This window comes from Ursus maritimus, unplaced genomic scaffold (assembly GCF_017311325.1).
Source record: "Ursus maritimus isolate PB19 unplaced genomic scaffold, ASM1731132v1 scaffold_24, whole genome shotgun sequence".
NCBI lineage: Eukaryota > Metazoa > Chordata > Mammalia > Carnivora > Ursidae > Ursus > Ursus maritimus.
Window position 1 is genome coordinate 32,598,526 of NW_024424897.1, and position 109,109 is coordinate 32,707,634.

At 45.1% G+C, this 109,109-nt stretch overlaps 1 protein-coding gene, 1 long non-coding RNA gene and 1 pseudogene across 3 annotated transcripts; 1 reads left to right on the top strand and 2 right to left on the bottom strand.

The window, feature by feature from the left end:
- The first annotated feature begins 18,882 nt into the window (after positions 1–18,882).
- On the top strand, positions 18,883–80,258 carry YPEL2 (yippee like 2). Of its 2 annotated transcripts, none has more exons than XM_040640912.1 (5): positions 18,883–19,095; positions 38,680–38,993; positions 70,690–70,733; positions 71,692–71,800; positions 75,472–80,258. In XM_040640912.1, the coding sequence occupies exons 2-5, from the start codon at positions 38,877–38,879 to the stop codon at positions 75,559–75,561; spliced, it is 360 nt and encodes a 119-aa protein (XP_040496846.1). In that variant the 5' UTR covers positions 18,883–19,095; positions 38,680–38,876; the 3' UTR covers positions 75,562–80,258. The 2 variants fall into 2 exon arrangements, with proteins under 2 accessions (XP_040496846.1, XP_040496847.1); XM_040640913.1 differs by lacking the exon at positions 18,883–19,095 and adding an exon at positions 28,445–28,469.
- Positions 44,973–51,514, bottom strand: LOC121105028. Its single transcript, XR_005837464.1, has 3 exons — positions 49,248–51,514; positions 46,584–46,667; positions 44,973–45,444 (listed from the first exon to the last, which is right to left on the bottom strand). It is a non-coding gene; the product is annotated as an uncharacterized LOC121105028 (long non-coding RNA).
- On the bottom strand, positions 65,610–66,747 carry LOC103667370 (annotated as a pseudogene).
- Positions 80,259–109,109: the final 28,851 nt, after the last annotated feature.

The following is a 109,109-nucleotide window of genomic DNA, read 5'->3' on the forward strand; positions in this document are numbered from 1 at the left end:
GAACTAGAGCGTATCATGCTAAGCATAATAAGTCAATCAGAGAAAGAAAATTATCATATACTCTCACTGATATGTAGAATTTAAGAAACAAGGCAGAGGATCATAGGGGAAGAGAGGAAAAAATGAAACAAGATGAAACCAGAGAGGGAGACAAACTATAAGACAGTCAATCTCAGGAAACCACCTGAAGGTTGCTAGTGGGGAGGATGGTGGGGGGATGGGGTCACTGGGTGATGGACATTGGGGAGGGTATGTGTTGGGGGGAGTCCTAGGTGTTATATAAGACTGATGAATCACAGGGGCGCCTGGATGGCTCAGTCGTTAAGAGTCGTTAAGTTCGGCTCAGGGCGTGATCCCAGCATCCTGGGATCGAGCCCCATATCAGGCTCCTCCACTGGGACCCTGCTTCTTCCTCTCCCACTCCCCCTGCTTGTGTTCCCTCTCTCGCTGGCTGTCTCTATCTCTGTCAAGTAAATAAAAATAAATAAATAAATAAATAAATAAATAAATAAATCTTTAAAAAAAAAAAAAAAAGACTGATGAATCACAGACCTGTACCCCTGAAACAAATAATACATTATATGTTAGTAGTAAAATTTAAAAAAAAGAAAAAGAAAGCAAATTAACTTAACTAAAACAGCCTTTTCTACCTTCTCATCACTTCTCCCTCTTTTTCTATTTTTATCCATAGCACATATCACCAGCTGACATATTTTATATAATTAATGTATTGCCTTATTTATTATCCCTCTCTCCCACCAGGATGTAAGCTCCATGAGAGGGAGGACTAGGTTTCATTTACTGCTGTATCTTCAAGCTTAGAACAATGCTTGGCACATAGAAGATCTCAATAAAGACTTGTTAAATAAATGAATTGCTATATTGTAGTTTCAGCTCTGGATGTCCTTACAAATCAATTTTTGTCTGGAACATGAGATACTCTTCTTTCCCTATAATCAGCACTATGACTAATTAACAAACTGCTTACAGATTGTGAAATGGGCTTGGGGACAATGATGTCAATCTTTGGGTGGAGTTGCAAGGTTTTATTGACAAAGACGTTAGCTGAGTGACTTCTGTGCCCAAAACTAAGAAGGCAGAAGAGCAGGGGATATCGGTTCATATTTCTCACTCTCCCAAGATTGTTGAGTTGTTCAGTATTATTTTCTCAGAACCTGGAAAAGGAAGATAAATAAGCTATTGTCTCCCTAAGCAAAATTGCTTGTGCTATAGTTGAGATTTTTGACCCTGGAATCAGGTAGGAAGAATGTAGACAAGAGAAATGAAATGGGTAGAGGATTTGAGAAGTACAGGGGCATGAAAACAATGATAAGTGAAAGTGCCACCTTTTCATCTATAAGCTTAATCATAAAGGTAGGACCTGGCATGGTTGGATATAACATTTATCAAGTACTTGTTATTAAGTGTTTAGTATTTAATAGGTTTTTCTCACTTAGTCCCTGAAACAGGCATTAAGGTAGGCATTGTTAGCTTTATTATTTTATTAGAGGTCAGGAAACTGAGGTTCAAAGAGTGACAAAATTTGTTCACAGATGATGAGTGGAAGAGCTGGCATTCCTACCCAGCTCTGATTTCAGAGACAAGATCATCTTCCCACGAGGCAGTAACTCCCTCCTCTGCATGCCCATGGTTATTACTATTTGTGCCATTCATGTTTAATCACAGCATATTTCACCACTTTATTACTTATTGGATCTCATCACTCTATTGCCTGTAGGTTGAGCTCCCTATGGCACGCAACACCCTTCACAATCTGACTCCCCACGTCTTTCCCATCTTCTCTCTTCCCATTCCAAGCCATCCTTGGTGACAGAAAAATATTTTTTGAAAGCTAGTTCATTTGTGCCATTCATGTTTAATCACAGCATATTTCACCACTTTATTACTTATTGGATCTCATCACTCTATTGCCTGTAGGTTGAGCTCCCTATGGCACGCAACACCCTTCACAATCTGACTCCCCACGTCTTTCCCATCTTCTCTCTTCCCATTCCAAGCCATCCTTGGTGACAGAAAAATATTTGTTGAAAGTTAGTTCTTTTATTTATTTATTTATCTATTTATTTATTTATTTATTTTTTAATTATTTACTTATTTTTTTAAAAGATCTTAGTTATTCGTCAGAGAGCGAGCGAGCACACGTGCACACGTGAGATTGAGAGAGAGAAGGGGAGACAAGCAGGGGGAGCAGCAGAGGCAGAGGGAGAAGCAGGCTCCTCGCTGTGCAAGGACCCTGACGTGGGACTCGATCCTCAGACCCGGGATCATCACCTGAGCCGAAGGCAGACGCTCAACTGACTGAGCCACCCAGGCGTCTCAAGAGAGGAGTGCACCATGTGAAGACAGAAATGCAGAGAAAAGACAGCTGTGTGGCTGTGGAGGCAGAGACTGGAGTTATTTATCTACAGTAGCGCCCCGTTTATCTGTGGGGGGTATGTTCCAAGACCCCCTCTGCATGCCTGAAACCACGGATAGCATTGAACCCCATAAAAACTATGTTTTTTTCCTGTATAATACATACCTATGATGAAGTTTAATTTATAAATTAGGCACAGTAGGAGATTAGCAACAAAGGCTAATAATCATATAGAACAATTATAACAATGTGATGTAATAAAAGTTACGTGAATGTGAATCTCTCTCTCAAAATACCTTATTGTACTGTACTCACGCTTCTGGTGGTGACGTGAGACGCTACCATGCTGACGTGAGGAGGCAAAGTGAGGGGAATGGCGCAGGCATGTGACGTCACGCTGGTATCTATGGACCTTCCCGGGATCCGTCAGGAGGATCACCTGCTTCCCGAAGGCGGTTGACTGCCAGTGACTGAAACCACAGAAAGTGAAACCATGGATAAGGCGGCTTATACTACTGTATAAGCAAGGAATGCCAAGGATTGCCAGCAAACAACACAGGATCAAATAAAAAAGGCAAGGAAGAATTTTCCCCTACAGTTTTCAGAGGGATCGGGGCCCTGCTAACACCTTGGTTTTGAACTCTTGGTCTTCAGACTGTGAGACAGCACATTTCTTATATTTTAAGCAGCCCACTTTGTGGTATTTTGTTATGGCAGCCCTAGGAAAGTAATACACTATTATTGGGGAATAATTAATATGAATAAGAATATATGTTCAAGGATACTTTTTGAATTATTTATTTATTTATTTAAAGTCAGTTAATTAACAAATAGTGTATTATTAGTTTCAGAGGTAGAGTTCAGTGATTTATCGGTTGCATATAAAACACAGTACCCATTGTATCACCTGCCCTCCTTAATGCCCATCACCCAGTTACCCAATCTCCCACCCACCTCCCCTTGAATTATTTATAATTATGAAAATTTAGAAGTCACCAGAATGTATAAACAATAGTGGAATCATTAAATGAAATATTTTTGTAAGGTGTCAGTAAAAATCACATTTTTGAAAATCTAGGTATATGTTTCACAATATAATAGTAAGTGAGAAAAGGCAGGAAATAACACTGTATATTCCATATGATTCAAATTTCATTTTAAAAATCATAAATAATTACATATTTATAGAAAAAACTGGTGGTAAATAGTCTTTTATTTATTTAAAGATTTTATTTATGTATTTGCCAGAGAGAGAGAGCACACGAGCATGAGCACAAGCAGGGGGAGCTGCAGGCAGAGGGAGAAGCAGGCTCCCCCCTGAGCAAGGAGCCCAACGTGGAGCTCGATGTGGAGCTTGATCCCAGGACCCCGGGATCATGACCTGAAGGCAGATGCTTAACTGACTGAGCCACCCAGGTGCCCCTGGTGGTAAATACTTTAAAGGGCTAATAGTGGTTAGATTTTTTTTCCTATAATTTTCTACAGTTATAGCAAAGTATGATGTTAGAAATGTCAGAAAGAGTAGACAGTTTGTATAAATCTGATGGTCTCCAGGATAAATATACAAAGACAAAAAAAAAAAGAAAGAAATTATATGTATGTAGTTTTACTATTTTATTATTACATGTATCCAGTTTATACTATTCATTTCTCCACACAGGTGGGACTTGTTTTACTCTGGAAATACAGACTACTAGCCCAGAAGGTGGCAAAGACTTTCAGGCCCAAGCCTTTGTTTCTTAATGCAAAACCCAAAGTAGAGGCTATCAATTTGACTCTTATATTTTGTTTTCTTTATATTATAGCCTATGCAGCCCAAGAGAAAGCACTTAGAAGATTCTAATGAGAACCAGAGGATCTATGTTCTCAATTGAAATGCTCAGTTATATTTAGGGATTACAAAAGTGCCTGGCAATGAGTGGAACCTCACAGGCCTGCAGGAGAGAAAAGAAGGGCCAAATGGAGACATTTACGGAAGGGGGGTTGGGGTGCCATAGCTGCAAGTGTGGTGGGCACTAGCAGGGAAGAAAGGCCGAAGCCCAAGCCGTCATCATGCAGCTGAAGGCTCTGAATAATTGCCACTAATAGAAGGTACACTCCTTCACTTCACTGCAACTTCTCTGAGGAGTGATGAAATCCAAGGCCTTTCTCTCTCTCTCTCCCCCCATACACACTTTTTCCTGGTGAAAGTGATCTGAAAACATTCTTTACCTACAGATTTGCATTTTTAGGAAGATAATTTACGCATGAACGCAACATAACCTAATAAAAACTTATTCCTGGAGCACCTGGGTGGCTCAGGTTAAGCATCTGACTCTTGATTGCAGTTCAGGTTGTGATCATGCCGAGCACAGCGGGGAGTCTCTCCCTCTGTCCCTCCTCCCAGTAATTCCTAATAATCAAGCTAACCCTAAAATGACTTGTGGGGTCGTAGTAAAAATGGTCACTTTTTAAATATGGTCCCGTTTTGCATTGCCTGTGGCATTGGAAACTGGTACAGTGTTTTAGAAACATGACATGACAATAAGTATCAAGAGACCTAAGGAAAACAGAAAAAAACAAAACAAAAAAAAGAATAACAACAGTAATTTGTCTATTTGCCATGATCTATACCATGTACTTGGTATACATAATTTTGTTTAATCAATACCACAATCCCCAAAGGATCAGGAGCTTAAGCAAATCATTCAAGTCACATAGGTGGTAATGGACAGAACTGAGTTTTGCACCCAGGTTGCCTAATTCAAAATTCTGTGTTCTTACCCATTCTGTGTTGCCATATACTGTTTACATCTTTGACCCTAAGAATTGGACCCTAAGAATTGGACTCCTTAAGAAATACTTTAAAGAAAAACACTATATTGCAATGTTAGAAAAGAGAACAATTTGAAACAATATAATTGTCTAACAATAGAAGAACGGCTATAGTATGGTTTACCTTCAAAATGGATTATCACAGACTTTGAAAAGATAATGGAGACTCTAAGGATATGAAAAAAATCAGTTTTTAAAAAATTATCTGAAATGAAGTGTTTTATCACATAATCACCTTCTCAACATACTGGCCCCCGTCCAGTTTCTTTCTCTACCTGCACCTCTTCTGCTCAGAACAGCTTTCCATTTATCCTTTGCTTCTTCTGTTCAGCTCCACAGCATGAGCTCTTGCCACTCATACTCATGTGAACAAGGTTGACCCAAATAGAAATTGCACATTCCCAGAAGTCACTTGACCATTTCTTCTGTGCTGTGACAGTGTTGAGCTGCACATTTTATTGAAGAATTTGTCCTCTTTTTTTTTTTACCAAACAGGGTCTTCTCCCACCCCATTATAACAGTATTCCTTTGAGCATAGCTGTAGCTTTATACACCTGTATATTGCCGTTGACCACAAGGCTTCTCAACCTCAGCATCCTTGGCCTCTTATTACTGGATGTCAGCATCATCTCCTCCCGAAAGTGTGACAACTAAACACATCTTCAGATATTGCCAAATGCTCCGAAGGGCTGGGGGGCAAAATCCTGGTTGAGAAACACTGGACTGAAGGAATGTCAGTGGCCTAAGGTGAGAGCCTGTAGTTGGCCAGTTATGCCCTAATATAACCACAAGAGGTCTCCCTAGACCTCATTATGGTTCTGCTCTGCAAACTATGGGGCTATGGCCACCATCAAATAGGTTAATTGTCATGACCAGGTGGGTGGTGACCGCAAAAGGTTTACAAACAAAAGCATTGGCTCAGTCTCCCGTGCAGAAAAATTCCAAATAAATTATGTAGATATTCCATCCTAGAGGACAGGAGAATAAATCCCGAAAGTGTGCTGTATGCAGTAACTTCCTGCCAAAGAATACAGTATTGAAAGGGGAGTGCGGAGTAGCAACAGTGGAGAAAGCTGACAAACAGGATCTCAGCCAGGTGTTGGAAGTCAACATCAACACTGATAAATCATATTGATAGTATATCCCCTTGAAATGATGTGATAAAAATGGCACTTTACCTTCACGATCTTCCTCCCCAAGCCCCATAATCTCAGTCTGATCATGAGAAAAATATCAGACAAATTCCAGTTGAGGGGCATCCTACAAATGCTGGGCCAGAACTCCTCAAAGCTGTCAAAGTCATTAAAAACAAGAAAAGTCTGTCCTGCGGGGGCCTCCTTGCTCAGCGGGGAGTCTGCTTCTCCCTCTCCCTCTGCCACTAGCCTCCCCCCCCCCCTTGTGCTCTCTATCTCTCTCAAATAAATACATAAAATCTTTAAAAAAAAAAAAAAAAAAAGCAAGGAAAGTCTGAGAAACTGTCACAGCCAAGAGGAGCTTGGAAACATGACAACTGAACTTCAGGTGGTGGCCTGGATGCGATTCTGGGCAGAAAAAGGACATTAGGTAAAAATTAAGGAAATCTGAATAACTGTGAACTTAAGTTAATAAAAAAGTATCGGTAGTGGCTCATTAAATTGTAACGATGTACCACACTAATATGAAATGCTAATAAAGGGGAACTGTGTGCAGTGGCAGGGTTATATGGGAACTTGGTACTCAGTTTATTTTTTCTGTAAATCTAAAACTGCTCAAAATTAAGTCTCTTAATTTTTTGAAAAGCATCTGATCAAGAGCTGTCTTGGTAAAATAAATGAGAAAGTTTTTTAATGGTGGATTTTCTACGATTCTGATTTTTAATCTAAAAGGAATCATTTGGGGACACCTGGGTGGCTCAGTTGGTTAAGTGTCTGCCTTTGGCGCAGGTCATGATCCTGGAGTGCCAGGGTGGAGGCCCGAATAGGGCTCCCTGCTCAGCGGGAAGTCTGCTCTCCTACTGCGCCTCACTCTGCTCTTATGTTCTCTGTCTCTCTCAAATAAATAAATAAATAAAATCTTTAAAAAAATAAAAGGAATCACTTGGGGACTATAATTAGAAATGCCACCAACATGAACCAATCAAGCCCCTCACTTTATGCTGCAGTATCAGGTAAGAAAAGCAAAGATTGATACTGAAGACAACTTAATAGAATAAAGGAGCCCAAATACTTAAAAAAAAAATTCTTGGAGATTATTTCCATACTAACAAGTAGGTAAATGTGGCACAATTGTATAATGAGAATATCAACCATTATATCTCATCGATACCTCTTTGAGGTTGGTGCTATAGTCCAGCATTATATTCAGCTGAGGAAGATTGAGTCTCAAAGAGATTATGTATTTGCTCAAGATCATGGAGCTAGTAAGCAGCAAAACTAAAATTCAAATTTTTACATCTGACTTTAAAGTCTTTGCTTTTGACTCCTGTGCATGATTTTCTGCCTATATTTGGCAGCCGAGGCCATTAACCTTCACCGTAGAGTAAGTATTGCATAATTAAAAGAGTGCTGAGCAAAAAACAGAAGTCTGGGGCCTCAGTCAGCTCAGGATATCAATTTCTTTACCAGAAAATCGTGGATAATAATACCTGTCCTGCTTACCTCACAGGGTTATTTTAAGAGTCAAATGAAAGAATATATGAGAAAATGTCTTGCAACCTGTGAAGTGTGGCATTGTATTAACACATTTTTACTTCTGCAGCTTTTTGCAAACATGTCTGTGAGCTAATTGCAAAATGGAATGTGAGCAGATGATTGAAGGGAGCTTCAGAGCAGAAGGCTTACAAGAGAATTGTGTCAGCTTCACATCTTTCCTTTGAATGTAAGATCTCAGGTCTGTGGTCTCGTTGCAGACTGCACTTAACACCTGGGGAGCTTTCAAAGGCATCGGTGCCTAGGTTGTTCGGCCCCAGGCCAATTAAATTACAATTGCTAGGAATAGGGCACGCTCAGTGCTATGTTTAAAAGGCTCTCTCAATAATTCTAATATGCAAGAAAGGGGTGCCTGAGTGACTCAGTCAGTTAAGCGTCTGCCTTCAGCTCAGGTCATGATCCCAGGGGTCCTGGGATCGAGCCCCACATCAGGCTCCTTGCTCAGTGGAGAGCCTGCTTCTCCCTCTCCCTCTGCCCCTCCCCGTGCTTGTGCTCTCTCTCTCTGTCAAATAAATAAATAAATAAAGTCTTTAAAAAAAATAATATGCAAGAAAGGCTGAGAACTGCCATCCTAATTGAACTGAAGTCAGCCCAATTCCATGGGCTTCCTGCCTAGGCTGCTCCTCACTCCTTGAAATTGCTGGAGTTGGAATATTACCATCAGGCAGTGAGGCTAAAGTAAAAGCCTGGTCAGCCAAGATGCTCGGACAGCTGATGATATTGTCATTTGACTAAAGGAAATGGATCTATTTCAGTTTTATTCAAAGAAGGAAGAGTCCAGAGGGAGAATGCTACAGAGGTCGGCTCTGCAATTATTTAGCACTCTGCCACAATCACCAGCCCGGCTAGCAGAGAGGCTGCTCCGAAGTCTTTGCAAACTTGGCTCTGCACATTAGTTTATCTTGGCTATCATGCTGTCTGAGGGCCCTTGTTGAGATCCTGGGCCTTGGTGCCCGGCAGACCAAAGCAACAATCAGCTTACAAATAAGCGAATTAACAGTGTTCAAAACCTGAGGCAATAGAAGAAAAAGCTGTTGAGCAAGAACAACATTAGGTGTGTTACAGAATTAATGTAATTCAGAGCTAGAAAACCCCTTTTAGAAACAGGCCCAGTTTCCTAAATGTACTGCTCTTCAGGGTCTTCGGTGAAAGAATTTAGCTTCCTGCCAACCACTGCCAAGAGAGAGTACTGAGAAGGAGAAGTCATCTGGGGGGACTGAGGGTCCTTGTCACCTAGGGTCTGGGCATCACCTTAAACCCAGGAACTTATTACGTCGTAACACTCAGAGGTGAGCAGTCTCTTGGGGATAAACCCACATTAACCAAGCTCACAAGAAGTCCAATACTGAATTACACAATGACCAGACATTAACACCGGATGGTACATTCTCTACTTGTAAGAAAGACAACATTTTGGAATCACATTTGAACCATAAGCTATACTTGAAAGTCAAGGATATAATTAAGAAATTAGTTGGGTGATCATTAAAGATGGTACCATCAAGCTATCGTAGCTGGATTCATTCCGTCTCTCTGTAAGGGTGACCCGTTAAGTAGAATGAAATACTCCAGACTCTGGCTGGGCACCTTCGGTCTGGATCACGTGGCAGAGCCCCTGACAAATTCTTGCTCTTCAGCGGTAACTTTTTCAAACCAGAGATCTCCAAACTTCTTTTCTGGTTGTGTGTTCCTAACAGGAAAAAAAAAATTGTAATCTATTTTTTCAAATGATTTGCAGATAATTTTGATTTTTTTTGGCATCATCTTCTTGTCAGACCTGACAAGAAGGTTATTGCTTTTACCGAATAACGTAGCTGACAGCTTATATGAAAGGTAAGAGAAATGTCAACCCTGCCATTTTATTGTTTGCTCGTGCTTTAATTATTAGTAATATCTTTAATTTGTGGTTTCTTTGCAGGAATTTTGTTAGGCCCTTGTCCATTTCATGAGAGTCAACTAAGTGAAAACTGAAAATTATATTAACATAATATAATCTGTAAATCCGTTGAACGGGGCTTAGTAAACTGCAAGGTGCCACACGCTATGTATGCTGAGAGGCAAACAGTGAGGTGTACTGTCAACCCTGCAGTTGTGGAATTCCCATTCTTCTCTGGGATACCTCAGTAATGAATGGGGCTATTCTTTAGACAATGTATAATACAGTGCATTCACTCAGAGCCTAGAATATTTTACAGCTTTAGATACAATAGCAATATACAGTAGTTCTTAGAACAATAGTTTAAAGTTCTAGAACAATAGTTCTAGAAATTACACCCTAATCCTTAATTGGATATGGGCACTCTTAAATCTCGATCTACCCGTTTGCTGACGAGGTGAGTCTTTTGTGTAGATGTTCGATATCTTTCATCATATTTTGATTCTGCTTGTTGTTATGCCCTGAGGGAGACTATATCTCAAGTTTTAGGGGTCCCTAGGGACTCTCCTGCTCTGTAAGAACCACAAAATGAGTACGAGGGAGCCACCGTTATCATTTTACCATTAGGAGAATGGTTTTATTTAAACTCAGAAGCAAAACAGCTGAACAGAGAGTTAATTTGGTTGAAAGGATCAGGATGAACTAATTTTGTACCTCTGTCTTCAGAGATTTCACCTACAGGGCTTCTCAGAAATGGGAAGCCTTCCACAGAGTTTGAAAATTACAGCTCTAGAACATTAAAAAATTGGTTGAGTTGGAATATTGCTATAATTAGTGCTGTGTTATAAGTAAAACCGCAGGAACTAGAGACAAAGGAGATCCCCTGTACAGTTTGTTTGCAATGAATTAAGAACAACAACAAAATTGTGATCCATGTTTTATCCTAAGGATATTATAGCATAGAGTTTTAAAATTTGGACTTCATAGACAGCATTGGGTTGTTCTTTTTATTTCCTCCACAGAGAATTTAATTTTATTTTTTAATAGGTAACACATACACATGATACTAAATGGTAAGGCTTCCTTCCTTCCCTGAGCTCCCCTCCCCTAATTCTCCCCAGCAGCAACCAGTTACAAACTTCCTGTGCATTTTCCTAGAGGTAGTAAAGGCGTATCAAAACATACTTGTATATATATTACATGTACATATATATTTTAAAACAAATGGTGGCGTGCTTTGTACAATTGTTCTGCACTATGCTTTTTTTTAAACTTAATTTTTGGAATTCGTTCACTCTTTATTCAATATATATTTATCGAGCACTGTGATAGATTGCAATATTGTTATCTACTTCTCATGATAGGGTTATACATCCTACTCTCTTTGACTTCGGAGGCTCTTCTAGTTAAAGAAGGTATAATATACTTCTCTCTTGACTTTGGATTTGGCCATATTTTCTTTGGCCAACAGATTGTGGGTAGAGGTGACAGTGTGTCATTCAAAGTGGAGGCTTTAAGGGGCATCATGTGTTTTCATGTACTTCTTGTACAGCAGTGGTCCTGGTTCCTAAATGAGAAGATACTAGAAGCCTGTCTAAACCTAATATGTGACCCTCAGCCTAGAGCCGTGCCCTACATATCAATGAGGGGAAAAAAAATGTTTTGGGGTCACAGCCAGAAGCAAATTAATGCTGCTATGTGCTGTGCTCAGACATTTTTCTAGGTATTTAAGTTCATCAGGGAATCAAACAAAGATCCTCACCCTCATGGAGGATCTACGTATAGACCTGCCTTTTATTTTTTTTAAGATTTAATTAATTTATTTATTTGAGAGAGAGGGAAAGCGCACCCAGGGGTGGAAAACAGAGGGAGAGAAGCAGACTCCCCACTGAGCAGGGAGCCTGACATGGGGCTGGAGCCCAGGACCCCGAGATCATGACCAGAGCCAAAGGCAGGGGCTTAACTAACTGAGCCACCCAGGTGCCCCTAGACCTGCCTCTTTTTAATGGCTGCATAGTATTCCTTTGTATAGAGGTATTGTGATTTATTTAACCAGTCCTATATTGATGGATTTAGGTCATCTCAAAGCATCAGTCTCAAAGATGAAAAGCATATTTATAATTCAAATGCATAGAAAGCATATATTCAAGTTTTATTTAACTTATAATGAAGAACCCACCTGGATGACAGAGTTGGTTTGAAAGAGAATATGAGGGATGCCTGGGTGGCTCAGTCGGTTGAGCATCTGACTCTTGATTTCAGCTCAGGTCATGATCTCAGGGTCATGAGATTGAACCCTGAGTTGGGCTCTGTGCTGGGCATGGAGCCTGCTTAAGATTCTCTCCCACTGCCCCTGCCCCCTCTCCCCGCATGCACACACACACACTGTCTCTCTCTCTCTCTCTTAAAAAAAAGAAAGAAAGAAAAAAGAAAAAAAGAAAAGAAAAAGAATCTGAAAGTTGAAAATTGTAGTCAGTGGATAAAAAGAAATTCTTTTTTTAAAAAAAGATTTTTTAATTTTATTTGAGAGAGAGAGAGCAAGCAAGAGGGGCAGAGGAAAAGAATCCTCAAACAGACTTCCTGCTCAGCAGGGATCCCAAAGTGGGGCTTGATCCCAGGACCCTGAGATCATGACCTGAGCTGAAACCAAAGGTCAGATGTTTAACTGAGCCACAGGCACCCCCAAAATTGTTAATTTTTATGCAAAACTGGCTAATGGCCTACAGGATAAAAATAGTTTTTGAGGTTTTCTTCTGTGGGACAAAAGAAATAATCATCCCTCATTATCAGTTTTAGAGAGTTGTAAAATGTCTGGGCTTTCATCAACTGCAAAGTTACATATTCCAGAGAGAGTTTTTGCTAATACTAACCATGCTACATATCCTTTTATATTCATTTTTGTGCACACATGTGAGTGTATCTTAAGGGTAAGTCCCTCGAAGTGAAATTTCTGAGTATATTAATTTCTACCTTTGAGAGAAGTTACCTAATTGTCCTTCATAGAAATCAGACCAATTTACCTCACTATGAACAACATATGAATGGCTGTCTCTTCATATCTTCTCCAACACAATGTGATCGAACATTTTACCACCTGCCAATCTGATAGGATAAAAATAGCACCTCATTACAATTTCAGTTTAAATTTTTTCTTGTTATGACTATGATTGAATATTTTCTTCATATCTTTACAAGTTATTTCTTTTTCCTCTACCATGACTTGTCACTTCATATATTTGCCTTCAGAAATATGAGCCCTTATCCATCACATGTGTTCCAAATTTTGTTTTCACAGTTTTATTTATTGATTTTTTGCTTTTTATTTATTTATTTTTATTTTTTAAATTAACATATAATGTAGTATTTGTTTCAGGGGTACAGGTCTGTGATTCATCAGTCTTACACAATTCATAGTACTCACCATAGCCCATACTCTCCCCAATGTCCATCACCCAGCCATGCCATCACCCAGCCACTCCATCCCTCCCACCCATCTCCACCCCAGCAACCATTAGTTTGTTTCCTGAGATTAAGAGTCTCCTCTCTGGTTTTGTCTTGTTTCATTTTTTCCTCTCTTCCCCTCTGATCCTCTGCCTTGTTTCGTTTTCACAGTTTTAGACAGATTTTTAAAAAATCCTAGCTCTACTGTTTACTAGCTGTGTGACCTTGGACAAATTCATTAACATCTCTGAGCTTAAGTTTACTCATCTGTTAAATAGAGATAATAACATAGTCCTCAATCCCATATTTGGAACCCTGAGAGAGATTTTTAAATTCTACGAGCTTTCAGTATGTATACTGTATATCACATAAAACCCTAGGGAGCGTGAGCTCTTCAAGCATTAATAGTCCTACAAGAAACATATGAATATACTGGATGGGATTAATGAAGCCTATGAATGACCTCATATCAGTTGAAGTTTGCCATCAAATGAGCTGCATCAATTTCTTTTTCTTGAAAAGTGGAGCATGAGAAAATTTAGAAAACTTAAATATTAGTTTGCCGAAAGTTAAAAATTGTGCAGAAGAGAGACATCCTCAATGGTATTGTAACCAACTGGGAGATACAACCTATTGATTAGACATAGTGAGACTAGCCCACATGGGAAGGACAGGGAATGAAAAGCAGCTCAATGAGAGTGCTATTAGTACCTTGTGAAAATAAAGGAAGAAAAATATAATTGCTTGTATCCTGTCAAGTGTTTTTTTTACCCTGCAGATTTTACTTATTGAATACTACTGCTCTGTTATTGTTTCATATGAGTTCTGCCAAACTCACTTTTGATTTTCAGAGCTTTTTGGAATTTGAACTGTGCTGCAGGTATATAGAAAGGTGGGATCTTCCTTCATCAGGTTGTTGTGAAGATTGGATTAAATGAAACAATGCCCGTAACCTGTCAATACCAGCTCCTAGAACATAAATAAGAGCAAGATAAATATTATTGTTACTCTTGTGTTTAAGACAGAAGTGTTAAGCCCTTACAACTCTTGTTTCCAGGCCCATTACCTTGGCATAGGGTTTTGCTTCGTGCGGTGGTTTGATGTTCAGATGAGTTTCCTTGTAAAGGTGACTGAGATATTTGAGGAGAAGAGGAGAGAAGCATTTTTATTCTTTGGAGGTGTAGAAGAAAGAAGGTGAATGGACTTTGAAGCCAGATAGATCAGGGTTCAAATTCCATAAGATCAGCTTTAAAAAAAGCGAGAGAGGGCGAGAATTGCCTATCTTCCAGGTTGTTTTGAGGATTAAATATAACTAGACAGGATAGAAACTGCTCTGTACACATTACGTACTGAAAAATGATGGTGGCTGTTTTGTTAGAGTCCTTTCAGGAGGGCTTAGGTACACCACTTACCCACTTACAGTCCAAAAAGCATTTAATCAGCCACTTTCATGACTGAAAATGAGGGACTTGGACAAGGATCAGAGAAAGCATTTATTGTACATAAAGAAACAAAGCACTGTTACCATGATCTATCCACAGGAAGATGGCAGCAGGCCCTCCTCTGTGACGTAATGTCATGGGATTTAACTTGTTGGGGGAGGAGGGGGTACAATAAAGCCTGGGAGGAGCCTCTTCCCCTCCCCACACAGGCAGAGGGGAATGTTTTCCCAGGTGATATGGTAGTGTGAGAGCCTGTAGTTTAGCCTCCAAGAACTTTCTATTGTACTGTGATTTTAAAATGCAGGTTGCCCCTCTTATTATAGAATATCCTTGAAGTTGCAGGATTAATGTTGTCATACTACAAAGTAAGAGTACTATCTGTTGATCAGTATTCTCTGAGGACAGACCCTATCCATTCCTGCTTGGATCCCTACTGGATTCAATTCAGATACAAACCTTGAGAGAGGGCCTACCTTGTGTCAGGTGCTGAAAACACAATGACATCTGATAAGGTTCCAGCCCAGGAGGGACTGGCAGAAGGATGGTAACTGATAACTCCTAATAGGGAGTGCAGAGTGTTGAGTGACATAATAGCACCATGAATAAAGTGCTGTGAGGGTATAAGGAGAAAAAATAAATTTTTCTAGGGAGGTTAAGGGAAACTCCTCCAAAGAAGTGACATTTGATCTGATCTTTGGCCTGAGTCATTCAGCAAAAGGCTGTGAGATGGAATGATGAGAGAAAAAAGCAGAGGGGGAGGGGGGGTTAAGGAGAGAATAACATTCCAAGTGAAGCAAACTGTGGGGTCAAGGGATTGAGGCAGGAGGCATATTCATTCATTTGTTCAGTTATTTATTGAACAAACAAATACCGGTTGAACGTCAGATACTCTTCTTGGCATGGGGAAAACAACAGGAAGCAAGACAGACAAGGTCCCTGATGCTGTCATGGAGTTGCACTTTAGAGCTGGATGGGACAGAGACAGAAAACAAATAAGTGAACCCGGTATCTTCAGAGAGTGATATGCGTTATGATGAAAATAAGATGGGAAAAGATATGATAGAGAGTACCCTTGGGGGGAGGTATGAAGATTGGGTAGTCAGGGGGCCTCTCTGGAGGAGGCATTTGACCTGGGAACCCAGTGGCAAGGAGGCAGCCTTCTGAGGCAAAGTGTTTCAGGTGGAGGGAACAGCAAATAAAAATACTATAACAGGCCTAGGCTTGGTGTATTTGAGGAAAAGAAAGGCAGCCACCTTGACTGGAGCAGCCTGAGCAAAAGAGCGATAGGGGAAGACCAGGGAGGTTGGCAGACCCGGTTAGTAGGGCCTTATGGGTCATCGTAAGGAGTTTGTTTTGAAAAAGTACCATTTGGTGTTGTGTAGAGAATGCATGGGAAGCAGGGAGATCAGTTGGGAGGCCGTTGCTTACTCTATGCAAGAGATGCTGGTGGCTCCAAGCAGGTGATAGCAGCAGAGACAGACGTGTTCAGAGCAAATACACATTTTTGAAGTAGAGCTGACAAGACCTGCTGACGGATTGGTGTGGCGGTGAGGGAAAGGAGGATGTAAACATACCAAATGCTACGACGTGGATGTGCAACAGTGGGAACATGGGATTAGAGAGAAGCAGCTGGAAAAGAATGCTGTTAAGGGGGCACCTGGGTGGCACAGCGGTTAAGCGTCTGCCTTCGGCTCAGGGCGTGATCCCGGCGTTATGGGATCGAGCCCCACATCAGGCTCCTCTGCTATGAGCCTGCTTCTTCCTCTCCCACTCCCCCTGCTTGTGTTCCCTCTCTCACTGGCTGTCTCTATCTCTGTCGAATAAATAAAAAAATAATAATAATAAAATCTTTAAAAAAAATTTAAGAATGGCTGTTAAGGCTTTGGGAATGAATGAATTTGGCCTCACACAGAGGAGACAAGTGTACAGGGCCACTAACAAAGCCAGGCCAATAAACTGTGAGGCCAGGAACCTCTCAAACTTTTACCGCAAGGGTTTTTGTTGTTGTTGTTTTGTTTTGTTTTGTTTTTCAAGAACTCTCTGGCTAAATCTGAACAAATTTATGTTTTTCCCTACATTCTCTCCATCTCGTTTTTTGCCTTACAGGAGAAATATCTGTCTGTTCTCACACACTCTCCATTGGCCCCAGCTTCTCTCCTCGGTAGATTCTTCAGAATACTCTCACCCAAGTCAAGCAGGAAGTTCTGCACATAATACTGAGTGTGTATGTACTGAGGGGCACGGAGAGGGGCTTGCTTTCAGAGAGAGACAGAAGTTGCTTCTACCACTTTGTTCCACTTCTACCTTCATGCTTAGCAAACTCACCGTCCTTGGCCCTTTTGACTGGGAGGAGGCATGATCAGGCTTATTAAATATTTTTTTGTTGTCCTTGGCGGGCTGGCTGGTTCTATTGTCGCCTGGTCCTACTGTCCTGTTCCCTTCTTCTGTCCACGGCATACACACCACAGGCCTGCAGGGGTCCTCAGATCTCCCTCTGAACCACTGCACCAGGCTTGTCCTCCTTAGCTAACGTTATCTTTTATTTAAACAGAAACAGTAGCCACCAATCTTGTTACATAACATCCTGGTATCCTAGGGTGTTAAACCAATGCAGCATCTACTGTTGGGGGGTGTTGATCTGGCAACACAAATATTCACTAGGAGAATATTGCTGAAATGTTGTAACAAGTTTGACTTCCTGGCCTGCCTTAGAATTTTGGAAGGGAAGGGACTTTAGAGATCATGCTATCTCAATCTTCTTTGTTTTCAACTGTGAAAACGAAGGCCTAGCGAGACAAAGAAATTTGCCCAGAAGGCACGTCAGGGCTAGAAATCAACTTCTTGATAATCTAAAGAGTCCACCACATTTTACTTAAAGGATTGTTAAACCTTTCTTGTTCATGATTCTTTCTTATCTGAAAAGCTTTTTTTTCCCCCTCCAGCTTTAGACTTTCCAAGTTTGTCAAATGTGAACATGTGACAGTGATCTGGTGCTCCTGCTTACACCCAAACTGCAAATTTGAGACTGATACATATGTAATGAATGAATTTGAGGTATTTTTGTTTTTACGAACATCTTACTGACATTAGGACTGGATTCACATCCAACCATGCAAAGTAACTTAACACGATACGAATGCAATGTGTAGTAACTAAATCAGATGTATCTTAAAGACAGCTGGGTATAGTTGCAGGTGAAGTTAGAGCCACCTGGGGATCTACCCCAGTTAACATTCTCAGTTTATGTGCAAACCAGTATATGGAAGGGGGTGGAATTAGCTGTACCTCCAGGCACATCTCAGATCCTGAGAGCTGCTCAATAAAACATGGGGCTTCCTACTGCTCTCTGAGGAACTGCAGAACTTCAGTGGTGAAGTGAAAAGGCTGGGCGGCTCTGCTCTCTTCCCCTCACCCCTGCCAGCATTCTTTCTCAAACTGACCTGTTTTCCTGCGGGGAGACTGCCCCACTCCACCCACCTGGTGCCTTCCTGGATTTCCTGACTGCCTGGGCTTATTTTTTAACCTTCTTTTCCTTGAAAAACACTGATCCAGAACGTGGGCTCCTCCCCTCTGGTCACTGACCATCTTACTTTTCTAGGCTAACCATCTGCATTTCCCTTCATAAACTCTGGAAAATCAGCAGCAATAGGGGGCTGGGCGCCTTCCAATTCCCCTACCACATCTTTCCCACTTTTAATTCGCTGAAATTACTGGCAGAACAGAGAAAAGTGGAGAAACGCCTTGTTTCTGACTAGGGCCTGGGCTGGTTTGGCATTATCTTATTCAATTCAGCTGGCCGGGGTCCTGACAACCTCTTCAGGTAACTTAGACTCTGAGTTAGAAATGGCTAAGGTGTAAGGAGGGAGTTACTGTCTTGGCCCTACCAGTCTAAGTACTATATAGCCTCCCCACTCCTAACCCTAGGTTCTAGGAATCCCAGCCTTGACCTGGGGACAAACCCCAAACGCAAATAAACGGTCTCCTCCCAGGCACTGAAAGCCAACCATCCTCATCACTCTCTCTGCTCCTTGGGCCAGTTGCCCTGTTTACCCAGGATCCGCCGGCTCAGCCGCGGCGGGCCAGACCCAGCACTCGCTGCACTCCCCGCACCCCAGCCCGGCCAGGGCAGAGGGGTGGGGGGTGGGTGGTTGGGGAAGCGGGGGGCGGAGTTCCGTCCTTCGCTGATTGGCTTGGGGCGGATGGGCTGCGGCCGTGCCGAGCCAACCCGCGGCGTGTTGCTATGTGCTGAGGCGAGGGGATAGGCGCGGGGGCGCGTCCGTCACAGGGCAGCCCCCGGCCCCGACCCGGAGGGATGCGGAGTGGCGGCGGCGGCAGTGGCGGAGACTGTGGCTTTAAGAGCGCGCCCGGAGCCCGGGAGCCAGCCGGGCGGTCCTTCGCTGCTGCGCACCCCGGCGGAGCCGAGCCCTGCGCTGGCCGGACGGGGCAGCCTGCTGCCGGGTAAGCAAAGCTGGAGCGCGGCGCGGGCCGGGCGCGCGTGGGCGTGGGGCGCGCTGTCAGCGCGGACGCCTGGCACCCAGCGCTGGGCACCGGTCCCGTCGCCCCTCCGGCCCGGCCCCGGCGGAGCGCGCGGCGCCCTCTGCGCTGCGCCGCCGAGGCGGGGTCCGGCGTGGGGTCCCCGTGGGGGCCGCGGGCGCAGGGGGCGGGAAGCGGGCCGCCGGGGCCACGTGACCGGTTTGTTTACAAACACTGCCGGGCCCCGGCGGCTGCCTGCGGAGGGACCCGTGGTGGCGCGGGTGCCCGGGTCGGGGTCGGGGAGTTGTGCGAGGAGCCGGGCAAGTCTAGAGTGCGTGGTTTGGCGGATGGGACTTGGACACCGGGTCGCTGCTGCTTCTCAGCATAGTTTCTGCGGGCTCGGGCTCCGTGGGGGTCGGTGGGGTGTTTCGAACGCTTCCAGTCTCCGGCCGGTGACGCTGGGTCTCAGCTGGAGAGACTGGGTTCGGGGGCGCAGCCCTCGGGGCCCCCGCCTGTGGGGGACTGGCAGCCCTCGAAACTCCCAGGAGCGCTTGGCCGGCCCTGGGACGAGTAACCGCAGCCGAGTTCCTGCCTGGCAGCTTCCCGGAGCCTCCCCACTGTCCTTGCCAAGGGGGTGGGCGCCGAGTTGTCTTCTGCCCGACGGAATGTAGGGGCCTCTCCACCGAGTACCTCCCAGGAACTGGCGCAGAGGGGCAGCCCCGACCTCTCAATCCTTCAAGTTCACCCTCTTTGGCCGCTGACCTCCTCTGGGTGTCTTGACTCAAGTGGTGGCTTTTCTGCCGTTGGGGGTTGGGGTAACCACCTGTTCTTTTGGACGAAGCCCAGGAGACTGCCACCTCTGACTTCACTCTCAGCTTACAAGCACTTAAAAAGCCAAGTGAGTGAGAGTCCTCCGTTTTTCTCTGTCCCAAGCAGCAGACCCTCCCACAGTCCCACCGCCATAAACCATACACGAAACTGCTCCTGGCTTTGCTGGGGTTTTGGCTGTTTCCGCCTTCTTGTCAATTTGCTGTCTTGGAGTCTTGAGGCTCTTTTAAGTGTCCTTGCTGATGGTGCATCTAAATGCTAACAAGACATCTAGCTATTTATCTTTTCTTTGCTCTTCCTCTCTTGTTCCTTCTCTTCTGGTCCAGCAAGATGGGGTTGCTTGTCCTAGAGCGTTGGGCAAGCAGGAAGTTGTCTCTTCTCTGTACCCCATTTGGTGATAGAACATGGGCAGAGCAAGGAACGTAGGGGTTTTAGAAGTTAAGTGACTTGCCAGAGGTAACTCCTGTCACTGGCTCTGGGGAGGGTCTTGACCTCACATGGTTGATGCTCTTCGATACTCTCCTGGTTGTGGGAACTCCAGGCCTTGTAATCGGTGGGCTTGGATGACCACTCCCTAGCTTTCCTTTGACTTCAGCATTGCCACAGGATACAAAGGTGGGCTGAATCTGCGTCTATTCCTCTTCTCGTTTCCTTAGCACTTAAACTAGGCTGTCTTGGCCCTGAAGGGGAACATTTGTAATTCCTCTGAACTGTGATATGAGTGGCTATGTAAGTCCTTTACCAAGGAGCAGGTCTAGCCTGAGGAGAGTTGTGCAAACTTCCCCTTTGGCACCATCCCTTATCCCCAGCTCATGGTGAAGGTCTCAGGCAAGAGTGGGGGCCTTGGGCTTATACCTCTCCTTAATTTATTTGCCTTATTGGTTTAGGGTTTGATAATAGAATTTCTGGGATCTGTCTTGGTATCTTACACTTGAACTAAATAAAAAAGCTTGAAGTGAGGGGTGGAAAATGGAAAGTAAAACATCATGCACAAGAGTACTGTTTTCCTTCTTTCCTCTAGGAAACTGGTTTCAAACTTTGAGATCCAAAGTAAGGAATACCTTTTACATCACTGCATTGAGGTCCACAGCTGTGATAAGTTCCAGGCAACAATTGCCCTCCTACCTGCAGTGTGCTCTCTACATAGTTTTTTCTTCTTAAGTAAACAAACAAACAAACAAACACCCCAACTACTGGTCATGGCCTTTTAATTTGATTTCTTGACCAAATGGGTCAATGGTTGATGGCCCACAGTTTAAGAAACATTGCTCTAGGGCAGAGGTCCTCAAACTTGAATGTGTGCAAAGATGACCTGAATAGTGTTCAAAAATGCAGTCTGTCAGTCCACTCTGGAGATGGTTATTCTCAGTGGGGTGCATTTTTATTAAGTGGACCATGAGCTTGTGATGCAGGTGGTCAATAAGAAACCCTGGTCTAATGGAAATTGGGGGCAATGAACAATGAAAGGCATTAACTCGATATGAAGCATGCAAAGCCTTAGTCACGTATGTGACCTACTCTGCAAACCCAAGATCACTCATCTGCTAGTCACACTAGCCTAGGCTTTGAAAAGTCCAAGTTGTTTGCTTTGAGCTGCTGTGAGGGCTTGGCCATAAGACCCCCATCCCTCCCACACCACCCTGCCCGGTCCACTTGAGGGCTGCTGTTTCAGTGTTCTGTATGGCTGGATGTTTCTAGGTGCGTGGGGTTGGGGTTGTGAGTAGTGCTGATGAGTATGCTGTACTATTCATAGATTATTACAGTCATTAAAACAGTGAAAATTCAGATAGTTTTGAGGCGGTGACATAGTTATTAGGCCTGGGGTTTTAACAATTGGCTGGCAGAAAATGTTGATATTTCAGAGCTGGGTATTCCAGGCCATGTGGCCTGGGGGAGGGCAGGCAGGCTGGTGATTTTGTTTGGGAGTATGCGGAAGTCAGGGGTTTGTCTGTCACAGTTGTTAATAAGAAGAGGCACAGGTTCCCCTGACCACCTTGCCTACCTCAGCCTTCGTTCTTTCCTGGGATGACATCTTGGCTTCTGTGTGCAGGTCAATCTTGTCAGTTACCTCTGGCTCTACCTTCAGGCACAAACATACACACACCTGATGAATCCACGTGTTAGATGTTTCCCTCTTAACTGAGTCCAAACATGTTGGTAAAAGAAATTTCCTTGCATTAATCAAAGCTGCATTTAGCTTCAAATAGAACTCAATCCAAATTCAAATTCAACAATGGTCCTTCCTGCCAAAGGTATGCTTTATGTGGGAATACTAACTGTAGAATTGTTGAAATGAATAATGTTCATTTTGGTCAAGCCACTCACATTTAGGATGGTTAGTTTTGAGCCTGTAATAAAAAAGAAAGCAACAAATGGATGGCAAAGGATAGGATATCCTAGTATAGAAAAGGAGAGGGAAGAGAAGTCCAGGGGGGACTCAAATGGAGAATCAGGATCTGTTTCCTTTGTAAATTATCTCGGGCGTTTCCCTAGGGTCCATCCACAAACCACTAGGTGCTCTGACAGGTGCATTCCTTCAGCATGAAGGGGTCTAAAGCTGTGGAAGGGGAATCATTTTTTTAAACTTGAGCCTCCAATTATGGAAAGCCAGGGCCTGCAGGCTAAAGGTATTTGTTAGAGTTGATAGTTTTCAATGATCTTTTCCTTAACAGAAGACGAGATTTGCATCTTTAAAGACCACACCTATGGGGATTTCCCTGAGATTTGGGACTATAGCCCCCAGAGGGTTTAAAATAAATGAGATTATGCTATTCGCCTGTTTAAAGTTTTCCAATGGCTTCCTATTGCATTCAGACATAATTCAGCTCCCTTCCCTGGGGCATTGTACATCCTGTCCCCTTCCCCCAGCCTCTCTTCCCTCTTCTCCTACAGGTCTTTACCTGGTCCACTTGGCTTCGGTCTGCTCCAAGTGTGCCAGCTTTCCTCAGGTTTCTAAAACATGGAAGGTTTGTTTTGTCGTTGTTTTGTCATCCAGAATGCCATTCTCCAAATTTTTACATGATTGGCTCTCTCACTTGGGTTTCAAGAGAGCCCCTCTCAGGACAGTTATCTAGAACAGCTCCTCCCTTCCCTGCCCCTCAGCCTCTCTTAATCCCCTTAACTTTATTTTTTTCAAGGCACTTTAATACCATCTGGAAATACATTGTCTCCTTGATGGCTGGATTGGAAGCTTGGGAGCGTCTGTCTTGCCGCCTGCTGACAGTACCTGCTGACAGGACCTGGCATGGGTAGCTCTGGATACATAACCTACTGCAGAATGAATGAATGACTAAAGAGAGCCAAGGTTTTGAGACTCTTAAGAGTAGGAAGTAATACTTTTATTTCCAGGAGGAGAAGAGGAAAATGATTTTTTCTCTCCCTCTTCCTGGGGTGTGATAGTGTTCCCTTGGAATTTATTTCAGGATTTCCGCTTTTCACAATATTTTTTTCCCCTTTTATAGTTTTTAATGGGTCTCCAAAAGTTCCGTTGTCATTCTGTTCTTAATAAACAACTCTTGCCTCCCCCAGTACCTTTATTTTGTTTTCACTCTTCTGACAAATAAGCATTTCTCCCAGTAATCACATTTCATTAATACTAGGAAGCACTATAAGTAGGGCTAAGAACCTGGGCTTTGGAACCAGAAAGATCTAGATAATTAGCTCTGTGACCTTGGACAATTTGCGAAAATTCTCTAAATCTCTGTTCTTTGTACGATAGGGCTAATAATAGTTACTATCACACAGAATTGATGGGAAGACAAAATGAGAGGATGTATAGGAAACCAGGCACAGAGCCTGGCACATAAGCACTTGCTGTTAGCCTTAATGTATTTATTTTAGAGAGAGAGATGGAGAGAGTGAGTGAGTGCTGGAGGGGGAGAGGGGCAGAGGGGCAGAGGGCGAGACTCTCAAGCTGACTTCGGCCCACGCGCTCAGCCTGACTTGGGTTTCCATCTCATGACCCTGAGATCATGACCTGAGTTGAAACCAAGAGTCCCACACTTAACCGAATGAGCCACCCAGGCTCCCTGCTGTTAGCTTTTAATAATAACACAGTTAGGTTTCCCTCCTCTCTTTGGCAGGAATTCCCAACCCATTGATTTGGGAGTGTGCAGTAAGAGGGAGAAAACCACCAGAGCTTAAATTAGTGCCAGTAAATGAAGACCAAACATGTCCCTTAGATCTATCAAGACTAGAGGGGAAGTTAGGAATCATCTGATCACAAATTGCTGCCCAACTTTTGATAACACGCATGTGGAAGAAGTCATGGAAGTTTTTGGATGGACATGTTTGCCTGTTCCTCTGGCCATTCTTAGTTTTATCCTTGGATTAAGCTGGGCAGTCTGAAAGCTGCATATTTGGGCCACATCACCTCAGCCCCTCCAGAATAATTTTCACTGAGATGAACTTTGGTGTCCTTCCCTTTGCTTTCACGGAGGGACACAGTCCAAAACAGCTTAATAATGCTACTACATTTCTCAAGGGTTGATGTTGCTGCAGCCTTAAACTACAATTTCACTTAGTAGTACAATTTCACTTAGTACTTTAAGTAGTTAATAGGAGAAATTTCTTTCAGGAACGAGGGCCAGAAAAAGCTTTGCCTCTCCTGAGGAACAGGCATGATATTTCTTTGTGGACGATTGGTAATGTATAACTGATCATGTTTCTCTTTTTGCTTTGGGTTCCAGGAAGCACAGAGCCAAATCTGTGGCCTGACTTTGGTAACTTTAGGTCCCCTCATCCTAATTTTTTCCTTGTAATTTCTAGTTTCTCTAATTTCAGGTTAATGATTTATAATTCTTTTTTAATTGGATCGATTCTGACTTGGGTATTAAAATCATTTCAGATTTTACATTTTAGAGATACAAACATTGAGGCTCAAGTAAGCTAAAAGGACTTTTGCTTAAGACAGAGCTAATTAAGGCAAAACAGAGACTATAAACGATACCTTTTGTTTTTCAGGCCCAGGGTTCTTTCTACTCCTGTACATTCTGGAAGAATGTCAACTCCTGAATAAAACCCCAAATAACCCATAATGTCTTGATCCTAGGCAAAGCCTACCGCCTTTCAGTGATGAGGCAAAGGAACATTCTGCCAGTGAGGTAACAACACTACCACTCACATTCCTGGTTGGGTCAGCAGCCCTGTGCTCTTCTGTTTCCTGAGCTACAGCCTTCCTCTATGGTCTTGAGAATGTGGTATGTCCAGATTTAGTGGTTTTGATCTGAAACTAGATTGCCAGCTTAGAATGAAATTAGTCCCTAGTGTCTGGAGTTCCCTTGTCTCTTTCTTGTTGGGGAGGGAAGGCTTGATATCCAGATGGCAGTGCCACTGAGGCTCAAATAGGGTCTTCTGGGCATGGACAGGAGCTGAGTTTGGTTCTACTGAAGAAAGTGGCATTATTTTATCTGATAAGAAATTTAATCATAGGGGCACCTGGGTGGCTCAGTTGTTAGGCGTCTGCCTTCGGCTCGGGGCGTGATCCTGGGATCGAGCCCCGCATCGGGCTCTGTGCTCTGCTGGGAGCCTACTTCTTCCTCTCCCACTCCGCCTGCTTGTGTTCCCTCTCCCACTGGCTGTCTCTCTGACAAATAAGTAAATCTAAAAAAAAAAAGAAAGAAAGAAATTTAATCATAGGAAATATTGACCTTCCCAATGATTTGTTTTGTTTTCCTATGCTGTTCTGGTTGTGAGTACCTGGGGCAGGAGAGGATAGGCTTGGAGCACATCCTGCCTGAGTCAGTAAAATTTTGATTCCTATTTTGAACTACAGAAGAGGAACCTCTGGCCTACGGCTGAAAATGAACCTTGGTTTCGCTTTATTTTCCTGGCTAATAGTAATTCAACAGATAATATAAGACCTTTGGGAGATAAAGATGGGTTAAGATATGGCCCCTTCCCCTAAGAGCATATACTCAGATATGAGTGATAAAGGCATATATGTCAATAACCAGTGTATAAGGTATAAAGAATTTAAAGTCATTTTGGAAATACAGAAAGAAGGGTAGGCGTTTTGGAGATGGGGCTGTGAAGAACAATGAGGATTTAAACATGCAAAAACACTCCAGGGGAAACAGTGTATGCAAAGGCACAGAGGTATGAACCTAAGAGGTAATGTATGGGGAATGTTCGGTAGGCACATGAAATGTTGGAAAGGGAACATTGGGATTTTGCTCAGGCTACTATTGCTACAGTTTACTTACTTTTTTCCCCCAAATTTTATTTATTTATTTTCTTAGCATCTCTACACCCAACATGGGGCTTGAACCCATGACCCCGAGATCAAGAGTCCCATGTTGTTCTGAGTCAGCTAGGCACCCCACTATTGCTACAGTTTAGAGTAACTCCATGGAAATGGATTGTTGCTTCCATTCACAGAACAAGTCTGTGAACAATGGTTAGTTGACATAGATAATAGGCTTTCTCAAAAAATGGGACTATCCTTAGAGATTCTCAAACCTGGCTGCCCTAAGAATTTCTATTTCAACCAAAGGCCTGCAAAATCAGAATTTTCAAGGTAGGGAATCAAATAAGAGCAAGCAAATAATAACCCTCCACCCCCGAAAATTTCCCAAGTTTTTTTTAAGGTAGCCCACCCATACATGTCTGAGGTCGGGAAATCACTGAGATAGTTGATCTCTTTAGCAGAAACCAACTCCTAAGCATCCTTGACCTTTGGCCTCCTTTCCCTCACTGTATTTTTGCCACTTCCTTTTCTTCTCTTGTTTGTATCGCCACTGCATGTGTCAGCCATTATATTTGCCTCCTGTTTATCTTTTACTACGTTGGTCTTTTGTCTGTTGAGGGACCCTCCCTAAATTGATCCATGGCCAGATGGACCATAAAGTAGGAATGAATTCTCTTTCAGTATTTGTTGTATTAATGGTATAAACATGTGTACTATGTATAAATGCAAATTAAATAGGGCTTTTGGTTAGTTTTGTTTACGTGATTCTTTTCCCCTCATCCTTAAGGAAACAAACTATCACTACATATGACTACCACCTTAAAGCTAAAAACACCTTAGCAGGAAGATATGACAGGAACTGAAAACTGGCTTTTTCGTATGGATCTGTTGTCCTACCTTCTGGTTGAGGTTATTCCCTTCCCTCATTTGTTTTCTCATATTTCTATAATTAAAAGTTGAAGCAGTGAGCCAACCCTGAGAGTTTGAAGATGTTTTAAGAGAGCTTGACATTTTTGTTTGCATTATAATTAGTTGACTTAGACTCTTCCTCTGGAAGATATTCTGCTTGTTGCTCTAAAGGGCTCAAGGACCGAGGATGCCCGTCTTCAGACTCTTCTCTGGCTCATCTGGGTTGAAGGATCCATGGGGGGTAGGGGAGGCTGTTGTCCCGGGATTCAAATTCTGCTTCTGGTACTTTCTAGTGGAGTGATCTTGGGCAAATTGTTTAACTTCTTGAACTTTTTCCTCATCTTTCAAACAAGCGTAATCATCATAATGCCTGCCTCTCTGGGTTGTTGTGAGGATTAATTGAGATAATGCATATCAAGTCCTTGGCCCCTCATGGGACCATGATAGGAAATTAATAAACTGTAGAGTCCTGGAGTCTTACGACAGTTGCTGGAGGGCCTCAGATGACTCCTCCTCCCCTCCTCCCCTCACTTCCCACATTCCTTCCACCAACCTTTCTGAGCTCTTACTGCAAGCCAGGCTTTGCCCTGGGTATGAAGGATGATTAACCAGATGTGGTCTTCGACCAGCAATGGCTCACAATCTAGTGGGAAAACTGACCCATAAACAACCAGCTTGGTGAATGGTTCTTAAATTATATGAAAAAGCTGCACTGGGCAATGTGCATGGAGCCCCTTGATGTGCCAGGCCTGAAAGGAAAAGAAGTTACAATTCTTCCTAAAATCTATCTTGCATTCCCGTAGCAGGACAAATCCAGAAATCTGCTCTAGAATCAGTCTTTCTCCCATCCTCCTCCTTTTCTTCTTCAATAGATGGCAATACTAGATGGCAGTTTAATAATTCTTAGGACAAAATACATCCATCTTCGAGCTGAGGATGCTTGGGACTTTAGACATACAGGCATCCTTTTGAAAGTCGTCTGCCCTTTTTTTCCCTCTCGAGTTGTTAAGTTCAATTTCCAAATTCCAATTGTGGAGAGGCGGGGAGCCCAGCCACAGATGTCAGAGTCTAGAGTTCTGGATTTATTTGAATTGGGAGATTAAAGTGAGGACGCCAAAGGCCTGCTGACAGCTGAGCAACAGAATTGTATTGGCAGATTGGGGCGGGATGGTTTGTAACTAGTTGGGGCCCCAGCTGTGCCCTGGGGGAGCAGCAGTTAAAGAGAAATCAAGGTCACACCGTGCCCAGGGTCCAAAGACGTTCATTTATTCAGTAAATAATATTTGATCTTTCAGAGTGTGAGATACGACAATCAGATAATCTCCCCAGTAAAATACAACTGCAGCTGTGAAGAGTGCTCTGTGGAAGAGGAACCTGGGTAGCGGGCATTGGTGGAGGCTAAGGGAAGGGTTCCCTGGTGAAGTCATTTCTGAAGGTCAGCTGCCATCTCTTACCTTGCTTTCTTTCTTTTTTTTAAAATATATTTTATTTATTTATTAGCATGAACAGGGAGGGAGAGGGAGAAGCAGACTCCCCACTGATGAGCAGGGAGCCTGATGTGGGGCTCGATCCCAGCACTCCGGGATCATAACCTGAGCTGAAGGCAGACACTTAACGAACTGAGCCACCCAGGTGTCCCCAAAATGTTGTTTTCTTGATACATGTAAATGACTGTTTTTACGTTGTGGTTCAAGTGGTGCCCTGTCTGGGGGCAGAGGGATGGACCCAGTCCCTCTCTGGGGTCCCAGATGATGAGAAAAATGTATTTGTTTTGTTTTAACCAGGATTGTCTTCTCTGAGCCTGGCTAGATAAAAAACAAAGGACCCATGCTGAGGGCAGCAGTCTCGGGGGGCTGGAGGAAAAGGGCAGATCTGGCCTTGTTTTGAACATGGAGTTGAGAGGCAGGGTCGAGGGACCCCTTTCCTTGCTGGCCTGAACCAAATCTGACAGTTCATTTTTCTCCTCCTCAGACTGCCCTGGGGGTTTTGTGGGGACCACCCTGGGAGAAAGAAGCTTCGTGGGTTAGAAGTCTGAGGGTTTCTCCAGGGGTCAGAAGTCCATGCCAGTCTGGGGAGGGTCCCTTGGGAAGCTGCCCAGTGGCACACAGATGGTGTGAAGGGCCAGGCGAGGTGAAATGGGAAATGTTTCTGCCATCAGACAGCACTCAAGTAAAGGCATTGGAGGGCCTTGTCGTGTGTCACATTGGAGCCATGGCTCCACAGTACTGAGTGTCATGCTCCCATCTGCCAGCCCAAGCGAGTTGACGTCACAGGAGTTTGCTGGCTTTTTAACTTTGTGGAGCGTTAATGGTGTGTGAGTCCCATGTAATGGCCAGATTTAGATATTTTAAATGTACTGGCAAGTGTTTAAGTAAGATTAAAAATATCAGCTTTGCAGGGCAGCACAGTTTCACTGATGGTCACTCGTTTTACTCAGTTAATTACCATTTTTTAAAAAGTATTTTATTTATTTGTCAGAGAGAGAGCACAAGCAGGGGGATCAGCAGGCAGAGGGAGAAGCAGGCTGTCCGCTGAGCAAGGAGCCCGATGTGGGACTTGATCCCAGGGTTCTGGAATCATGACCTGAGTTGAAGGCAGACGCTTAACCAACTGAGCCACGCAGGCATCCTATCAGTTAATTACCATTTATCAAGACTCTCCGGAGGGGAAAAAAGAGACTGATGTGCCTGAGACTAGGAGTCCTGGGGAAACCAAGGGGCGTTAAAGACTGGCTTTGAACTTCAGGATGCTCCCAGTCTGGGAGACAGATGTGAATAGTGTGATGGGACACCATTCGGAGAAAAGAGTTTTTTGCATGCTGGAAAAAGGGGGGCCACCACCTCTGCCTAGGGTCTGACTTGGGTATTAAGGGATGAGCAGGCATTTACCAGGCGGTGAAGATAGGTTAAGGCTTTGCAAGAGGCTGAACCAACTTGGGAAAAGGTAGTGAACAAGCTGGGTCTGCTGGGGAAACAGGTTTGGAGTGAGGTGGGAAGGTGATGGTGAAGATAAGGAGAATCAGCCCAGTTTCTTGGTGCCTCCTGAGGGGTTGGACCTTGTCCTATAGGCTGCTAGGAAACCACTGGAAGTTTTGAAACATGAGAGATGTGATCAGATTGTGTTGTATAAATAGAATTCTAGAATGTGCTGGAGAGGTAAGAGCTGAGTCAGGGAGACCAGCTTAGGAAGCCATCACGTGAGTTCAGAATGAGGGAGAGTAGGGCTCACATAGTGCTGCTGGCCGTAGCTGTGAAGATGGTTGTGGGAGACTGGATTACAGAGCCAGGACCATTGGTCCCCTAGACAGAGTATGACGTTGAAGGGAGAGAGACTAAAGGGTCTTGACTGCTTTGGCAACTGGGCCTTCAGAGAGAAAGGAACAGAATTAGCGTGAAGGTGGTAGGAGCCAGGGGAAGGGGAAAGATGGTGCTGGCTTTGGATGCGTTTGGTTTGAAGTGCCTTCCTTTAGAAAGGGATCCTTTAGAAAGGGATCCAGGCTTCAGGGGCGGGAGGCAGAGGTTTAGAAGACTTGGTTGTGGTTGAGGATGTCCATGGGGAGCAGGCAGTCAGGCACATGGTAGAAGCACCTCCAAGGAGTCGGAGGAAGGAAGAGCAGCCAGGAGATGGAGGCCTAGAGGGAGCGAAGCGGGAGAGGCACCATGAGGTGCAGAAGGGAAGAGTTTAAGGGAAAAAGTAGGCTGAACCAACCACAAGAGAACTAACTGAATGCAACACCACGGCCAAATAGTGTTAACATTCAAAAGTATTAGTGTTTGGACTTGGCATGTTGGAGGCTGCCCATGTTTTTGTAACTCAAAAGCCTGGTTGTGATAAATGATATTCATGGAGCTTTGCCAGAAGGTTCTGTAGCTCTTCCATTCCTCTCAGAGCCTATATCACTGGATCCAGCCAGATCATCAGAAAGCCGTGTTCTTGGGCTGCCCTGATTTGACCCCCACATAGAGTCCCTTTTACTGAATTGCCCTGTGGTGTTAACTGTTACGCTGTGCATTTTCATGGAGGGACCTCTAAGAAACAGTCTTGCAAGAAGAGTTTTATGGTAGGAATGGTTGATCTGTGCTGAGGATCTTGTCTACTGGGTTCACTGCTCATCATCTCCTCTGCAACCACCCACAAGAGAAATGTCTCTTAGAAAATCTGTAGCTTGAACAACCAAGATTTATAGGAACTGTAAATCTTGTAACTACTGATTTTCTTTTCTGCCTTGCTTACTGGGGAGCTCAAAGCCAAATACACAGTCGAAATTCAGTAAATATCTGGCAACTTAATAGCATGCGTTTCTCTGTCCTGACTTCCTTGTGTTCTTCTCTTTTTCTTGCTGTAATTTCTTCATCTGTTTTAAAAGTATTGTTTATGTTTTTGTAAGTTACCTTAAATCCTTTTTGGAGTTGGGAGTTGTGTAAGAAAAAGAAGGAAGCCATTGATGAACTTTGGTCAAGTGTCCTTGGTAATGAATCTTCAGACAGGTTGGGCTTTTTACATTGCTTGTTTTTTTTTATTGAAATTGTAGAAACAACCCAAAGTAATATCTGATCTCTTCATAGCCAGCTAGTAACAGCTACTTCTATCTGATATTTAGTGAATTACATGCAAGTGTCAGGATGTTCACCTCTTCTCTATGTGGACACGGATGCAGGCCTCATGTGGGGACCTCCCCAGGCAGAGTACTGCACTAAGGGCCATGTGGTAATATATTGCTCTGCTAACAGATGTTGCAAAGGCACCGTCCAGCAGCCATTTCTGAGTGGACTCCGCACGATTAACATGTTCTGTGACCTCGATGAAATCAAGGTCTTAACCACAGTGAAGGGTGGTGGGTGGATAGTGTGCTCTGGGGCAGGATGTGGCTGGCAGAGACGACATTACAACGTGGAATCAGGACTTTAAGAGCCGAAGGATCCTAGAGCTCATGTAGGATTATCATCTGACAGATAATCCCTGTGAAGTCAAGACTAGGCCCTGTGTCCTGGGTACAGATGAATGGCTGGCTTTGTTTATGAAAGAGAGTGGTTCCCTGACTATCCACGCTGTCTTTTATCATCATCTGGATGAATTTGAAGTGAAGTACCCCCTGGGTCCGGTGCTCTACAGTGGGTAACTTTGAAATGATGACAGTGATTTTCCTGTGTGCCTTGCTCATCAGCCCTACGGTAGTTATAATAGGAGCATTTCAGTAGAGTTTTCAGTAGTGGCCCCATCCTGGGAGTAGTTGAGTCAGTGTGGGCCGCAGAGGTGACTTTTCCACTGTGCTAAGTGATGGAGTGGCCTGTTGTTTGGAATGATACAGCAGTCAGATCCCCCACTAAGCCACAAAAACCTGCTGACACCACAGTGTACCTTTAAGTGCATTAATTTAGGCCCCAACCCTCTGCCCACCAGGAGTCAGCATGGGAGACAGAACGCTGCTCATTTGGGCCTAGGAGCCATTCCCGCACTTTCTCTCCCTTGCTGGTGAGGACGATTACAGCTAATGAGGGTTATTGAATGCTAACTCAGGCGCCAGGTGCTCTGCTGAATGCTGCTCCACTTGCAGTATCTCATTTGATTCCTTTTGTCTCCTCCATGAGGTAGGCAGTGGTGTTACTCCTCTTCAGGCAACTTGCCCAGTGGTGATACAGCTAGTGAGAAAAACCGAGCCTGGACCCCAAGTCCGTCGGCCTCTAGATCCTGTAATCCCTTAGAGTGGATGACACCTCCAGCCACTCACCTGATGGTCCAGGGAAACTGGGTCTCTTGGCTCCCTGGTCTGGGTTCAGGATTCTGGTGAGATTAGGAATGGGGAAGGAGGACCTTCCTCCTGGGATAGAGGCCTTCCACAGACGTTGTGTCTTTTCTGCCTCCCAGTCCTAGAAATGGCTCATCTGGTCCTTTACCACTGCCCGCCTTTTATTGCCTCTAATCAGGACTTCTCCCTTTCCCAGTACATGTATATATGTAACCTAGCCCCTACAAAGGCAAAGAATGGGCCTGGATTTGATTAACACCCAGGACTTAGAACATCTTCTGTAGCCCAGAAGAACCATAGTTCTGGGCATCTCGGCACAAGATCTGAGTGGGGGCAGTCGCGGAGAATAGTATTTCATGGGCCTTGGGGACCCAGAGTAGCTTCGCCTCCTACCTCATTATTTGGATGGGGAAGGGAGGGGCCTCAATCATGTCTGCTACCCACACGGGTGTAGGACAGGTCTAGTCAGCAGCCCCATGGGACGCAGAGGGAGTTCAGTTCAGTAATGGCTGCTACCGTATGCTGTGTGCTGCTGAGTTCAGGGAGTACAAGAATGTGGTCCCTACCCTTGGAGCTTACCTCTAGTAGAGGATACAGAGGCAGAAAAGGATAATTTTAGTTTCCATAGGATGAGAGTTAAGATAGAGGTGAGCCCAGAGGAAGGACCAATAAGCCCCATGTGGAGGTGGCATTTGAGCTGAGTCTTAATGGACAAGTTAAAGGGCCTGGTGAGGAGAGGTGGGAAGGATGCCTCAGGCTGAGGGAATGGCATCAAGGAAACTGTGCAAAGGTATATAAAGTGTGGTCTATTAGGGGGAACTAAAAGAGTTTGGTTGCCAAATTGGGGCACTTAGGAGAGTCCCTGACACATGGTAGACCCTTAAATGTCAGTTTAAAAGATGGGAGTGTAGAGGATGAGGTGGTAGAGAAGAGTCTGAAGCAGTTCGTGGGTGTCGATGGTAGATGGTTGTCAGTGGTGACACACACTCGGAACTTTATTGTGCACTTACTGTATGCCAGGTGCACATGCTGGGTATTAGCTTAGTTAATCCTCACAGAGCCTTATGAGGTTGATATTATTATTCCTATTTTCCTGTGAGGAAAGCATGGTCCAGAGAGGTTAAATAAACTTTCCCAAGGTCACACAGCTTGTATAGGATAAAACTGAGATTTGAAACCCCTGAGTAAGTTTCTAGAACCCATCTTCTAAACCACTGCCCAGTATTGTCTTTCTGAAGGCCATGAGAGTGGTCATGGTCAAATCTGCTTTTTAAGTAGGACTGGCTAAAAGGCAGAAGGTGGATTTCAGGGGGAAAAGAGGCCTGCTAGGGCTGTGTAAGTCAGAGATGGGATGTTCTTGGTACTCCCCTAGGGCCTGTGAGAGCATGGCCCCTGAGGAAGCCACCTCTTAGAAGGACCTAAGTAGCAATTAGGGAAACTCTCCTATGGCTCCTCCAGTGTCGTCACCTCCTGTCTCACCTTGAGAAGTCAGATCTAGGTGTGGAGAAACGTCACCCCAATAGTACCATCTCCTGTGATGCCTGAGGACAAGCCAGAGTGTCCTCATAGAAGTAGCAGTGTAACTGTCAGGCCTCCTTTTTCTTTTTCTTCCTTTTATAAGCAGCAGCATGTTTTTTTTTTTTTTTAATTGACCACTAAGGGTAATAATAGTTGTAACGGTGGTGTGTATTGCGTGTCTGCACTGTGTATGCTCGGACAGCCTCTTGTTTGCTGCTCATAACCCTGCGTATGTTGGTATTGGTTGGGGGCACTGAGGGTCCAGTGGTTGAATAACTTGCCGAAGGTCACTGAGCTAGAAAGGGGTAGATGCGGTTTGTGATTCCACAGCCCACTTCTTTTCCAGGCAGTCTTTGTTCACACTCCACCACACACTCAACAAAAACAGCAGTGGGATGGTCCCCTCCTGTGGCTAGAGGTGTTACTTCCCCTAGTGAGTTCCACCTTCTCAGTTCCTTTTCTTTTTTTAAGATTTTATTTATTTATTTGACAGAGAGAGAGGGTACCCAAGCAAGGGGAGCGGCAGGGAGAGGGAGAAGCAGACTCCCTGCTGAGCAGGGAGCCCAGTGCAGGGCTCGATCCCAGGACCCTGGGATCATGACCTGAGCCCAACGCATTCTGTGGCCCCTTGTCTCCCACCTCATTCATCCAGTTCCTTTATGGCTTACCTAGAGCATCCGTACTTCCTATCCCTCCATCCTGGGGACACGAAGTTTCTCCTTTGAGTTCCAGCTGCCATTGTGGCTCCTTGTGGAAAAGGCCTGTCAGGTGAGACAGCCAGGTTCGCTGTGTGCTCCCTGTGCTTCTGGCTCTCAAAGTGCAGTATCTGAGGCGTTTGTTTTTAATCATAATAGTTCACATCTTTGCTTTCCATGCTGATCAGCAGGAGCAGCTGGGGGTGGTAGCAAATCTTCCTTTAATTTCCACTGTGATGGATTATTGCTTCACTTAAAATGGTGTTTAATTTGTACATGTGCCCTGAGGCTTTTAAATATTGAGCTCATTTGATTATTGTTGGAAATCAATTTGGACTCCACAGTACGTTGGACTCCACGAGTTGGACTCATGAAGCCCCATGGAGCCTATGGCCCCATTACAAGTACCAGAGTCCAAAGGTCAAAATGTGGTGAGTTCTGCAGCCCCATACCCTTCATTTCTTCCTTTGAAGAAAAAAACTCAGGGGCACCTGGGTGGCTCAGTTGGTTAAACATCTGACAACTTCAACTCAGGTTATGATCTCAGGGTCCACTCAGCAGGGAGCCTGCTTGTCCCTCTCCCTCTGTCTGCCCCTCCCCCTGCTCATGCTCCCACTCTCTCTCTCTCTCAAATAACATCTTTTTAAAAAACTTAAAAAATAAAAAATCCGTCTATTTTACCTTCCTTCCTAAGGATTGACTCAAAGAAGCAGCTTTTAAAATTTTCCCTTAGGAGGGAAGAAGACAGAGGTGATTATTTTTCAGACCAAGCTGTCATCTCTTTTCTGTGACAGCCTACTCTCTCTCTTCTCATGCACGAGGACCCTCTCTTGATAATGCTTCAGCTTGCTTTCTACTCAATCCTCTCATTGCTTCCAGCTTGCCCTGTCGTGGTTGGACAAGATGCATATTTCAACAAGCCACTTTTTCTTTCCTTTCTTCTCGGGGAAGGCGTTCCATTTTGGATGCCTGTGAATTCTTGTGAAAGAGGGAGAGGAGCAGAGTGACCCTGGAACAGCAGAATCTCATGCCGGCTGGCTAGGCTCTCCTGGTTTCTCCAGCACCAAGCAGATTGGGACGTTGCTTATGGGGTCGATTCTTCTCTTGTCTTTTTAAGTTTAGAGCTTTGGGGTGTGATGAATGTATGCATGGGTGTGTGTTTGTATGTGACATGTTCACATTTAGGACAGACCATAAATGCTTCTTCCTCAGAAGGTAGCTTTGAACAAGTTTCAGAATTCAGATTTGAAGCTGAGCATAACCAGAAACCCCTGCCTGCAAACTTTTTTTTTTTTTTTTTTTTTGTTTCCTACAGAAGAGAAGTGAGAGAAGAAATAATTCTACTCTGGGGAAATGCATAATTTAGAAGCTGTCTGCATGTATAAGAAAACAGACTCTGTGGCTGCTCTGTAAACCCAGACTGGCAGCCAGGGCTCGTTGTTTCCTTTTCTTCCTTTAGTGTTTGTATAACACTGATGGGACCCATTCTCCGAGTGCTCCCCACTGGGCAGCGAAGGCTGTAGACTTCAGAAGCTGGCCTGGGGCAAGCTTCCAGCTCGTTTCCCTGCCTGTCTTTCCTATTCCTTACCCTGACCTACCACCCCTTCGTTTCCTGGAGATACTGCCCTTCCTGAGAGCGAGACAGGGAAAGTTCAAGGGTATTTCAGGAAACCTCAGGGAGGGCAGTTGGCCCTTTCTACCACCTGTAACAGCTCAGTGCCCTCAACACCCGATACCATTGCTCTACCATGGGCTTTGGTTTGACCACACTCACTCACTATCAGAGGATGTCCAGGGTGAGAAGGAAGGGCTCTGGACCCAAGGGGTCATGTGTCTTCCTTCCTCATCTCCTGTTATGGCCAGGCCTAACTCTGAGGCAAAGCTGGGGAAACTAATTCTCCCTTCCATATTCTTCCAAGTATTTCTGTAATGTTCAGTGTCACCTGATTTCACATCTTTAAAAAAAGCGGTGGGTGGACCAAGCAGGGAAGACACTATGCCTGGCCACATGTAGGTCTGAATCCCTTAACAGTTGGACGTCTCACGTGTAGTTGGTCACCCTGCGTGGCTCAGGACCGCACATGGGACATGCAGGGTAAGAGTAGTGACCACTGTTATCCTTCAGCCTAGTGCTGGGCAGTGTTTTTGGCCACTCAGGAAGATGTACAGAGTCCCAGGGGTACAGTGACTTTCAGTGACCGCTGTGGTGGGAAGAATGTCAGAGAGGAGGACAGCATCCAGCGTCCCTTTGGAAAGATTTGGTTAGTAAGGTTTAGAGGAAAAAGAGAACTATGATTTGCAGCTTTCTCTAAACATCCAGATGGATCCCAGACATAATCCAGCAAAGAAGATCTGATTTTGTTTGTCTTCCTCCCCCGTCTCTCTAAATAATTTCATCTTCAAAGCATGATACAGGCATTAATTAACGCTGTGACTCTCCTGGGAGGTAGGCAAGTGGGAACACCACCCCTGTTACTGAAGCCCAAGGAATAGGCAGGTCCAGAAGCTTTAGGCAGGGAAGCCAGAGAAGCAGAGTGTGTATTGGACCTTGGGGCTTTGCCCTCAGACCTTTCCTTGGACATAGCCCGGAAACCACCCACTTTCTCAGTGTCCTTGATTCCCAGTAGAATAAAATTGCTGAGGCAATGGCAGGAGAGATGTTTGGTGCTGTGGGATGACTAATGGAAACTTTGAGGGTTGAGGACAAATTCTGGTAAAATTCACTGTCATTGTGAATTTTAGATGCAGGAATCTGATTATGCCATTTGTTTCATTCATTTGCTTGCTTGCTCGCTTTTCAAACAAAAAAGTACTGAGCATCTATTTCTGGGCAAGGTATGGCAAAGGAAATCATTTCTCCCAAAAGAGCTGGCTAGCTTTGAGGGCCCCTGTTGGTTGGGAACTTGATCCTTGTATCATGCTTAGTCCCAAGCAAAGAGTGGTGTGGGGTTTGTTACCTCTGTAGGTGGTGGGTTTTTTTTTTGTTTTGTTTTGTTTTTTGCTTTTTGTTTTTTTTAAGATTTGATTTGTGAGAGCATGAGAGAGAGCAGGAGCAGGGGTAGAGGGAGAAGCAGACTCTGATGAGAGGCTGAGCAGAGAGCCTGATGTGGAGCTTGATCCCAGGACCCAGGGTCCTGGGATCATGACCTGTGCCCAAGGCAGCTGCTTAACCGACTGAGCCACTCAGACACCCCTGTAGGTGGTGGTTTTAAGTGTTGGAAGACTCCTGGCATCCGGAGATGGATGAGAAATACATACGTGACTGTTGATACAGTGACTTTGTAAAGGCTAAACTTTTTCATTTAGTCCTTCATCTTGGTTGGCTCAGAAAAGGAGGCCTGTTAGGAGTCTTCTCCCTGGGGCTATAGGTGGCCCATCCTTAATCCTGGCCTCTTCTTGGGTTCCCTAAGAATGGTGATCTTGCCAGTTTCTGAATGTTGGTGGAGGGTACCTAGGGTAACTGCTGAGAACCCTGGGTTGAGAGCCTCCAACCCTGGAAAAGAAGCAACAGCGGGATCTCCAGTAGTTTCTTTCTCATAATTGGGCATCTTGGCAATGATGGTAAGAAACAGACAAGGGGTATTTCTTCCTGTAAATGTCCTCTCTTGGGTGGCGGTTGGATTCTACTTGATTGCGGAAGCCCTGTTCCATCAGCTAATGATATTCCCCTTATCTTGGCACTGCAGGCTGCTGAGAACCAGCCCTCGACCTCTGCGTGAGGGTCCTTCCTCTGAAGACATCACCAGTGTGTGGAGCCTGCCCCACACCCACCCCCTGCCAAACCACGGCCTTTACCTGTGTCTTCCGGTGTTTCCCGTGCGACCCATCCTGTGGGAGTGCCTCGTGGGCCACTCCAGAGTTCACCCCACGCTCAGCAGCACCAATGGTGAAGATGACAAGATCCAAGACTTTCCAGGCATATCTGCCCTCCTGCCACCGGACCTACAGCTGCATTCACTGCAGAGCTCACTTGGCCAATCATGATGAACTCATTTCCAAGGTACATGTTCCCTGTAGGCCGTACTTTCCCTCCTCTGTGTGGGGGTACACTCCTGGCTCATAAGGTTGCATAGGCTACAAGCTCTCCCAAAGAGACCGGGATATTTACACTTTATTTTTTTGTCCAGGGAGGGCTAAGCTGCATGGCTGTCTCACTCAACTGAGAGATAACTTTGAGTTGGAGGGAGGGTGTACTAGTTTAATTTGTAATGTTGGAAATTAGATGTCATTCCTTTTGGAGGCTGAGGGGCTAGTGGCTTGTAGGCCCAGAGGGGGGCGGGGCTGAGGAGCGATTGGAACCTTTTACTTGGCTGGCTTAGCTCAAGTTGGAGGGTGAAAGCCATGCAGAGTGCTGCCTGCCTGGAAAAAGGACTCTAGGAAAGGCTGTAGGGGCAGGATATCTTGCAGGGGGGCTTCTTAGCTGAGATGAGAGGATATTGCCTTCCAAGCTCCCTGGGAAGGTTATAAGACTGTTGAGTTACTAAAATGGGTGGCCTTTGGGGAAGACCAAAAGTGGCTTGGTAAAGAGCTGACCCACTGGCTTCGGGGATCTTTAGGGCTTCTACATGGGGTAAAATATGGTGTGACACTTGATCATAATCAGAAGAAAGAATGGAACCCTATTTTCCCTGAAAAGCTTTAGCAACTGCTTCCTAAAGTTGGGTTGGGGGGATTGTTAATCAACAAACCCAATATTCCAGTTGTGCAGTCCAGGAACTGGCTCCTTTAGGCAGCATTTTCAGGGGAACTCCCTCCCTCCTGGTCCTAAATTCCCATGGGAGGGGAAACAGGTTTTACTAGGCTGCATGAAAAGGAGAAAGAGATCATGGGGACCTTTTACCTTTAAAAAGCATCCTTCCTCAGAACCTGGATTTCATGCCATTAAAATAAAAAAACAAACCAACCTTTATACATACCCGGACTAAATTAAAGAACTGTTAAAAAAGGTGGCATCACTTTTCCCTGCCTCTGGCTCGGTAGTCCCAGCCAGAGAGGGGTGAAAATCAGTAGTTGTGGAACAGTCCTGTCCAGCTGGCTGATCTGTCAGGAAGTGAAGGAGGCTGCTTGGACAACATGTCTGTGGTTGTGGGGCTTCTCACATCAGGACTGAGGACAGAAGTCCTCCTCCTAGGCCTATTCCAAGCTCTAGGGCTACCACAGAGCTTGAACCCTGGAGCCCTCAGGGTCTTGGCCTCTGGCCTACTTTCACTTCTTTAGGCTTCTGCTAATTACTCTCCTTTATACCATTTGTGTTCCGACCAGCCTTATATTATAGCTTCCTTCTCTGTCAACGGACTCATCTTGTCTCAGATTCTTCTTGAATCTTGTGGGAACCCCTCAAGTCTGGAATTTTGGATGTGGGGAGGCTGTGTCAGTGAGGGAAGAGAGGAGTCAGTCCCCTCTGCTTTGGAAGGGGGCCTGCAAATTTGGAGGCAAAATGTGAGCTGTCCTATTTCTGGAAATCTCCAGAGAAAATGGAAGCCAGGACATCTTTTTAATACCAGGAGGAAGTGCTATGTATCATAAGAAATTGAGGTAACAATAAAATGTATTCTAGCACCTTCTATGTACTAAAAACTGCTACTTGACACTTCATAAATGTTATCTCACTTAACCCTCGTAAGAAGACTTCAAGGTAGGTGATGTTAATCATATTTTCTGGATGGAGAAGTTGAGACTCAGACAGGCTGTCCAAGAATGCAAATTGTAGGCTCGAAGAAGAGAGAGCAGTTTCTTTGAGCATGTTCAAGATGGGTTTCTGGAAGAGGTAGTATTGAGCTGGGCCTTGTAAGATGGACAGAGGGACCATGAGGAGCTGGTAGTGGCCTTCAGTGTTGATGTTTGAAGCCTGGTATTCAGGGCCGTGGACAATCTGGCCTTTCTGAGTGAGGTTTCTTGCCGGTTCCAAGCACTTGGAACTAAGCAGCATCCCTGAATATGCAGATGGGGGTATTTCAGGCGTCTGTGCCTCAGCCAACAGCAGCCCTTTTCCTTCACCTCTTTCCTCTCTCCCAGGAGCTTTTCTACATCCTCTTTCACCTGGGACGACATCTCCTAGTTTTGTATCTCCCCGGTCAGAACCCGACCCATGGCCAAGAGCTCACTAAATGATCGGATAGGTGGGTGGAGCGTGAGCCTTGGGAGAAGACAAGTGATGAGCAAAAAAAGTCTTTCTTGGCCTCATGTCCTCCTTCCTGCCCCTTCTGGGGCAGAAAGGCTCATTCACAAGGCCAGGCCAAAGTCAGCACAGGCTTCAGTTTCATTGGCTACAACCGGTGCACAGATGGGGTGCATTAGAGCTTGATGATTTAAAGAGTTGGGTTAAATGCCTGGCTGTGGGGAGGGAACGAGGGAGCTGTGGCTGGCACTGCACAAAGATTCCTTTATTTCACTCCACAGCCACCCCCGGCGTTAAATAATCTATAGATTCTTAGGCAGGTCTTTTTAACGGAAAGATCATTGCCCCAGCCCCCTCCTTGGAAAATGGGCCTTTCTTTTCATTTTGTTTCTCTCTTCCATTTAAGAAAGTTCAGGGAGAGAATGTTTCTCCTGTTCTCGCCTCTTGACATAATCTCCTATGCGGTTTCAAAATCTGCCCAGTGGGAGTTGGGAGCTGGGAAGCAGATAACTGGAGCAGCAGTGTAATTAAATGATACTTTGTGCTTGTAATAGAGCCTTTCATCTGGAAGTCTGACATTCCGTTGTTTGGTTTAAAAAAAAAAAAAAAAAGTGAGTCTGACTTCATGATGGAGAAGGCAACACAAAGGTCCAGAGAACTAAAGCTCTGAGTATATGGCTGGTAGAGAACTGGGACAGAAGCAGGACTTTGGGCTGTCATGGAAATGTGTAGCTGTAATGTTTTGAACAATTAGGGTCTCTACTGATGTGGCGGAAAGAATCTGGCACTAGCCTTTCTGCCTTCCCAGCTTGCTGTACACATCCAGAGGCCTCATTGCCTGGAATCGACTGTGCAACCTCTGAGTCTCAGTTTCTCACTCATAAAATGAGTGAAGTAATATCTGCTGCTGCGTGTCCTGCCTAGTTGCTCGCCCTTACTGTGCGCTTACTATGTGCCATCCCCATTACAGTCTGGTGAGGTAGGCATACCTTATTTGAAGGTAGGGTGAGGCGGTTTACCTCATTGGGTTTTTATGAGACCGGATGAGATCATGGGTGTGGGGGAGTGGTTGGCAAATCACAAAAGCTCCTATGCAAATATAAAGTAGTCCCTTTGCTCCTTTTGGTTTTGCTGTCCAAAGGGGGTCTGGGGATCGTGGAGGGGATTGTTCTTGCCTGATCCCAAGCAAATTTGGTCTAGCCAAGATAGTTTCACTTAAGAACCTGGAGCCCAGGAGTTGGATTTCTCAAAAGGCCGTAGAAGCAAAGTTGTGTGTGCACAAAGGTAACAGAGCATTTTCTCTGTGGGATGGGGGTAGGGGGCCTCTTGGAATTGATGACAGAGCTATCTAGGGAATGTGCTGAGACACCCTGCGTTTTCTTTCTTAGGGGTTGTTGTGGTCTAGATGCTGGAGTGTTCGCATGCGGAGGTATTTTAAGTTGGCACGAGGAATTGCTCACATTGTTGTTTCTTGCTTAATGGTGCAAGCCCCATTATAAAAATATACTTTGGTTATAAAATAATAATAGTTTCAATTGGAACAGCTAGTTGCCCCAAGCGAGAACAATCTCATGCTTATTTCAGTGGAAACTAGCTGTTATGGAAAACTGGATCTTCACAAAGCTTTTCCACGACAATTTTCTGTCTCTGTGATCCTTCCTTTGCCTTTCTCCTGCTGACCCATCACCCTTTGAGGGCATTGTGGAATAGGCTGTTTGGGAATGGTGAATTGGATTAATCTCTCACAAACTCACTGTGGGGATGGTGGCTTCATTCCAAGACACAGTTTGCTCCAGTCTTCTGGGGCCTTGGAGGGAAGGTGGTGTGGGGGGCTGTAGAGTGGGTGCAGGGGGAAGGCAGAACTCTTTCTACCATCCAAAGCTGTATAAATTATTGCTCTGTCAAATCCTCGGGTCAGATTATCTCCTGGTGACAAATAGGCCACGGGCAACTCAGTGACTGGCCTGAGCTTCCACAGCCTCTGAGCCAGACTTCTCTATCTCATACCTCCTCACCTGTGCTCTGTGTGAGGAGCTCTGGCTGTTTCCAGGCACCGGGTGGCCTTCTGAGCCTGGGAGCTTATAGGAGGACAGTTCCTTTTGTTCCCTATCAGGCTCCATTGGGCTTACAGTAGTAGCATTTTGGTTTTCCCTGTTTGCCTAGATGTAAGATGCAGCACTGTTCTGAGAGAAGTGGCAGGGAGGAAGATGTTCTGAAGCCGTATGTTGGTCTCACGGCTACCGAGAGGCTCACTCTGCCCGCCATTTCCCACCTCTGCGTCTGAGCACTAGTGTTCCGCACCAGTGATTCTCAAAAAGACTTGCACCCCTAACACAGTGGCTTGGAGGTAGTAGACATGGAGGGGTGCTGGTATGGAGGTCCAGAGATCTGTTCCGTCCTTTCCATTCTACTTATCTTGGATGTGTTTCTCTTAATTTACACCACCCACCAGCTTGTCATTAATGTATAATAAATATCCTGGAAAATTGATGTAAAAAATAAATACAAGAATAAACTTTCTAAAAAGCCACTTATTCCTTTCTCTCTGAGTGTCTTGAAAATGTCATAGTGAAGTTTGGATTGTATGTCACATCAAGCGGCATAATTCACGAAGAATGTGTACAAGAAGAGGGTGTGGATCTTGAAGAGCGTTCTGAGTTTTTCTGACTTGCAAAATATATGTTGAATTCTAATTTTATGAACTGAGAGATTTTTGGTATCCAATGGATATATGACAATGATTTTTACAAAAACTATAATTCAGTGAAGTAGTCTTTCTATTCCAGTAGGAGGGGAAAAAACCTAGATTGTATGTAAACCTATAAATGTGTATATCATAAAAAGTGAAAATTTTGTTTCTAAAATAGTAGGACCTACGACTTGTACCAAGAGTGACTGAGGGGTTTTAAGAAAAACCAGCTTGAGAACAATCATGCTGGTAGGACCCACACCATTGTGGGTACCTTTGCTTTTTTTTTGCAATGTTTGTAAAACATTGTTGAGTGTTTGCTGGTTTCCTAAAGAGCATTTCTGAGGTACGACAAAGACAGAAGTGATAAATTATGGAAGAGTTCCAGAGTAAGCCAATAAGCCCCGTTTACAAACATATTCAGTCTGTGTGTGTTTGTTTTTGGTTGTTTTAGTAGCCTCCACACCCAGCATGGAGCCCAAAATGGGGCTTGAACTCAGGACCCTAAGATCAAAACCTGAGCTGAGATCAAGAGTCCGGACACTTACCCGATTAAACCACCCAGGTGCCCCCACATTCCATCAGCTTAGCTTTTGGGGAAAAAATGACATATCTAACCTAAAATTACTGACTTCTTTTCCCCAACTATCTGACCTTTGAAAGCCCTAATCTTCTAATGAAGTGTTATTTCTGAAGGAGGGCAAAGGGGTTATCTGTTGGTCCCTCAGGAAGGGGTGACAGGTGAACCAAGTCTATACAGAAAACCTGTAAACAAAGGGATATGATTAGATGACAGTGTTCCTTGATGAAAAACTATTTGGAGCGGTAAGGTGTTATACCTTCTGCTGTCTTCTCTCCGTGGGGACAGAGATTGAATTACTTCAGGGTGAGATAAGCCATAAATTAGGCTGGGATAATTTGTTTGTATGGCATGATTGTTCGAACATGGGACCACCATAACTGGATCTCAGAGGCCTCTGGCTTATGTGGATAATGGCAGTGGGCACTGTGCCTATACTTGCTGTTCTGTCTCATTGGCTCTGTTCTGTCATTGCCCATATACTAAATATGCACTCTGTGTGTGTGTGTGTGTGTGTGTGTGTGTGTGTGGTGTGCACATAGCACCCTAGTAGGTATTAGACTATTACCCTCAAGGATTTTATCCTCAGGGAACTTGGACTCTAGCTGGGAGATAATAGGTTCATAAGTCATCCCTTCTTGAAGTTTGTATTTCACCTTATGTTTATCTTCAAGCAGTTATCACAGTGGAACAGTGCATGTCTCCATTAGCTTGTGAACTGCTTAAGGAGATATCATTGGTGATACCATCTTTGTTTCTCTTGCACTCCACACAGCTCCTGAAGACTGCTGTAGGTTTTCAGTGAATATACGAGTGAATGACTATTAGTACTCTAAACTGGAGAGACAGACATAGAGTGTCTTAACTTGGGGGTCCGTGGACTGGCTTCAAGGGATCCTGGAAATCGTATGTTTAATTCTGTGTGTATGTCGGTTTTTCAAGGGAGGGTTCCATAGCTTTCTTCAGGTTCCTCAAAAGGTGGTTGAATAAAACCTTAAGGTCCATCTGGGAAGACCTGGTAGAAGAAGTGACTTTGAGATGTCCCTTGAAGCAGGAACTGAGACCTGTGGAAATACAGGTAGAAATGGATCGGGCAGGGCCAGTAAAAAGAGCAGCGTGAACAACGAAGTGGAGGCAGGAAGCATGCGGGGAGCAGCCCATTCTATTGGGTTAGGTATTGAGGAGCTGTGTGAAAACAGGAGGAGTAGGTTGAAGCCAGATTTCTGGAAGAATCGAAGTCCTGAAGTTACATTGCTGGCAGTTGGGTGCCACTGAAACTTCTGAGCAATTAATGACACGACCAGAGCTTTGCTTTGAGATGGCAGATGTTGTCGCGGTGTGGCTGGGGAACTGCTGAAGAGAGACTGAGATGGGGGAACCGGTGCATATGCATTGCTGTGGCCTGTGGGTGTTTGGGGCACATGATGGTTGTTCAGTGAAGATTTGTTGAGCATTGCTTGAGGAAGAAATACAAGCATTCTAGGGTTTAAAAAATTCTGTCATTTATAGGCACGGGAGAGGAATTGAGTTCGGGAGGTCACACTCTTTGGATGGGAGGCAGACCCATCCCATAGTCATGCCTGCTACCTGTGAAAATTAATGTAGGCAGAAGTAAAATTGCTCACCCATTTATTATCAGAGGAGCTGCTAGGGACCAAGTCTGGTGAATCATCTGTGTTTTTTGCTGCAGACTGCAGGCAGCTGGAACATGAATCTGCTCAAATGTGATCCTTTCTATGTGGTTGCTTTAAATACCAAAAGGAAATGTTGACTTGAGCTATGAGGCGTACCCTGAAAATTAACTCTGTGGTTTGCAAATGCCAGTAAGGTTCCAATCATAAGATTGGTTTGTACATTAGTGTCTTGGCATTCAGTAAGGATGCTGATGATTGCAAGCTTGTGTACTTACTCAAAATCCAAAGGAACTCTTTTCAGCAGGGTGTCTTCTCCAGGGAACAAGCAGTAGGTGCAGGACCCTCCCCCTATATTTTTATTTGAGCCCCAGCACTCGGTCTGTCTCTGGAATGGTAAAGCTGCTCCATTGCTGGTTCAGCTGTTTTGTTTTTTGGGGGCCTGAACAGAATCCACCGTCATATTCTGGTTGTTCAGTTCAATAATATTTTTTTTATTTCAAACAGCATGCCAGGCTTTATACGGGGTGCTAGGGATAGGGAGATGAAGTCGCCATGATTCCTGTACTTACCCTGTTATCTTTGGGGTGCGTGGGAATGTAAGGCTCACTGTGGAGGGCAGAAGACACGTTTACAGATGTGGTTGTGTTGGTGTCCTAAAAAACACAGGATGAAGAATGTACATCACTGCTTAACTACTATTTATCGAACATCTGTCATGTGCTAGGGATTCCTTATTACTCCATCACTTAACTTACAACATCCCTTCAAGGTGGGAATTAAAGTGACTTGCCTAAGGTTATAGGTTACCAAGTAGCTGTGTGGAGTACAGATGTAAATAGGTCTATGTGCTCTTTACCATAGCTGGACAGTCATACCTAGGTAGCTCCTTTTGGCATCAACTATTTTCTCTTCTTTTTTAGATTTATTTTTTTTTTATAGAGAGAGATAGTGAGCACGTGCCCGATGGGAGGGGAGGGGCAGAGAGAGAGGGAGAGAGAATCCAAGTAGACCCCGTGCTGAGCATGGAGCCTGGTGCAAGACTGGATCTCAGAGCATGAGATCATAACCCGAGCAGAAACCAAGAGTCAGACGCTTAACCCTCTGTGCCATCCAGGCTCCCCAGCATCAGCTGTTTTCTGGTCTCTCAGTAATGTTGGTGATAAATCTACCCTGTCTTTCCTCCTATCATTTCCCTTGCCTGAAGAGTCCTTCTCTCTTTCTTTGTATTCACTTTCTACCCATTCCTGAAGAGTAGTTTAAGTATTTTCTAGGATGTTTTGCTGGACTATAGGATTCCCTCCCTCTCCTGAACTCCTGTGGAAGTTCACTGCCTGGTTGTTCACTTGGCAATTAATAATGACTGGCTTATAATAATAATGGTCTGTGTTATTGTGGTTACATGCACTTTTTACACGTAATTGTCTTGCTCCCTAATAAGATTCTAAATGACCTGGAGTCAAAGACTCTTCAGAATGTTCGAGCTAGAGGGGCCTTTGAACTTGGGTTTTCTACTTCAGCTCCTCATTTTACAGATTAGGAAAACGAAGCCCAGAGAAACTGAGTGCCTCTTGACTTTGTACTTTGCCACCTCCTCTCTGCCACACCACCTACTGCCGTGCACATAACTGGTGCTTGTATATGCTGGAGGCAGGCCTGGAAGAGAGGGCTGATGGGGGTAGCACGAAAGTATCAAGCTGTATGATCTTGGGCAAGACCATTCTTTTTGGCTTTCCTGTTTCTTCAACCACCCAAATGAGGCATTAGATCAGACTGTCATTAGAGTAGGTGACCTTCCACCTCTCCCATCTTCTGCTTCTCATATAGCAGCAGCAGATGATACAAGGCGGTATAACTTAGCGGTTAACAATCTAGTCTCAGAGCCAGACTACCTGGGCTCAAACCCTGACTTCCTCACTTAGTAGTTAGGCAAGGTAAGCCACCTCTCTATGTCTTTCTTAATGCCCTCATTGGGAAAATGGGAATAATATTAATACTAGATACCTATAAGATTTTTGAGGAACTTAACGGAGGTCATCCATATATAATACTTCTCACAATTCCTGACATAATAGGGAATGCTCCGGAAAGGTTGCTGGTGGTTACCTATGCGTATTCTTTAAGCAAAACCAAAGTGGCAAACATAACCAGATGCTGGCTCCCCTCACTGTCCTGGTGCATCGGCTCCTTCCTTCTTTCCGAGTCTCAGCTATTACCTCTTAGCTATACCGTTGCCAGTGGTCTTCTGAGACCTCTAGAATCATCGAATGTCTTGTTCCTTGTAATTCCGAAGGGACCAGGAGGTCCCTGGAGATAATGAAATAATCACAGTAGCCTCAGCTCTCAGACAGTGGTGGGGTTGGGCTTCCCTGCAAGCAGCTCTGAGGCCACTCTAGAGTTTAAATGGAAAAGTCTGCCCCTGCCCCCTTCCCTTCTAGTCTGTCAGGTGGTGATTTTTCCTCCACCCCACACAGCAACCAGTCACAGAGACCTCAGACTGCTGTGAGCACAGCCCAGGCAGCCTTGGGTGTTGGTGACAAAGCCAGAGAATTGCTTGTCAGTTTGGTTCACCCTGTGATGCTTCCTGGTGGGGATGGAGTGAGGTTCTTGTGAAAGAAGCCATTTTCATTATTTTTAAAAAACAAAGCCCGAAAAGAATCTCTGATACCTTTGTTTCCAAAGCACTCAGCCAGCTCCTGAGGGGAGGGTTTGACCTGGTGACACAGAGTATTGTCTCTGAGGTCAGGGCTGTCAAGCCAAGGAGAGCTTTAGCTCTGGGCTTCCCTCCCCTCCCTTGCCTATTGCTAGTGGCTGGACTGTGACTCAGGGGCAGAGGAGGGAGGAGGGGAAGGGAGGAGGAGATGGCTCCACCAGCTGCCGCTAAAAACAACATCATCATCTAATCAGTCTGTGAACAACCTCCCCTCCAGACCACAGTGATGTCAAGAGGCAAAGCAGGTGGCACTGGCTCTCCCCTCCCCTGTGCCCCCCAACACCTTTGGGCCTTTGAAGGGACCACTTATATTGTCAAAAAGGAAAATGATGTAACTTTGGGGAAAACTCCTTTTCCTCCCTGTTAGGGCTGCTCCCACCAATAGCATGTGCTGTAACTCGAACTCTCTGACAGATACATGAGGGGACAGAAAAGTTTCTCCTTGCCGAAACAAAAGATCCCAGAGTGAAACCTCCCGCATTAGACCCTGCGGTTTGTTCCGCGATTCGTGAACTCCTCTTACCTGCTGGAGATCGGGAACACAGTGGCACACAGGTTTATGCTCTGCCCTCACCCAGCTTGTGCCCAGTACCCCTTGGTCAGTGGAAGGTCCATTTTCTGAAGAAGCAGCTGGTGGCAGTACAAGTGGGGATCCCCATCCTAAACCTGGTCCCCAAGGCTGTCCAGGGCAGCTGAGAAGCCAACATTTCCATACTGCTTTCCGTCCAGTTTGCCTGATTTTCATGAGCTTCCTAGCTGTGCACAGCTTTTTCCCTGACTGTCACGGTCCTCCACTGCAGTGTCAGCCTGGGCTATCCCAGGCAAGTAAAAGTGCCAGCTAGGCTCTTGAAGTTCAAGGTGGCCAGTGAATTAGACCCGCTGTTCTCTGATGTGGCTTTGGAGGAATGTCTGTTCTCAGGAACAGGCCTCTAACCCTTGGGTGGTGGTTGCTTTGTTTACTTCTGAAAACTGCAGTTTTACCCTCAGCCCCTCCCCTCTAGATGCAGAATGTTCCAAATGACAGGTAGGGCTCTGGAGAGCCCTTTCAGGTTGCCCCCAGACAGATTCACCCAGGCAGCCGAAGGAGAGAAGAAACAGGAGAAACCAGACTTACTGGAGCTCCTTAAGCTCCAAGTCCCCATATTTCTTGATCCCCACTTCAGCAGGAGAAAGAAAAAGCAAAGTGTGTATCTGTGGGGGAGGAAAGCTCCTCCCTGTCTGTCTCCTCCTCTGTAAAAACAACAGGCCAGTCTGCCCTAGGCACTGTGGGGGCAGGTGCTGGGTAAATACACAAGGAAGGAAAGCCGATAAGATAAGGTCTGACAAATCTAGGTCACCAGGCTGCTGCCAGGCACCTGTGTGACTGGTCACCTTGAAACTGACAGGAGGGAGAATGGACTTCTGTTCCAGGGTGCAGACAGGCTCACTTCCCAGGCCTTCGTTTGTTCCTTACTAAACACTTGTGAGCACCACTATATCCCAGGCTACGTGCTAGGTGTTTCAGGCCCCTGTGTGTGTCTGTCAGGCAAAAATCTCCTCCTGGATCCCAGGCCTGTAACCGGTGCTAAAAAAAAGAAATGACATCATGCAAAAGCCAGTTGGTCCACTAACTTCCAGGGTGGGGGCAACCAGTCCCTTGGTAGAAGGGAGGGGCTCTTTGGAGTCTTCGTTCCCTCTGCCTTCAGCTAAATCAGGGGTCTGCAGACTTCTGTGAAGGCTGGGTAGTAAATATTTTAGGCTTTGCTGGCCATATGGTCTCAACCACCCAACTCGGCAGCCGTAGAGAATACATAAACAAACGGACATGGCTGTGTTCCAGTTAAATACTTACGAAACAGGTGAGAGTCTCAATTTGGCCCTTATGCATGATTTGCTGATTCCTAGGCTGCAAAACAGGAATGAGTGTTGTGAAGTGAATGTTGAAAAAGTGGGTTTATGTGATTTCAGGAGGATTCTAAAACGAACACGGAGGTTACAGTTGGTCTGGATGGTGTAGGAGCCGATGTGCCGTGCCTGCTCATGGACTAGCCCTGTGTGACGCTCTTGTGTCAGTTAGCTGCTCAGGCCAAACTTGGGCCTTGGCCATTGAGCACCCCCAGTTTCCCACCAGAGGTTCCAAGGTGACGAAGCCAGACGATGTGCATAGTTTCACACAGTGTCATCACTCTCATGGGAAAACCACGTGGGGCCCTGCAGACAGAGCGTCCACAGCATCATTTTAAAGCCCTGAGTGAAGGGTTAAGCCACCTCTGCTCGAGGCCTGGCTCTGCCGCTGGTGATTCAGTGTGTCATCCAGTAAGTCATGTCCCCTCTCTTGACCGTTCAGCACGTACTGAACACTACTGTGCGAAGCACTGGGGGAACAGCAGCAGACACATGAAAATGTTTGCCCGTAAGTAGCTTATGATCTAGTGGGGAAGACAGATAAATTATTATAAGATGTAGTGAAACACAGGCTTTGAGGACGTGATTGCTCAGGATGCTGTAGAGGCAAAGAGCATGATGAGTTTTTTCCTAAGTGAACAGGAAACGGGGGGGTTCATTCTGAGCAGAGGCAGAGAAATAGCCCAGAGGAGATCAAGCCTAAGGAACCACAGGAAGAGATGGAGAGGGTTGAGAGGAGGATGCAGGAGGTGAGCAGGGGTGCATTGCACAAGGCCCAGAAGGCCCGGCTAAGGAATTTAAATTTTAAATTTTTTTAAAAAAGATTATTTGTTTGTTCGTTTGTTTGTTTGTTTATTTATTTGACGGAGAGAGAGACAGCCAGCGAGAGAGGGAACACAAGCAGGGGGAGTGGGAGAGGAAGAAGCAGGCTCCCAGCAGAGCAGGGAGCCCGATGTGGGGCTGGATCCCAGGACCCTGGGATCACGCCATGAGCCGAAGGCAGACGCTTAAAATGACGGAGCTACCCAGGTGCCCTTAAGGAATTTAGATTGATTTGTATGCTGTGGGGAGCCATGAAAAGCACTTTCAGGCAAGGGAGTGATAGCATTTGGTTGAGATTAGACTAGACTATTATAACATGGCCTGTTTCATAAAATCAACTTCTCCATCTTCTAGAAACTGTATATCCATGAGCTTTGTATGGACAGGAATGTTGATACTGTATAAAGTTAATAAACACCGATAATTAAACCAGTGCTGTCATTCATAGGCAGGCTTGATTCCTCCCTGGTGATGCCTTCAGTTAAACAGCAGCCAGATAAATCATTGGCAAACACCGAGCACCCATAACTGAGAAGAGGGCCTTTCAGAGTTCTCTGGTCTGCTGGGCCAGGTATTCCCTTTCGCGTGACCCTCTTGGCTGGCTTCCTGAAGCTCACTGAGTCATCATTACGTGGCAGTTGCAAGCCCACATTTATGAGTTTTTCTGTTACGTTCAAGTGAGAACTGAGTTCCAGAACTCACGCGGCTTGTGGTGTAGGCATGGGGTTTGGGAACAGGGCAGAGTGAAGGGGAGATAGATGGCTTCTGCACTCTTCCTGTGTGTGAGCATACACCTGAATGTGGTGGAAACTGGCATGAGAAAATGGGGATTCTTGGGCACAGATTCCCAAATCTGACAGCACATCAGAATAACCTGGGATAAAACATGCCTCTCTTCAGGACCTACCTCCAGAAATTCCTATTCTGTAGGTCTGAGTGTGACAGGGAATGAAGGCCCTGTCTAGGGGAAGGAAACAAGCCACTTCGGGATGCAAGATTTAAGGAGGCACCCACTCTCAGGGCTGTCCAGGTGCAGGGGCAGCACCTCCGAGCAAGGCCCTTCTTAAAAATGCTGTGCTTGCTTCCTGGCTTGCCTCCCCCCTAGTCCCAGCCTCCTCAGCTACTTTGAAAGTAGCCAGGGCTTGCTGTCTACCTTCCAGCCCTTTCCACTCCCTGAAGGCACGAAGGGTGTGTGTATGTGGTTTTTGTTTTTTTTGTTTTTTTCAGGATTTATTTCTTTGAGAGAAAGCCCAAGGCAAGCAGATTGCCTCCCAAGCACTGAACCAGACCCCGTAAGTGAGCCACCCAGGCACCCCACAAGGGGTGGTTTTGACTAACATTTGTTTGAAGAAGGAAAGAATTCTTTGGAGACCTTCTAATAATGATGATAATAGTCATCATTTTCCTGAGTGCTAACCAAATATTAGCACAGTGCTGGGCACTGTTTATGTGACTCGCATCTTTTGTCTCATACCTACTTGGGGAGAGATGTACCACCATTGTGACCATGCTGGGAGGAAGAAAGTGAGGCTTAGCCAAATTGAATTGATCAAGGGGACCCAGTTAGGAAATGGTAGAACCAGAATTGGAATTCAGGCATGACCCGCAGTTCATACCCCCAAGTGCTCTGCCACACTAGTTCTTACTCTAAATTAGCAGAGAAACCCAGCCCTCCTGCTCTCTTGGTGCTTCTCAGGCTGTATGCCTGGCTCTGAAATCTCCAGGTAACCCTCTATTCCTGGGGTTTCGAACTTGCACCAAATATGGCACCCTGTGGTCTCTGGTTTTTTGTTGTTGTTTTTGTTTTTAAGATTTTATTTATTTATTTGAGAGAGAGTGCATGCACAAGCCGGGGAGGGGGGGGGAGTGGCATGCAGAGGGAGAAGCAGACTCCCCGCTGAGCAAGGAGCCCAATGCAGGGATGGGACTCGATACCAAGAGAAAGAAAGAAATGTTGAACGCCTGGGTGGCTTAAGCATCGGAGGGATGGGACTCGATCCCAGAACCCTGGGATCATGACCTGAGCTGAAGGCAGATGCTTAATCTACTGAGCTACCCAGGCACCCCTGTTTTTTTGTTTTTTTGAACAGGGTTTTTTGAGCCATAGAGCCATGGCAAATGGGAGGGGATGGAGAAAGAGCATAGGTGATTCTCAGCAGCGGCAGAAGAAGAGTTATTCTTTCTTAAGCTGTTTACTGATTAGCTCCTTTTGCTCCTGAAACCAGAAAGAAGAGGCACTCAAGAGTCAGCAGGGCTCAGAAGCCCTAATTAATTTGTGGTCCAACTGGGTCAGGGAGAGTGACCCTATGCAGTGGCTTTTTTTTTTTTTTTTCTTTCTTTCAGGGACATGTGTGCTCCAGCTCAGTAGAGCAGAGTTCCACAGCGCTGGGGGGAGGGATTCCACCCTGGGAGTTAGATCTCCTGTGAAACACATGTCTGCCTATTCAGTCCCTTCCTCCCTGACCCTCTGGCTGGGCTCCTGCTGGTGTTCAGTTGCCCCAAATACTCAGTCTCTTATTTCACATCGTCAGGCAAAGATCCCACAGCCAAGGTGCCCTTTCAGCTTAGCTTTCCCATTGGCTGCTCTCTGACAGATAAGCTCCTAAGAGGAGGGAAGAGGGAGGGTAGAGAGGTGGGTAAAACCTGGAGCAGACCCCTTTGTCCCTTTGTCATGCGGCATAATGGGTCCTGCAGCTCCCCAGTGTCGTGTTTGATGGGGCAGGCCTGGGGTGGTGATGGCTAGCCATCCAGCCCCTGTCTGTTATTGGTAGATGGGACTTCACTTGGCAGAGGCACAATTGTACATATGCTTAGACTTTACGTTAGGGCGGAAATTGGAGGCTAAAAGTTTTTAAGTGTCAAGAGACCAGGAAACTGTGTGTTTGATGTGTGGGCTGGGAGAATGCCGGGGCTCCTGAGCCAGGCTCTGTTTCTGCATGATCCTCCATGGCCTTGCCTGACACGCTGTCTGTCCAGACCTTGCAGACGTGTTTCAGTCCTTGGGCTGGCTGGAACTGAGACGTGAGTGCTGCTACTGGTCAGGAGGGGGAAGAAGCCAGCGGACAAAATGTTCCTGGGCCTGGATGACCAGCCTCGGCACAGACCGAGTCCCTGGGAGCTGAGATGAAACCTTTCCTCTTTCTTTAGCCAGCCCCTATCTTGAGTAACAGATGAGTTACTTCCAGATGAGCTGGTTTTAATTTACCTTTTTGAAGAGATGCACTTGAAATAAAAATGAGCAGGAAGTTTGCACGGTTAGCTTTGCCTGGCTCACTGCTGTAGGGAATGAACATGTACTCCTAGACTTGCACGTCTTCTCTCTTCCCGGTCGTCTGCAACAAGTCCCTGGAACCCGCGTGTAGGGATTATTACGTTATGTGGAGTTAGTTGATATTTCAGACAGTCAGGAAATTTCCTCAAGATGAGGTCCTCAGCTGTGGCCTCCAAACACAACCCTGCAGGTAGGTGCCAGCATGCTAGAACCCAAGAGTGGGGCATGGATGGATAAGTTGGTCTTGAGTATCCAGAGACTGTTTTAAAATGTGTACAGAAAGGTAGCAATTAAATGTTTGTCTTGGAATAAGCCTGGCCTCTGCATTCTCCCAGGAGCCCTCGCCTAGGGAAGATGATTAAAAATAGATCTGAGTAGCACTTCCTGCTTGGCAGATGGCTGATAGCAAATGCTAGAGCTTGCAGCTGACCTTTCCTTTCTGAAATCTGCTCCGTGTTTCCATGATGCTAATCGAGTCCCTCTCTAGACCTAATCAAAGAGCTGGCTGCAAAAAAACAAGGTTTGCTGTCCTGGCTGGGCTCAGTTCATGGAGCAACTTGAAAGTGCTGGAATTTGCATGGAAACACCCACTCTGTGGTCCAACTGGCTGGTCCTTGTTTAAAAACTAACAAGTTCTGCTTTCAAATTTGCTGCCCGGTGCTGTTAAGGATCCCACACCCTCTCCACCCCCATCAGTAGGGGAAAATTAGTGGAAAGGGGAGTGGTAAGAATGCCCTGTGTTAGATATGTGCACAATAGACAATGCTTACACTCAGCCAAAAGAGCGCAGGGATTTCTTGAGACTTGGCTTCCAGGAGTGGTTCTGTCCCCATCAGCTGTTGTCTTTCCTCACTTATGAAACACAGATAATACTTGAGACAATGCCCTGAGGTGGTATCAGACTATGGAGGACACAAGATAGAGTTGCAAACATCTAGGGACCACTGCTGAGTTCTCATGGAGTTTTTAGCCTCTCCTAGGAAGGAGATGGGGATGGAGATGGTCTTGCTGACACTGTGCTAAGTGCTCTTATTTTTCAGTGGGAAAGCCCCCCCCCCCACCTCTATCAGCAACCCTAGAACGTTCTCATCCTCTTCAGTTCCATCTGCATTCTCAAAACTCTTTTCACATCCATAATGTGTCACAGTGGTATACATTGTTTGATACATATTTTGTGTATTTTAGTCCTGTTTTCTAGTTAGCTAAATTATAAGCACCTTCAGGGCAGAGGTGGCTTGCTATGTTCTTGGTGCCCAGCAAAGTCTGGGACATAGCTGCTCATTAGGTAGTTTTTGACTTGTAATTACGGAGGCACAGTATTCCTCATTATGATATATCACAGGATTCTAAGCAACACCCTTAGTATTGGACATTTAGATTTACCCCCAGTTTTTGAATCGTAGACTACATTCATGTGACACAAAACTGTTTTGCTGGGGAAATGATTTTCCAATGCTTGATATTTCACAATGTGCCTGGGGCTTTTGTGTTGGCCAGGGAAGAAGGTTGAGCACCAGAATATGTGAAAAGGATTTAAGTCTCTGTCTTCAGGATGAGAGTCCTAAAATAGGAATTGTCAGATAAGATAGGCCAGCTGATGAACAGAAAAGACTTTTTATGCAGATAAACAGGAAGTTTAAAAACATGAGAGAAGAGGTCTAACTCTGAGTCAGAAATGCTGGTTTAATGTGTGAGGCGTTTACTCTCTTGAGAACGTGGACTCACAGAATGTTCACCCTTGGAAGAGACCTTACTCAACCCCCTCCTTTCACAGATGATGCAACTTCCGGTTCAGAGGATCAGGGATCTGCCCAAGGACATCATGCTGTTGGAGGCAGACTATCTAGCCTTGTCTGGCAGGGGTGGGAGTGAGTGAGCTGGTTATTCTGACCCGGTCATGTTCTGTTTCTAGAAGGAGTACCTGGAATCACCAGTGCCCAGCTTTTGCACTTTGGCAAGCACCTTATCCTCATTTATACGCTCTTGTCTCCTTCATAAGAGCCTTTTGGCTGTGACTTCTTCAAGCCCCACCATGGCCCTCTTAAATAACGTTGCCTCTTCCTTCATTACTATTTCTTATAACTCTACTCCTAAGCCCAGTCCCTTGGGTGGGGGCGGTGGTGTATGAACATAGGGGTTAAATGTAGCTGTATGCTACTGTGCTCACTGGAGGAAAGCCTGATGCTGGATAGCGTCCTCAGTGGGGAGGAACACGTTAGTTAACATACTGTAGTGTGTGCCACCTGAAATCCAGTTGTTTAAGGCCCTGTGCTATAATGAGCATTTCCAGGAGAGCAAAGTGTTGAAGGTGTTTCGAGAACACCTAATAGGAAATGAAAAATGAAGTTTAGAAGATAGTGGTAAACTTGGTAAGGGTACAGCCAGGCCACATACAGAAATTTGAAGGAAGTTGTGGGGGAGTGCCGCCATTTATGAAAGCCTGTCTGTGCCAGCCGCTTTACTTTCTGTGAGGTGGGTATTGCGATCCCATTTGGCAGGTGAGGAACTTGAGGCCAGAGGGGCGAACATACCCAAGAGCACATGGTAGAGAAAGTCTCACAACTGGGAATTGAATCTGGTTCAGATTCTTCCATAATTCTTCCATCATACCAAGCTTACTAACCTGGGAGGAGTTCCCCCAGTACAAGGAAACCTTGATGTGAGCAAGATACAGCTTTAAAGCTATCACTGGAAGTGTTATTTGGCACTGGAGGATATAAAGAATGGGACATTCAGGGAGCTCTCAGGAGACAGAGTTCAGCTCATACAAGGAATTTTTGTAGAGTCAGAGCGACTGGAAGTAGAATGGGGCTCCTGGGGAGGTAGCAAGTTCCCTATCCCTGGAAGAGGTTTGGTAGAAACGTGGATAAGAGCCATGTATCTGATGAGTGGCTGATCTGTGGAGATCCTTCAAATCCCAATAGTCTCTGAAATGAAAGCTGGACAAACTTGTATGTATGTCTTGTTTTGTCTTGAGATCCTCTGCTGTACCCAGACTGTAATCCACTCTATGAGATTCCTGCAGACTGCAGTTAGTTAAGTCTGTCTTTCTTTTTTAACTAACTCCCCAAGCATTTTTCTGGATTCTCTGCTCATTCTTTGCCATGACGACCAGGTGCTAGAGAAGGGATTTTAAGGGGCTTCTTTGCTTTTAATTACTTTTTTCCAGAGGTTGTGAAATGAGAATCATTCATTCAGGAGTGAGCTGGGAAGGCTGTTTTCAGGCTGGGTAGCAGAGAACATTCCTTTGGTGGTCTTCAGTCAGTGTTAAGCATTGCAGGTTTATAAATTTAATTTTTACCTCTTCACTCAAGAGCGGCCAAGCTCTGGTGAAGCAGTTCACCTAGCACAACTCACAGGAATTTAATTGGTAGACCAGAATTGTAATTCATTAATTTACAGTGGAACAGATATTCCTGAAAGCTTGGACTGTGTGTTGTCTTCCTTGAAGGTAAACCCACTTGAGTGAGAGAATTAAATTTAGGCAGTTGCTAAGTAAATATGGAATCAGAGCAGAGGAAGTTGAATAGCCTAAGAGATTTTCATCAATTCTGACAGCTTGATCCATCCTTCTTCATCAAAAAGACAGATTTTCCAGGTGAACACACTCTAGAAAAATCTTGGGACTTGGAGTCAAAAGCTATAGATTTATGTTCTGACCTTGACTTACAAGCTATGTGAAACTGGGAAAGTCACTTGAACAGCTCTGGGTTTCGGTTTCCTCTGCTGTTTTAGAGATTGAATGAGTTAATGTTTGTGAAAGTGCTCTGTGTCCTCTGATGTCCTATATACATGTCAGTATTAGTCTAACTGTGTTAGGCTCCTTTCTCTTAGGGAGTCCCTTGGACAGCGTCCTTGGTACCCCATCTTCATTCTCCCCTTGACTAGTCTGTAGGTTTTGCCCACTGACATCAGATATCTTTTGTGGTATAAGGACATTCCATCTGCCAGTGTCCAGTTGGCTTTGGAAACAGAAGTGTAGGTTGAAACAGAAATCCAAGAAATTGGTATTTGTCCTTCCCAGGTATGTTAACTTGCATTATCTTCTTAATTTTAGCAGCTCGTAGTGAACTATTTTCAAGAACCTGGTGGTTTTAAGAGAAATTGAGTTCCATTATTTCAGCCCCCTTGAAGTTTTAGTTTTATATTTGCACTAAATTGCAAAGGCCCCCGGTATTAATCACTGCCTGCCGTTACATTCTGATTCCTCTACTTCTACCCTCTTCACTCAGAAGCCAGTCTCGCTGAACAGACCTAGTGAGGGTGACATGTCCAGCTTTCTTCTGTAGAGGATGGGTCTTGTCTGATTACAGGAACCCCTGCTCTTTATCTTTTGGAAGAATGTGAGTTTTCTGGGCCTTTTCTATGGAGAGCAAGGAGCGCAAGGAGCAAATGCAGGATGTTGGGCTGCCAGCATCTGTTTTCCCACTGGCTGCGTGTTTACATTGCCATCTACTGTCCTGACCCTTTGCCACAAACTGGGGAATCTTATCTGCTCTTGGTTCAATAGAGAACAGGCCCACGGCCCCAAACCACATCTGAGGCTCTTAGAACAACTGGGAGAGGTGTGGAAGAGGAGCTGTGGGGGTCTGTGGCTGTAGGGGGTTTGGAAGAGAGTCTGGGGAAGCTCTGGTAAGACAGCCCAGCCCTTCCAGGGTAGTCCCGCATCTCATTTTAAATCCGGAAGGCTCGTGGTGGTGAAAGGAAATAAACATTTATTAAGTGCTGTTTCATGAGCCAGGCACTGTGCGTTCATTGAACACAACATCCCTTTAGAACAGGTCCTTATGGAATAGGCGTTAGGTTCTCCCTTTTTTAGATGGGGCCCCGAGGCTCAGAAGGATGCAGTGACTCGTTCAAGGTTACACAGCTTGCTCCAAAGCCTGCATCCTTTCTACTGAACAGCTGGCAGACACAACAGCAAGGGAGCAGACTTTGCAGGCTCTTTCTCTGTTCCGTTCTCAGTGTCCCTTCCATTTCTCTGGTCTAGGTCCATCCCTAAAAGCAGCCTGTTTTCATGCAGGTGCACAGGAAGGTGAAGTTGAATGGTCTGATCGTTAAGTGCCTTAGATCCCAGAATATCCCCCTTTAAGCAATCAAACGTGCCGCCCAGACTGCTCAGCACCTTTTGTTTTTGCCTTGGTTCCTGGCATCATTTGCATCATGTATGCTCCCATGCCCTTGGAATTTTATGACTCCACACAGCAGATATTTCCTTCTCGAGAGCCAGTCCCTTCTCAGCCCCTCCCTCCCTCTGTTTAGGGAATGTGAGGGTGAACTGAGACCTACCAAAGCTCAAAGTCAGGGGACAAGGGCTGTAGGAGGCCATACTTCTGCCCCTAGGCAGCACACATGGCTTCCTAGTCCATCTCAAGGTTTCTAGACAGATCTGTGAAAGCTTTTTGTAATCCATAAACACACATAAATGGCTTTGTTCTTTCCTCATCTTTCCTAGTGACCCGTTTCCTCGTGTGGAAGTCCTACAAAGTCAGGAAATTCTTCCCTGATAATTAACCCAAGTCTCTCATTTCCATTTATGTCCATTTCCTCCTCCTCTTATTGCAGAGAAAATGGAAGAAATCCCCTTTACTCTTATTTTCCTCTTAGCTAAAGGTTTACTGGCTCTAAATTGCACTTGGGTTCTGATTCTGGAAGTTTTCATCATTTTCATTGTTCTTTATTATCTCCCTTCCCACCTTCTCCATATGCTTCCTCAAGGGTGAAGTCCAAACAGGATCCAGTATTACTTTGCATGGGTTTCAGTTCTTTGGAGTGGAGCCTGTGGCTTACCCTGACCCTAAATGGGAAACTCCACCAGGCCTGACCATGGATGGAGAAAAGAATGAGAAAGAAAAAAGGACTGACTGGGCCCTCCCCAGCAGAATGTCAAATCTGCTGAGGCAGGATGTTTAGCCAGCATCCTAAGGGCGGGGTTTTGCTAACCCTCCTTTGTATCTCTACCTAATACTTCTGCTGTCTTCTTGCTGAGATGGTGTATAATATAGTATATGGTGCCTTCAGCAAATACCTGGAGACAGAGAGTAGATTTGTGGGCAGGGGGGCTGGGGCAGGGTGTGGAAGATGACTGGTATAACGACATGAGATTTCTTCCGGAGAGTGGTAATGTTTTGGAATTACAGTGGTGACGATTGCACAACCTTATGACTGTATCAAGAGCCACTGAGCTGTATACTTCTAAGAGGATGACTTTTATGGTAATGCGAATTACATTTCAGTTAAAAAGAACTCAACTTTATGTTTGTACTAATAAGTTCTTTAATAGCTATATAATAAAAAGAAATTGTAACAACAACAAAATATATATAAAGCCTTGAAGTTTATGAAGCACTTTCTTTCATCACAGTATCTCCTTTATTTCTCATAGAAAGCTGGTGTGAGTACTGTTTTATTGTGCCCATTTTGCAGATTAGGAAATCAAGTCTCAGAGCAGTTAATTGGCTTTCTCAAGTTAGTAGTGAAGCTGGTACATGGCAAAGTCAGGACTCATACTCTGGCAATCTGCCTCTTTGAAGCCCGTGTAATTCACACTGCCTGTGGATGGTAGGTGGGAGAAGCAAGCACTAAGTGCTTTAAAGGATTCACAGAATATGACTGGAAAGGATCCTGGGGAGCTTCAGCCTCATCCCTCCATTTTTATGGAGATGTTGAGTTGCAAAGAGTGAAACACTTGCCCTTTGTTTTACTAGTAGGGAAAGGGGGAGATCAAAGTCACTGAAGAAAAGGATTTTGAAAACCCAGGTAGATTAGAATCAACCTTTTCATCTCTCTTTTCCAGGCTCCTAAAAGGGCCAAAGAGGAAAGAGAGGGAACTGGCCTTCCTTTTACTCTGGACTTCATTTACCTTGTTTTACTTATAATCCTCAAAACCCCTATAAATAGGCATGGTTTCCATCTACAGACACAAAAGATGACAAAGCTAAGAGAGGCTGAATATTTCTCCCAACGTCAGGTAGCTAATAAGTTGTAGTTGTAAAACCAGGATTTGCTCCTGATCTTCTGATGCCAAGGCTAGATCCTTTCATCATACACAGATAGGCACCTAGCTCCCAGATAGCACAGCTGGGTGGGCAGGTGGACATTGCTTCCCTCATCTCTCTGCACCTCCTGAGGCACATGCTCCATTAAAAATGGTTGACCTTTGGGCGCCTGGGAGTTGCAGTCTGTGAAGCGTCAGACTCTCGGTTTTGGCTCAGGTTATGATCTCAGGGTTGTGAGATGGACCCCTGCTTCGGGTTCCATGCTGGGTGTGGAGCCTGCTTGGGATTCTGTCCTGCACCCTCTGCCTATCTCTCTCCCCCCCCCTCCATCTCTCCCACCCCCTTTAAAAAAAAGAAAAAGGAAACGGTTGACCTTCCCAGTGAGAGTAGAGGGTCTAAGTTGGAGAGGCTCTGCTTCATGCTAGGAGGACCTCATGCCTGAGTCTGCTCAAGGGTGAGGACCTGTGCCTGTTCCNGGGGGGGGGGGGGGGGAGGAACCCACATGTTTGCTCTTTTGCCACCTCCCCCCTGAAAAGTATCCATTTTCAGTGGTCCTCCTACTTTTAAACGGAATTGTTGCCTTCAGACTTTCAAAGGGGCCAGAAATCAGTGGTTTTGGATACTAAACAGGAAACTCAAAGCCCTTTCCGTTCCTTTGAGCTGGCTGGAAGGGCTGGGCCTGGAACTATGACTTTCCTTTAAAGGACAGAAGAAAAGTGTTGTGTAATTTATTTAAAAAAAAAAAAAAAACAAACCAACAAAAAAACCTTTCCTGGAGTCCTGAACACCAGCCTTGGTTGATACACAACGTGGAAAAGAGCGGTCTTGTTGCCTGGCAGTAATGACAGAAACACATATGTCTGACAGTCTGTTTGGGATCTCCTGGTCTGAAATTCTGTTGGCTTCATTCTAATTGCTTCCTTAACTTCCTTTCAGTCTCCCCACCTTTGGTACCACCCTCACTCAAGGGAGTGCCAGCCTGTGCCTGGGTACGCCAGGCTGGGCCGGGCCCCACAGGATACAGTGACCCAGCCGGGGCTATTCTCGTCTGTGTCTCTTTGCAAGATGCCTGTTGTTCTCAGTGGCTGTTTTTCCCATCGTAATTGTTGCCTTGGCAGAGGCCCAGAGTGGAAGCCATGGTGGAAGAGCTTCCAGAGATCTGTCCCAGGAAATTCAGCAGGTCCTGAGAGCCAGGCTGAGCCAGCAGGTTCACCGTCACCCAGGAGCGTACCTGAGGAGACGGTGCCTCGGAGACAGCCCTTTGCAGAGTGTGGGCCTCGGCCAGCGCGCTTTCGTGGAACAGGCCTGGAGGACCCATAGTGGCCCTGGGCGGGACCTCTGGGCCTGGCTGGCATTTCTCTTCTCTGCCATGTGTCCTCCCCATCCCCTACTCTCTAGGAATTCTGGGCTATGCCAGTCTAGAGGAAATTACTTGTAGGCCCTGCCCGGAAGCAGACAGAAACACTCAGAGTGGTCTCCAAACTTTCAAAATCACATATTCCGACTAGTAAAATGTTTGAGTATATATTCCTAATATATGGTTACTTGTAAGTGGTTTACACGTACTGCTATGTAATATATACATTATAAAGATTTATTGAAAGAAATGATCAATAATTTAAAAGGGAGAAAGAACAATTATAAATTGGTTTCAAATCTTATTTATTGAAGGTATGTGATTTAATATGCTCTTTTAAAAAAATTACTGGCTTATCACTTTCTGATATAGTAATTCTGAGGTATGTCCTAATGAGAGTATGTTTCAGTACTTTAACAATTTCCCTTGCTGAAAAGTTCTTACAAAGAAAGGTAGATTCAAATGCAACATTAGCATGTTTGTGCCTATGAAAATCATGATCCCCATTTACCCAATTACACAAACGTTCTCGCGGGACTTTGCAGTTGGCTCTTTGTTCGGCATACTTTCGAGTAGATTAGGAAATTGTTTCCTAATTGTCTAAATACAGAAATACAGTGTACAGATGGGAGATTATAGAGATGGCTTATTTTAAAATTTTTATTGGATTTAAAATTAAAAAAAATTTACAAAGTAAAATTCACTCTCTGGTATACAGTCCTATGAGTTTTGATAAATACTTGGTCTTACAAGCACCCCCATAATGAAGATGACAGTTCTGTCTCCCCCGTCACTCCTTGCAGTCAAATTCTCCCCTTACCCATAACCTTTGGTAACCACTTACCTCAGCCTGATGCCTTTCAGATGCATGTTGGTATGTATCAACACGTGGTTACTACCATTATATGGGAGGTATCGTTTTATCCACTCACCAACGTTGTTTCCAGTTTGGGACAATTATGAATAAAGCTGCTGTAAAAACATTCTCCTGCAGGTTTTTACATGAACATAGGTTTTCGTTAAACTTGGGTAAATGAAACCCCCAAACTCCCGTCCAAAGTGGCTACACAGTTTTGGGGTGTATGAGGGAGTTCAAGTTGCTACACACTCTTGACAGCACTTGGCTTTGACAGCTTAAAAAATTTAACCATTCTAATAGGTGTGTGGTGATATCTCACTGTGCTGGGGTTTTCCCCCCCCACTTATGACTACCATTTTGTTATAAAGGATGCAACTCAGAAACAGCCAAATGGTAGAGATAGGTAGAGCAAAGGGTGAGGGTAGAGGGGAGGGTGGCGCCTTCCTGCCCTTTCAGGGCACAAAGCTCACTTTGATGTGTTCACCAACCTGAAAGTTCTCAGAATCTCATTGTTCCAGAGATTTTTGTTTTGTTTTGTTTTGTTTTAACTTTTTATTTAAATTCAGTTGATTAACATATAATGTGATACTTGTTTCAGGGGTAGAGGTCAGTGATGCATCAGTCTTTTGTAACACCCAGTGCCCATTACCTCACGTGCCCTCCTTAATGTCCATCACCCAGTTACCCTGTCCCCCTACCCCCTCCCCTCCAGCCACCCTCAGTTTGTTTCCTATGATTAAGAAGAGTCTCTTACGGTTTGTCCCTTTCTGGTTTTGTCTTGTTTCATTTTTCCCCTCCTTTCCCCTATGAGCCTATGTTTTGTTTCTTAAGTTCCATATATGAGTGAGATCATATGATAATTGTCTTTCTCTGACTATTTCGCTTAGCATAATACCCTCTAGTTCCATCCATGTTGTTTCACATGGCAAGATTTCATTTTTTGATGGCCGCATAATATTCCATTGTATATGTATAGACCATATCTTCCCTATCCATTCATCTGTCGATGGACATCCGGGCTCTTTCCACAGTTTGGCTATTGTGGACATTAATACTATAAACGTTGGGGTGCAGGTGCTCTTTCGGATCACTACATTTGTATTTCTGGGGTAAATCCCTAGTAGTGCAATTGCTGGGTCATAGGGTAGCTTTATTTTCAACTTTTTGAGGAATCTCCATACTGTTTTCCAGCGTGGTTGCACCAGCTTGCATTCTCACCAACAGTATAAGTATAAGAGGGTTCCTCTTTCTCTGCATCCTTGCCAACATCTGTCATTTCCTGACTTGTTAATTTTAGCCATTCTGACCCGTGTGAGGTGGTATCTCATTGTGGTTTTGATTTCATTGTGTCCTTAATTTGCTGAGCATCTTTTCATGTGATTATTTACCATCGATTTATCTTTGGTGAAGGCTGTTCAAATCTTTGGCTCATTTTATTTTTTATTTAAAAATGTTTTTGAGGTTTGTTTTGTTGGGGTTTTTTTTGGCTGGGTAGAAGTACACTTTATTGATGATACATGACAAGGTAGGGTTCCCCGAGTCCCTCCCCTTCTTCAGGGGGTCTAGGATGGAAACTGTCTAGAGGTCATGAGACTCCCACTGTGTCAGGGGACAAGTTGGGGCAAGGACTTCCCAGCAGCTGAACGCCTCTCTCTTCCTCTCGCTCTCCCTTGGGCTGGTGGTCTAGGGGGATTTTACTCCCCGGAGGCCATGTGGACCATAAGGTCCACCACCTGGTTGCTGTAGCCAAATTCATTGTCATACCAGGAAATTAGCTCAACACAGTGGTCATTGAGGGCAATGCCAGCCCCAGCATCAAAGGTATAAGGGGTATCACTGTTAAAGTCGCAAGGGACAACCTGGTTCTCACTGTAGCCCAGAATGCCCTTGAGGGGGCCCTCTGATGCCTGTTTCACCACCTTCTTGATGTCATCGTATTTGGCAGCTTTCTCCAGGCCACAGGTCTCAGATCCATGACTGACATGTTGCAGGTGGGGATAGGAAGTCCATGCCAATGAGCTTCCCATTCAGCTCAGGGATGACCTTGCCTACATTGATGGTGCCAGTAGAAGCAGGAATGATACTCTGGACAGCCCCTCAGCCATCACGCCACAGTTTCCCAGAAGGGCCGTCCACAGTCTTTGGTTGGCAATGATGGCATGGACTGTGGTCATGAGTCCCTCCGCAATGCCAGAGTTGTCATGGATGATCTTGGCCAGAGGGACCAAGCAGTTGGTGGTGCAGGAGGCATTGCTGACAATCTTGAGGGGGTTGTCCTACTCCTCACGGTTCATGCCCATCAAAAACATAAGGCATCAGCAGAAAGTGGCAGAGATGATGACCCTCTTGGCCCCACCCTTCAGGTGAGCTCTGGCCTTCTCAGTGGTAGCAAAGATCCCAGTGGACTCCACAACATATTCAACACAGCATCACCCCATTTGATGTTGGAGGGATCTTGCTCTTGGAAAATGGAGATGAGTTTCCCATTCAAATTTCTTATTCTGAACCTTGAGTGTGCCGTTGAGTTTGCCATGGGTGGAATCATACTGGAACATGCAGACCACGTAGTTGAGGTCAACGAAGGTGTCACTCATGGTGACAATATCCACTTTGCCAGAGTTGAAAGCAGCCCTGGTGACCAGGCACGGAATACGACTAAACCCATTTACTCTGACCTTCACCACTGTGTCTGGGGGATGTGGCTGGCACTACACCAAAAGATCTCATGTCTGTTTGAATGGGTTAGGAGCAGAGAGGCTCTTTCGCTCATTTTAAAATTGGGTTTTTGTTCCTTATTGTTGAATTTTGAGAGTTCTTTGTATATTTCAGGTACAAGTGCTTTGTCTATTATATGATTTCCAGATATTTTTTCCCAGGCTGTGGCTTAACTTTTCTCTTCGTTTTTCAGAGTAAGTTTGAAATTTTGATGAAGTTCAATTTAGTAGTCCTTTTCTTTTATAAAATGTTTCTGTGGCAGGATCTAAGAAATTTTTTCTAACACAAAGATTTCCACCTGCATTTTCTTCTAAATATCATTTGTTTTGAATCAATTTTTTGTACAGTCATATCAATTCTAAACTACAAATATCATATAAAATGAATACATTGTCAGATACCAGGTCTCTCCATAGCATAAGTTCCTTTTGAAAAGAGGTTATATTCCCATTCCCTGTTAAAATGTCACCTATACTTTGAAGGGACAGATTTTATGGTTTATTCTTTGGAAAATACTGCAGAATAAGAGTACCATACTACTGCCAGCTACTTCTTACAGCGAAGGCCAGAGAGTTTGGAATGCTCATCTTTTTACAAAAGAAAAATGTAGAACTTCTTTACGTTTTTAAATACTTTGAAGTAAATGAACCTCTTTGTGGTGTGCTGTCCTACACAAAAAATTGTAAGGATCCTACTGTTTAAATATCCTGTTTTTTAAGATTTTATTTATTTATTTTAGAGAGAGAGAGAGATAATGAGCAGGGGGAAGGAGCAGAAGGAGAGGTAGAGAGAGAATTCTCAAACACACTCCCCTCGGAGCCTAATCTCAGGACCCTGAGATCATGTCTGGAGCTGANNNNGCCCAACCGACTGAGCCACCCAGGAGCCCCAAATATCCCCCCACCCTTTTTAAGATTAGTCTCATTATTGACATTCTGTTGCACAGAAACAGCAGTATTCACAATATGCTGAAAGTAGAGACTGAAGGGGACCACTATCGCTGCTAGACGCACAGTGAGAGCCCCACACTTCCTTCTAGATACCTGTGCACACATGACGCTAGCCCAGGGAAGATCCCTGTGGCAAATCTCTATGACTGTTTAGTGACACTTCTTTTAAAGATAAAAATAGAAAATAATAATAACAGAAAGAAAGGTAAAAATAGGTTAAAAATTCAGTGTTTTTTCCCTACCCTGATTGTCTTACATACCTTCTGGCCATTCCTCTATCCCGGAAAGTCTTACCGTGCTGCTGCTCAGCCTGCATTCCCAATTGTCTCTGGGTGTGGTAGATCTGTGTGTGTTTGGGAAGTAAATGCCTTGTCCTGTTATAAATGGTAGAGCTATGTTGCTTTGTGTTGTCACCTTCCTGTCTGCTTTCTTCTAGAATTTGTTTTCCCATAGCCACATTCTTCTAAGCTGCAAACTTGAAGTTCATAACAGGTGTTTCTTAGAAGATGATGCTCCCGGTTATCCATAATGTAGAACCAGGAATTACAAGAGAATGTAATTTTGGAGCTGTAAGGGGCTTGGGAGGTTGACTAGTCCAAATCCCTTATGAAAATCAGACCAAATATAAAGGAACTGTGGTAAATCCGTAGAATGGAATACAACTCCGCAATAAAAAGGGAATGAGCTTTTTAAAAAAACAAAACCAAAACCAAAAAGATATTTATTTATTTGAGCGAAAGAGATGAGGGGGGAGAGAGGGATAAGCAGACTCCACGCTGAGCACGGAGCCCAACGCGGGGCTCGATCTCACGACCCTGAGATCATGACCCAAGTTGAAACCAAGAGTCAGAAGCTTAACCGACAGTGCTACCCAGGTGCCCCAGGGAATGAGCTTTTGATAAAAGGCAACAACGTGGATGAATCTTGGAAGAATGATTGCTCTGTGAGAGAAGCCAGACAAAAAGCACTATGTACTATGTGATTTCATTTATAAAAAGCCGGAGAGTACAAGTGACAGTGACAGCAGTGGCTGCTGGTGGATGAGGAGGGAAGGGAAGGCAATAAGATGAAGAGGGACAAAAGGAAACTTTTGGGTGTCACGGTCTTGATTGTGGTGATGTTTTCACAGGTAGATACAAACAGTGCACTTTAAATAAGTACAGTTTATGACAACACTTACACATCAGTAAAGCCACCTAAAGAAATAAAGGAAATTAGGGGCAATTCCCCAGTGGAGTAACTATTTAATAAATGCCTACAGTGTGCCAGGTTCATGTGCTCTGGTCTAGGGGTTCAGAGAGCGGGAAGACTTGGCCTGTCCCTTCAGGGAGCTCACAGTCTAGTGAGGGAGTTAGAAAATAAACATAAATTAGATCCAGTATGTTCAGTGCTAAGAAAGAGGAACAGACAGGGGACAGGAGGAGTCCAGAACGTGGGTGCCAATGGGTGCCTCTTCCGGGGGAGGTCAGGGAAAGCCTTACGAAAGAGAGGAAGCTGAGCCAAGGCCTGGCATTGGTGAGGTGGACAAGCCTCCCCATCTGAGGGAACATCCTGGGCAAATGGGTGAAATGCAAGTTCCAGGAACTGTGGTGGTTTGGCCCAGCTAGAGCAAAGGACACCGTAGTGAGAGACCGCGGAGGTTGGTGAGGCCAGACGGTGAAGCCTTGGCTTCCTTGCAGTGCTAGGTGTCTTTCTGCTCCAGGGTTGAACTAACAGGTTGTCTAAGTCCACGGTCTGTGTCACAGGGACACTGTCTCTTCCAAACACTCGGCATAGACCTACAGGTTTTCAAGGCTGGGACACTCCTATTCCTGCTTATTCTAACCTGGACATTCTTACGTTCCCCCAGGAATGTTTCAAAACCCAAAGGAAAGAGCTGGTTTCAGTCTGAGCGGCTGCTGGGGAACATCTGCTTGCCCCTCGGAGCTCCACCTGGGCGCAAAGGCCTCTGGTGCATTTGTGTGTTGGAGGCAACCAACGATCCAGCTGCCCCAAAGGCAGTTTTTCCACAAGTCAGAAATTTTGCCTTTCTTTCTGGCTGGCGGCACTGATCCCTAAAGTCCTGTATTTCTGACAATGGCTGTCTGGTGTGCAGTGATCTGTGTCCTGTCTGGTTCTCTCTTACCCTCTGGTCCTCTGTTAACCAGTCACCACTGGATTTCTCCAGCCACTGAGTAACAGAGGTCATGGGAGAGTCCCTTATTTATTTGTTTGTTTTTAGAGTGGTTTTCAGAGAACACCAGGATGTTTGGTTCAGAGTACGATTCACATTAAAAATGCAGGCAGCAAAGCAGAACACGGATGGCTCATGTCAGGCAGACATTTCAGTGTAACCAGAGGAGGGAAACACGGCGAGGGCCTGTGTTAATGGAAGTCGAAGCCAAACTGCATGGCAAGCTTTGGCTCAGGTTTCTCCTGTTCCCTGCCACCCTTCAGCCGGAAGAGAGCAGCTCATATTTAAGCTAGAATTTAAAATGGGATTGCTGCTTAATGAGCATTCCTGTGATCTAGAGATCAAGTTGCTTACACCTCAGGAGAGCTCCCATGCTCCCATCGAGGAGGATTGTTACTGCGGGGCACTTAGGATCTACAAGAAGTGAGAAGTGTAGGTTTGGTGGTTTATTCTTTCTTGCCTTGGGGATTCTTTGCCATCTTCTCAGGGTTGGACCAAGAGGGCAAGCAAAGTGCTCACACTGGTTTCCCTAACCAGCACGAGGAAAGCTGTGGCCCCCACAGATGCCTGAAATCAAGTGGGTCCAGCAAAGGCCGGTGTGGATTATCTTGGGTGGATTAAAAAAACAGACGGTGTCAGGAGGGAAGAAGTTTTCAATGATACTGTGGAGTTTGGTTTTTCTATCTCCTCACCTGGGCTGGTGAAAACAGTCCAAGTGTGGGCCGGCCCAAGCTCTGTAGCTCTGTTTATTCTCTCCTCTTGTCCTCCCCCGTGCTAGCTGCCAGCTTGACTATTAAATGGCTCAGGGCCTTTTTCTTTTTTTTTTTTCTCTGTGTCAATCCTTGGAAGGTCATGATTATTGCGATGTGGGACTGGTTTCCCGAACGGGTGGGTGAAATGGATATCTAACTATCGATTTGTTTTCTTGCATTTCAGTCGTTTCAAGGAAGTCAAGGACGAGCATACCTCTTTAACTCAGTGTGAGTGTCTCTGGTAATCCCTGGTTTGGTGCAAATTTTATCCGGGGGGAGGGGGGTGGGAGCACCACTCAGTGGTCATTCAACAATGGCCCCTACCCCTCTTCGACAATAAAAGCCCTACGAAACTTTACTCTCCACAGTAGATAGCCAATTATCTTTGGGAATTTTGGGGGGGGGGGAGCATCTTTGGCTAAAAATAATACATTTACTACCCACAGTAGGCACATCAGAGGGCTGTAGCCTCATAGGGAAGAAGTTGAAGTTCTTCTGAGAGCCTCATCATGGAGGCTTCATAACCAGATCTAAGATGAGTCATCCGGGAAGAGAGAGGAGGTCGAGCAAAAGACACAGAGATCGCAGCAGGAGCAGCGGCTGGAGGAAAAGGCCCCGTTAGTAACGAGCCTTCCCCACTACAGTCGTGGCCTATAGGGCTCTCATTTATAGCCTATCCCCTGGGAAAGGAAGGTGATGCTCGCACAAGTGCGATGAAGTGTGAGAAGTGCAATGTAGCATGTTGGAGATAACACAGGGCTCATTCAGTCTTGTAATCAGGACAAGACTCTGTGGATGTCATGTTTGACATCTTCGGCTGCATTTCGTCCTCAGTAAGCTCTGAGCTGAGGACCCGTGCTGATGGCTGTGGCCATCAGTTGGTCCCCTTAGGTTACAAGATTAGAAGCATTAGTTAGAAACCTTCCAAGCAAAGTCTCAACCATAAAGACTGTTTTTCATAGACTCAGTCAGAACTTGCAGATCTCACATGCATTTCAATGGAGGTGTTTCCACATGGCTACCTTTTAGGGGCTGTTATCACTTTGGGTCATAAACAACGCCGTTCTCAGCGTTGGCTTCCCGTGAGGTGTCCGTGCTCAGTTATTTTCTCGCTGCAAGCTCAGCTTGAACGAGCGAGGATGAATGTGTGACTAACTACCCATTCTCTCTCTGTCCCTTGGCACAGAGTTAATGTGGGCTGCGGGCCCGCAGAAGAGCGAGTGTTGCTAACAGGACTCCATGCAGTCGCAGACATTTACTGTGAAAACTGCAAAACCACGCTGGGCTGGAAATATGTGAGTACTGAAGAGTCTGGTCAGTGGCGAGAGGGTGGTGAAGGGAGTAGCTGAGAGCCTTGTGCTGGAAGATTGCTTTCTTCTCCTGGCTTCCTGTGACCTTGCGGGATTATCTTAGTCCAGGAACAGGCAGCTGGACCCGAAGAGCAGTTCCTGGCACACTCCTATCTGCCACGTTCATTCTTCTCTTTTCTCTGACAGTCCCCTTCTCCTCCTCGTTCCTTTGCACCTGCCCTGAAACAGCTAAACACGCACACACACATACACACCTGCTTTACAGTTTAATAATAGTAATAATAGCACATAACATTTCCACAAACCTACTGTGTTCCAGGCCTATATTATTTTATTTGATCTTCACAGCATCCTTAGAAGGTAGGTCATATTTTATTCCCTATTTTATGGATGAGGAAACGGAGAGGCATAGGGAGGTGAATAGCACATCCGATGTTACCTAGCCATTACATGGCCAAACCAGGATATAGGCATCCAGGAGTCTCACTGCTGAGCGCATGCACTCTCCTCCAATGAATGTCTCTGAAACATCTCTCAGGTCCTAGGCCCTGTGCTAGGCACCATCAAACATGTTAATGTCCACTGTTAGATATAGTCACGGCTGGACTCTCCCTCCTGTTCATTCATTCGTTCCTTCGCTGTTTAACTCAACAGATAGAGCGAGCAGTCCTTCTCCAGGGTGAAAATAAACTTTTGTTGTTATTGCTGGTAGATATATTTATTATTGGCAGATATTTTCACGTGCTTTTTTCTGCCTGGTCATGGTGGAGATATTGAAAAATGAGTCTTACTGTCTCTGGGAAGACAGTTTATTCCATGTAAAATGCCATAAATTCCCTGTCCTGTCAGTTGCCCTGGGTCAGTGTGGGGCTGGCTCATACGGCCTGTGGTTAGTTAGCTGTTAATTAGCTTCGGNNNNGAGCCCCGAGGAGTCGTCCCAACTGCCCGCAGAGTCAAAATGATGTGCCAGTGTAGGTTTGTTGATTGTGACAAATACACCACTCTGCAGGGCTCCGGGAATGGGGGAGGCTGTGCGTTATGTGAGAGCAGAGAGTACAGGGGAAACCTCCTTGCCTTCTGCTCCTTTTTGCTGTGAACCTAAAACTGCTCTAAAAATACGAAGAAGTCTGTTTAAATAAAAAAGACGTTGAGCAGAAGCCCGACATGAAAGTATGATTCCATTTAACCGAAGTTCAAAAACGTGCAAATCGTAACTGCCACAGGTGGGGTCTGCTACAGAGCAGCCTTGCCTTTAGATCCCATCTTTCACACCTCCCTTGAAATGTTCAGAATTAGAAGGAAACACCCTACGTGGCGTGTTTCACGATGCCAAGATGATCACAGATCCCTATGGTTTCCCTGATTGCTTCTTGTGGGAAAAACTAGCCTTGGCCTGTTTTCCCCTGTATGGCTGGTGGCCCCCTCTGGGTGATCTGGGGGCCACAGTTCTGGTTTTGATTATTCAGAAATGTTCTGGCCTTTGTTTCCCCAACCTCTTGGTCATCTTACTCCCTTGACGATGTGCAGGATTACAGAGAGAAGGTAATTCTGAGTTCGTTGGTTTTGCTCCTTCAGGTAAAATGATTCACGCCTTTGACAAAGGTTTATTTAAAGCCTTTGTGTTGGGTACAAAGTAAACTTGATCTAATACTTGCCCTTGGGGGCGTTTACAGTCATGATATCAGGGAGGAAAGCTACAGGGAAACAGACAAAACAGCTTGACGGGCATAGTGATATGCACAGGACAGTAGAGAAACCCCATCTCCCCCAAATATTTATTGATTACCTCTCAAGTCTCAGGCCAGTGCTCCAATCTTTCATTCCATTATTTCTTCTGACCCTCACAGTAATCCTGTGAAGTACTTTTAATTATCCCAGTTTTGTAAATGGAAACTTTGCAGTTGTAAACGCAAGTGGTTAAGTGATGCTTCTGGGGCCAGGGTTCAGTCTGGGGTGTTTCTGCAGACTCCAGAGATAGTGTTCTGTCCACTGGAGTCCAGTTAGGACATTTTGCAGGTGCCCTTTGGCTTGGGGCTTGGGGCTGTTGAATTTTTTTTTCTCTTGGCTTTTTTTGTTTGTTTGTTTAATAGGGATATATTCTTACTTTCCTAGTTTTCTTTTTACCTCCCTGCTATCGTGAACACACTACCACAACGGAACAATAGGTCTTATTCTCAAACCACATTCCTCTGTTGCGTACACAAACACACACACACACACACACACACACACACACACACACACGGAGCTGAGGAATAATGAAATGTCAGGGAAATGACTGCTGAGTCCACAGCTCTTGCGTGTGTGTGATGTGTTTGCACATTCTCGCTCAGTGCCCCTCCCCTCACCTCTCCCCTCTCCCCTCTCCACTTTGTGGAATGATTCCTCTCTCAGCAAGAGGCTCAAGTGTGAGCTCTTGTTCGGAGACCCAAATCCCCGGAGCTCTAGGAACAGAAGACAGAGTTCATACAAATGCTGCCCAGAACCTACAGGCAGGAGGGTTGAGTTGCTTACGGAGTTGGAAGACTCAGAAAAAGAGCTGATGTCCGTGCTTCTGCACGTCGAGCCCAGACGTCTAATGACTGTGATGACCAGTGTTTTTCATATAATAAACCAAGATGTTCTTACACATCTGCGTCGGGGGATAAAATACCCTTTGAGCCTATACCTATACAGGGCTGTTTCCCCCCGTGGGGCTTATTAGCCTGCAAGCCCACCCACAGTGTTGTAAATTTAGGATGGTAATCTGCCAGGTGGTTTCTACTGCATTTTCTCTCTGGAGGCCTGGCAGCTGGGTGGGGCGTGAGGGCTGCCAGGTTCTTCAGCCTGGAGTTCATGTAGCTCCTTTCTCCCTGGAGAAAGGCAATGAAGGAAAAACAGACTTAACACACCTGACATAGAAACAGCAAGATAAATAAGAGACCTGTTTGGCCCCACAATGCTTTGTTCTGTCCCTGAGTGTCTTTTCTCTAAGTGTAACAAAGTAAAGTTGAGGATTATGCCATAGAAACTTCATGGATACATCCATAGAGCACATTTCTGGTTAGCATTCGAAACCAAGTTCCCCTAAGATTTTTACATGCACACACAGTCACTCACTCACTCAACAGTTACTGAAGACCTGTTATCTGGCAAGCAGTCTTCTAGGCATGAGGGATACTGCAGTGAACAGAATAAATGAAAACCTCTGCCTGCCATGAAATTCGTATTGTGGTGGTGCGAGCCAGTAGGCACAATAGATGTGCAGCTTGTACTGTGTGTTTGAAAATGGTAAGTGCCATGGAGAAGAATGAAGCAGGGAGAGGGAGTTCTGGGGTGGAAGTTGTGCTTTTAAAATAGAATAGTAGGGAAAGACCTTACGAAGGTGGTGACATTTGGGCAAAGCCTTAAATGAGCAGAGATCCTGAAGAAATTCTATTGTAAATATTGAGAAGAATGTTTAGAATATTTAAATTGCAAAATATTGAAACTCTGTTGTAAATATTGAGGAAGTCCTGGTGCTGCCTCAGAGCCGGACTCAGTGAAGGGGATGTGGCGTGTCTGAGTGGCGGGAATTCTCTCAGCCCAGGTGAAGCTGGTCCTGATCGCTCCATGGCTACAAGTCACCTACTTGCTTTGGTCATTCAGTGTCTTTTCTCTTCCTTTGTGTCTCCTAGGAACATGCCTTTGAAAGCAGCCAGAAATATAAAGAAGGCAAATACATCATTGAGCTAGCACACATGATCAAGGATAATGGCTGGGACTGATCGGAGGGTATCCGCCTAACCCAGTGTCCGCGTGAATGCCATCCAACCGAACATTCTACCCAAGCGCGAGAGAGTGACTGACCGCTTGGTTCCATCCATTTAGGGGCCTTGCCATCTGGGGCATTCTCCCACCCTGACGCCGTCTTTCTGGGGACCGGCCTCTAAATCGCTGTCTCTCTGTCTCTTTGCTTTGTATCTGTTTGTGAGTTGATCCTGGCTTCTCTCTCTGTTCTAGTGTTGGCGGAAAACAAAACAACAAAAGGAACAGATGCCTGACCGCATGGCGGCAGCCCACCTTGATAAGGGCCCTAGGGCCCACGTAAGAGCTGCCTGATAGCCTCTTGTCAGGAAAGCAGTGGCACAGCATGGGGGTGTGAGGAAGAGGGGAAGGGGGAGCCTTGAGGGTCCCAGGGGTGGGCAGGGGATGGGCCATTAAGAGGTAGGAACAAAATTGTGCTGCTTCTGGAGTCCTGGTAACTTAGGCTTGAAATAATCAACTTGTCTAAAAGGACAAAGAGAAAAAAAAAAATACCTCATGACTGCATTCTCTCTGATCAGAAGCTTCTGTTCCTGACACCGACCATGCCAGGTTAGCATGTGAGTGCAAGAACTGGCCCTAACTCTAGGGGGGTCAGGGTCGTGGTTCTGGGTTGAGTTGGGGGTGTCGTGGAAGCAGAGAGTGAAAAGCCCAGGTGGTTTTGATAACTCTGATGCCTCACTGCTCCTTCAGGTAATCTTTGCCTCTTCAGCCACCGTAGGTGAGAAGAGGGGGACTGCCATTTGCAATGGGTGCAAGATCCAAACATCCCAAAGGCTTTGGCCGCCAACCAACTAAAATCAGTAATTGAGGAGGACAGGGAACAAAGGGGGCGGTAGTTGGGGAGCTCCTGCAGAAATGGCTCAGATACTGGGCCAGAAAAAATAAAAAGTAGAAGCAGTTAGCAATTCTGACTGTCTAACCTTTTTTCTTGACCCTTAGTAAGAGAAGAGCCTTGTGGCAAGGAAGGGGGTGGGGTGGGGCAGTGCTGGGAATAGTTTAGATTTGAACCATTACAGGTTAGTGCATCTTTCCCCTTTGGTATATGCAGTGGCTTCAGTGAGAGCAGCAATTCTTTGTACATAGAGTTTTGGGTGTTTTTCTCCAGTTCTATCATTGTAGATTGTGGAAAACAAAGTCCCAAGGCTTCAAGCTTAGTGATAACCTGGCCGGTAGATTCCTCATGCCCCTACCTGTTCTCCTTGGACTTGAATGCTTTGTGTGGAGAGAAATGGTCAGAGTGATCCAGCAGCGGGGAGGGCCTAGATATGATTTCCGACATCAAGTTACAAATTCCAATATTAGCCCCTGCCTCCCATCTCGCAAACCAAACCAAAGTTCAGAGAACAAATCCTTAATAAGGCTCATGAAAGAAAGGAGTTTGTTACAGTTACCCAGCACTGTGAAGTGTATTCTCCCAGCAGTTCAGCCAGTACACGGTGCACGACCGAAACTCATTTCACTGAGTTAACTTTATTGCTTAGACCGAAAATGTAATTAATGTTAAGATATATGCCGATTATGTTAGGTAATTCTCAGCATCTCATTCTCTAAGTAGGCTGATCCTATAGGAAAATTCACCTTAAAGGTCATAGAAGAGTTCGTTTGTAGAGGTAAAAATCTGTAAAATTTGATTCATCAGGATTCAAGCAGCCAACCAGGGACATTTCCAGAATTCAGACAAATTCCCGTAGGGAGGGAGTCCATGGTGGAAATGCCTTTTCATGTGTCTGTGGGCTGATTGCAGGGGGGACCTGAGCTAGGCGTGGTCCTGCCCTGGACAGTGACGGACGCAGGACTGAGGAGAAGCTGGGTGGCTCCAGGTTTAGCAGTAGACCGCTTTTGTAACACAAAAGGATTCTTAGATATTGAATCTTGTTTCCAGAGGCTTTTTACCACATTTTTTGGTACTTTAGCAACCCTGGGAGATTAAGTGCTCCCCACATTACTAAAAAGCAGACAGGTTCAGAAGAAGTATTTCATTTCCACTCCCAGAGAAAAAGCTCTTCTGGCTCCGCGGGCCAAGATCTCAATAAAAAGCATTTTCAACTTTCACATTCCTAAGCTGGCTTCCCAGCACAGAGATCCTAGATCCCCGATTCTGTCTGCCCTGAAGGTAGCAGCCTTCACTTAGAGATTTTGATTAGTCTCTTTGCTCAGGGAATGTCCTGGCTGTTGATACTCCTTTCCATAGAAAGAAGATGGGGGTTAAGCACGGGTAGGTGTTTTGTCTTTGAGACTGAAAATGGAGTGTGCTGACATAGAAACCAGACACGGGGTGCCCTAGAATTTTCAAGGGGCAGAGGAGACCAATGTGCCACTGTTCTTCCTTGGGGATGAGACCTCTGACTGTTGCATGGATCAGAGCAGGCTCCAGTTAGACCCAGGTTCTGGTTTTTTTGTTTTTTTGTTTTTGTTTTTGTTTCCAGTTCTTTACCCATTGAGCATCCAATGGGTGTGTGGCACCGTACTTGGTGCAAAAGATCTGAGTAGAATGTTGGTTTTTCCATAACTACAGGGGAAAAAAAAAACAAAAACTCATTAGGCTTTCCCTTTGTGTCAATGAAACCAAAAGTGCTTCTTATAACTTAGCTCCATTCGTGGCTTGTCTACCTAACACCTAGCGGTATTGGAGAGACTGCAGCTGAGTGATGGAGACACATCAACTCATGGCCTCAGTCAGTTCCTTCTTTAATTTCCTCACCAAATTATTGACTCAGAGCATAACCAAAGACCTCATCCATTCACCCCTGGCGAGTTCAGGGAATTGGAGTTCGACGGTAAAGCCTAGGCAGGGAGCAGGGAGTAGAGCGGGATGCAGGGAGAAGTGAGAAAGGGAAGGCATGAAGTTCTATACCTCAGCCAGCAGCTGGCTTCATTTGCAACCGAAGTCCAGCTGGCAGACTCTCTAGGTCCGTCTCCCCTGTGCTGTCCTAGGTCATGTGGCCTCGGTGGCCCTGGATTACACCCAGACCCCAGGATGTTAGTCTCAGGCTGCTGATGGGTTGATTTGACCTGAATCAAATACAGCCAGACCTGATGCCCACAGACTGTCCGCTGGGCCTGACGGAGTGCTGCCCCGACTCCGAGACAGCACGATCATGGAGATCGGAGAGAGTAAATCTTGACTGGTGGGTCAGTGTGTGAAAAAGAGGTGTCCCCTTTATAAAAAGATTTTCAAGTGGATATATATATATGAAAAAAAAGTTGCTTGTGAAATATACTTTTGTAAATAATATTTAATTTTTTAAATAATATATTTGGTGCTGTTTTCTCAGATCCCCTGAGAGCACTTTTTATTTTCATTTTTAAATTCTATGGTTTCCTCTGCATTTCTTGAAGTATATTTTAAGGGAAACGGTGATCACCAATATACTCTTTTAAAAAAAAAAAGGTCTGTATCACTTTAGTCTGGATAGAGGCAATAAAGCAATGGCTCTCTGCATTTTTTTCCCCAATGGAACAGACTCTGCAGTACATTACCAGGTTGATAATTGAAATATTTTCTTGCACCAATACTGGCTAGAAAAGAAAATAAATAAAATCAGATTTAGTAACAACTTAGTGATTCCTCGTTGGAAGAATTTCCAACAAATCGGAATCTTGTTTTTAATGCGTGTGCGTGCGTGTATGCCTGCGTGTGTGTGTGTGTGTGTGTGTATGTGTGTATGTGTGTGTGTGTGTAAAAAGCACTTTGGACCGTGCCTCCTTTTTTCTTTTTTTATTGGGGACACTATACCTACAGTTTACACCTTGGGCACATAAGGCTTTCTTCTCTTTCTCTCTGGTGGTTTTGTTTCTGAGTGGACCAACAGCACAAACCATGAGGAATTTATTTTTCTGAGCGTGGAGCTATTGCTACTTTGCTCCTTTTTCTTTGTGTGCTCAACTTTCCCAGATTGTAAAGGAAATCTGTTGTTTGTGAAGATCAAGCAGAGTCAAGTCTGTGTGTTTCTGAGATGTGCGTGTGCTCCTTACGTACCCCAGGGTCTAGTTGTGGTAGAAGCCACATCGTTCGCTGGTTTGGGTTGAAAGCACATCAGTAAAATAATACACATACCTTGTAGGTAAATAGTTTATTTTATTTTAAGGTCAGATTGCCTCAGGTTCAGGAGAGGCTGGGAAATCAACTCTTGAACACAATCAACTTAGATATTTTAACAAAGAGTCTGCCTCGAGTGAGAAAACATGCTAGTGGTTAAGGTAGAGGAAAGAGATGTTTTATTTCCTTAAGCAAAATACAGTCATGAAATCTGCCAGCAGTGAAAGGTAAAGCCAAGAAGAAACAAGCTATTCCCATCACCAACTTCGATCTGCCTGTATGTTTTTATATAACATTTGGTGAAAGTGAGAGTCGGTTCCCTTTTCCAACCTGCAGAGACGATCTTTCAATACGGAATCTGTCTATTTATGCTTGTGTTTACAAACTGTGTTTGTTGGGTTTGGGTTTTGTTATTTTCCCTATCTTTTTTTTGTGTGTGTGTGACATTTTTCAGGTCACTTTGCTTCAATAACAAAGATAATTATTTTCAAATAATTTGTCTTCACCTTTTCCTGTATTTGTACATAGCGATTCAGTATTAGAGAAAAGTGCATTGTTTCTGTCATATTTCCAATCTGTGTTGGTGCTCATTTGAGAAAATAAAGTTTTCAAATATTCGTCAGAGGGCTCATCTGTCTTAATTGACCTAGCATGTTTTATCTTGACTTTTAACATTGAAAGTAACTGAAAGCCTGTAGGAGGTCATCTGTCTAACCCCGTTCACAGAGCTCGACTGAGACCCTGCGATCCTGCGGGGTTGTTTGCTCCAAGGACAGGTGGCCAATTAATGAATAAACATCAGGTCTCCTGCTTATCTGGAAATGCTTCTCTTATCTTTAGATATCAGAAATGCCTGAGTGACCTTTAGGATTTCTGTCTACTAAACCCCATATTCTTAAACTCTGCAAACTTTGTTTATACCAATTTCTTTTGGGGAAATCGGATTGCATCAAGTGAAGAGATAAAAGAATTGTAAAACCACAAAATTAGGTCACAGAGAGGCAGCATTATCTCGGAATAACTGGCTAACAAAGGGAAAGCAGTAGTCACAGTTCTAGTGTACGGAAAATCAAGTCTCCTCACTCACCGAACAAATATTTATTAAACATCTGTTAGGTTCCAGGCACTGGGTGAGGCAGTTCAACTGTTCTAATAAATCGGCTGTTTTTCTTTTCCTCCAGTATCTTCCATATGCATACCTTGCATAGCCAGTCAGCATACGCACTTTTGTGTTCTGGTGCCTTCGGTTAACAGACCAGGTATTTTTGCCTAGACATCAACTTTTTTCAAAAGCTTGCCTCCACAACTTACAGCGTTCTCACTTTGTATAGGTAACTTAAATAGTGAAGAAAGAGGATATTAAAACCACACAAATGTGTGTGTTTGTGTGTGTTCACATTGGTGAAAGTATTTTAAAAGCCTATTCTCTAGGGGCGCCTGGGTGGCTTAATGGTTAAGCGTCTGCCTTTGGCTCAGGGCGTGATCCCGGCTTTCTGGGATCAAGCCCCACATCAGGCTCCTCTACTGGGAGCCTGCTTCTTCCTCTCCCACTCCCCCTGCTTGTGTTCCCTCTCTCGCTGGCTGTCCCTCACTCTCTCAAATAAATAAATAAAAAATTAAAAAAAATAAAGCCTACTCTCTATAAAATAAGAAATACCTTTTCTTCTTCCCATGAATTTTCACCTACCCATTCTGGGCCGAGCTGCAGTTGACTTTGATTTGTCCTTGAGTGTATTATCTTGTTCCTGTGACCTGTTTTGCTTCAGTGGAAGTGTCTGTTATCATTTCATTCTTGTTTGCCTTTGGCAGCCCGGGAGGAGAGAAAAGATAACATGTGCGGGAGACAACCAGTTCCAAACCAGCAATCCTTGGGTCCTCACCCTTCCAAGCTCTTAACACCCCTGCGGCTGTCCAGAGGATCAGGTCGGACCCTGGGTAGGGTGCTTTGCCTACGTGACCTCACTTAAGATCCTCACTTAAGATCATGAGGCACTTCCTCACATCATCCCAGGAGTCCTCACCACTCTATGGGAAAGCAATGACAGATGCCAATTATTCCCATTTTATAGATGATGCAGTTGAGGTCAGGAAGGTTTCATGGGAATGACAGGGTCAGGAATCATATAGCCTGGCTTCACTGCCCTATATTCTTTCCCTGCACTGTGTTCCAAATGTCAGCCTCTCTCTCCCTCCAGCCTTTTTAATTCTTGGGTGGCTTCACAGGACACTTTTCTCAGTCTGCCTATCGTGACTGCTTAATATGTAAGGAGTCAGGGAATGTGAATCAGCAAATTAACATAAGCAGAGCCACAAAGGTCACTGCTACCTGAAAGGTATTGTATATTCCTCAGCTGAATGTAAGCTGGGCTTTGTTGGTTTTTTAATACTCTGCAGTAGATCATATGTGTAATCCTTGGCCCCTTGATTAATAGTAGGTGTTTTAACAACTGCTTGGTGAATGTTGAAGTAATGTGGATTCAAAATCTGTTTAATATGTTAGTATCCCTAAGAGGAGAAGAGAGGACATTAGCATTGAATGTTTCCTGCATAAGGTAAATGGTTACATCAGGAACAGTTTACTATTTGCATGCATTTATTCAACAAGCATTTCTTTGGACGTCTGTTGTGTGCCTAGTCTAGTCAGGAAACTAACCCCAGGGAGCAGAAAATCAGTGGTACTAATTGTGCCGAGTAGGAGAACAAAGGGTTATGCATGGCCCTCCCTGTTGGCCAAATCTCCAGCCACATCAGCCACCGCCCTCACCGGCAGCTGTTTCCTGCAGAAGCAATTGCTCATAAATCCTTTCATCTGAACCTAGAGCAGGGCAAGGGCCATCTCTGGCGTTAGTGCACCTGGTTTCAAATACTGGTTTCACTTAGAAAAAAGGTAATCTACTACAGAAAGGGCTTAGCCCAGTGCCCGGCACATAGTACGGAGTCAGTAATAAAGTGGTTGTTATGATTACACAGTGCTGTTTTGAATTGGGAGTGGGATGAAGTAGGCTATTATATTTAATCTTTATGTACATTATTTAATTTTGCAACATTCCTGTGAAGCAAGTACTCCCGTTTTACAGAAGACAAAACTGAGGTTCAGAGAGTAAATAACATATTCATGGAAGAGCTGGGATTTTTATTTTATTTTTATTTTATTTTATTTATTTTTTTAATGATTTTTTATTATATTATGTTAGTCACCATACAGTACATCCCCGGTTTCCGATGTAAGGCTCGATGATTCATTAGTTGCGTATAACACCCAGTGCACCATGCAATACGTGCCCTCCTTTCTACCCATCACCGGTCTATCCCATTCCCCCACCCCCCTCCCCTCTGAAGTCCTCAGTTTATTTCTCATAGTCCATAGTCTCTCATGTTTCATTCCCCCTTCTGATTACCCCCCCTTTCTTTATCCCTTTCTTCTCCTACCGATCATCCTAGTTCTTATGTTCCATAGATGAGAGAAATCATATGATAGTTGTCTTTCTCTGCTTGACTTATTTCACTTAGCATTATCTCCTCCAGTGCCGTCCATGTTGCAGCAAATGTTGAGAATTCGTTCTTTCTGATAGCTGAGTAATATTCCATTGTATATATGGACCACAACTTCTTAATCCAGTCATCTGTTGAAGGGCATCTCGGCTCCTTCCACGATTTAGCTATTGTGGACATTGCTGCTATGAACATTGGGGTGCATATGGCCCTTCTCTTCACTACGTCTGTATCTTTGGGGTAAACACCCAGTAGTGCAATGGCTGGATCATAGGATAGAGCTGGGATTTTTAAACTCTTGTTCTGATTAGAAGCCCCCCGCCACCACCACCACAGACCCCCTCCATTCTGTGGCCCCAGCCTGCCATTCAGGAAGCAGGAATAATCACCAAATAGGAAACTTGCGGGCAGATCAGACCAAGCACACACCCAAACTGTCATGGCTGTCCTGTGGACTCCCGTTTTATTCTTTTTTCATGAAATAGAAAGTCTGCCTTTTCCATTGGAAGCCAGGAGCTCAGAACTGATGAAGGGTTGAGTTGTATCATACCTTTATTTTATAGGGTTTCAGACCTGTTGAGATGGCAGGGCTATGATTTGAAGAGGAAAAAGTGTTGGCTTTCAGTTGTTCAGACTGATAGATGGAAAGGAAAACCATGCCCATGTGGAAGTGACTAAAGTATCCTAGCATACACCACCATCTCTGTGGGGACGTTTGGGGGTAACTCTCCAGGCCAGCTTGGAACAAGCCAAACATTAATAAAAGTTCACGTGGCAGGAAGATAGTTCTGATCTCCCCTCTCCCCCACCGAGGTGATAATGGGATCATTTTGTTGAGAGACAAGATAGCAGGGAAAGCTGAGTTTTTCAAGGCGTTAGGAAAATAAGTTGAAAACTGTGACAGAACTAGTGAGTTATATTTATTTTGAATTAAAATCATGCTAATGGTTTATTCCAAGCTTAGAAATTACCAGGGTCAAGTAGAAAGAAGGTTGGCTTTGGAGTTGGACAGATGGGGATTTGAAGCCTGACTGCATGCTCATATATTGATCACTTGGAGGGAGTCCCTGCAATTCTCGGGACTAGTTTCTGTCATCTGTAAATTGGGGATACCAGCAACCACACTCAAGTTATTGTCAGGATCAAGTAATAGCCATAAAGTGCCTGGATCAAATAGGCCTTTCCAAGTGTCACTGCCTCCCCCCACTGCTGAGCACTGTTAGCACATAGGGTAGTTAGGATTCAGATTTCATCCCTCTAACCCACCTCTACAAAGGAAAAAAGTCGTCAACACCTGGTCATGGGCCTGGGAAGTAGTGGACTGACATTAGAACCTGGCACCCAGGTGATCAGGCCAGTGGTCCCTGCACCGCATTACTTGCTTTTAGCTCTAGGGGCTGAAGATTGATGGAAAGGAAAAAGGAAGGGCATCAGCTGGAAAAACATGCTTGAATTTTAGAATCTTGTTTGAGAATTTTTATAGTAACCATCGATGGTCTTCATCAAGCATCGTGTGCTCTTTGTTCTCGCAGTCTGGTCTTGAGACGCGGGCACCATGTGGAAGGAGAATGCTCTCCAGTCTCACTCCCCTGCCCAGCCTCTCCTGGATGGACTGCCCGCCTCTAACTAGTTCTCCAGAGCAAGGCCCCGCCCGTACAGCCAGCACGCAGGGGTGTTTTATTTATGGCTTTAATAATGGAGTCTCTTGGGAAAATTTTGGTTTCCTATTCCCAGAAGCAAAAATTCATCCACAGAATGTTCTTAAAATTTAAGAATGTTTGTTTTTTTCTTACCACGTTCTTTGAGCCACCTTAATAGACTTTAACGTGTCCCTTCACAAAAGTAGGATAATTTGAGCTGTCCTTCCTCTGCCTGGTATGTTCTGTACCAAACCGGCACCGTGTCAAAAATTCAGAATATAGGTTGATAATGCTGCTGATGACATAATCCTATGTTGAACATGCTGTGTTTATGACCAAAACTGCCACCAACCCAGCAGGAGCTTCTTTTAGCTTCGTCCGGTTCCCCGTCCCTGATTCCCACGGCCACTGGAAGAGCAGCACCCACTTCTCCTGGAGGCACTCAGGCTGGAAGTTGTTTCCATGGTGACGAGACAGACCCAAGACTCCGGTTTCATTTCATTTTAGATCTCAATGATCTTATAAAGAAATAGCACCAGTGAGAATGCCAGCCATCTGAGGGAGGAGGATTGAAGAAAGAAAGAGCCACTGACCTTCTGGGACCCTGCCTATCAGAAGAACTCCTGTGGGAGTTTCTGTTTAACAAGGGGGTGTGGGTAGTCATCTTGCAAAGGAGAAGTCAGAGTTACCACAGAGATAACTGGTTTGGACCTGTTGTGTCCAATGCATCAGATATTTCATCTTGCCTGGGGTGGACCCAGGTTTAGCCTGAGGGAGACCTGCCCAAAAAAGCTATGCCATGAGGCAGGTAGAACTCAACATTGAGAATGACTGTAAAGATGTTTTCCGCCTGTGACCAGGACACTAATGGGCAGGTGGGCAGTAAAACACAGGCTTCCGGGGTCGATTGAGCTCTGTGACCTTGGATAGGCTGCGTACCTTTTGAGGCTCCGTGGACTGACCTGTAAAAGAACTAAGTGTGACAATGTGCCTCGAGTGCTGAGATGGAGCCTGGCACCCTAGAGCTAAAGAAATGTAGGTGATTGTTGCCAGAGTCGTGGTGAAGCAAGCGGGAAAATGTATGTGAATCACGGGACAAATGAGAAGAATCCTAGTAGGATGATTTATAACTATCCTTTTTCTTTGCATGCTTTTTCTAAGCATATTTTAGTTTATATTTCTTCCTATTTGGCAAATAGTAAATATCCCCAAAGACAATAACTTACACATTCTTTCAACGAGTCTTTATGAGCCAGACTCGGTGCTAGAGATGGACAGGATCCTGCCCTCGGGGAGTCTTCTCAGTCCCTTCGGGAAGTACTTGTTTAACGAGGGGGGAGTGGGTAGTTGTCCAGTGAAGCGTAGGTCAGAGCCACTACTGCAATCACTGGTTTGGACTGGAAAGTGCAGTTACAGAGAGACTTCCCAGAGGCCCCTTATTGTCTGTCTTCCAGTAGGTCCCTCCAGCTCTTGACCCAGGCCTGTCCTGTGGTCCTTGCCAGATTGTATTGTCTGACTCCTTCTGGGGCTGGAACCCAGACTCCTCGCAGTTGATCACACTAGCAGCTCAGTGAATGTTTGATGAACAAATATTCACGTGCATGTAAGGATGGTCATTGAACAAAAGAATTACTCCTTTCCACCCCAACCCAAGAGGAAACTAGTAATATTTATTGACTGTTGTGGGGGGAAGAAAGATTGTTTTAGCTTTTACCTTCATTCCATTGGAAACAATAAGGCAAATGAGAGAGAAGTTTAGAAGATAGGAAAGGTCACTAAAGCAGGCGTGTTTCACATCTCACAGTGGGAGTGAAGGTTCTCAAATGGTTTTGTTCAGTCCAACCTGAGTACAAGGGGTGGGCAGCTTGGGATGGCTGGCAGTCATTCGTGTAATAGCAAGGAAAAGGGTCTCTCTACACGAGATGTGTTGGACAGAGAGCTGAGCAAGGTTTTGGGGGCACAGACATGAGTCATTTCATCTGGCTGGTCAGAGGGTGATGTGCAATCTGCTGTCCATGGAAAGTCCTCAGCAGTGAGGCCATATATGGACTCGCTCAGTCACAGGTTGGGCAGTCAGTGAACATGGGCTCTAACCCTTTCCATGGGGTCTCTTTAGGTTTAACCTTTTTGTCTCCAGACCTCACTAATCTCTCTGACCATTTTCTTTCCCTCTCTCATCCCTATCTCTTTAGGGAATCCCTTCCAAGTGAGGGATAGAGGTGGGCACATCTTGCTTTCATTTATGGTATTTTTTCCCAAATGCTTTGTTCTTGCCTAGAATCTTTTTTTCTTACCTTTGATGGCCTAGGATTTTGAAACTCAAAGCCAAAGAAATACAAATAGTTTTTCAAGTCACATATAATTTACAGACTGTAAAATTCACCCTCTTGAGGTGTAGAGTTCTGAGTTTTAACAAATGAATAGTCGTGTAACTAAGCATCACAGATAAGATACAGAATAGTTAAATCATTTCCAAAAGTTCCTTCATGTCCCTTTTCTAATGAGCCCCCTCCTATCTCCGGCTTCCAACCATCACTGATCTACTTTCCATTAATGTAGTTTTGCCTCTCCCAGAATGCCATATAATATGTAACCCATTCAATCTGGGTTTTTTTTAAGATTTTATTTATTTATTTGAGAGAGAGAGCGTGTGCACGACCAGGGAGAAGGGGCAGAGGAAGAAGGAGAAGCAGACTCCTCACTGAGCAGAGTACCCAATGTGGGGCTTGATCCCAGGACCCTGGGATCATGACCTGAGCCAAAGGCAGCCACTTAACCAACTGAGCCACACAGACACCCCAAACTGTCCTCTTTCATAATGCTTTAACATAATACTTAGAGATTCATCCACGTTATTGCATGAATCAGTAGGTCATTCCATTTTATTGCTGAATAGTATTCCTTTGTACGGTTATACCACAGTATGTTTATCAGTGATGGACATTTGTGTTGTTTCCAGTTTCTGGCTATTAGGAAAAAGCTGCTATAAACATCTATGGACAAGTTTTTGTGCATATTATGTATATATTTTTACTTCTCGGGAAAAATCAGATTGCTGAGTTATATGGCAAGTGGCTGTTTAAATTTAGAAGTAACTAACAAAACTTTTTCTAAAAAGGTTGTGTTATTTTGCATATCTACTAGCAGTCCATGAAAATTCTCTTTGTTTATTTTTCAATTTAGTCATTCTGATATATTTGTACACTCTTTTTTTTCTGATATATTTGTACACTCTTTTTTTTCCCTGATTTCTACTGCCACATTCCTTCCATGGGATAAATGTACAGAAATTCCTATCTGACCAAACAAGGAAAAGAGCAAGGAAGAAATTTAAAAGTGGCTTTATATATTAAACAGAAATATCTTTTGCTTTGTAAGAAAACATAAAGACAAGAATGAAAAAATGGAAGAAGTAAGAAAGCAAGTGTTGGAAAGGGGGACCCAGGTATAGGATCTCATAAGCTCTCCAAAGTGACTCCTTTTAGTCATCCATCTAGGTAGGAAACAGTTTGGCCAAATTTTCTGATTAATTTGTTTAGAAAAATCCGCTTCTGCTCTGGGCATAACTCTTGTGTTCTAACCTAGTCTCCTTTAAACCAGAAATGGGAGCTTTTGCAGAAAGACAGCTGGGTTGACAGCATTGCTAAAATAGCCATATGTAAAATAATTATGAAGGATTGCACATTCAAAGGAAAACCTCACCCTTGATCCCAAATTATGTTAGTTCTTTGGAAAGTGATTTGCCATGAAGCCTTTGAAACCTTTTGAGGAATCATCTTGTTCTTTTCCTTGTTACTCCTCATTCACTTCATTGGCACACACATTTTCAAGATAATCTTGCAATTTATAATCATGGCCATTTAGGTCAAGGCCCCAGTGAAACTCTTATGACCTCTAAAAGAGGCTGCTAGAATCAGCATCTAGAAAACTGAAATGGTGACTACACCCCCTTCCTTCTGCATACGAATCGAAAGAAGGCATTTCTTCCAGGTGTGTATGAAATACACACCAGGGTATCTATTTACCCAGAAGTTGTTCCTTACACTCCTCTGTGTGCCAATAGGAGGAACAAAACACCCTGAGTAGTCTACCCCAAGAGTCTCTACATCCTGCTGCTTTTCCTCCTTCCTTCCTTTTGCTGTTTGTATCTAGAACTGCCTATACCAGTGACCTCTCTTTTTCCAAATGCAAGAGAGAGCAAGAAGGGAGAAGGATGGGAATTTTGAAGAATTGAGGCAATCTGCTGACTGGTTGGCAATGCTTACTTTTGGTTTCTAGGCAATAAATCATAACTTACAAGCAAAAGGCCACTCCTGGTTTCAGCTACCATCTGGATCCATATTCCCCAAGGCCCTGTCTCCAGGGTGACCCAGTACTATAGTAAATGCAAAACCTGCTGAAATTGAGTGTCCATGTTTGAGAACCAGACTCCAGACATTTGGTTCAAAGAGTGATGGTGACACAATGGGGTCAGGTGAAGCTGTCAGGAAAATAGCTACTAATAATAGCTCATATGTATTGAGCATTAGCTCTGTGCCAGTCATCAAATGCTCCACGTGTTCTTTTTTTCATTAGCCCTCCAATTAACCCTATAATGTAGGTCCTATTACTAACTTAGTTTTAAAGTAAAACAAAAAACTGGGATGCCTACCTGGCTCAGTCCGTGGGTCATGTGACTCTTGATCTCAGGGTTGTGAGTTTGAGCCCCACAATGGGTATAGAGATTACTTAAAAATAAAAAAATCTTAAAAAAAAAAGAAATGAAATTAAAAACACCCTGAGGCTTAGTGAGATGGTGACTTCCTAAGGGCCCCCACCTAGCAGATGATAGATCCAAGTCTTAAACCTAAGTAATGCGATCCCAGGGTCTTCATTCTTAACCACTCTGTAGTATAACTACCATTAGAGCCCCGTTGCAGTACAAATCCCCAGGTAGGTCAGTGTGACAATGGGAAAGTGTGAGAACAAAATGTTTTCCAGATTTTAAAATCTACTTGGAAAATCAATTCATTTCAATAAGTTGTTCATTTATCCCTTTAACAATGATTTTGAATATGTATAGATGCTGGGGATACAACAGTACAGGATAATTATGGTTCCTGCCCACACGGACCTTACCACCAGGAAGAGAGAGTTTGTAAAGAGAAAATTGCATTAAAAAAATGATGGATTTCATCAGAGAGATGAAGGGGCAATGCCAAAGAAGAGGAAGAGGTGCCTGAATCTGGCTGTGAGAGTGAGAAAATGCTTCATAGAGGAGGCATCTCAGGAGCTGAGTCTCAAAGAAGAAAGAGGAATGACGAATGGAAAGGTACGTGTGCATCCAAGTGCATGAGGGAGGGCGCAGCGTTGCACCCAGGAGACAAGGAGGAAGCACTGTGAGTGGAGAGGGCAGTCCAGCCCCACTGTTCCAACCTGAGAGAACACATGTTCGCTGATGCCTGCAGAACAGAGTTCAAGGTAAACAGCAGGAGAGGAGGAAGAGGCTGCATAAGGTGGGTGAGGCCAGGTCTGGAACAGACACATGACATAACCAGGTGGGCATCAAATTCCAACTTGGTCAGTTACGGAAGGAAGGACGAGAGAAAGGCAGACGCCTAGATGGGAACACGGAGGTAATTTAGGAGGACGTAGTAATAGTGCCGATGAGAAAGGATGCAGTGCCTAGCCAAGGGAAGTGACTGTGGGGTAGAATGAGATGAATGAGAGTATGACTAAGGCCGAATCCACAGGACTTGAGCGTTGTTCGGGGAGGTGGCATGGGGCTTAAGTACACAGGCTGTGGTCTCAGACAGCGTTGATTCCATACGCTTCCTAGCAGTGTGACTTGGCCAAGTTACTTAAGCCGTCTGCCTCAGCCTCCTTAGCAATAAAATGAGGATAATAATAGTATTTATAGCATAGGGTTATGGTGAAGATCAAATGAGATCCATGTGCCTAGAACAGTGTCTGGCATAGTAAGTGCTCAACAGATTTTTTCTTTTCATTATTTTAGTGATAAGAAGGGAAGGATCTAGGCTGGGCCCCAGGTTCCTGACCTGTGTCACTGTGCCAACACGAAGTAAGTGTAGGATACTGTCCTTGAGAAAGCCGTGGTCCAATAGAGCACCTACTAGAAACACTGTGGAACTGAACCTAATAGGCCACAACCAAGATTCGCTCTGCTTGTTTAGCCGTGGAAATAAAAAGTGATACTTCTGAGTAGCACCAGGTTCCGGGCTGCCTGACTCACAGCAATATTTTCTGCCTTTATTCTGATCACGTTTCCCCAAAGATATTTTTCAAACATCAAAAATATTTCGTGTGATCCTAATGCTCTGAAAGTCATCCCAGGTCATTGAAAAAGGTACTGGAAATGCTCTCTGAGAAGATAATTTCTATAAGTTGACATATATATGTGTGTGTGTGTATATATATATATGTATGTATATATATGTGTATATATATAAATTTAACAAAGCTTTCTAGAACTTTCTATGTTTTTCCCCTAGACACTTTAGTATAAATATTTTCAATAAGTATGTTGCCTTCCATCCATCCCCATTCATCCATCCATCCATCCATCCATCCATCCATCCATCCATCCCCACCCATTGATCCATTTATCCACCCACCCAACCTTCCATCCACTCACCCCTCCATCTACCCATCCACACCGTGTGATATACTGATGAGGAACATAGAATTTGGAGCCGGGCACACCACTATTAAGCTTTACTACCTAGTAGCAGTGAGACCTTGAGGCTATCCTGTCACCTCTCTGAACCCAGCTCCTTGTTTGTAAACTGAGGATTCAAACAAGTGTCTCCGGGGGCGCCTGGCTGGCTCAGTTGGTAGAGCTTGTGACTCTTGATCTCAGGGTCCTGAGTTCAGGCCCCTTGTTGGGCGTGGAGTCCACTTTAAAAACAAACAAACAACCCCACCAAGTATCTCCTCAGAATTCTCCTGGGAGGCCGAAATGAGACACTGTAAAGTATGGAGCGCAGCACCATGCACGTACCACCACTTGATACTGGTCACTCCTTTGAGTATTCTGCAAGCCAAGCACCATGCCAGGCACTGAGCATACAGCAGTGAGCAAGAGGGGCCCTGGCCCCATGGAACTTTCAGTCTAGAGGAGGAGAAAGCTATGAATAAGTAATTTCTCCCAAACAATTCCATCTCATTATACAGCACTACTCTCCTCCCAGTTTATCAGGTTCATAACTGAGGCGTCATCTTTGAGTCCTCTCTTTTCTGCCAACTCTCACCCCCATATCTAACCCATAGGGAAGTCTTTTTAGCTCTGCCCCTAAAATATATCTCAAATCTGGCCCGTTTTCACCATCTCCTAGGCTACGACCTGGTGCGAGCATTCATCTATCTTTCCCTGGACTCCTACAACAACTTCCTTAGCTGTTCTCCCTACTTGCACTCATGCCCCTTAACAACGTATTTCCAAGAACAGCCACAAGGATCCTTTCAAAGCATAAATCAGCCTTTGCTGGTCTTCCACCTAAATGCTTCAATGAGAATGAAAGTCAGCCTTCAAAGTCCTACATACTCTTCACCTGCAGCGCCGTTGCCCACAACCACGTGGAAATTCTTTCTGTACCTTGAATGCATCAAGCTTGTTTCTGCTCAGGGACTTTGCACTGAGGGCTCCACTGCTTAGGATGCTCTTCTCCACATCCTCCCATGCCTGGCTGCTTCTCGCCCATCAGTCTCCGGTCAGATGTCAGTCTCTGGCTCAGCTCTGGCAACCACACCTCATCACCCCCACCCCCCCGTCACTCTATTCTCTAACCTTGTTTTATTTTCTTCATATCATTTCTCTCTCTCTCTGTCCTCCCTTCCCTCCCTCCCTTTCCTCCTCCCTCTTTCCCTCCCCCTCTCCTTCCCTCCCTCTTCTATTTTTCTTTCTGTCTTCAATCGCTACATATAGCTGGTCTCATGAGGGACAGGACTTTGTCTTCTCACCTCCATACCCATGTGCCTTGAGTAGTACTCAGCACATAGTAGGTGTTCCATAAATATTTTTTAAATTAATGATTGAATGAGTGAAGTAATTCCAGTAAAAAAATCCAGTGTGATCATAAGAACAATACTACTGGGGCAGCATGGTGACAGCTGCTCAACGATGTATTAGAAAAGATTCCCATCTGTCTGAGAGTTAAATTCAGTCCTGCCTGATAGCAAGAACTTGGACTAGAATTTTCTCAGGATTTCTTCCAATCTGAGATTCTGGGATCCATGCCCTTCACCATGTCCTGAAGTGTCCTTTCACCTGGTTCTTAGCAATACACAGATGAAAAAGCTACTGTGGCCAAGTGGTTGGTGAAAGGAAGACCTGGCCATCATTCTTAACAGAGCAATCAATTCCCTTCCTAAAAGAGGCACTGCCAAAATTCTACACAGGTTATTTTATAGCTGATAAAATAACAGACTCCTACTGGTAGTGTACCTAGTACATAACCGTTCATCTGGTGTACTTCTGGACTAATTCTTATACCGACTCTGCAGAGTAGATAGTATCCTTCTCATCTTGCATATGCAGAACCTGAGGCCCAGAGAGGAATCCTTACTTGTCTAAGGTCACAAAGCTGGTAATAAGGGGGGCTGGGATTCAAACCCTGGTCTGTCTGGCTCTGATGTCTAGGCTGGTTCCACAACAGTCCAGAGGGTCAAGCTCCTTCAAGTGGGGAGTGGATGGTGTGGATATGGACCTAGCTAATGCTAATTTAGGAGAACAATCTGACATAAAGAGTTCTAGAATGAAGTCTCTCTTGTGAGCCTGCTGGCCCCGCAGGAATGGCGAGTTTTATCTCCTGTAGGTCAGAGCAATTTGGCATCTGGGGACTCAAGGGCAGGACTATAGGGCCCACAGAGAAAACGGTTTTCAAAGACAGGAAGGGCTTCCCTGGGCTGTGTCAGGGAGGTAGTGTGCTCAGAGTGATGAGCATATGCTGGGGGACAGGAACAAGGAAGAGGTGGTAGCGAAGCAAAAAGTGTTACCAGAAAGGCCCTGGACAGAAGACAGATGGGTGTGGGGGTGGGGGAGAAAGGGAAGAGAAGTAAATGCATCCACAGCAGGAGACTTGGGAGGATGGTTTGTAGCCCCTGCCCTTCTCCCAGGATGCTCTTCACGGCATCCCTGGCTGAGATACACTTCGTTCTTATTAGAGCCTTTCACTAAGAGACAAGGGAACGCAGCTGAGCAGCGAGGGAAGACCTTCATGGGCAACTGCCACTGAAACCCCAAGTCCTTAAATGTCACCACCTCAGAGAGGCCTTCCTTCATCTAAATGAGACACCCCTCCCCCATGACTCTCTATTACTGTACCTGACACTTCTTCCAATAGCATTTCTCACAATTTGTAATCACGTATTTATTAATTCTCATAATCATTGTCAGGCTGTCCCCCTCGGGCAGAGACCCTCTTTGTTTTATTCCCCAGTGTCTAGTCAGAACCTAGAATGGTGTGAGGGAAATATTTAAGAACTATTCTTTGTTCTGCTGAAGGGGTGAATGTTGTCCAGGTGGCTGATCCTTAAATCCGGTGGTCTTTGTGGCATGTGAATAAATCATGGTGTACCCGTCCCCCTCAACAGGTGCATGTAGGTAAAATCAGATTAGAGTTAACACCAAGGATAGGTTCAAACCAGAATTAAGGATCGCTATCCAAGAGTTGTCAGGGGAGGTCTTGCTCCTTGGCCTACTGAGGTGAAGGGAATTCTGGGCTGCTTTTATGGAAATGAGCCTAAGTCAATTTCGCCCGGCTCTCTCCGCCCCTACACCAGTCCCCAGTCAGTGCCCAGCTGGGGGCAGATTGTGGTGGGGCAGGTCACGCTAAGGCTTGCCCCACTTCGTGCTGCCGGGAGCTCTGGCTGGCTCCCATCAGATGTATGCCGGCTGTTGGCAAGAAGGAAGGAAGCAAGCTGTAGCAGGAACGAAGTCCACTCCCTCCCCCCAGACTCAAAGCCGTCGGCTGAGGGAAGCCAGCTGGTACCAGGCTGAAGAGACCATTATTTGCCACCTAATAACAAGTGTTCGGGGGGTGCCGGCAGTTTATTTCTCAGCAGCTTGGAAAACAGGGTGTGCATGATATTTTGTTTCTCCTTTGGCCTTGCTGATAGCAGAGTTCACTCGTGAGGTTTGGTTGACCTGATTCTTTTCAGGGAGACCTTGAAATATAGATAAGCACACGAGAGTGGGACAGACATATGCCGCTCCCTGTCCGTAGCCTACCGGTTCTTCCTGATGCCGTCCTTCGTTTATGAACTGTGATCATTGTTCCTAGGGAAGATAAATGGAGCCAGGAGACTCCTCACTGTGGCCTCAGCAAGATGCACTACAGGCCACACTGGGCCTCAGTGTGGGACTTCTAAGTGGTATGAATCTAGAGAAGGGAAGTGGAGTTTGGCTTGTTCCTGTGAGCCTTCATATCAGAGATGTTTACGTCATGGGCCTGCACAGTTAGAGACGCTGATCATTTTTGTCCACTACTCTGAGAGGCTTGGATGGCCTTGGTTTGCCCTCATGTTTCCTGCCTTTTATTTTTCTGGAAAGAAAATTAAGAGTTTATTAATCACCTACTATATCCCGGTACTGAACTAGGCATCTTTTCCAAAGTTGCCTCATTTCACTTGTATTAAAACCATTTTGGGAGAGATTATTATCCGCTTTATATGCATGAGAAGATGGAGGTTCAGGAAAGTAGAATAAATTTACTAAGACCTCTCAGCCAAGAGGCTGAGTCATAATTTGAACCGGGGGCATCTCACCCCTAAACTTGCGTGTTCTTCCCATGCTGGGTTCACAAAGAACACAAATGCTGGAACACATAACAGGGTGACCTGACTACATTGTAAATAGTATGAATCTAACACTAAACATTGTTTCGCACATCTGCTTTTAGTGGGGAGACACAGAGGGGGGTAGCCTGAAAACAATTTCTTTCCTGGGGTTCAGCCTGCTCTCAGCACCTCGTCCCATCCAATCAGAGCCTCTCTAAGAAAGCCACCGTGTTATTATTATGTCAAAGAAAAGGTGACCTCGGTGGGTAGCTTGGACCAAACCCCAGCTTGGACCAGAACTTCCGTCCTGGGTAGCTGACTCTTTTTTATTGCATAGGAGCCACATTTTTGCAGCCCTGTCCAGGAATATCTGCAGGAATCAAGGCTCCAATAAAATGAAAGTACCCTGCATGCTTGTCTCCTACCCTAAACCGGGGCAGCTTGGCACGACAGAATCCCAAAGCAGTGACTTGTCCTGGAGGCCAATGATGTAGTCACCCCAACCTATATCCAGCTTCTCCTTCTGCAGAAAACAAGCCCCTAGCTCTGCCTTCTGGGACCGAGTGTGAGCTCTCCCAGCCCTCGGCAACCCAGCTCCAGGAAGTTTGCTGCTTCCTTATTTGAGATGTATTACTAAACTGTAATCATACTGTGAGTGGAGCCAGCCAAAGCAGTGGCTATTAATAGGGAGGTGAAGAAAGCTGACTCAGGAGGAGGCTGACTTAGGCTGGAGGGGAGAGCCTGGCCACCTTGGCCTACAATCCTCAGCGAGAGGTCAGCAAGAGAGACAGACCTGAGCTCATTTTGCTCCTGGGCCGGAGTCAGCACGATCTGGATTTCTCAACTTTGGAAATAGAAACCTGAGGCGGTCCTGATCAAAGGGATATGCAGCCGTCTTTCCCAGGTCCTTGGGGAGTCTCCGAGCCCTGAACACAAAGAGCTTAACTAGCTACGATGCTGCAGAGCTGTAACTCTTCCCTGACAGGGTGATGTGGAATGGGCCGTGGGGGGCTACCTTCTGCAGCCTCCCTCAACCGAGAAGCCGGTGCTGACCCAGCCCTGAGCCGGGCAGAGCTCCCCATTGGCAGGGATGTCAGAGGAGGGAGATTCTATTTCTGGCTTCTTGATAAGGCTTGGGGAAGTGGGTGTTACAGAAAGGTGCAGGCAAGAGGTGAAGGTCCACAGCGAATGAAGGGCATGGTGCAGACAGGCCTGATAACGTGGCAGAAAGTTTCCATCATTTCAGTTAATGTGGTGCCTTTCTCAGGGGGTTAAGGCTTCAGCCTTTCGGTAGACGCGCCATCACCTAGCAGCTGGAAGCAGGAGAGATCCCCCCATCTGGCCCGTGCTGTGCCACAGGAACTGTGGAACAGAGCTGCTCCCAGACGCTGGGTTCAGAGTACCCCTGACCCCATACCAGGCGTGGAAACACGCTCTGTATGCTGCTTCAGTTAGTCCTCACCAGCCCCAGCAGGTGCGTAGTATCACCCCTCTTCTCAGAGGGAACAAGTGAGATTCAGAAAGGTACAGTGACAGTCCCAGGGCTAGAAGGTGGCAGATAGGACTAAAACCCAGGTCTGTCTGCAGCCTGAGGAAGAGCCAGGCTGCAGTAAGCTGCCTTTGTGCCCACGGCACATCCCCATCTTTTCCTTCTATGTAGACCCAGCCATCCCTGCTTCTGGCGCTACTCCAGTGTTCACACCGAGTCCGGTGAGGGCAGTCTCTGCGTGTGTTGCTGGGAGGTGCTGTAGTCTTCTCACGGTTCTTTCAGTTGGTTAGGCATGTCTAGGTGTGTTTCCTCAAGGTGGGAGATGCATTTTGGTTTCTGGATCTCTGAGGAAATAAGGTCAGGTGGAGAACGGATGTGGAAGATTTGTTCCTGTCCCTCCTAAAAATATTTACTGAGCACCTTTTCGGCTCAGCTCTGCATGGCTTGGGCACTTTCAGACTACAGAAAAATTTAAAGACACTATTGATGTGGCCTCTTTCTCTACTATTTTTCACAAATCCTAGGGACTATCCACAGGGGTAGATCTCTTCAATTATGCCGGTGTCATAATAAATACCTCAGACACTCAGGTGTATCCATCGAATACTTTTTCATGGAAAATCCTTCCACTGATTATCATATGGGTCACTTCCTGAACCTGAGAGAGACCCCCAGGACCCCAGACCCCAGCTCCTAAGCTCTAACAAGTTCATGAGGGAAGGGAGCCCGATGTGGGGCTTGAACCCAGGACCCTGGGATCATGACCTGAGCCGAAGGTGGATGCTTAACCAACTGAGCCACCCAGGCGCCCCTGGTCAATTCTTTTTTCTTCCTTTTTGGAAAGGCAAGCAGATAGCCTAACAGTAATAACGGTCAGAAGACAGGTGGCTGCATCCAGGTGCAGACAGCTGCCTCCTCTCGCTGTAGTCAAAGTTAGTTAATTCCCACTGTACCTGGAAGTAGGTCACCTGCAGGTCTGTGCTGAGGCCTGACCTGGCTGTCAGGGGAAGGCATTTCTAGCCTGGCTCTTGGTGTGCAGTCTTGGGCAGGCGGGTGGAGAAGGGGGTATTTTTCACCTTTGCGTGGGATTGTCTCTCCTGTTCTCCTCCCGGGAGGTGACCATTTTCAGATCTGTGGGTGGGGAGGAAAAGCTTCTCTTCCAAAAATAATCTCTTTCTGCAGTGGGGTTTGAAGCTGGACCAAGCTGCTAATGCTATTTTTACCCAGCTTGCAATTCAGGGTGTAAATAGCAACTCTGGCTGTTTTTTCCCACAGCTGACAACAGAGTCAACCTCTTCAAGGCAGAGGCATCCTGGCATTTTGCACAAAGGAAACAGAACAAAGGTTGCTTTTGGGCCCAGGGAATGATCCTTGACCATTAGGTTAGTATACAAACAGGGCTGGTATCGCCATGGTTGTGCTGTCCCAGGCACCGCTGTAAACTCCAGGCCCCATGATAGCTCCTCAGCTGAGGCCAGTTTAAAGAAGCACGATGTGGAATCACGAGGGAAAGGCAGGCCCATAAATCTCGGCCTGAGCACGCTGAGGGTTCTGGGAGCTTGAGCAGCTCTAGGCTCCAGCTGGCTGTCCCCCTTGCCCTCCCTCCTGCATTAGCAAGCGTTTCTTCCAAGGTCGCCCCAAACGCACCAGGTTAGGAGCTGAGGAAAGACAGAAAAAACACCTCCTCAAGGTTGTCCAGATGACAGAATGTCTCTAAAAATAGATGCCTCCCGTTTCTCAAGTGACTGGAGACCCCACCTGCTTGAGTATTAGGAAGTGTCATTTAGATGTCATAGTGAGAGGACTGGCTCCCTCCATGTTGCATATGAGCAGAAGCTGTGAGAAGCTAACCAGAGCCTTGGGTTATGTCTCCAACTGGCTTGGGTGGGCTGGGAAGTTCAGTTTCACAGAGGACCCCTCATTGGTACTGCTGATGAGTGGGGTAAAGCAGCAAAGATGGAGGTGAGCTCATCACAGTTGGCAATTCCCTATTGTTTCTCTTCTGGGGAACAAACATACTTCACTGGCTTTTTCCTGAGGCCAATTTTCTTACCCAAATCTTTCCCTGGGGCCTTTGGACTGAAATTAGAAAGGAGCTGTGAGTCAGCAGGAATGCCCTTCATTCTGGATTACACAGCAGCTCTTCATGGAATTGCCCATTCCCTTCCTGTAGGCACACAGTAGTCAATCATCAATCAATAAGAGAATTTCTCAAATATCTACCGCATATCAGAACTGGGCGTTTAGGCACACGGTTTAAGTTTCAGGTTCTTCCAGCCGATGATGCGTGGGCTAAGAAAGGGATTGGAGGGCAGGTAAGTGGCTGAGTAGCCCCCAAATTTGCTTTTTTTGGAAGTGGTTTCTGTGCGGCTCCTCGGAATTGATTGTGGGCAGCTGTTAAATTGCAAAACTCACTGCCAGTTATCAATAGCTAAAGTGGCATTGGAGAGCTTCTGATGGTAAAAATAGGGGCAGGTAACAGATGAGAAAAGAGCTTTGCATTTGAGAAGAGAAGATGGGAACATATTGTCTCACTCTGCTGTGTTGTGGGTTTCCACTGTTAGCTTGGGTTCTCTCCCAGAACTGGCCAGCAAAACCTACTTAGTGTGACCTCTAGCAAAAAGTCCACCAGGGAGCTGGGCAGGATGAGATCAAAGCTTTGTCTTAGCAGCCAGAGGAGATACGTGCAGGGTTCAGGGTATCCTGGTTCTCGCTGTGCTCAGAGTCACATTAAACAGCCAACACTACAGTTTTCAGTAAAACTTGTTGAATTTTAAATGTACCATTATGTTGATCTGGTAATTCATCTGTCCACCAAACTTCAAATTTACAAACAATGGGTTTTGGGGAAATCCTCTTGGAGCCTTGATCGTAAATGTTTACCTTAAAAACAAAAACAAAAACAGCCCAAAAAACGGAAACAGGAAAAAGTGCCCTCGTGAGTGAAACCAAAATCAAGTGGCAGACAGTCATTTGCTAGACTGACCGTTTGTTTTGAAAAATGCTCCCAGCCCCAGCCTTGACATTGGGGAAATTTGGAACATGGTAAGAGACTTCCTGTCTAGTATTTCCCTGGATTTCCTGGAATCCAATTTGAAGTACCGTTTCCCCTGTGTCACCAAGGAGTTAAACTTTGGCTCTGCTCTCCTGGTGACTAATAGGTACCTTGTGGCTCTGAGATCAGCGAGAAACTGACAGTCAGTGTGGGAAGTGTGTGAGGTGTCAGTGCTCTTGAAATGCCTTTGATGGGCATGGTGAGGAAGCACAAGGATGTTTGCCACCTAGTGCCCCTGATTGTGTGATTTTAACATTAATTTTTATCTCTTCCTGTGAATTTTGCATGATTTTTAAATGAAGATCTCTGACTCCTTCTGGAGCTTGATATTACCATACTGTGCAAGTTATTCTGTGGAGAATGGTACTTTAGACAGCTAATTCCTCTACTTTGAAAAATAATCTGTTTCAATTGAAAACAAGGCAGAATCAACTGACCTGACCAAATCAGACCTGACAAGGGTTAGGGAGACTTGGTCTTCCTACTCTAGCTGTTTTCATCCTTGTGAAAGGAGCCCAATTAGCATAACACTCTTGGCTTCTCTCCATCCCCTCATTTTTCTCTGGGAAGGAGGAGTGGTTTCATGTGGCTGGTGAGTTTGCAAGGAGAAACTGTGTCTTATACTTTCTTCTCTTCCTTTCTTCTTGGGGGTCAACACTGCTCCCCCAGGGTGAGAAGAGAAGGCCCTTCTGGCCCATCTGCCTATCATTGAGTGGCCACGTCTGTCCAATTCTGAGCTTGAATGTTGGAAAGCTCATTTGTCTGACAGTATCAGCCACATTCTCTAATATCAGTTTTATTAGTAATAAAGGTTATTTTTGCTCCTAATCTAGCTTATGATGGTCCTCTACTTCAGTTCAAAACTCAGAGAGAAGTGGGGGGACTGTTATGTTGGGGCCTCTAAAAAGACTGAGAGACTTCCTTTTGGCTAGAAAAAGCCTAGTGTTGAGGTAAGACCCTGGCTTCCAGGTCCATGTCACTACTTTCCTGTAGGACATTAGCTTCTTTAGGGGCGCCTGGGTGGCTCAGTAGGTTAAGTGTCTACCTTCAGCTCAGGTCACGATCCCAGGGTCCTGGGATCAAGTCCCACATTGGGCTTCTTGCTCAACGGGAAGCCTGCTTCTCCCTCTCCCTCTGCCTGCCACCCCACCACCCTGCGTGTGCTCTCTCTCAAATAAATAAATTAAAATTAAAAAACAAACAAAAAAAGAACAACGGCTTCTTCAGTAGTCAAATGAGTAAAGGGAGTTTCTAGAAGGTGTTCCTCCCAGCCAGAATGTATCCATTCAAAACTTATTTATTGAATGCCTACTATGTGTCCAGGGTTACAATGATCAAGATAGATACGGTCTTTGCTGTCACAGTTTGTCATCTAAGTAGGGTATATCAATTAGAAAGTTTAATGTTCCGGGGCACCTGGGTGGCTCAGTCGTTAAGCATTTGCTTTTGGCTCAGGTCATGATCCTGGAGTCCTGGGATCAAGCCCCACATCGGACTCCCTGCTCAATGCGGAGTCTGCTTCTCTCTCTCCCTCTGCCATTCTTCCTGCTCATTCTTTCACTCTCTCTCTCTCTCTCAAATAAATAAAATCTTTAAAAAAAAAAAAAGGAAAAAGAAAGTTTAATGTTCCAAGTGGTGAAGTAAAACAACCTCCAACAGGCTTAACCAATAAGAGAATTTATCGGCTCACTGGGGATTCAGACACAATTTGATCCAGGACTCGAACAACAGAGATCCATTTCTTGGTTCTGCTTCCTCTGGGTGGCTTCATTCTTTTGTCACCGCATGAGGCAACCCCTCCTCTCTCCTGCCAGCTTCAAGCTCTTCACTATGGCTGCAGCGGAAATAAGACCTACCATTTACCAGGCTGAAAAGAGTCCAAGTCCCAACCTTCCCTGCAAACTCCCAAGGTCCACTCTGATTATACCATTTTAGGTCACGGGAACCCTAAAGCCGCAACGGGGCTCAGTGTGAGAGGATACATGGATGAGCTGATAGCCAGTGGAACTCATCCCCAGATGAAAGAAAGTTGGGCCCTTCCCATGTGGCTCAGAAATTTGCAGACCTATTAGGAAGAGAGAAGGGGCAGCAACCAATAATTGTCCATGACAAAAGGAAAAGACAATAAATACAGGATAATTCTGCTGTGAGGGAAAAATTCAACCTGCAGAAAACGTAGACATTACATTACTACCTGGTGAGTCAAGCACAGGTCTGGGAATCCAGAGATTTGGGTTCCAGATTCTGTGCAGCAACCCTATATACAACAGACCCGTAGGAAAGTTCTGGAGGTTAGTAGACTTTGCTTCTTGATCAGGTCCCTTAGGAACTGTGCTTGGGTTGGATTCTCCAGCTCTGTGATTGCTTTTCTCTTTTTGGAAAGGAGAATGACATGTGTCTGAGGGGAACGCTGCACTGATCATTGAGGCACTGTCCACAAAGTCGCTCAATAAGCCCCAGCTATCTGTTAGCATGTGCTTGCTATCCTTTAGTCTTAAGGATATTCAACCAGTGGTTTAGGGGCTAAACATTAACCACACTGGGGCAGATCAGCAGGGCCGGAGCTGTGAGCCATGAAGATACACAGGCCTTCAGTGTTCTAAGTTCAAAACCTCTATGTGAAACAAGATGCAATCCAAGCGAACTGAAAATGGACCGAAGTGCAGTCAGACAAGCCGGGTAGAGAGGGTGCTTTGGCTTAGTACCAGAGGTAGTGCTCAAGAGGTAGGAGTGTTTGCCAAGCAACTCGAAAGCACCAGTGGGGCCTGGGTGGTCCTTTAGGTCTTCATTCGGCAAACATGTGGGTACCTTCTGTACCAGAATCTACAGTAGGAGCACATAAGCAGCTATGAGGTCGCCCCTTTTACCCTCCTTAGAAAAAGAAAGGCTCTCCATTTATAAATAAGTAAATTATTATGAGTCCAGATTATTATACGCAATATCATATATATTATATGAACTAAAGGTCTATTACACCAGAGGCAGAAGGTAGAATTAGTGTCATTTAGGGGTGGAAGGTGGAGAAGGAGTGGGCCACGACAAGTGAGTCCTGCTTTAAGGCATAAACAAATGTATACGATTAAATTGAAAGATTACAGTCAATTACATAGACTTTTTTTTTTTTTTTGGTCTCCCAAATAAATATGACCCAGTCTCCTGAACAGCAGTTTATGTGCACCTTTCTTTCTTTCTTTTTCTTTTTTTTTTTTTAATTTATTTGACAGAAAGACAGCCAGTGAGAGAGGGAACACAAGCAGGGGGAGTGGAGAGGAAGAAGCAGGCTCCCAGCAGAGCAGGGAGCCCAATGCGGGGCTCGATCCCAGGACTCCAGGATTACACCCTGAGCTGAAGGCAGACGCTTAACGACTGAGCCACCCAGGCGCCCCTATTTGGACCTTTCTTACTGCTCTTATTCTGACTTCTATCACGGTCAGTTATTCATTCAATTATTTGGTCAGTCGCTCATTGGACATTTAGGGCATGCTTGATACACACCAACTACTATGTCAAAGGCCAACATACAAAACAGAGTGAGACATGGTCGCTGTATTCTAGGAGCTCAGTCCTGGAGGGGAGGAGGCATATAAAAAATAATGATAATACTACGTGAGAAGCACTCACAGAAGCATACACTGAGTGCTTTGAGGTGAAGTTTTCACAAAGGAGATGATACTTGAATTGATCTAAAGATAACAGGAATTTTCTAGGCTGAAATTTTAGAGCATCTGGAAAGTCCCTGCAGGAGGAGCCAGCATGGTGTGCTGAGGAAATGCTAAGGAGTTTGGCCTGGAAGGATCTTAAGGTACGTAGGGAGAATTTCAGAAGAGAAGTGGGGTAAATGATAAGTCACGTAGAACTTTGTAGCTCTCAATGTGGGCTTTGGACTTTATTTTATAGATAAAAGGGATTTATGGTTGAAGGACTAAGTAAAGGAAGGACAATATTAGGTTTGGGCTTTAGAAAGACATTCTAGCAGCAGTCTGCAGGAAGGGTTATCCTGGGGAAGGACTGGAGGCAAAGAAAGCAACAGGAAGGTTCTTTCAATAATGTAGATGAGTAGTGATAAAGTCTTGATGGTTGAAAAAGAGGGAACAGAATGGGTTCAAGGAAGACTGGAGACATTGAACCAGTAAGACTTGATAATTGATAGGGGATGATGTCAGAAAGGAAAAAGTTAAGACTGACTTAGGAATCAATAGCCTGGGTCGATAAGGAAAGGAGGGTTCCATTAACCAGAGTAGCTAGTAGAAGAAGAACAGGTTTGGGAGGAAAGATAAGAACATATTGCCTTTAAGATGTGTGCATGACATTCACGTGGGCAAGCTCCACCGGCTATTAGAAACATCTCTCTGGGGTTGACAGGAGAAATGGAGACTAGAGGTTGACCAGGGATAGGTGGGTGCTGAGACCATGAAATTAAATAGCACAGACCAGGCCACTAAAGGGCAAAGATTTTGAGGGCAGTAGGAGTTTGACCATCCGTACAGCCCCTGGCATAGTACTTTGCATAAAGCAGGCAGAAACTATGTAACAGTCTACAGATACATAAGTATACCAATTTGGAGGTTGCTAGTAACACCTAGATACCCTGACACCTCCAATTTGGAGCCTCTGTAATTTTATAGACTTATTTTAGGGCCAAACTGGCAATAAGAAGAATGCAGTCAGCATACTAATATTCAAAGAGATTCTAGCCTTCCACTAAATTCCATTAAAAAAAAAAACAACTACTGTTATCACCATGTGTATTTCTTTGCATTTGGTCTTCCAAAGGATACTATAAAATGAGGAAGCTGGGGTAATACAGCTTATCAGAATTAGGGGAGTTTAGTTGCCATTGCTGGAACACAGAAACTGGTGTCAGTGTGTTTGACCTTTGGGAAAGTCATTCTGAGGGCCACGTCATGGTGTTTTAGGAACTAAGCAATGTCTTCTTCAAACGTCACACAATGTTACAGTTCTTTTGCATTTGCTCATTCTTTCAACAAACATTGTTTGAGCACTTCATATATTCTAGACATTGTCCTGGGGACAAAGGACATCTTCCCACCCCTCAAAGAGTCCACAGTCCAATACAATTAAAACATACTGTGAGGTATTATGATAGGTAAGCTCTGTGTGCAGCTGAAGGCAGAGAGAGACAACCAGGCACAGAGGGGAGGAAATGAGGGTGGCAACATGGTTAGAGAAGTCTTTTCAGAAGAGACAATGCCTGAGCGAGGTGATGCAAGGAGGGGACAAGGTTCCAGATCAAGAAGAGAGCAACTGTAGGGGCGCCTGGGTGGCTCAGTCGTTAAGCGTCTGCCTTCGGCTCAGGGCGTGATCCTGGAGTTCTGGGACCGAGCCCCACATCAGGCTCCTCCGCTGGGAGCCTGCATCTTCCTCTCCCACTCCCCCTGCTTGTGTTCCCTCTCTCGCTGATTGTCTCTCTCTCTGTCAAATGAATAAATAAAATCTTTATTAAAAAAAAAAAGAGAGCAACTGTAAAGGCAAGGAAGAATAGAATTCATTGTGGCTGAATGTGGAGGGGAATGGCAAGAGACGAGCTAGGAGAGGTGGAGAGGGACCTCATCAGGCCCTGATAAGCCCCTCTATGGAGTCTGAACTTTTAGCCTGAATGCAGTGGATAGTCACTAAAGGATTCTTATGGAGAACTCCAGAACTCTTGTGCTTTTAGTTTTTGCCTTATTTCCCATTCTCCCTCCGTCCGTCTCTCTGTTTTGACAGCTTGTCTTCCTTCCTTCCTGCCTGCCTTCCTCCTTCTTTCCTGTAAGCATGATTTTGGAAATTGCAGCTGATCTGGCCTATACCTAAAGGGCAAGTGATTTATTTATGTTTTGTCCATGCTTGGGCTGAAGAAAAAGAAGGGGTTGTAGATCCCGGAGACCTGAATTTTGATGGTAGTAATAAGCAAAGTGAGAGGATCCCAGAAATAATTAATACCACCCAGAGACTCTCCTTTTACCCAAACCTGGAGATGCCTACGTTCAGTTTTGAGGAGGGGGCCATTACCTGCAAGGTGTGGACAGGAATCTTAACTGAAGAGAGATCTACACTCTTGCTACTTAAAATGGGGTCCCTGGACCAGCGCAGTCAGCAGCAGCACCTGGAGCTGGTTAGACAGGTGGAATTTCAAGCTACAGCCCAAGCCTACCAAATCAGAATCTGTATTTTTAACAAGATGCCTAGGTGATTCCCATACACATTCAAGTCCGAAAAACCCTGACCTACAACATAGGAAAACTGCTTATCTGGTAAATCTTATGTCACCATGTTGCAATCTGTGCTGTTTTGCACGGCTGATTGATACGTAATCATTTTGTCAGCCTCTATGATTATAAATTTATCTCCCAAAGTAAACTCAATCAAGGGTTAAACCACTTGTGCTCCACTGAACATTTCCAAGAAATCTCCTTGGAACCAATGATGTTGAGATTCTTTTAAATAAAGGGTTTGCTCTCTGACTATTGGGTAAAAGATTCATTTTTTCCCTTATTGTGACAAAATATACATAACGTAAATTTATCATTCTAACTATTTTTAGGTGTGCCGTTCGGTAGCAATAAGTACGTTAACATTGTTGTGCAGCCATCACAACCACCCATCTCTAGAGCTCTCTCATCTTCTTAAACTGAAACTCTGTGCCCATTAAGTAATAAATCCCATTGCCCCTTGCCCCGGGCCCTGGAAACCACCATTCTACTATCTGTCTCTGAACTGAACTCAAGGTGCTTCATATAAATGGAATCGTACAGTATTGTCCTTTTAGTATCTGGTTTATTTCACGTAGCATAATGTCTTCAAGGTTCATCCATGTTGTGCTTGTATCAGAGTTTTCCTTCCTTAAAAAAGGCTTCATGACATTCCATTGTATGTATCTACCACATTTTCTTTTTTTACCATTCATCCATCAATGGACACTTGGGTTACTTCTGTTTTCGCCATCGTGCGTAATGCCGCTGTGAATACGGGTGTGGAAGCTGCATTCCTGTAATCAGCATTCATACCAGGCACGCAGCTCCCCTCTCCCAGCATCTCCACATTATTTCCTAGAGGTGTGCCACGATAAACATAAAATTCACAGTTAATGGATGTTCTTAATGAGTTTTCTTTAACATATCAAGTCTCTAGTTGACTCCTCATTAGGAAAAGGGAATTTGCTGTTGTTGGGAATGAAATGTCTGTTTCGTTTAGTGTCTCCGTCTGGGAGCAATGGCCTCCTGAATATAAACTCGGAGCCAGAGCCAAGACATTAATCTGTGAAGCTCAAGTATTGATTTGGTGATGCCATTCTCTTCCCCTGATGCTATTCCTATCAACTCAAATTATCTCTGTGAATATAGGAACCATTTTTTTCCTCGGTGCACTGGGCAGCTGGTGACAAGCTGCTTGCTGATGGGCTGTGACAGAGATGAGCAGTCAGCTGCTGCTGGGCCATCAAGGTCCTCCCTGCCAGTGTGGCTGGTCAAAGGAATTGGCAGCCCTGAAGCCAAGGGGCGGACAGACACCCACTTGGACAGGCTCGGGGCTCCAGCCTGATTTCCGTGACCCCCAACAGCGCTCAGAGAAGAGGAAGAGCCCCTGAGCTTATGGTGGAATTATTCTAGAGCATTATATAAAGGGGCGTTATCTCCTCAGATTAATCATATCCCTTTTCTGGAGTCCCCAGTTGCCTTGAGCGGCGTCAGGGAGCTGGCGGGACACCTTTCACTCAGACATCCAGTGGGGGCGCTCTTACACTATCCGTTTCAGGCCCGCTGTGTTTCACCCCTGGGTCAACTCTTTGGGTTATCAGAGATGTGTGTGAAGAAGAGAGGGTTACGATCACACCAGCTCATTTGGAAAAAAAACACTGCAACTCTGGATTTCATTTTCTGTGCAATCACTTTTGCTTTGTAACTAAATCTAGCCGTAAAGACGGGAACAACACAAGTTTCCAATTTTCATGTTAATTCCTGGCCCTCGAGGATGATTAACTTTATCTAGAAACTGAAAACACATTTGGGCTAATCTTTTATGGGATCTGATTAAGAGCTTTACGGCGAGGATTTGCACCACATTAGAGAGGCTCAAGCAATTTAGGAGAGTGCACACGTAAGCAGTTTCCTTTTACCCGATTATAAAAGAAGAGCTAGAAATCATAGCCAACTGCACACGAAAGGAAAGAGTAAGGACTGGCCTGTTGAATCCAAAGGAAAAAAGTTTGCATGTTGGTAAGCACATTTCACCGAAGACTTCCCATGAGAACCACTGCCGAAACCAAAAGACATAACATGTGATGAGGTTATATGCATGTGGGGCCACAGCAGCATGTGATGTCCTTTCCAAGGAAAGTCTGGGGACCTGCAGAAGATCATAAAATATCTGTAGGCCACTGCCTAGAATTTACACCTTGCCTCCTCCCTGCTTTTATCCTGATCGCTCCACTTGAAATGCCTTTCCCTGTCCTTTCCCTCTCCATTAATACATGCTTATCAAAATCTCTCCACCCGACACCTCACAGACTGACACCTCTTAGCCGTAATCGTTCTTTTGCACCCTTTCAAAATGTGTGTGTTTTGGACGCCTGGGTGGCTCAGTCAGTTAAGCATCTGCCTTCGGCTCAGGTCATGATCTCAGGGTCCTGGGACTGAGTCCCCCATCGGGCTCCCTGCTCAGAGGGGAGTTTGCTTCTCCTTCTACCTGCTGCTCCCCCAGCACGTGTTCTCTCTCTCTCTCTCTCTCTCTCACAAATAAATAAAAACTTTAAAAAAATAAAAATAAAAAATAAAAACACCAAAATATGTGTATTTTATATGTCCTAGGGCAGCCTACCTGGCATTAATGACACATTTCTTAGTGGTCACTTTCAAGACATTTTTCACCTGTGGGGTTTCCGCTCCTAAACTAGACTGTAAGTTCTTTGAGGTACAGGCTGCTTGAAGGTGTATATCTCTAAGGTGTCCTAAAGCAGGGCTCCTCAAACTTCAGTATGCGTGGGCATCATAGGGGATCTGGCTAAAATGAACACGCTGATT

Excerpts from the sequence above, each read along its gene's own strand:
- YPEL2 (XM_040640912.1), top strand. The coding sequence starts at position 38,877 with ATGGTGAAGATGACAAGATCCAAGACTTTCCAGGCATATCTGCCCTCC. Across the intron at positions 38,994-70,689 it reads ATGATGAACTCATTTCCAAG|TCGTTTCAAGGAAGTCAAGG; the intron begins GTACATGTTCCC and ends CTTGCATTTCAG. Across the intron at positions 71,801-75,471 it reads CCACGCTGGGCTGGAAATAT|GAACATGCCTTTGAAAGCAG; the intron begins GTGAGTACTGAA and ends TGTGTCTCCTAG.